This window comes from Cyanistes caeruleus, chromosome 24, assembly GCF_971803275.1.
Source record: "Cyanistes caeruleus chromosome 24, bCyaCae1.hap1.1, whole genome shotgun sequence".
Classification (NCBI taxonomy): Eukaryota; Metazoa; Chordata; class Aves; order Passeriformes; family Paridae; genus Cyanistes; species Cyanistes caeruleus.
This window is the reverse complement of record NC_141724.1, coordinates 427,501-567,866: the sequence shown is the minus strand read 5'-3', so window position 1 is coordinate 567,866 and position 140,366 is coordinate 427,501. Positions and strand designations below refer to the sequence as shown.

At 49.7% G+C, this 140,366-nt stretch overlaps 3 protein-coding genes and 3 long non-coding RNA genes across 12 annotated transcripts in view; 3 read left to right on the top strand and 3 right to left on the bottom strand.

Annotated features, from left to right (window-relative positions):
- INKA2 (inka box actin regulator 2) overlaps window positions 1-7,783 on the bottom strand; it is a 10,992-nt gene extending 3,209 nt beyond the window's left edge. Inside the window, exon 1 of one of the 2 annotated variants that reach the window (XM_086862311.1) lies at window positions 7,416-7,783. In XM_086862311.1, the coding sequence (XP_086718437.1) occupies window positions 7,416-7,451 (36 nt within the window). In that variant the 5' untranslated portion in view covers window positions 7,452-7,783. Of the gene's footprint in view, window positions 285-7,415 lie in introns of those variants that run through there. The other variant, XM_023942026.2, reaches the window with a different exon arrangement.
- Window positions 7,784-8,963: 1,180 nt separating this feature from the next.
- LOC147649402 (uncharacterized) lies at window positions 8,964-14,494 on the bottom strand. Its single transcript, XR_015279102.1, has 2 exons — window positions 12,746-14,494; window positions 8,964-11,980 (listed from the first exon to the last, which is right to left on the bottom strand). It is a non-coding gene; the product is annotated as an uncharacterized LOC147649402 (long non-coding RNA).
- DDX20 (DEAD-box helicase 20) lies at window positions 14,490-19,585 on the top strand. 2 transcript variants are annotated; one of them, XM_086862302.1, is made up of 11 exons: window positions 14,490-14,740; window positions 14,821-14,915; window positions 15,112-15,280; window positions 15,467-15,581; window positions 15,664-15,806; window positions 16,221-16,359; window positions 16,641-16,699; window positions 17,041-17,123; window positions 17,633-17,738; window positions 17,851-17,952; window positions 18,301-19,585. In XM_086862302.1, exons 1-11 carry the CDS (start codon window positions 14,557-14,559, stop codon window positions 19,395-19,397), a joined length of 2,292 nt encoding a protein of 763 aa, XP_086718428.1. In that variant the 5' UTR covers window positions 14,490-14,556; the 3' UTR covers window positions 19,398-19,585. The 2 variants fall into 2 exon arrangements, with proteins under 2 accessions (XP_086718428.1, XP_086718430.1); XM_086862304.1 differs by lacking the exon at window positions 14,490-14,740 and having other exon boundaries at window positions 14,911-14,967; window positions 15,018-15,280.
- Window positions 19,586-20,680: 1,095 nt separating this feature from the next.
- KCND3 (potassium voltage-gated channel subfamily D member 3) lies at window positions 20,681-125,039 on the bottom strand. Of its 5 annotated transcripts, none has more exons than XM_086862305.1 (8): window positions 124,797-125,039; window positions 118,172-119,356; window positions 49,221-49,383; window positions 36,800-36,901; window positions 31,940-32,032; window positions 29,404-29,460; window positions 28,302-28,549; window positions 20,681-26,024 (listed from the first exon to the last, which is right to left on the bottom strand). In XM_086862305.1, the coding sequence occupies exons 2-8, from the start codon at window positions 119,278-119,280 to the stop codon at window positions 25,841-25,843; spliced, it is 1,956 nt and encodes a 651-aa protein (XP_086718431.1). In that variant the 5' UTR covers window positions 119,281-119,356; window positions 124,797-125,039; the 3' UTR covers window positions 20,681-25,840. The 5 variants fall into 5 exon arrangements, with proteins under 5 accessions (XP_086718431.1, XP_086718434.1, XP_086718432.1 ...); XM_086862308.1 differs by lacking the exon at window positions 124,797-125,039 and adding an exon at window positions 123,890-124,068; XM_086862306.1 differs by lacking the exon at window positions 124,797-125,039 and adding an exon at window positions 123,119-123,441.
- LOC147649401 (uncharacterized) lies at window positions 26,047-27,619 on the top strand. The gene is made up of 2 exons (XR_015279101.1): window positions 26,047-26,818; window positions 27,312-27,619. It is a non-coding gene; the product is annotated as an uncharacterized LOC147649401 (long non-coding RNA).
- On the top strand, window positions 37,623-44,220 carry LOC147649400 (uncharacterized). The gene is made up of 2 exons (XR_015279100.1): window positions 37,623-41,292; window positions 43,575-44,220. It is a non-coding gene; the product is annotated as an uncharacterized LOC147649400 (long non-coding RNA).
- Window positions 125,040-140,366: the final 15,327 nt, after the last annotated feature.

Genomic DNA, 140,366 nt, shown 5'->3' with positions numbered 1-140,366 from the left:
TTCTTAACATCAGCAAATAAACTCCTGCTGCAGACGTGCAAATCATGTCCCAGTTCCAGCCTCACCGAGCTCCTGGTTCCCGCTGGGGCCAGATGCTCTGCCAGCCTCAGACACAACTATCACCTTACCTCTCCAGATCTGCTGTAATGCTGCTCGTCCTAACCTTTCTTGCCTTATTAATGGCAGTCTGTTTTATCTGGGCTTTGGGAAAAGCTGGATTTGGAGCCAGCTTGGCCCCTCATTGGCCACGTCCCACCAAATCCCCTGGCAGTAATCGCGCCGTGGGGAGCGCAGGGTCCTGCTGGGGCTGGGCTCCTGCTGCCCCCGGCACCTGCCCCGTTCCCCCGGCCCCAGAGAGCTGTCCTGGCATGGGGCAGCCCTGCTGGGCACAGCAGGGAGCATTAACCCTTCCTGGGCTGCTCCTCACCCAGAGCCAGCCCCCAGCCCCCAGCCCCGAGCCCAAAACCTCTCCTGAGCAAAGGAGCTGGGGCTGCCAAACCTGGTGCCAGCACCACACTGGAGAGCCTGAAGCGCTGGAAAAGAAGAGGGGATGTTTTCCTGTGTGGAAAGCCTCTCCTGGGAATGCCTGAGGTGGGGATGCCGGGGCTGAGCTGCCCCTGGCAGCACAGGACAGGAGAGGAGGAGGTTTTGGGCTGGGATTCTCTGTGCTGCTCCATGGCTGGCCCTGGTCATGCTCCATCCCTCCAGCAGCGACAGCTTTCAACATCCTGAGACCTCTAACTCTGCTGGCAAACACTGCTTTGTGCTTGAAACAACAATTTTGGGTTGTGCAAGCTAAAAAATGAAGCAAAGCAACCCCCTCTCCTTTATCTTTTGCTCTTCACGGTATCTGCTCAGTCTTTTACAGAATGGAGGGTGAGGGAAGCCCAACCCAAAGTGAAGTCACTGCCTGGTGACCAAACAGCCTGCGGGGCTTGGATTCCACCCACCTGCAATTAAGAGTACTCACCTTGGAAAGAAAATTCTGGAGGGAAAATAAACCTTCCCCAGTGTCTAAGTGCCAGCCCCTCCTCCCTGCCAAGATCTCCCAAGTTCAGACTGGCTTCTCTAAGACTCTCCAAAAAGGAACCATGTCCCAGAGAAGAGAGATCACCTCCCTGGCAGAGGGTCAGGACTGAACTATTGGTCTGAGAGAAGAAAAAGGGATTCTGCAAATAATCCAGCAGATAGGGCTGGAAATCAAATGGATGCACTGCTGGAGGAGATGGGAGCTCCAGGCTGAAGAGACAGCCCTTGTAGCCTCACTGGCTCTTGGCCACACACTTCATGCAGAAGGAACTCAAATTTGTGATGAACTGTGAGTGCACACAGAGCATGAATGTGCCCCAGAATCCCAGAGAGCTCCAGGTGGTGTGGGGAGAGAGCCCGAGCGTGCTGGGCTCCTGCAGGTGCTGCAGTGTGAGCTGGACATGAGGAGATCTCTGCCTGAGCCTCTGCAAACCCCAGCAGCGCTGCCACTCTGCTCTGCACAGAGCCTGATGCACAAATCCAGCAGCATTCCCAGGGTGTCTCATCTGAGACACTTGGCCCCTCAATAGCACTGCTTGTTTGGCTTCCAAAAAAAGCCCTCTTAGAACCATGACAACATGCAGATATCCAAATCTGTCTCTATAAACCAGTAAAAAATGAGATGCCTCAAATTGGATCTCATTATTCCTGGAACTTTTGCAATCCCTAAAAATTGGCATGAAATATTTTCTGTCTAATTCTGCACAAGCCAACTCATGCCCTTTACAGCAAGACAAGTACTCACAGGGCTGTGTTCTCCTGCAGTGCCTGGGACTGCTGTGTGATGGGAGAGGTTCCTTTCTCCAGCACTGAGGCATTACCTGGCTCAGTCCTCCTGTGCAGGTGACACCCAGGCAGCTCTGCCTCAGTGCTCCTCCACAGCAAAGCTCAAACTAAGACACCCCAAGCAAAATTCAAAGTTCCACTTTCAAACCGTCAGCAGGGAATGTTCAGCGTGATGGGGAACCAAACAAGAAACTGCCAGAGTTCATATATAGAGTGTTTTTTGCACTGGAAATGCACCACCCTGAGCAGCAAAGGCACCAACTGCTTTGGAAGCCACCCTTCCCATGAGCTCCTCACTCCCCAAACAATAACCCACAGCTGCTTCACACACTCGGGAAATCAGTGATCTTCCACCTCGGATCAACACAGCAGAGCCTGTCCCAAGGAGCCTCCTCCAGCAGTTCCTGGCACTTCATCAAACTCAGCCTCAAATACCCGAGAGTTACAAACAGGGGAGGTTCTCCTTGTCACTGCCCACGTCCCAGGTAAGTGATAAACTTCTCCCAGCCATTTGGGAACAGATGTTTTTCTGTTAACATCTCCCTTCACCGACACAATCCCTTCACTTCTCAGAACCCAGTCGCTCTCCCAGCTGTCTGCATCCCCAGCCCATGCACACATCACACTGCTGATGCTGATGGGAAGGAAAAGCCCAGACAGCCCCAGCGTTCAGCTGAGCACAGGGCTGGGGAGAAGAGCCCTGAGTGTGTTTGTCAGTGAGGAGGAAGACAGATGTCCAGCTCTTGGGTAAAAGAAATGCACAGAGAGGAAGTTATTGCTAAGAGAACAGGAAAGAACAAATGGCAAATAGTTTTCAGTAATAGTTCTGATGGGCAGCAGAGCCAGCAGCAAACAATTGGTATTTACAGCAGATGACATAATAGAGACTGAAATTATTTTCGAACTGCTGAGCTGATGATATTGTTCCTGTGTTTCCCTTTGGGTCACTGACTGGATTAATCCCCAGCCAGGCTGTAGTTGTGGCTGGGCACGGCCTTGCTGCACAGCTCACACCGAGCTGCTCCCCAGCTCCAGTTCCACCTTTCTTTTCCTTCCCCTGCAGGATGCCAAGGGCCTGCAGTTGTCTTTCAGTCCTTGTGTTTTATCACAATAATTCCAAGTCCTTCTTTTACTTCTTGTCTCCCCAGGGTATGTCAGGGGTACATGAGGATGCTAACTGTGAGCTCAGTTTATCTGAAGAGGAAGGATGCTGAAACTGAACCAGGGACTCCCCCTCACAACAATTTAAATAGATCCTGAGCAGATGTTAACCATGAAGGATGTGGTTCACATCACTCCATTCTCCACCTTCCTTCCCACTGCAGGGATATTGTTCTGTGCTTCCCAAACACACTCCCTGTGTTCAAAGGCAAATCAGAAAAATCAATTCTCCTCAACCAGGATAAAAGTGGACCAAAAATAACTCCAGGCTCCAGACTTTTACTCACAACCCAAGGATAAGAGAGAGCACAGGACACACTGGCCACTGAAGAAGATGGTTAAAAGTGTCATTTTTCAGCCCAGACCTGCTTCCCCGGGAATCTGCTCTTTAACATTCCTGATTATGTGAAGCTGGGAGTCTGAAAAAATCCATCCTCATCCTTAGGTGACTGCTCTGGAAATAACCCAGAGGACAAGGCCTGTGAGTGCCTCCTCTCCCCAGTTAGATGTGACAGGACATCTGCTGTCAAGTCTCTCCTTTGCACCTTCCCCCCAGGAACACCAAGGAATGAGATCCTGCGACAACCACCCAACCTTCTGGAGCTGCCTGCTGCAGCCAGGGGTACAGCCACCCAAAAAGGACCTGCCTGAGCAGAGACACACGTGGAGCTGCCTGTTCCCACCTGCTGGAGCTGGAGCAGTGACACCAGACCCTCAGGGCTTCATTTGTGCCTCCCAGACTGCAAAACAGCCGAGCTGCCCCTTCCAAGGGAGCAGGAATGAAAACACAGCAGATCCTCTCGGAGCGTGCAGTTACCGGAACAGGACCCAGGGTGAGACAAAGAGTAAAAATAATTGGCTGTATTTCTCACTCGGACCGAATGTTCTATTCCTGCAGGATATTCATAGCAAGAAACATTGTCTACCAGGACATAAATTAATGTAAAAAGGGAGTCAGACTCTATCAAACCCAGTAATTCAGTGCATTTATGACAAATGTGCAGGGAGAACATTAAAAGTTCAAGTCAGAGTAGTGACTTTAATACTTTTCCTCCCAGTAAAAAGAGAAACCCCGGATATATTCTGGATTCATGTGAAAGACCAAAGCATGCCAAGTGAAGTTACAAGCACAGCTGACGTGGCTGTGCCCCCTTGCCTGTTACAGCCACACAAACCCAACGTCCCAGATAAATCTACCCTGTGGACTCAGCAGTGCCCAGACAGAAAACTGATTTATTCTGGGGGCAGATGTGCCCCCAGCCCCCTCCCATGGTCCATGGGTGATGCTGCACATCAGTGCAGAGTGTGTCTGAGTGCAGGGTGGCACTGCTGTGTGCACAGGGGCACAGAAATGAACTCCTCTGAGTTAAATCTGTTAAATCTGATCCCTCAGCTGAGAGAATGTTCTGTGGCTCGGGGAGCAGGCACAATTCTGCTGTGCCTCAGGACAGCATCTGCAGATTCCAAATGTGATCCAGCCCAAAGGGCTCTGAGGATGGGGACTGATGGCACAAATGGCACATTCCCGAGCTCTGGGGCACACTGCACGGGAAGGACAGATGACAGGGGTGCAGAATCACAGCTTATTCCATCACCAGACCCACACACCAGGCTGCACATCCCACAAGCCACAGCGTGTCCATCAATCTCCAGGGGCTCCCCAGAGGAGAAGAAGGTCCTGAGCATTTCCTGCAGCCGGGGCTGGGTGCAGAGAGCTGGCACAGCGTGTTGGGAATGGCTCCACAGGCCGGTGTCAGGCCGGGATGGGGATCCCAGCCCCTGGAAGCAGCCTGCAGATGAATGGCTGTGTCAGCTGAGGCTCTCCTGCCTGTGCAGCATTTGCATGTGGAAGCTTCTGAATGAATTCCAATCAAAGGGACACCACACATGCCAGAAACTATCAGCTTACAATGGAAAACATGCGAGTGGAACGGGAGAGCTCTCCCTCACTGCCTGAAAGGGGTCAGATTCATCCTCGGGAGCCCTGGCAGAGCTTTCCCAGAGGAAATGGGGAGAGTAGGGCGAGCGTGCCAGAGCTCACTGCTCGGTGACTTGTCTGGCACGGCTCGCTCTGCTCTCAGGCACAGGTGACACTGGGGCTCACCAGCAGCCCCAGCCAAGCACGGCAGCAATTAAATATGTTTTTAATGAACAAAGCAAAGGAAAGTAAAAACAGAGCTGGAATCCTCCTATCTCACACTGCTGGGGGATTGAGTTGCACTGGAAGATAACCTTTCCTTGGGAACTGGGAGCTGTGCCAACATCCACTGCTTTTTGAGACAATCCCCTCCTCAAAACTGCCCAGAAGTCTGGTTTACCAAACCAGAGACAAACTAAACTGCTAATGGGGCAGTCTGTGACCCTGCCATGAGACACTGAGCAGCCCAAGCGAGGCTGGCTCCTGACAGAGGGACGTTGTGCACAGCAGGGCTGCTCGTGGCACAGCACAGCCGGGTGTGCTCCTCACACATCCATCCCAGGGGTGCCCTGCTCGGGAGGCCCCGGGTGCCCAGAGCCATCCTCACCATTCCTGCATTCTCCTGGGGGCAGGACGTGCCCAGCAGCGAGGCTGTGGCAGAGCAGCTCCCACTGCCCGTGGGGCAGATGGGCCCAGCTGGCCCTCGAGCTGCTCGCTGCTCTGTACAGAAACATTCATCTCTTTTCATTCCAGAACGGATTTTTACAAGCTGTCATTGCTGGGGATCCCAGTGCTGCACTTCCCACTTTCACTCTGGGCTGCAGGAGGTGACCCCAGGCTCTGTCCAGCTGCGCCCACAACTGCAGCATCCCCGCAGAAGCCGTGGGAAAGGAAGTTTTAAAGTCTGAATAACAAAACCCGGGTGGTGGGAGGGGGAACGAATGGGACTGCTGAAAACCAAACGTGAGGACACCCAGGCTGCTCTCAGCCAAGCCACAGCTCGTCCAGCTGAAGGTGATATCTGCCCCTTGCCACTTTTTTAAGCCAAGCACACACACAGATCCATGCCAGGCTAAGCCATGGTTCATTAATATAATAAAAACTGTTGCATTTTTACAATTGAAAAAATCAATTTCTGCAGGACTGAAGGACTGAAGAAAGCCAGAGTTTTCTCATTTAAAGCATTATTTTTTCCTGCCTTGCACATGAAGTGTGAGGGCTCTGCCTTTCTGTTGAATATATTGACTCTTCAGAAGTTATATTTGGCACTACAAAACAGGCACGTTTTAGACTCAGAGGTGCAATGTTCAGGCTCCTCTACAAAAATATTGCTCAGATAACAGAACAGATTTGGTTAGAAGACAAAACACTGATTTAGGAACCTTATTCTTAGGATGTTCTTCTGGGAATTATTCCTTCTCCCATCCCAGCTCCCAGCTCAGATTTTCAAGAGCTCTCAGATTATTCTGCACATGTCCCAGTTTGCATTTCATTTGTCACACTCAGTGTACAGCACACCAGTGACTCCCATTTCCCTTTGTTTTAGTTTGTTTTTCACCTCCTGTGTTTGCTGGGGAAACACTGGGAACGCCAGCAGGTTCAGTGTCACTGCTGCCACATTTCTCGGGAGGGAAAGGCCAGTGCCCCAGCCCGTGTGTCCCCAGAGCCCGGGATGTGGAGGAGCACAGGGCTCTCCTGCCCTGGGCACAGCTGCAACTTTGCCTCGCTGGTTTTCCACACGGAATGCTTCCTGCAATGCAGGCACTGTACACAGCTCCAGCCGAAACCAACCTCCTTTCCAGTCCAAACCGGGAGCTTCTCGCCTTCAGAAACTTCACCCAGCCGCTCGTGCTCTGCCTTGCCTTCCCCTTTTGTTCTCATTATCTATTTATCAAGGCAGCCTCCGAGCCAGACCCGCTGGAACCCTATTTTGGGAAGCATCAGTTCCTCCTGCCATCGCAGCCCAGCCAGCCCCGGGAGCGAGGGGACCCGGGCAGGAGGAGAGAACAGCGCTCGTTCCTGACAAAGGCTTTCCTATTCAAGAACTCTTTCCACGGGGTACCGGAGCTGCCAGCGCTCCTTTACAGCCCTTGCATCCCCAGAAAGTTGTTCCTGTCCATCTGTGTGGCTGCTGCTCTCATTTCTGACCTGTGCTTGTCCCTAAAGCCCCGGCACGGCCCCGCCGCGGGTTCTCTCCGATAGCCGGACGGACCCCGAGCCAAAACCGGGACCCGAAACCGGGACCCGAAACCGGGACCAGAAACCGGGACCTGTCCCCGCTCACGGGGATGGGAGCGGCGGGACCCCCGACCCTAAACCGGGACCCGAAACCGGGACCCGAAACCGGGACCCGAAACCGGGACCAGAAACCGGGACCAGAAACCGGGACCCGAAACCGGGACCCGAAACCGGGACCCGAAACCGGGACCTGCCCCCGCTCACGGGGATGGGAGCGGCGGGACCCCCGAGCCCTTCCCAGCCCCGTCCAAAGCCGCCCCCCGGCGCGACCCCCGGCCCTCACCAGCTCCTGCCGCAGGCGCCGCAGGTGCTGCTCCATGGCCCGGCTCGAGCGGCCCCGCCGCGGGAGGGGAGGGGAGGGGAGAGGGGCTGGCCGGGGGGCTGGCCTGTGTCCGGGGGGCTGGCCTGTGTCCGGGGGGCTGGCCGGTGTCCGGGGGGCTGTCCTGTGTCCGTGGGGCTGTCCTGTGTCCGTGGGGCTGTCCGGTGTCCGTGGGGCTGTCCGGTGTCCGTGGGGCTGTCCTGTGTCCGTGGGGCTGTCCGGTGTCCGTGGGGCTGTCCTGTGTCCGTGGGGCTGTCCGGTGTCCGTGGGGCTGTCCCGTGTCCGTGGGGCTGTCCGGTGTCCGTGGGGCTGTCCGGTGTCCGTGGGGCAGGGCGCGGGGCGGGCGCGGCGGCGGCGGCGGGGCCGCGTGTGCGGGCGGCGGGGCGGGGGCAGCCGCATCCCCCCGCCCGGCCCCGGCCCCGCAGCCCTGCTGGAGGCGGCGGGTGCTGCTCCGGATCCAGCCCCGCTGCGCTCCCGAGCCAGCCCCGCTCCGCTCCGGATCCAGCCCCGCTCTGCTCCGGATCCAGCCCAGCGCCCCCCGGGTCCAGCCCAGCGCCCCCCGGGTCCAGCCCAGCGCTCCCCGGGTCCAGCCCGGCGCCCCCCGGATCCAGCCCAGCGCTCCCCGGCTCCAGCCCAGCGCTCCCCGGGATCCAGCCCAGCGCTCCCCGGCTCCAGCCCAGCGCTCCCCGGGATCCAGCCCAGCGCTCCCCGGGTCCAGCCCAGCGCTCCCCGGGTCCAGCCCAGCGCTCCCCGGGCCCTGCTGCCGGCCGGAGTTGGGTGCTTTGGTTTGTCGTGCACGTTGTTCCGCAGACGCGGAGCACCCCACAGAAAGCACGGATTAACCTACATGGCTTTAATCGGGAGAAATTGCAAAGCCACCCAGTCGCGGTGTCCCCGTTTGTGTGCGAGGGATGCTCTGCGGCCGGGGGCCCGTGCCGGTACCGGGGACAGGGACACACACACGGAGCTGCCCGTGCCCATCACCGGGGACAGGGACACACACACACGGAGCTGGAGCTGCCCGTGCCGGTAACCGGGGACAGGGACACACACACGGAGCTGGAGCTGGCTGTGCCCATCACCGGGGACAGGGACACACACACGGAGCTGGCTGTGCCCATCACCGGGGACAGGGACACACACACGGAGCTGCCCGTGCCCATCACCGGGGACAGGGACACACACACGGAGCTGTGTTCAGAGACCAGAGTCAGGTGTTCCAAGTGTTTAGCGAGGTTTATTTTCGGAAGTTTCCCCTCGCTGTTTCAGCCCGCGGCACTCGGCGCGGGGAACGGGGGATGTCGGAGCTACGGGTGAGCCCCTCTAAGACCGGGATTCTTTTATCTCAGATCAACAACTTCTAATATTGCTTCTCTCCACAGGACACCAAACAGATGGACAAGCGAGCCGGGCAAAAATACAAGCGCTTTGGGATCATCAGGCTTGGTAACTGCTGAATTTGGAAGGGTTTGAAGTTTTCAAACCAAATAAATTCCACAAAGACTGAATAAATTTTTTGCTTCTCTAGGTCTTTATTTTTTTTGAGAAAAACAGTTTTTATAGAAGGTAATAAGATTTGGTTTGTTTGCTTTTTTGTTTATAGAAATCAGTTTTGGTGTATTTGAAGCTGACCTTTGTGTCAAAGTCCAATTTAAATGGGAAATTTGCGATCTGCCCTTTCAGATGTGTTTGGGAAACACTCCAGAGTTAATGCTTATTGATCCTTCCAGTGTCTCGGTTATTATGGGTCAAAATTTCCCTTCTCTTTGCTCATTTCAGGGTTCCCATTTCCCATCTGTTCAGCATGGGAACAGCATCTCTCTTTGAGGCTCTGTAGAACATGGGGCAGTAGAGATTAATTTATTGAACAAATCAAAAAGCGAATCACTTCCAGCAGGCCATGCCATGATGTGAGTGGGTGCTTGCCAGTCTCGGGTCTTTCCTGCAGTGAAAGCCAGCTAGCCCAGCTATGATTTTTTCCCTGAAACCTGGCAGGGTTTGTTGGCCAGCTGGCTGTTCCCCAGGGGCCAGGCTGGGGTGTGGACGTCCACAGCCCATCCCAGCATATGGCAGGGTGAGAGATGGGCAGGGTGAGAGATGGGCAGGGTGAGAGATGGGCAGGATGAGAGATGGGCAGGGTGAGAGATGGGCAGGGTGAGAGATGGGCAGGGTGAGAGATGGACAGGCTGGGATGGCCCCACAGGAGCTGGAATGCCCCTGGCTCGGGCAGTGCTGAGGCACAGGGAACGAGCAGGGAACGATGACCCAGGATCCCAGGGCCCTGCAGTGTCCCAGGGCCCTGCAGTGTCCCAGGGCTCTGCAGTGTCCCAGGGCCCTGCAGTGTCCCAGGGCCCTGCAGTGTCCCAGGGCCCTGCAGTGTCCCAGGGCCCTGCAGTGTCCCAGGGCTCTGCAGTGTCCCAGGGCCCTGCAGTGTCCCAGGGCCCTGCAGTGTCCCAGGGCCCTGCAGTGTCCCAGGGCCCTGCAGTGTCCCAGGCATGGTGAGAAGGGCTGGCTCAGCAGCCAGGTCTGTTCATCACTCCTGTTCATCACCCTCCCCTTTGAGTGTCACAGTACAGCAGAGATCCCAGTGACAGCCAGGGTTACTGGGAGGATCAAACTGAACTTACACAGTGCTCACCCTCAGCGTGTGCCGAGGATTCAGGGGCCACCTGCACGTGCACAGAGCAAGTGGCAGATGCTGCAAGCTCCTGTGCCTCTTTTGCAAGACACCAAACTCTGTGATCTGCTGGCAGATGAACAGGAAGAGGTTCCTGGCTCTCTTTGGCTTCTGTTAAGGACATCTTTTTGATCCATTTTCCAGCCTCCAGGGCTGCTCCTGTCCCAGGAGACTGATAAAGGAGTTCATGAGCACAGAATAAAGAAAAGACCGGAATATTCATGTGCTCCAAACTCCTGGAAACTTGCAAGAGAAGAGAAAAAAAATCTGAAATATTTTCTCAGTAGGATTTCCTTACTAAGCAGCATTTTTCTCTTGCGTGTAGACAACTGGTTCAAAGCAGCACCGACACCTCATGCCAGGCCCTGCACTCCTTCCGCTCTGTCGTGGTGTAAACCATGAGCAGATGGTGCAGTGCAGTGGAAAATCAGATCTCTGAGAAAATACAGAGCCAAGAATAAAACACCCTCAAGCAGAAGGCTACATGGTTTATTTCAGGATAAAAAGAAAAACTGAGATCCTTGGGCAAAAATTAGAATACTCCTTCAGAGTGGAGTATTCCACTTCTATGAACTGCCTCGTTCCTTCCTGATTGAGGAAACATCCATCCCTTCACAGCTGAAGGCTCATCTCATTTGTTGTCTTTCAGTTCATTGATCTGGTTTCTCCAGGCTCCCACGTGACTGCTCTTTGCTGAACTAACAAGCGTAGTTATCGCTGAATTTTCTTTCCTTTCGACTTTCTTGCACACTGACGACAAACCTTTCAGAATTTCCTCCCACTTGAGCTGCAGCATGACCTGAATTGCATCCATCCTTGTTTAAACCCACTGGGGCAGAAACACCCAGCCACCATAGGTAAGGATACAATGTCAGAACTTGGTCTGGTTTTATATTTGTGCATAGGGAGGTAAAATAGCCCTGAAAATCTGACTGTTTCTTCCATTAAGTCAATTTAGTACATACAGCCTCTGCACTTGTGGCATTTATAAAGTTCTGACATGCCCCAGCCTCAATATGCCCCATCCTCAAAATAAAACTTTTAAGGTTGCTCCAGCCAAATTCCAGCTCCTGGCATTGCTCTGCCTGCCCTGGAGTGCCAGGAGTAAGAACCAGGGCAGCTCCTTGTGCAGCCACTGTGCTGCCTGGTGCTGAACTCTTGGATTTCATCTCAGCTCACTGCGTTTTCGTGACCTAGATCCTGCTCATACGAGCTGAAAAAATAATTTAGCAAACCTTGGTATCTAAGATTAAAATGGGATGATGTTTATTTATCTGGAGGAAAACAACAGGAGTGAAATGCTGGCATTTCTCTCTGCAGAGCTGAAATTGATCCCTTAGGTCTGCTTGCTTTTCTCTGCAGCTGCACCCGTGCATGTGCCTGTGGTGACTCCCCCACGGACCTGAGGTTCCATCTGCAATCTGGGCAGCTCTCTGTGATCCTTGTGAAGAATGTGCCTGACAAGGAACCAAATCCATTGCACAGGAGGGCACTGAAATGAGCCTTAGATGGATGTAAGACATCACCATCCTCCTCCTCATCATCATCATTATTTCTGACATCTCCACGCACCAGCCTCGTTGGGAAGAACCCACAACTCTGTCAGTTACTAAAGCAACGGAGAAGATTCTGCTGCTCCCTGGTAACTTGCCATGCAGCTTGTTTTCCCAGGGGGAAGTGGATGTGCAGGGTGCTCCCAGTCAATTTTTGGTGGTGAATATGCAGTCACTGTCTCTGCTGGCATCAATGGCCCTTTCACTGTCCTGGGCTCTACTGTACAGAGAACAAACACAGTTTCCATGGCAGTGTGCACACAAATATGTCCCACACTCCAAAGAGTGACTCACACGTGCTGCAGAGAACAGAGAAACTTCCCTGTATTAATCTGAAAACATCTGGGAGAGGAGGATGAGATTATCTCACTTGCAAAATATCCTACAAATATTATGTAAACCAGATTTGATCTGAATAATTCCATGTCTTGGCAGATCTGAAAGACAAATCCTTTGAAGGCAAAGGAATAAGGAAAGGCTGGTGCCTGTTTGCAGTAGCAATGTCCAAATCTATAATGAACATATTCTTAAAATAGACACAACCCAACAGTTCTGGAAGCCAATACAAATTATCCATGAGCATTTTACCTCAGTATTTCAAAGTCACAAGAAGAATTTAAGTGCTGGAAATGAAGAGTAGATTTATAACAAAAGGAGGAAGTGGATAAATTTGTGGGAAGTATTTAGTACAAGTACTAAGTCCCAGTATTTCAGGTGTTAGGCTGAAATAGTCTGAAATAGTGACCTTGAGCATAAACCACATCACTCAGAGGTGTCTTAGAACATCATTTACCTAAAGCTGATATATTGATAGATTCAGGGGAAATTCCAGCATGGAATTAAAATCAAATATGTGATGTGTGCTTTCTAGCAGGGACAAAAATGTGGTGAGCACTTCCTTGGAGGAATAAAACATGCTCTCAGTGCATGTGGGAGGAAGAACTTTCACTAGCAGGGCTCTTCTACATCCTAAAACCTCAATGATTGTTATGACCCCAAGCTAGAGAGTTTATATCCCTTCAAAAGAACCTGTTATTTTAGTCTCATCTGCTTCTTTTACTAACCTGAATCCTTTCCCAGGACCCACTGTGCCTGCAGAGTATTGAGATGAAATGTCAAGCTTTCCAAAGGATGCTCTGAGCAGGAATACTTCCTTTGGCTCTCACTGCAAGCAGAAGCAAAGCCATGTCATGGGAGCTGCAGATTCCTCCTGGCAGGGCTGACATGTGAAGGTCGACGATGGGAATTCAGGGCTGGAGAGTCACTGAGGTAAAGCAAGGCCTGAAGGGCGAAGATTCCTCGTTATGCTGTGACTCACGGCACAGCACAGCGCTTCCAGAGCTCACAGCAAACCGAGGAGCAGGAGCAGGAAAGATTTACTACAGGAATGAGGTTTAAAACAAAACCTTTCATGGGGTCGACTGACAGAGCTGCAGGAGCCGAAATGTGACACAGACACCTCAGTCAGGGCCAAGACCAGTGGGAGAGGGACAACAAATCTGCCAAGGGTGTCTCACACACAGGGAGAAGGTTTGGAGTCTGTCTGCATGGAACAGCTGAAGGGAAATTAAATAAACAGCAGCGTCTTTGAGAATGACGGCGGTGTCTGAATGTCTCATTAATGCACCACAGAAAATAATGTCTGTCTCCAGATCACCTTGCTTGTATTGCAACTTGTGTGAAACCTTGGAGAAAGGAGTGAGAAAAACAGAGAGGGGAGCAGTTCCTGCGATGGCTCTTGGGGGCTGGATTGTCACCTCCTCACTGCCCTTCCCCCTGGGAACAATCCCTCCTCGCTGCTCTTTCTTGTCTGTTCAAATCACATCAATTTAAAAGGGTTATGAAAGGCTCTGTTTAATCAAATGTTTATGTCCAGGTGTCTTTGTCTGTCTCCTTTCCCAGATTTATCGAGAGACAATTATCTCATGTCGGAGACTCTTTCCCCTTGAGGAACAATGAGAATATCCACTTAAAAATTAAAAAATAATTGGAAGAGCAGAATGTCTGTAGGTGCTGTTACCTGTGCTCTGGGGCACTGTCCCAGCCACCCGGTGTGCTCCCCTTGCTGGAGCCGAGCTCTCCAAACTGGAACTGCTCTTTGCCCTGCAGGGTTGAGCTCGGTTCTCAGATATCCATAGGAAAATATCATAATAAAATAATAACTGAATAGAGTCTGACAGACTTTTCTCCCCCGTCAGGAGTACAGACATGAGGAATTTCAAAGCCTGTGATACACCAAAGGCATTAAAATTCATTTAGGCTGCCCGGCAGTGGAAGAATAATGACACAGTGTATGTGCTTGTACAGTGGGAGCCACTGTGGAGATTTTCCAAAGCCCTTGCAGTGAATGGAAGCTGCGTGTCCAGAGCCTCTCAAGCGCCACGATAAAAGTTGTTATTCATAAACCCACCCACCATTTAAAATAAATGGCCTATAGAGGGTAGTAAGTAACGCACATACAGATTAACACGTTTGCCCTTTGCTAAGTGAATACTACACTGTTCATTTTTGGTAGGAGTTTTCTGTAGGCTCATAAATAAAGTGTTGTGTGAGCTGTGTGCTCTCCTCGGGGCTGGGCACGGCCCCAGCTCAGGACACGTTCGGACAGCGCTCTCAGGCACAGGACGGGGGTTTGGGGTGTCTGTGCAGCGCCAGGAGCTGAACCCAGCGGTGATTTCGGGCTGTTCCAGGGCTGTACGGAGCTCGGAGGGCACAGCCCGTGCGGAGCGGAGCGCGGCCGCTCCCCGTGCCCGCCCTGAGGCGGGGCCGCCGCCATGTTCTCCCTCCCGCGCGGCGCCCCCTGGCGGCGGCACGGCGCCCGCCCGGCGCGCGATTACGGCACCTCTCGCGAGACTTCCCCTCCCGCCCCGCCAAGATGGCGGCGCCCATGGAGGCGCGGGCCCGGTTCCGCACCCGGGACGTGCTGGTGCCCGGCGGCCCCTCCGACTTCGGCTCTCTGCTGCTTTCGCCGCCGGTGCTGGCGGGGCTGGAGGCCGCCGGCTTCCATCGGCCGTCGCCGGTGCAGCTGAAGGCCATCCCGCTGGGGCGCTGCGGGCTGGGTGAGCGGGCGGGCCGGGCGCGGGGCCGGGGGCGCGGCGGGGCCGGCCCTCACCCCCTTTGAGGTGGCCTCTCTTTGCAGATCTCATCGTGCAGGCCAAGTCTGGCACCGGCAAGACCTGCGTGTTCGCCACCATCGCCCTGGACGCCGTGCTGCTGGAGAGCCCCGCCACGCAGGTGAGGCGCCCCGGGCCAGAGCCGCTGCTTTGGGGATGTGGCGTGGAGAGCCGTGAGACACCGGGCCAGAGCCGCTGCTTTGGGGGGATGTGGCGTGGAGAGCCGTGAGACACCGAGTTTTAAATCACCGCGGCCCTGGGGCTCGGCTCTCAGCGCCATCCTGCGGCTCTGAGCCTCCCGTTTAATCCTTGCACAGATCCTGATCCTGGCTCCCACGAGGGAGATCGCAGTGCAGATCCACGCCGTGATCACAACGATTGGGATAAAAATGGAAGGCTTGGAGTGCCATGTGTTCATTGGAGGGACTCCTCTGGGCCAGGACAGAAGCAGGCTGAAGAAGTGTCACATAGCTGTGGGCTCCCCAGGTAGGCTGTGACCCTCCCCAGTTCGGTACCCGAGGGAAGCTCGGTGTGTTTGTTGGAAGCCTTGACTGTGTTTGTTGTCATTAACTGGGTACAGCCCCAAAGGTAGCTCGGGAACACTTCACAAGTTCAAGGCTGGCACGTTTGGGTTCGTGTTTTTGAAGGTGTTTGTGCTTTCCCTCCCTGCAGGGCGGATCAAGCAGCTGATAGAGCTGGACTACCTGAGCACAGCCAGCATCCGGCTCTTCGTGCTGGACGAGGCAGACAAGCTGCTGGAGGAGGGCAGCTTCCAGGAGCAGATCAAGTGAGGCACGAGGCTTCTCTCGAGGCTGTGTGGTGACACCTGGCACCCTTGTGTACATAACTGCTGTGCTTTTGTCCCTCAGCTGGATCTACTCCTCCCTGCCCATCAATAAGCAGATGTTGGCAGTTTCAGCCACCTACCCCGAGTCCTTGGCTGCTGCTCTCACCAGGTACATGAGGGAACCCACGTTTGTGAGGCTGAACCCCACGGATCCAGGCCTCCTTGGTAAGCACAGATAAAAGCAGAGAGACACAGTCAGCAGTAGATTAAAGAGGAGGACACTAAAACCAAAACATGTGCCTTTAGAATGAGTGAGTTTTTGTAATTCCACCCCTGAGTTGTTCAGTTAAGGAATGTTGATTGCCAATGTTGATGTAGTGAATCTTGAAGTGGAATGAGAAGGTCCTTGAAGGCCTTTCCAACCCAAACCAGCCTGTGATTGTGTATTTTTAAAATACCTGTGACAAATGGAACTCTCTGCTTTTTCTATCCATTCAAAAAATGTCAGTCTTTTAAGAAAAACTCCTTCTGGAGGTTCTTTGTTTGCAGTTTCCCTTCAGCTGCAGCATCACATGTTTACAGAACTCTGTGCATGTTTTTATGGCAACTCCTAATCTGTTGTTTTGCTTTCCTGCTCAGGGCTGAAGCAGTACTACAAAATTGTGAATTCCCATCCCCTCCCACATAAAACCTTTGAGGAAAAAACCCAGCACCTGCAGGAGTTGTTTGGCAAGATTCCTTTCAACCAGGCCTTAGTCTTCTCAAATTTGCACAGCAGGTAATACATTTGGAACAACACCTGGACAAAGCTTGTTTGAAAGCAGTGGTGGTAATGTCCAACCATGGGTGAATTTCTGTGCATGTGGAGAAATTCATGGGAGCTGTGAGGTCTCAGAGCAGTCTGCAAACTTCAGGTGTGAAATACAGCCTGAGGAATGCAGTGTGAAATACTGAAAATACCAGATTGCAGTCCTTGGCTGTTGAGAGTAACCCAAGAATGGCCAGGTGTTGTTAGGCCTGGGGTTTTATTTCCAGTTTTCAGTGTGTGTGTTCCCTCAGGGCTCAACACCTGGCTGAAATACTGACGTCCAGAGGCTTCCCTGCCGAGTGCATTGCAGGTAAATCCAGTCACAGTTTTCTGATTCCACTGAAATTGTGCAAAATAAGACCTAAAATAGGAAAATATATCTTAAGTCATGTCCTGCACGGTCTCTGGTTAAATGGTTGAGCACAGCATTTGAATCTTCATGGGTCTTTTAAGACTCAATCTACAAGGAATTGTTTTTGTACTGAGTTTTTGTACTGAGTTTTCCAGTTTTGTTTGTTCTTTCTTTACTCATTTGGAACTGATGTTTGAGGAAGTTTCTAACTTACTTCTGATGATAAAAAGCAGCATTTTCTAGAATGTGAGGGTATAAAGATGAAGAATGTAACCTGCTTTTAATTTTCATCTTCCTAGGCAACATGAATCAAAATCAGCGACTTGATGCCATGGCCAAATTAAAGCAATTCCACTGCAGAGTTCTGATTTCCACAGACTTGGTGAGCTTTTAGTGCTTTCAAACAAGCTTTATACAAATTCTATTTCAAATTTATTTACTGCCCTGCAAATTTTACAGCATGCAGGGTATTGCACATAAAGTTACTTTAGGGGATTAGATTTGGTTTGGAATTGGAGAGAGCATCAATGTGCTGATAAAGCACCGTAGACTGTGACTTCTTTTCACTGTGAAATCACCCCCATTCCTCATCTGCCTGCCTGTGGCAGGGGCTGGAATGAGATGGTGCTTTTAGAGCCCATCCAGCCCAGCCCATTCTGTGATCTGGCTATCACAGATAGATCTGGCTCAAGAATAGTTTTCAGTTTATCTGTTGCTCTGCACCTAAAAGCTGCTCTGTGGGCAGTGTGCTGTGAGTGCTGGGGGTGACCGGGGACCCACATGACCTCACTGTGGTCCCTTCCAGCTCCCTGTGGTTCTGTATTTATTTAAAGCTCTGTGGAGTTACTCAGCTCTCACTTTCTGTCCTTTTCTCCTCCTCCCTTGCTGCAGACATCCCGTGGAATTGATGCTGAGAAGGTGAACCTGGTCATCAACCTGGACGTGCCCCTGGACTGGGAGACCTACATGCACCGCATCGGCCGCGCCGGGCGCTTCGGTGGGGACAGCCCTGGGCCCTGCAGCCCTGCAGCTCTGCAGCCCCTGCAGCTCTGCAGCTCTGCTGCCCCTGCAGCTCTGCTGGGGCTCTCTGACTCTGCTCTGTCCCACAGGCACCTTGGGTCTGGCTGTCACCTACTGCTGCCGTGGCGAGGAGGAGAACACCATGATGAAAATCGCTCAGAAGTGCAACCTGCAGCTCCTTCCTCTGCCAGGTGGGCTCTGTGCTGGGGATGCAGCTGGGCTGGGTGGATTCCTGTTAGCCAGAGCCCCAGACAGCCCCAGGGGGCTGATGTGTGCCTTCTCTGCTGGGGCTGCTCTGCTTTTAGTCCATGTTCTCCACACTCTGCTCCTGACATGTGGTGTTTGTCTTGAGCAGCCTTTGATGCCTTCTGTGAAGGAAATGTTCTGGCTCTTTAAACTCTTCCAAAAGTTGAAAGGATTGATTTGTGGCCCTCACTTGATGTCTAACAGGCAATTTTGGGAAGCTTCACTTGGGTACTCATGTGAGTTCCAGAGGGAAGGATGCACTTGATTGAGGGGCTGCTTGTTTCTCTTTGCAGAGCCAATCCCTCCCGGAATGATGCAGCAGTTTGAAGATGGGGAGGTAGAAGTCAAACCTGCAATACCTACAGGTCCTGTGGGGAATTGTGACGCTGTGTGTCCTAAACCAGAGCAACCAGTGCTGCAGCCTGTCCAGAATGGCTTTTCAGCCATACCTCAGCCTCCCTCTCATCTGCCAAGGGATAATTCTTCTGTGGAAAGGCCAAAAAAGACTCCGAAGCAAAAACAGATAAAAAAGAGCACAAATCCTGCAAATGTAGAGAAAAACAGTAGAGTCCCTAAAACTTCCAGCAGTCACACAGAACAGAGGAATCGAGTCAAACCCATCTCCAGGAAGGATGGGCAGCACAGTGCTCAGGCTCCAGATGAGGAGGCCTTAAAAAAAAATCTTCCCAAAATTCCATGCTTGTCTTCTTTCAAAAACCACCTCACCACTCCCTGGAGCTTCTCAGATTTTGTTGAGGACTATGATTATTTCATTAAAGAAGGGTCAGAGAGAGAAGTGGAGATTTTAAGTTTCTCAGGCCCAGAAGAGCAACGTGAGCTGCCCAGAAATGGGGACGTGGAGTGGGAAGAGATGGAACATCACCCAGAGACAGCAGCAGTCAGGGATGAGTCTGCTGACAGTGATGGCTCAGCCAGCTCCAGGGATTCCTTTAATAGCAGGGCCAGCAACTCGTGCTTTGAGGCGTTTTCAGACAGCCAGGACCCAAATGCTGTGTCCCCAGCTCAGCAGGGCCCTGCAGGTGTCTGTCCTACACCAGAGCGGCCTCGGGAGCAATCCCACGTCCCAAGGCAAAATGAAGTGAGGAAGAAAGTCCTGAGACAAAATGCTAAACACAAGAAAAGCCACAAGCACGGGTTCTGCAGTCCTGCCAGGAGCAGAAGTGAGGAGGAGCAGAGCTGCAGCCCCTGGGATGATGCTCAGGCCGAGGGCTGGAGTTACGAGCACTACTGGAAGTGCTACTGCGACGCCTGGCAGAGCTACTACACAGCACTGGCTCACTACAGCAGGAGCTACTGGCAGTTCAGCTCCATCAGTGCCTACCACATCAACTCAGTCTATCTCCAGGAGCTGCTGAGAGATGGGGACTGATGTCCTGATGGGACCAGGACTGGACAGGGTCTGTGACAGCAGTGCTGCTCTAAAGGACGCTGACAAGAGACAGACGTTGTTTGGATGAAGAAAAATGGTGTCTTTTTATAAACATCTGTGTCTGGTGAATGTTCTACACAGGTCCAGTGAAGCTGTTACAATTTGTTAATAAAAGGAAAAGAAAGGCAGCTGGATGCTCAGCTGGAATCTTTCCAATCCACAGTAAAAAAGAGGATGATAAAAGGCAGCCATTCCCACATAAGAAATGTCAGAAAGGAGAAAATACAGAGCAATCCCAGTTGCATTTCATGGAATCCCAGAATGGTTTGGGTGGGAAGGGACCTTAAAGTTCACCTTGCTCCACCTCCCACTGTCCCAGGCTTCTCCCAGCCCTGCCAGGGATCCAGGGGCAGCCCCAGCTGGGCCAGGGCCTCACCTCCCTCCTGCCTTCCCTTCCCTGTCCCTGCTGGGTGAAGCTGAATTCCCTGGGGGACTCCATGGTCTGGTCAAAGTTGGTGATCATCCCATTTTCCCTAATTCTCTTGGTAAACACCAGGCACTGATTACATCCCAGTGAAGTGGCAGAGTGAAATGAGCATCTCAATGCCTGCATTGCTAATTTAAATCCAGTTAATTAACACTGCATAAATAACATTTCTATAGCAAGGTGTGCAGCAAGCTGTGTGGTAGAGGATTTAATTATGTAGAAAATGTGCAGCAACCATAATTGGTCTGTCCCTCTGGGTGCAACAATATCAGACTTCCCACACTTACAGGAAAGCTTTAATTAGAAATGGAATTACCTATTAGTGTAAAACTAATTGATATTTCCTGTTTGGCTTGTACAGAGCTGTCCTGGGGCAGGAAGAGATGGGAGTGCTGGCTGGCTCAGGGTGCAGACCCTGGGTTGGCTCTGCACTAATTCTGAAAGTTGTTCTTTGTGTGCTCTGTTCCTGCCTTACTCCCTTTGTGTCACAGATGACTCCAGGGAGGGCCTTCCCCTTTGTCTCTGTGGCTGGAGAAGGCCAAGGCAGCAGGATTTTGTTTCCAAGATGAATTTTTGCAGTTCCTACCATGGGCAGAGAGGACACGGCAAGAGATGCACTGAAGTTTCTGCATTATTGCTGTCCTGGGACATCTCACTGATCTCATTAATGGGAAGAGATGCTTGGGGAAGAGTTAATTAGTATTTAAATGCAACTGGAGTGGCCTAGGTCAACACCCAAAGTTCTCCAAAAGAACCTCCCAGAAGGTTTTTAGAAGAAATTACAGCATCCTGTTGGTATTTGTGGCACATACTCTGTTTAATCCGGATTGGATACATCAGGTACAGCAGTGGCACAAGACTCAATACTGTAAATGATATACAAGTTTCAACATATGCACTACAATTCCAAAAGAAGACAACAGGAAACTTGGTTCTTCTAGAAAGTTGTTCTCAAATGAAGCTACCTGCAGTTGTGTCCAGTACATTTTGTATCTGTCCTCTGACATTTGTAAAGCAAAGCCCATTTAAAGTATGAAAATAGAAAATAATAAGGTTGAGAGCTTCTTAGAACAGATCTAAAGAAAACACCATTGCATTGGAATGCCATCCTGGCTTCTCAGGAACAGACCATCAGACCAGTTCAGAGCCTGGGGTGGTCCCAGTGGTGCTGGAGCAGCGCTGGGTGTGGGGGGACCCTGCCCCAGCTGAGCTCTGGGGTCGCTCTGGTTTAACCCAGAGGGGAGGGACACACGGACACACACAGGGACAGACCTGACTGCGAGCAGGACAGGGACCTTCACAGGCTCTTTTGTTCCACCTGGAGCGTTTCTGGCCCAGGTTCTCCCTGGACAGAAGCAGCAGCTCTGGCTCAGAATTCCCTGTGGCGTTTTGGGGTCACAGATTGAGCCCACTCAGTGCAGGAGGAGCTGCTCACTGCTCTGCAGGCTGTGGGATTGGCAGAGAGGTGGAGTGACTTCTTCCAGGTCACTCAGTGGTTGCTCAGGAAATCAGAATGATGCTGCTGATGCTCAGCTCCTGATCTTCACTGCCTTCCCTTTGCTCTTACAGTTTTAGAAAGAGAAAATCACCCTGGACAGTGTTTTTGGCAAATACAAAAAGCTTGGGCTCTAAACCCATGGGTCTACTGCAGTTGGCTCCAGGTGTTGGAGAAAAGGGTTCTAAAACAAAACATTGAGATAGACTGGATGGGTGAGTGATGTGGAAAAGGTGTTTTATTCACTTAGCTTTAAAAGCAGAATTAAGTTTGCAGTTCAAAGCTACTGATGTTCACCAGCTCTCCACGAGTGCTGACTTTGTAACTGCCTTAGTCCAACAAATTAAAACATTACAAAGTCCAAGGGATGTTGCAACACATAAATTAAACATAAATTTTAATTTCCTAAATTTTCTTTACAATACATGTAAGATGCAGCATGTTTGCAACCTCTTTACTTAAAGAAAGCAGAATCTTGAAGGAAATTTGCATTCTTCAGCTGGTATTAATCTGATTTTCATGCACACACCTTGAGCTGTCTACACTAGAATGACAAATGCTGGGTTGCAGTACAGTGTATTAGCAACAGGTTTAGGTTAAACAAGTGGCATTGGTTAAATTTGGTCTTTCTGGCCAATTAAAGAAAGATGTATTTTGAGTTATCCATGAGCTTTATTCCACACTAAAGCCATGTGTGTTACTTACGTTGTCATTTTAAGGAAAATGAAAGCAAAAGGTGGGTTTTGGAAAGAGTAGATGGAAATCAAAGCCTATGTGGAAAGGTATTTTTCATCATTTGCTGCCAGCTGGGAGTGAATCCTGTTAGCAGCTCAATGCCAGGTGAGAAGAGAGGAAATCTATTGATAGGATAGGCTGAAAATCAGTGAAAATATTTTTCCTTCAGAAGAAAAAGCTTTGGAAAGGAAATAAAACGCTTAGAAAAATTATATTTTTAATATTGCTTTAGGAAAATCTGAAAAAATAATGCCCTTCCACTTGCTTTCTGTACAAAGAATCCCTTTTTATCTCTTTCAAAGGAACTTTTCTAAAACTATAGAAAGTTACAAGGAATGAGAGGAGGGGATAGGCTTTGAACTGAAGTGCCAGCACAGCACTGATGTTCTGGGCTCGTGGGGCTGTTGAGAGCCTGTCCCTGTCCCTGTCCCTGCCCCTGTCCCTGCCCCTGTCCCTGCCCCTGGCAGAGGGCCCCAGCTGGAGCAGCCCCTGGAGCTGGGCCAGTGCTGGTTTTGTGTGGGCTCAGGGTGCTGGAAAGGCAGAGGAGCACTGGGAGCACTGGGGGCACGAGCCACATCCTTCAGGTGAAGTTCTGCCTCTGCTCTCGGTGCTGTTTGAGGATTCTGAAGTTTGGGGAAGCCGTTCTGCCCCGCTCAGGTCAGGGATGAGGGGCTGCAGGGCAGCTCCCTGCTCTGCTGGGTGTCCTCCAGCCCCTTCCCCATCCCCATGCCAGGGATGCTCTGCTGCTCCCTGCCAGCCCTGCCAGGATGGGTCCCTGTCCTGTCCCTGCAGGGATGGATCCCTGTCCCTCCAAGGATGGATCCCTGTCCCTCCAGGGATGGATCCCTGTCCCTGCAGGGATGGATATCTGTCCCTGCAGGGATGGATCCCTGTCCCTGCAGGGATGGATCCCTGTCCCTGCAGCTCCTAGGGGTGCACAGTGCTCTCCTGGGTGCACCCAGGTTTTCCACAACACAATTCCAGGTGCTTTCAGAAGCTTGGGTGACTTCAGAGGATAGAGGGGGCTAATGCCTCCATAAAAAATACTTTTAGCCCCTTTCCTCTGGGCTCAGACTTAATTCTGTGTGTTTTTGTCCCCTGAGAGCCTGTGCTGAGGAGCTGACAGCTTGGGGCAGCACCTGCCCAGCCCATGGCAGAGGCACAAACTGTGCTTCCCCAGCAAGGAAAACAATTCCTGTCTTGTGGAAGAGAACAGAGGCCATGGCAATCAGAGCCCAAGCAGCCAGACAGAAACTCCTGGAACTGGCCTTCCTCCTTCTTTTTAACCTCTAAAAATTGAATGTTATGCTCTCTTTCCCAAAAGGTTGGATTGACAGCAATTTGAAGCCCCAGTAGTGCTTTGGAGAGGGCTGCCACCATGGCTATTTACAGGTACAGAGATGTGAAGTGCCCTGTTCAGCACTCCACACTAAATCAGGAGTAAGAAAGGCAGCACCAAGAATCCATGTGGAATCCCTGACTCTTTGTAATTTTTATTCCTGTCCCCTGTCAGCAAGGGGGAATTTCACCCTCACTCTGTGCCAGTGGAGATGAGGTTGCAGGGGTGGCAAGGTGGGGAGAGCAAGGCCTCTGATCTAGAAGGGCAGGGGTGCTCAGGTGATGACAGTTAATGAAAATAAAGCAAAAATTAAATTGAAACATCGAGAAAAAAACCTCAGTAATGGTAAGATTAACTGCAGTATAACCTCCTACAGGAAGCAGCAAAAGGCAGAGCGTTTTAATCTTTTAAAACAGGACTAAACATAGCTTTGGGTAACATATTACAGCACTGGAATAAATGACTGGAAGCTGGTGCAGCTACAGGAGGCTCAGCCTGCTGGTCCTGGGATGTTGGAGGGTTCTAAGGAGGGTATTGATTAATGCATCACTCACAGCAGGAGTGCTGCCAAAGCAGGGTGCAGCTCGTATGTGTAATCAGCATTAATTAGCTATACATGTATGTGTCTGTAATTAGTTCTATGTGTGTGTATATGTGCATATAAATATTACATCAGGAGAGGTTATGATGGATGGTAAAATAAATCATCCCTTTGCTGAAGCAGCCTCAAACACTCTTAACTGTGATGGTAAAATCCCTGCTCAGGAGGGGAACGGGACCTTCCCCCGTTCCCTCGGGCAGGGCAGTGGCCTTGGCGAGGTTTGTGCATGGGATCAGCCAGACAGGGGAAGGTGGGGGATGTTCCTCACTCTGCCCTTGGTGGATCCCCCTGGAAAAGGGGGCTCCAGGAAGGCAGAGTGGCAGGAAGGAGTTCCCCTTGGCAGGGGAAAGAGCTGTGGTTCAGGTCCGTGGATTTCCCTGTGGTGAATCCTCCCTGGAGGGGTCCCAGGATGAGGTACCTGGCAGGACCACACAGTGTTCTTCAGTTTTTGGTTAGCTGTTAGTTCATGATTAGACTTTTCCCAAACTACCTGTAGCACTGTGAATAGAAAATGCTGTCTGTAGCACACGTTACAAATGTTTTCCATTTCCAGTCCTGCTCCCCCTTCTCAAGCGGATCCTGTGCTGGGCCTGGAGAACTGAAATTGCTGACCTGCTCTATCCCCAAAATCAACGCAGCCCAGAAGCCGTGGATGGGACAACTGGAGCCCTAAGACTGTGAAAAAGCCAAATAGCTCTCTGTCCATGCAAGATATTTGGCTCTGGGGTTAATTATCAAGTATAAATCCAGACAGTATTTGGCTACTATTTACAGTGGGTTATACGTCCAGTGCTAGCAAAGGAATTTCTATAGAGAAACCAAAAGGTAAAAAGCATGGGCATACATTACAAGGAACCTCTGTTGGACTCATGAACACTTGATGCAGTTGAGTTCAGTGCTTTCATTCTTTGCCATTTGTGTGTACAGTATTAAAAAAGAATCCTACCTTTTTTTTTTTTCCTTTTTAAAAATACAGAACTGCAGTCTAGTCACACTCTTACAAGTAAGTGATAACAAAAATAGAAAGCAGATACCCAGGTGGGACTAAAACTCTACTAAAGCCTGTCTTCTTTTTTTGTTGTTGTTGTTTTTGTTTTTCTCCACAAATATGTTTCCACAGACAATAATTAGCAGACAAACACACTGTTTGCAATTGCACTGTATTGACTTGAAAGGCGGATACAAAATATTCTAAATGGGGATGTTTCCAGGGTGGGAGGTGTGTGTGGGGTGTGTGCACAGGGGGTGCTGGCCCTGCCCTGGAGCTGCTCTCTGCACACTCTCACACACACAGCCATGCAGGGGACTGCTGTGACAGGTGGCTTCTTTTGTCTAAATCTCTTCCTATAAAAGAAAAAAAAACCAAAAAAAAACCCAAAACGAGTGAAATTTTGGTTGGTTTAAAGGTTCTGCTCCATGAAGGGAAAAAAACAAAAAACAAAAATTCACAAAATCCTTTTTTTTTGTTGTTTTTTTTTTTTCACCTTTTCAGTCATTTCCTCATGAATAAATATTATCCATTAAAAACCTTGAAAAAGGTGCTGCGATACACAGTGTTATATTCCGCTCGTTCCTCCGGCCGTGCTGGCTCACCCAGCGCTGCTGGCCCCGCGGGCCCGGCTGTCCCCGGCTGTCCCCGGCTGTCCCCGGCTGTCCCCGGCTGTCCCCGGCTGTCCCCGGCTGGCCGGGCCGTGTCCCCGCGTTGTCCCCACGTTGTCCCCGCGTTGTCCCCGCGCTGTCCCCGGCTGTCCCCGGCTGTCCCCGCGCTGTCCCGCTCCCCGGCCGCTCAGAGCGCCGACACCTTGACGATGCTCGGAGCGTTGGTGGCGGGGCTGCCCGGGCCGGGCCGGCTCTCGCCCTCGGGGGTGAGCGCCGGCGGCGTGGGGATGCTGATGATGGCCGTGGTGATCTGCGCGGATTTGCAGTTCGCTCGCAGCCCGTCGTCTGATTTCATGTTGAGGCTGGAACGACTAGAAAACAAATTTAGTGCTCGGCTCGTTTCTCGACGTGAGGCGGGAGAAGGGATGGGAACGGCTGTGGCTCTTAATCAGGATCTCATTCAGCTGAAATGATCAAAGGCTCCGTTTAAACGCCCCTCCCGTTCCTGCAAGGCACCGTTTACGTCTACACACATTACACCGAGCTTGGCAATGTTCCCCCGGCTCGGAGACAGCTTTTCACGGGGCAAATTGCTCTGTTTCCATTTCCTTCTTGCATAATTCTAATTTATTTAAAAGGACGTCTAAATACGCTGTCCTGTGTAGTGCTTCTTTTCAGAGCACAGGTAGCTCTTTCTGAGAATGTTTTCTTGCATTTCAAATACCTCTTTCATATTCACCGTCCCTTGATCTTTTCTATTTTATTTCTCTCTGCAGCAGTTTCAAGGATCTGACAGCTGGGAGCATTCTTATTAGATCTGCATCAATTGCATCCTATAATTAATTACGGAGGGAAAATGATAGGTTGATTTCTGTGCATCTGCACAGCTCCAGGAGCCTGCTATTACCAGCCCAACATGTTCATTTTCAACACAAGGCCCATCCTTTCAGAATGTGAAGCTGGCAGTGGGGAGGCTGTTGCTGTTGTTATCTCGGAGTGACTCACCACAGGACGGTTCCTGATCCTCAAACACCCAGCAACAGAACCAGCTCCCATGCCTCGGGCACAGCCTGAGAGTGGGGCAGCCCCAGGGCCTGGCTGCTCCTGCCAGTGGGAACCAGCACACCCAGCTGATTGAATTCCACACAAAAAAATATCTGAAAAGGTTGGGTTTTTTTCTGTCTCCATCCTTGCACGGTTTGGTAAGCAAGTGAAATAAGTGTTGACATTTAAAATATCACCAGCATCTGATTTAGCACCCAGAACAGTTGACATTCCCCTGAATTACTGCTTCAGGTGCTGGTTTAAATTATTGTCATATTGGAACTGAAATAGCTGGAGACTTGTTTTATGCTTATTCATTCATAACTCACGCTCTGAAGTGCCCTTCTGGCATGAAGTAATCACTTGCTGCCCTAAAGGCAGCTTTGTTTCTACATCCCTTTGATAGGAGTGGGGAGAAGAGGAATGGGACATTCAGAACCAGCCCTGCTGCACAAAAAACTTCATGGGCTGAGGGGGATTTAGCAAATAATTTACTATTTGCAGAAATTATATGGTGAATAAATGATTATTTTTCAGCAATTTATGTACAACATGAAATTTTAAACATTTTCTATTAAGGGACACTTCACCTGTGTTCTTTATGGCTTTTTTAGGTCACAGCTACTAAGACACCATTGTGAAATCCCTCTTATTTGCTTCCCAGTGATGCTTAGAGTGGCAATTTAGACTTCTGGACACTGAAAATCAGTGGAGTGTCCAGGGGGAACACGTCAGCTCTCCCACAGCTCTGGCCAGCAGACACTGCTGGCCCATTGGTTTTACCAACGTGCCCATTCCCAGGGGAGCCTGTTCTGTGTGCTACCATCCTCGGGGGGAAGCACCTTCTCCTCATATCCACCTTCTGATATCCACCTTCTGATATCCATCTGCTCCTGATATCCACCTGCTCCTGATATCCTGAGTCTGGCTTTAACCTGCTTCTTCCCAGTTCAGCCAGGAGCTGCTTCCCCTGGCTCCTCACTGGGAGGGACAAAGATTCTGCCACCATCCCCTGCCCCCAGCTGCAGAACAGCCCTGCCAGCCCTGCAGCTGGACACAGCTGGACACAGCTGGACACAGCCCTGCAGCCGGACACAGCTGGACACAGCCGGACACAGCTGGACACAGCTGGACACAGCCGGACACAGCCGGACACAGCTGGACACAGCTGGACACAGCCGGACACAGCTGGACTCAGCCGGACACAGCTGGACACAGCTGGACACAGCCCTGCAGCCGGACACAGCCGGACACAGCCGGACACAGCTGGACACAGCTGGACACAGCCGGACACAGCCGGACTCAGCCGGACACAGCTGGACACAGCTGGACACAGCTGGACTCAGCCGGACACAGCTGGATACAGCCCTGCAGCTGGACACAGCCGGACACAGCCGGACAGCCGGACACAGCCCTGCAGCTGGACACAGCTGGACACAGCTGGACACAGCCGGACACAGCCGGACACAGCCGGACACAGCTGGGCACAGCTGGACACAGCCCTGCAGCTGGACACAGCTGGACACAGCCGGACACAGCCGGACACAGCCGGACACAGCCCCAGCAGCCCTGGCAGCCCCGCTGAGCACGACCCCTGCCCGTACCTGGTGGTGAGGGAGGGCTGCTCGCTGCACTGGATGTGGATGGTGCTGAGCTCCTGCATGCTCCGCAGCCGCGTGGCCGGCACGCTGGAGTTGGGCAGGTGCGTGGTTTTCTTGCTGCGCCGGGAGCAGCAGGACGTGGCCAGCCCGGGGTGGCTGGAGAGCGAGGGGCTGCGGGATGAGGGGTAGTTCTGCATCGAGCTCTCCATGCAGTTCTGCTCGAACAGCTGCTCGTCGATGAACTCGTGGTTCTGGCAGGGAGAAGCAGAGCTGTCAGTGCCTGGGACAGCCCCGGAGCTCGCTGGGGGAGATGCTCTCTGTGCCCGGACAGGGCCGCACTGGGCAGGTCTCAAAAAGAAATTGCTCTGCCCTCGCTGCAGCCAGGGAAGATTTCGCTCTCCTGTGCCAGCAGGGAAACGAGAGGAGCTGCTGCACTGAGCAAAGGAGGGCCCCACTGCTGCCCTGCTCACACAGTCTGAGGTGGTCAATCTGCTGGGGTCAGATCCATAGGGCTTGAATTTCTGTTCATTTTTTTGTCTGGATTCCAGAATGGTCTCAGAAAGTCTGGAATGCCACATGGTTATTAAACCCAAAAGGAGTTCACTCTCCTTTTCCTTTGTGCCCGGGGACAGGATTGCATTTTATTTGGATGATCACCTGGCCATAGAACTTAGTGCTTGCTTTGGCTGCTGGGTTCATCCCTGCAGTGCATGAGCTGGGAGGAATAAACACGGCAGTGAAGAGGGGGAAGTGTTCAGGGGGAAGGAAATTCAGAAATCTGTAAAGAGCTTTTGTGCTAAGGAACAAGAAATCCTGAAAGAGAGAACTCATATGTGTGGCTGTGAACACCCAGGTAGAGTGAACAGACTTCATCTGGTCCCTGTCAGCTTCAGAAGAGATGGGAAACAAAAGCAACCATGCTGAAGGCAGCCACCAGATCACTGGAACAAGAAACAACTCTCACAGGGAACAAGAGCACTGGGAAGCCAAAGGGAGCCACGTGCACAAACACCCCAGGACAAGAGCAGAACGAGAAGTGAGCAAACACTGTCCAGACATGTCACAGAGAGCACAGAGAAAACAGATCGAATCGAAAAGGAAATACCTTGATGGTGGAAGTTCGTACAGATAACAGGGGATCATCCACAAGATAGGACAATCCCTACGGGACAACATGCCAACAGAAGATAAAAACACAATTCATTGTCCATTCCAGCATTCAGAAGTTTAGTCCCAGCACTGCATCTCTCGCCTCAGCATTCCAGCTCGAGTTTGAATGGGCAACAGAACCTCCCTCAGCCAGAATCCTTCTGACAATTCAGCTTTTGAGTGTTCCGTTCATGGAAGCACAACAAAACCCAGAACAACTTTATCACTTTGATCTTTTGAGAGCCAAAGGCAAAGGCAAAGAAGGTTTCAGCTGCTGATTCACAAATCCCAGATTGGGATTGTTTTGCTGTGGTGTCACCAATGGATTGTGGGGTTTGATCAAACCCCAAAGAAGGGCTTGGGTTGAAGGACTGGGTTCAAGGCACTCAGCACTTGGAGAAAACACAGCTTGTGAATGTCCAGACTCAATCTGGGAGCTGGAATGAGAGGGGAAAAAATCCTCCTTTTGTTTGAACCAACTCCATCTGCTGTGGGAATATGACAAAGTAATCTCTGTTGTGGCAGCTACAAGTGCTCCAGGGTCACTTTGTCATCTGACACAGCAGATCTGGGACCATTCACAGCCTCTCAGCTGGAAGTGCGTGCCAGTGACAACCCAGAGACCAGGCCAATAAATAATGGACTTTGAGAATCCTCTGCCTGCTTTCAGGAAAGGTGAATTGCCCATTGAAACAAGCTTGCAACCATGGTACATTCCTCATTCCATTCCTGCAACTTGCTCACAAAATGACTCTTCAGTGTTTAAAAATGCTTTTACTGTGATTTAAATTTTCTGTTGCACAGTGCTTGAACAGATTTCATGAAGTACAGATCTCCACACAAACCCATCGAACTTTCTGATAATTCCAGACCAGAATCCAAACCTGCTGCTTGATTTGGTGCTACACCATGGCAATAACTGGCTGAGAAACAGGAGGGAAAACCCCAGTGTGCAGATTCTCCTGCTGAGTTTTAACCAAAATTCAAGTATCACTGTTATTGCCACTGTTTGCTGAAAAAGAGGAACGTTTGGAACACTGTCAATTCCTGTGACTCTGTCTGAGCAGCTTTGTGAGCTGGAAGCCATCAGCCTTTGTTGGTGAGGTGGGCTGACACAGACAGGGCACCACACCACTGATTAGGGCACCATGGCCCAAATTAGGGCACACTTTGGCCAGTTCCTTCAGCTCATGAGTGATGGAGCATCTTGTGCAGCCCCAGAGATGTTCACCTGCCCAGGCACAGCTCAGAATTTCACTGAGCCTTTCTAAAGGAGCAGACCCTGCAGCTTTTGTTTGCTTCAGCCAGTTTGTTCACGTTTCCAAATGAAAGTGTTTTTGTGAAATGTGGGTCATGGTGCTGGAGGATTTAGGCAGAAAGTTTTAAACTGAAGAGTCAGGTTGTGAAATATCTGCTGGTAATGTAACATTGAAATAAAGGCAGCATGAGTTGTATAAAACAAATTCATTGATACAGGAAGAATCAGTTCACTGCCCTTGGCACAGGGACCTTTAGAGCTCATTAGGCTCAGGTCACTGTAATTAATTACTCAGCTTCTTCCAGTGTATCTCTGAGGCCTAAGTGGTGCTATTCCAGCACAAGCCAAACTATGGAAGTGAAGGTGATTTGTCTAAAAGAAACCCTTGCAAGTTAGAAATCAAAAGTACATTTGATGATGGATGCAGATAGAAAAATGCATGAATATTTCAAGTGTTAACCTCCCTTCATTCTCCCTAGAATGAATCATGGTCTAGATAATGTGTTTCTTTACTGCAGAACCTTTTATATAAACCTGGAAGCAAAACATATGTATCAAATAAATATCTGAAATGTTCCCAAAGACTTCTGCATACACAATCAGTCAGTAAAGCAAAGTGAAACTCTGGCTCCCAACACCTTGCAGGATGCAAACAGAAAAGTCATGCTGTACAAACTGGCTTTGAGATAAATCACCTGCCCTTGCAGCCAGACAGAGATGAGAAAAGATGTGTGCAACCTTTAAACCCTTGAACAGAGTTCATCCTCTCTGAGCCATCCCCAGGGCTAAAGGTTATTTTTCGCAGGCTGTGGTTTGGAGTCCCCAGCAGCATCTTCCTCCCAAGGCAGCAGAGCTGCCCCTTAGTGCTGCCCAGCACCAGGGATGGGGGAGAGATGTGTGACCCACAGCACGAGGGAAATGCACTTTGGGTCTCTTTCAGGAGCACTGAAGAAATGAAACATTCCATTCTAGGATCTGCCTAACCTCTCTCTGGAATCTGTGTGTGCTCAGATGAAGTACAGGTGTAGGGACTGAGGGGAGCAGCTAATCCCATCTTTATCCCTCTGCACAGGAATTATTCTTTTCACGACAATGAAGCAGAAGCACATTTAACCCACTGCAGACTGTTCTGGGGAGCCCAGGAGCAGCAGCAGCCCTGGCAGGGAGTGTTGGGGTCCCTGAGAGCCCCCGAGTGGAATCTCCCCCCGGCTGGGGAAGCTGTGCTGGTACTTACGGTTGTTTTTTCCAGGCAGTGCAGCAGATGGTGGTGTTGGCTCTCGATTAAGGAGGTGCCTTTAGTCATGTGCTGCTCCTCTTCGGTGGATCCCTGAATAGCCACAGAGAGAGAGAGGAGGGGAGCAAAACCCAAACCGGGTGTAAAAGCAGGAAAACAAACAGGACCAGCAGCACCGGCAGGAGCTGCCACAGGGGTAAACACAACAATTCCAGTGCTGCCGGCTCTCGGGTTTTTCTCCTGCCTCTTAGGAAGTTTCCTCAGGCTTTTCCTCAGTGATTTCACTTGTCCACCCCGGGGGGCTCGGGCTGGACTCAGACCCTGTGTGTTTCTGGGAGCTCTGGAGCTGGCAGGGCTGCTGGCTCACGGTGCCAAGCTCAGGAATCAGAGAGCAAAGAGGAAAAGACTTGGTGCTGCTGTGCTTTTCCAAAAGCCATTAAGACCGATTTTGCCGTGACCTTTGAAGGGCAGCAGATGTGCCCTGACCTGGAGCCTGTGCTGGAGGCCAGGCAAAGCTGTGCTGCTCCCCTGGCTCTGCCTGGGCTGGCCCTGGCGCTCCTGGGCACGGCTGGACAGGGCAGCAGGACAGCACGCTCCAGCCCCAGCCATGAGGGGATTCTCTCGCTGCTGCTTGGATTTCCAGTCTCTAAACTGCCTGTGACTCCACCACACGTTCATCTGTGGTGTCTCTGAGGATGAACGCTTTCAAACACCATGAGGTGCATTAAAGCAGCAGCTGGGTGGTGTCAGATGTTCCCAGTGCCTCAGAAGTAAGGGGTGTCCTCCCTTATGGCTAAATCTGGAGGTAAAAAATGGATGTGCATGGTTTGAACGCTGCTCAGGAGAGGAAATCTTGGCAGAACATCTTGCCAGGACATTGCTTGTTGCTCTCAAGAGGATCAAATTCAGCTGTGGTTAAAGCATTGCACCTAAACACGCCCCTGTGTGCCACTGCTCCCTGCAAGGGCTGCTCTGGATCCTGGCTGCTGCTGGGATCCTTTAGTGGAGGAATAACTCTGACAGGTGCCAAAACACAGCTGAAGTGGTACATTAAGGAAGCCGACTTCCTGAACACAGAATTAATAGATTCCTGTGGGAATGCATCTTAGGCAGGTTATGGATTTTTTGTTGCTGTTGTTTTGGAAGATGAACATTCCCAGATGTATTTTTAGAAGTGGCCTAAAAACAAAAATCAGTTCCATTTTTCTTATTAACAATCCTCCTGGTGAGGTAACACATCCAGCAGGTTCTGCTGGCTCCTGCTGGGAACACTGACTCCACTGGAGTCTGGGCTGGAATATTTCCCATGGAGCTCCTTGGAAGCCCTAAAGCAGAGATGATGCTGCACTAAAACACTGGGAAAAGAGAGAGCGAGAGCACATATTGCAAACAGTATCTTTTTATGAGGATTTGCCTGAGAGGAAATGGAAATGGGAGCTGAAAGCCAAGACAGAGCTTCCGCAGCTCTGGCAGGAGAGCCAAGGCAGTTGTGAGGAGTTGGCAGCACAGCCCAGCTCTGCCTCTGCCTCCCATCACACGCTGGGCTTGGCCCTGGGGGAAGGGCTCAGGGGACAGCAGTGACCAGGGATGACCTCAAGGGATGTCAGGGACTGGGACTTGGACCTTCTCTTCTTTGGGATTCTTTTCAGTCAGCTCAGTGTCTGCAGAAGCAAAGAGCAGGAACCCCCGAGGCCATCCCAGGTAGAAAGGAGGCACCAGATCTGCAGGAACTGCTGCCCTGGGCCAGGGCCAACATCCCAGGCACTCGGCATTTTGGGAGTGGTGCTGAGGAAAGGGATCCTACAGACGTAGGATGTGCATCAGTGGTTCCTGTGTTACTGCAGGCAAACAAAATCTGGGTCTTCAGCAGAAGGGTCTGGCTGCAGTGGAAGAGCTGGTGGGGGAAGGAGAGGCAGGGATGCCAGTTTTGCCAGGATCTGATGCCAGTTACCGTTCAGTTTGCTCTTGGAAGGCGTTCAGTGAATGCTGGTCGCTTTGGGGGAGGCTGCAGCACACTGAGGTGTCAGTTCTGAAATCTAAAATTCAGTTCTGAAATCCAAAATTCTTCCACTTTACCTGGATCGTGATGCTCCATCAGTGGGCCCTGCTGAGCTGCTCCAGGGGCTGGGCTGGCCCTGCCCAGTGCTTATCTGGGGCTTGTGAAAAAGCTCCAGAGCTCCTGGCCTCCCGTTCCTGGGATATTCACCTCCTGGCACTGCAGCTAAAAGGGAATTTCAGCTGTACAAGGAGATTAGTGCTAAGAGGATATGTAGGCTGCTGCCATGGGAAGAATCTCACCATCCCTTGAGCACTTTTGACATAAAGCCCACTAAAAAAATCTCTAAATGAGACAAAAACAGTCTGAGTACTTCGTGTCTAGATGGCAAATGCCACAAATCCACACGTTTGTGGAGCACGAGTCTGCTCTGTCACTGGAAGCTGATCTCCTTCCTGCTGCTGTCCTCGGATGAATCCTTTTCTTTGCCTTTCCCCCTGATGGGAGGCTCCAGGCTGGAGACCCTTGGAAGGCGGTGTCAGTGTGTCCATCCTGGTGCTGGTGGAAGCACACCTTCCAGAATCCTGAGCTCTCCTGCCTTTCCAGGCTGTAGGTTTGGCTGCAGAGCCCAGCCAGGGACGGCGTGGGGCTGTCACTGCTCGGTGACCAGTGCCACACGTCCTGCTGGCCTTGCCAGCCCATGGCACCGTGAGCCCCGAGCTGTGGGATCCCTGGGGATGGCAGAGAACATCTGCTGGTGATGGAGGAGCTGCAGCTGGAGCTGCTGCTGGGGCTGAGGCAGCTCTGTGGCAGCCTGGCCACGTGCAGCCCGTTCCTGTTCACACAGATCCTGGGCAAGGTGTCAAAACAGGCCTTGGACCTGAGCAGGGAAGCAGTTTGACACTAATTTCACTGACAAATATGCACAGTATGGAGATAATATTTTGGTGCCTATTACAGCAGCTACACGAGCCGTGTTCCTTTATGTTTTTACAGCTTAAGAAATTTGGCTGTCTGGACTTGCTGTCATTCACATTTTGTACTCTTTAGAAGAGTTTGCTGCTCGGCCATGAAATGAAAGCACATAAAATCTTGTCTTATGGAGTTAAGCTGGTCATGTTCACCTGTAGGGAAGAACTCTCTGCAGTTCTGTAATTATTTAGTGTCTCTGCTGGGGGAGGGAGAGACGTGTTGGGTTTTGATTCTAGCCCAAACCCTTCTGGGATTCTATGGTTTAGAGCTATAAGCCCACCAGGAAGGAAGTTACAGCCAGAAAACCTTGTGAAAATCTGCTGTAAGAGCTCCTATAGACCTAAATTTAGTTATTAATGGGTAAAAAAAAAACCCTCTAGAACCTCTTTAGAAACATTTCTGTTTTCCTTCCTGTGTCTACAGTAGCTTTGTAGCCAAAATGATCCTTTTCCCACTTATTTTTGGGCAAGTGCCAGAAAATGAACCCATTCAGCCAAATATTTCTCTCAGCCTCGTGCATTTTGGGCTTAAGCATTGGTGTGTCAGCTGCTCTTCCCTGAGTGCTCTTGGCAGGGAGCTCTGGCTGACAAGAGAAGTGAGGAGATCCTTGTTGGGATGACAGGCTGGAAGATCAAGAGCAAACTGAGTGATCCTGCTAAGCTCTCCTGGCAATTTTAAAGACCAGAAACCTAAAGTTGAGAAGGAGATTTAAAATTTGTAGTCAAATTTTTGCGTGTTTCTGGGTAATGAAATAGCAGAATCCCAGCAGAGCTGACTTCCCAGTCCTGAGCCTTTCCTGTGTGGGGATAAAGCTCTGGGGTAGGTGTGAGCACTCAAGGCCTCTCCTTGATACAGAAACTTCTCCAGAGCTGTTCAGCAGTGCCAGATGGTCCAAGGAACAGATTTCCTGAGCGAGGCTGCCACTGGCAGAGCAGGAGACAACGCTGGATGTGTAGTCAGAGGGATCCAACTTCTTTTGGGAGAACAGAACTGCTCTGGGCCCCTCAGCTTCCAAACCTGGACTTGGTGTTTCTGTGGAGCAGTTTAGAGACACTCCAGGTGTGAAGGGTCAGGTTTGTCTGTGCCAGGCTGCCCTGAGCACACCCCAGGTGCCAGAACCAGGTGCTGCACGGAGCTCACAGCCTGGGGAGCAGCTCTCAGCTCTCACAGGGGCTGCAAGGCTTTCTCAGCTTGATTTTACAGAGTCATTGAGGCTGGAAAAGCCCCCCCAGCTCCCTCAGCTGCTCCTCAGAGAACTTGTTCTCCAGAGTCTCCCCCAGCTCTGTTGTTCCTCCCTGGGCTCAAAAGCAGAGATGTGTCCCAGGGAGAGTGAAATTGAGGATCAGATCCCAAGTGATGCTGCACAAATCAGTTCTAGGGGGCTCTGGGGCTCAATCATTCTTCATCTCTCTCTCTTTGCTCTCCATGTGCACGAAAGGCTGATTTATTTGAAATGAAATCCATGAAATGTGCTAATACCTGCTCTGGTGGTGATCAGGGTTAATGCAATAACCTCGGCTCGTGTTTGCTGGTTCTGCTGAGCAACCTGAGCACTTCAAACTTTCCTCGTCCTGAGCAGCCAGAGGCCTCCGGAGGCCTTTAAAAACAAACCCACCCTCAGAGTGACTGAAACAGGGGCCAGGGAATATTTTCCTGTCCTGCTGGAGAGGATCAGATAGTCGATATTAGACTCCTAAAAGCTGACTGGGAGGCAGTGGGTATTTACAGTGTGGGCTGAGTAAATCAGCGCAGCTCCAGGGGCACGGCTCCAAGGGGCTGAGGAGCCCGGAGCCTCCAGGAGCAGCTGGGGGAGCTTTGCCCTGGATTCCAGCTGTGCCAGCACATCCCGGGGTGTGGGGCAGGGAGGGGAGGGGAGCGGGCCCAGCACTCACCGTCAGCTCCAGGGCCTCGTTGAGGAGCCCGTTGCGTTTGCTGTGCAGGTACGCGTTGGAGCTGCCGGTCTTGGCCACCCTGATCCGCGCCAGGCGCGCCTTCTGTGGGGACAGCAGCGTGTTAGGGACAGAGAGGGACACTGGGGACAGCAGCAGTGTTAGGGACAGAGAGGGACACTGGGGACAGCAGCAGTGTTAGGGACAGAGAGGGACACTGGGGACAGCAGCAGTGTTAGGGACAGAGAGGGACACTGGGGACAGCAGCGTGTTAGGGACAGAGAGTGACATTGGGGACAGCAGCGTGTTAGGGACAGAGAGTGAGAGACTGGGAACAGCAGCAGTGTTAGGGACAGAGAGGGACATTGGGGACAGCAGCAGTGTTAGGGACAGAGAGTGAGAGACTGGGAACAGCAGCAGTGTTAGGGACAGAGAGGGACACTGGGGACAGCAGCAGTGTTAGGGACAGAGAGAGAGAGATTTGGGACACTGGGGTTAGGGACACAGAGAGAGATTGGGGACAGCAGCGTGTTAGGGACAGAGAGACAGAGATTGGGGACACTGGGGTTAGGGGGACAGAGAATGGGATTGGGGACAATGGGGTTAGGGATAAGGGAACAGAGTAGGGGAAACAGAGTGGGGAGAACAGAACAGAGTTAGGGCTGAATAAACAGAGTGGGGAGAACAGAACAGAGTTAGGGCTGAATAAAGAGTGGGGTGCTGCCATGGGGCGCTGCAGGCCCCTGTGTGCTCCCCAAAGGTCACTGGGGGTGAGATGCAGAGCGCTGCAGCCTCGTCCTGGCCGTGCTCGGGGCACAGGGGCTGTTCAGGGTTTGGGTGTTCTCCATTTCTCCCCTTCCCCCAACACCCTCAAGCCCCTCTTTCTCTCCCAGCTCTGTCCTTGGCAGTCTCTGTCCCCTGCTCTGCTCGTGCTGAGCCCGGACCTGTGTCCCTGCAGTGGCACTGGGACTTCATTAACTGTGGCACTTGATAAAATAACTGTCCAAAAATACACATCTCCAGGGGGACAAGTTAGGTGATAAGAAGCAGTCCAGAATAATGCCAGCAAGAAAAACTAAGACCCTACCTCTTCCTTTTTGATTATTTTGGATAATTCTTTTTAGCATTTTAGTTTTTCTTTTCAGTTGCTGCCTGCTTCTCTGTCGAGTGATTTGCCTTTTTTCTTTTCTACTGTTAATTTATGACTCAAACACCATTAAAAGTAAATACATGAAATAGCTGCAGCTATTAAAAAATAATTACATTGTGCTGTAGTTTAAAATGCTGCATAATCCCTTAAATAACATGGAGCTCGTGATTTTCCCTTCTAATTAGAGGTGCTAACGGGTAAACGCTGTAGGAAGAGGAAAGGCAGGAGGCAAATATCTGCAGTGGGTCCAGAGAGTGGATCCATTTCAGGAGCTCTATCCCTGCCCAGGTGTGAGCCACTCTGACCTTCAGTATTGGAAATATTTGAAATATTTGTTTAACCTCAGGACTTTGTGCTCAAGCAGACAATTTCTCAGAAGAAGCCATGCACAGGGTAAAGTCTGCAGCTTTAACTGGGTGACACAGACCATGACCAGTCTGAAAAATAGGTCTTCTTTTGCCCCCCCCAAAATGGGGACATCTGAAATTGGCTTTATTTTCTATCCCTCACCTAGATTCCCTTGTCCCATTTTAACACCGAGCCTCCTGATCAGTGTGAGAGTGAGATCTCTGTGCTGGGCCAAGGTACCAAGGCACAGGCTGAGAACACAACGAGGCAGTGAAATTGGATCTCCACTTTTTCTGGAGACTTTCCCGAGCTGCTGTGTCACTCTTGGCCCTGGAAAGGACTGGCCTTAGGCTGTGGCCTGGAACAAAATCCACGGGGATGCTGCTGTGGAATGGGAGCTGTGGGAGGGAGCCAGGATAAGGGATGAGCAATATTTCATTTTGCAGGTACACGGCACGGTCCCTCTGTTCCTGATAATCACATCTCCATTAAATTGTTTATTCTAAATGCAAGTGTGTGTCTTTGTGTGTCTGTTCCTTACTTCTCACAGTGATCTCTCTCCTCTAATCAGAGGTGGATGCAGTGGTGGATTTTCCAGGGATGCTCTGATGGTCACCACTGAAGATTCCCATTTCTCTCTGTGCTTGATAAAACACCAGCTCCTCTGCTGCAGGAACTGCCAGTGCCCAACTTACCCCACCTCTGGCAGGAAAGGCTCACCCTCATCTTCAGTCAATTGTGAAAGTGGATTCAGTCTCAGGCTGTTGTAATGAACATTATTCCCTTTGCCTCCAGGCTGGCAGGGGATCAAATATTAATAGCTGTACTCCATGTGGAGTGGAGACGGTTCTGAGGTCTGTTCCCTTTCCCTTTTGAAACAGGGCCACTTGCTATCTAAATAATTAAGCCCCACAGCTTTTGTAGTTTAGAACAGACGTTGTTATTTTAAAAAATGTCAATGGGGCAGGACAGAAGTTAATCCTGTTCTCCTTACACAAAGGATTGGCTGGGATCGTCACAGAGCCCAACTCCGGGTCCCCACCGTGATTAAATTTGGTAGATATCTTGATTAACTCAGCTAGAGAAGTTAATTAAAATTGGTGCCTAAAATTGGTTTGGCCCTCCAGACAGTTTCCTTCATTGGACTAGAAACAACTGTAAAACAACAGCTCAGGTTTTTCTGTGAATGTCTGTGTACAAATGTGAATTCTTTGGAAAGTGTCTCTGTCAGGGACACAAGCTCTGCCTGGTGTTTGGGGTCCTGTCCTGTGTCTCTGTGGGGTCTGGCCCTTTGATCAAGCCTGACAGTAAAGAAGGGTTTAAGATCTTCCAAATTCTGCCAGTTTTTACCACATGTGGGCACGTTTTTGTCATCCCTGTCCTGCAGAGCTCAGCGCTGCTGGTCTGGGCACAGAAGATGGGCAGGTGGAAGCCTGTGGCTCTCTGGCCTTCTGCTGCAAATGTCATTTTGGGGGGGATGATTGTCTTCTGCATCTTCTCCCCAAAATGTGACAGACTAAAGGTCACCAGGGCCAGGCCTGAGATCACTGTTACTGAAATAACCCCTGCACAGGAGGCTAAAAAAGGAAAAGCAAACGGCACACTGTGTCTGCATGGAGATGGGGAGAGGAGTTGCTAGGAAACCACAGGATCTCAAAATGCATATGACCTAATCTGGAAGATAATTTATATGATGAAAATAATAATACTAATGACAGCCACTTACAGGTTAGAATGATTAATTTGGTTATCTTGGAGCCCACGTGTTTCTCTGAGCAGGATGGGAGGCAGGGCTCAGTAACTTCTGGGCTTTGCTGGTTTTTAAGAAACTGGAGTTCAAAATAAGCAGGAAGGGCGGTGAAGACCTGCCCAGGTGGGGAGAGTTCAGTGTCCTGGTGTCTGCACTTCCCAAAGAGGCTGGCAGAGGAGAGGGAAGAGCCTGAGTTCATCTTGTTGCTTTTTGGAGAAGTGCAGGGAGCAGGAGCTGCTGGCTGGGAGAAATGCTTACCAGATGGCAGGCTCAGGAAACACCTAATTATTATTTATTAATGATTTTCATCCAGTTCTTATGGAGATAACACTCACTCTTGATTTATGTGGGAGAAATAACCTATTCAGTAACAACCTATGACACAATTCCATATTTGCCAGAAAACTTCAGCTTTCCAGATCTGTTCCTGAGCAAGCAGGGAGTGGAGAACCTGTATGTCAGGAGCTCTCTGCAGGCCCTGCAGCCCCTTCTCCCTCTGTGAGCTGGCTTTAGCATCATCACTCTCAGGATGAGGTTGGAAAGGACCTCAGGAATCAAATCCTGGCTCCCCTGGTCTGACTCTGCAGAGCCACCTGCACCCTGATCCAGCTGGTTCTGAACAGCTCCAAACCCTGTACACCTGAAGGTATTTAAATATTAATGAGATCAATGGATTTAGCTCCACCCCTACCGTTTGTCCATGTGGTTTTTGGGCATCTCCAAACCACACACACCTGAAGACATTTAAATATTAATGAGATCAACGGATCTTGAGTCACCTCCACCCTGAGTCCAGCTGGTTCATCAACAGCTCCAAATTGTGCACACCTGAAGGTGTTTAAATATTAATGAGGTCAACTGATTTAGCTCCACCCCTACCATTTGTCCCTGTGGTTTTTGGGCAGCTCCAAACCACACACACCTGAAGGTATTTAAATATTAATGAGATCAACGGATTTAGCTCCACCCCTACCATTTGTCCAGCTGGTTTTTGGACAGCTCCAAACTGTGCACACCTGAAGGTGTTTAAATATTAATGAGATCAACGGATTTTGAGCCAGCTCCACCCCGAGTCCATGTGGTTTTTGGCTGTCTCCACACGTGCACAGCTCATGCACTAAGCAGCTGCCCCTTCTGGAGACCACAGCCCTCCTCAGCCTTTCCCCAGGTGAGGGCTGCTCTGTCCATGTCCTGTCTACTGCTAAACCTCGAGGAGTTTTAAACCTGCAGATAGTGAAGCTACATAAGGTAATTAATCATGTTTTAATGCTTCTCCCTCAATATTTGATAGTTTGAATGTTATTGGTGGTTGCTGTATTAGGTGAGCACTGCTGGGCCATTAATGCTGAGATGAAGCTGCTCTCCTGAGTCATCAGTGAGTGTTTTGGATCTGGTTTTTATTCTCAGGGTGAAATATCACAGCTATTCATCAAGTGCTTGATTTTCTTGCTTTTGTCTGCATCTGTTGCTTGTTTGGGGTTTGGACTTAAAATTCTAGCTGGGAAGGATGTGGTTGATTCTGGAAGGTGGAAAGGTGACAAGCAGGTTGGAGAGTTAAACAGAGCACAGCACTGATACAGGGTCTAAGAGCAACACTTTCTTCTCCTTTTAACCTCTCTTTTTCTCCCTAAGAAACAAAGTATGCACATTTGGATTTTACTTCCTCTCAAACCTTTACATTAAACGGCTTCTGAGCCAAGTTTAAATATTGTGTCACTTTTGCTTTGGGGGAAATGTTATAGAGCTGCATATGGAAATTAGGTGGTGTAGAACTCATTATATTCCTATATAATTTGATGGCACCACTTACAGTCAGACCTCGATCTTATTTTGGGCCTCTTCATTACTTTCCAGAGATGAAAGATTCCCCTCTCCTCCTCTGAGCCTCTCCTTTTAATGCTACCTTACCCTTGGCACCATTAAAGCAACAGAACATCATTTCCAATGAACTTTATCGTTTAATCTTTTCCAACACTGAGGAACATCGTGTTCAGGCTATTTGTGGAACAATGCACAGAATATGGAGTTTAATGGGTCTGGGCCTCCACCAGTCACAGATATCCTGAGTGATTAAAGAGGGGATTTTCAAAGGGTCACAATATGCAAAACTGGCAGGATGATCAGGCAGCCCCTGGGGCCTGGTCCCTCCTGTTGTAAACTCCTTTTTGTACGTTCTCATCTTGAGCTTAACAAGCTCTGCCTCAGACTTAGTGAAGCTCTTACCCCTACAGGACATTTGTTTCAGAAATTCTTTCCTCTGTTTAGGAAATTCCTTCTCATTTCCAGCCTGTGTGTTGCCTGTGCATTCATCCACCCCGTAAGGGTTCCAGCCAGACCTTGTTCTGTGTAAGGACTGACTTATGGACAGTTTTCCCTTCTTGGAATTATGTTTTACATGGTTGCTGCAACTTGGCTGAAATGCAAAGCTTCTTCTCTGCTGGAGTTCCCACACTACCAGCCCAGCTGAGTGACAAAACCACCTCTCTTCCCTTCTCCCTCCCTTCTTGAAATAATAGCAAAAGAAATCCCTTCATACATTAATACTTTTTTATAGCATTAATGCTGGAGCAGGTTTTTAGAGCTTGGGTCAGAATTGCCCCAAGGATGTGCTAAAGAGGTGCCCAACTGTAGTGGGAATAATCTAGAATAACTGGAATTGTTGTGAGGTGTACATCAGGGTGTGTCAGAGCTTGTCTAGAAACTTATTACTTAAAAAAAAAGTGGCAAGAAAAGACCCTCATGTTTTTCTGCATCATTATCAGAGATGCTGCTGTTCTCCATTAGTCCAAAATAAGGCTCAGTGCTTCACGGGAAGCCAAGCGTGATGAGCAGCTGTCTGCCTGTGATTTATCTGTCTGTCCTTTCTGATCTGTGTTTCCAGAGCTCACTTCTATAACATCTTTCACACAGCTCACACCCCTAATTAATAGCTATGAAGTATTCAGGGGATGGAGGAATTAACAGAGTTTGATCTGGTGTCACATGCCAAGGTCCTGGCCCTGATGGATGAGCACTAATTAATGGTGTGGAGCCTGCAGAGAGGAAGGGAATGGCTCAGGGATGTTCACTCTGTGGGACAGGAGCGAGGGGCTGATCCCAGCTCTCCCCCTTCTCCCTGTGTGAGCTCTCAGCACTGAGCAAAGCGTTCCCTGCTGGGAACTGGAATCACCCAGAGCCGTGTCAGGGGTGCTCTTCCCACTGAAACTGCCCCTGCCTGCTCCTGAGATGTGTGCTGACAAAGCTCCTGCCCCGGGGGAAAATCCAGCCCAGATCCTGGCTGTGGTGCTGCTGGAGAGGGGACAGGGACAGCAGGAGGGCAGGCTGGTCCCAGGCTCGCCCTGCCCCAGGGGTGTCGGTGAATTCGGGATCCCCAGGGTGGAAGATGCTGCACTCAGCTGTGCCCAGCCCAGGCCGGGTATTTCGGCATTAACTGGGTGACGAAGGCAACAGCAAAGAATCTGATCACCAGCAGCCAATTCCAAAGGAAGAGCGGGCTTCCCAACATTTTTTGGCTGAATGCTTTGATCCAGGTCTCCTTGACGAGGCGATTTCAGCCTGCATTTACTCTGACATCTGGGATGGAGCGGGCAGCATGAGCCATTACAAATCCAGCTGTGCTACAGAACGGAGCCAGAGGCTGCCACAAACCTGGGCACCCAACAGGGACAGCCTGACACTGCTGAGGTCACCCAGGACAGCCCTGGGGATGGACCAGGTGGGTTCCTGTACGTCCTGGGCTATGACTGAGACATGATGTGAAACTGGAAATAAATGTGGAGCAGCTTCTGGATGTGTGTGGAAGGCATTCCAGCTGGGCACTGGGCCACTGCTGACAGCAGGCTTTAATATTTGGATGTGTGGGCTTGCTTTGGAGGCTGAACCCATAAACTGGAGCTCACTGATTTCAGCCCTTCCTTTCAGAGGAGACAGCTCCTTGTCTTACACAGTTTGGGACTCGGGGAATTTGAAATAGCTGAACTAATGGAAAATGTTATTTTGCTTTCCTCGCTGATATGAAAGAAAAGAGGCAGGATTCCTGGTTGGCTTGTTTGTTTGGGTTTCTTTTTCCCCTGAACTCTATTAAGGGATGTGACAGAGAAAGAGGTACCTAGCCTGGCAAAAATGAAGTATCTTTTAAAAAAAAAAAGAATAAAAAGCTTTTTTCCTCCTGTCAAAGACTGTTAAATATCAACAACAACAAAAACATATTCCACACAGATTCATTCTGGTTGAAAAAAACATGTTCTTTAAATGTCAGCCAGCTCCAGTTTTAACCTTATTGTTTCTCTCTCCCCCTAAGTTCCCAACCCCATCCCCTGCTGGAACTGAGTCATGTTCTGTTGCTGAGCTCTCCTTAGACAGCTCCAGTCACTTTTTCTGGCCGTTCTTTTCCACGCTCTGAAGTTCAGTAACCCACCTCCAAAATTTAGGGTGTCAGCTGAAAAACAGAACATTTCAAAGCCGACTCCCCTGCTCTGTAGCAAATCAATTATTATAATGGCCTGGTTATTGACAGGTGTGTGGGATGTCTTCCTCAAGGGTGTGGGGATGACACAAACCCAGAGCTCAGCCTTTCCCAGCACCTCTCCCCTTTCCCAGCTCTGCTGCTGCAGCTTCCCAGGGTCTGGAACAGGCTGCTCCTGCATCCTCTTGAGGAGCAATCAGACATTTGTGTCCCTGCTCTCCCTTCCTTTTGGCTGGAGCCCCTTTGAAGCATCTCCATAGTTACCTCTTCCTGAGCTGCCTGTGTGCCACCATCTCCCGAGGAGATGGAATCCCCTCCCTCTGTCCTCTTCCTCCCATCAGCTTCTCCCCGCTGCTGGAACTGCTCTGTGCTTGATGCTTTCATTCATCCCCCAGACAATGTGTCCACTTCCCCTGCCCAGTTTATCCCCTCTGCTCTCTCACAGCCTGGGACACAGTTTTCAGCTCGATATTAGTTTTACGTGGGAGTAGCTCTGCAAAACGATTCTGTCCTGGGTAGTCCTTGCCTTGCCTGAATCTGTGTTTGGTTCTCTCCTGGAAGCTTGCAGCCTGCAGGAGGGAATGAGAAGTCTGTCTCGAGGCTTTGGCAGTACATTGCTTGTTCTCAGGGAGCCAAAGGGCACCAGATAATAAATGAAATGAATTGAACACCCTGAGAGGCTGTAGTCGTCAAAAGCACATTTACTGCAGGCTTGAAACCAAGCACTGTGATTACCCAGCCTCTGGATCTGTTGGCAGCTTCGGTGTGGCCCGTGTGAAATGCAGCACCAGGCCGTGCCAATCCCCCTGACATTATCAGCTATCCCAGCTCATTTAGCAAATCTCACTATTCAATGATAAATGCACTTCAGGCAGGGCTGGGTTTTTCTTTTTTTTTCCCCCAACATCTGAACGTTTACATTTTTCCTGATGCTGTGAGACCTCACTTTGTGAGGTCCTTTGAACCTTTGAACCTCTGATCCAGGACAACCCTGCTGACTTTTATCCCCTGTGGCTCTGTCCCCCGTGTCAGCCCCAGCCCTGCCTGTCCCTGCTGGGGACAATAACTCTGTGCCTGGGCTCTGTGCTCACCCCTTCTCCAGCTCACAAACAGTGGCCTGCTCTCCTTCCCCACTGCTGCTAAAGGAGCAGCGTTGCAGGAGCTGTCAGCAGCTGCCTCTGCCTCTCCTTGCCAGGGTGGGCAAGTGGGAGGTGTTGTCCTCCACCCAGCACCAGCTCCCGTCTCCTCCTCCTCCGTGGAGCATCTTTGCTGCAAACTGAGCACAGCGAGAGGGGCTCCTCCAGCATCATCTGAATTACAAAGTTGTTCTATTGTCAAGCCTTTTAAGTGTCACGTTCCCTTTTAAATCCAAGGCTGTGACATTCACTAAAGAACAGCATCATTTCAAAGTCAGGAAGGTCTATTCTTAGCACATCAGTCAAAAAAGGGGAAAAAAAAGAGTCGTTGAGGAAGGAGAAAAACACAACAATTTTACCAAAATGAACCTTGTCACAAATGATCAATTCCTCCTCCATTCACACTGACCCGCTCCTTGCTGCATGCCAGAGGACAGAATTTGATGCCACAGCACAATGAATTAAGATTTGCCAGATCTCTGTATAATTAATTGTCTCACAGTACAGGTTTGGCAAAGAATAATTTATCTTTAAAGTGATTAGATCACTGGTAGTTGGGTTTTGTATTTGGTGGGGGTTTTTTTTCTTTTTAAGGAACATTTCTCCTCAGATAGTTGAAGAATAGCTGCTGATGAGTAACAACCACCTCCTGGTATTTTATTCACATTACTTAAATACCTCTTCCTGCTAGACCAGAGCCCCCTCAAGAGTTGAGAGGCAAAGTTAGGACTGAGCACATCAGAACCAGGGGACACCAGGGCTGGGCTGTGTTCTCCTGGTGCTGCAGAGTCCAGCTCCTCTCACACCCCTCCTTTCCAACCTGGCAATGCCAGTCCAGCCAATCTGATGCTTGCACAGTATTTCTGCCTTTGTCACTGGAAAACCTCAGTCTGAGTTCATAGAAAAACATAACTCAAGTCTGTAGCTTTATCTTGAAATCTACCAGTACATCATAGAAGTTACGATTCTCGAACTAAACAGGACTTTTAAAGCATTTATCCTAATGCATGCCCAAGAAACTTCAATTCAAAGAGATCAGGAATTCACTAAGTTCCTGGTGTGCTAAAGGAAGACACTGTTGATTCAGAGCTGTCTCCTAAATTCTGTTATAAGGAGCTTCTGCTGGTGAGTTCCTCATATTCAAGGACTGAGAGAGCAAAGAGGTTTTTCCAACCTTCTTGGAAAAGCCATGCAAATATCTTTGTAACTTTAATGAGATGGGGGCAGAGTTTTAACTGTTTCTGAAGATGGGATTCAGTTCAGTGTGGGATGATGCTGGAACAAGTGTGGTATCAAAGCAGATCCTTAATGTCCCTCTGTACATCCTGACCATCTCCAGAGGGACTGTCATTAACGTGATTCTCTCTCTTTCCTGCTTTTTAGTATTCATGCAGTGCTGATCATGTGAAAATTACTCACACTTCTGACTCCAGAAAAGTTCCTTAACTGAGAAATTCCACCAATATCAAGGGAATTAGAAATTCAAATGGGGGGAAATTATACACTCTGTGTGTCAATACAGCAAACCTTTATAAAAGCTGCAATCAATCATATTGGCATCAAAGGTGGTGGGACTTTTCCCTGTTAGCAAGGGATCACAGGCCAAAGAATAAAGGGAAAAGCTGATTCAGAGGAAGAAGCCTTGGTTTGCTGCCCAGAGAGAGGGTCCAGGAGCACAGAGCTGCAGTCAGTTCTGGAGCCTCTCTGTGCCCCAGCTCTTGTCTGGCCCATGGCTTTGTGCCTGGGCTGGGCTGTGGAGCAGGTTCTGTCTCTCTTTTGGTGCTGTTTCAGCAGAACAAGAGCTTCCTCTCAAAGTCTTCAGTTCTTGAAATGGGCTGTTGAACACTGTCCCCATAAATCTCTCCCTGATCATCCTTTTCCTTCCCAAGCTTTGACATCTCACCTGTTCCTGTCACAGGTGAAACCCAAAGCCTCACTCTTGACAATTCACTCTGCAATGACTGAAATTCACTGACCAAATGCACTGATCCCCAGGGTGGGCTTTAGCATACCTTTACCCTCCTTTTATCTCTCTTGTGTCCTGTGACTGAGCAAACTCTCCCTCCAAAACCCATTTCATGTGTGCCACGTCAAACCTCAGGCAGGGGTTTGTAAGACCCAGCGGTGACTTTCTGCAGCTGCAGCTCATTCCTGCACAGTTCTGTCTCTCTGCTACTCCCCTTTTGTGTTTTGACTGCCAAATTTTGTGGTTTTGTAGCTCTTGTATCTGAGCTCTCTGCTGTCAGCTCCCTGAGATGCAAGAAGCCCAGATGCTTGCCTGAAGCAGAAATAACACATTTTCCTACTACTGTTCTCCATCAGGTCCCCTGAGTCTTGGATTTCTGGCAGACAGCGTTCCACAGGGAGAAAAAGAACCTCAGGCCTTTGGTTTGCAGTTGTTGTAGAAACCTGATTCTGGCTGTGGTGTAATTTAGCAGATTGAAATAGAGATATAGTAAATCTGTTATACTCTCTTAGTGACTCAGTGAGCTTCCACTGGCAAAAACTGTTCAGAATCTGGAATATTCAGTAATCCCTTCACATTTCCAGGGGCTTTTGTGTATTCCCAGTGTTCCAGTCACAGCTTTGAGGGGCTGTGTGCTGATAAGCCCATGTTGCTGGATGGGTGTATTTGAAACTACAGAGACAGCAAGGAGCAAAGCAGCCGGAAGGATAAACAGCTCCTGGGGATGATTTAAGGGTTCATGTGCACACAGCTATATATTTGTTTCAGACAATACGCAGGAAAGGTGAGTAATAACAGCCCTGTTGCTCCTGATGCCGAAAATCCAGTGGTACAGCATGTGCAGGAATGAGGACCTTAGGTGGTGCATATTTGATGGGAGCTTCTCCTTCCAAAGTGGGATGTATAAATTGTCCTGGTCGGACTTTGGGTCAGCCAGCATTGGAATTTTGTGGGATCATATGAGTTTATTTTCCTTGAGCTAAAAATGTGGTTAGAGGAGTCATTACCTGGGTGTAATTTTATGACATATAATAGGAGAACTTTGTACAAGAGTCCATCCAGTTGTGTGCGAGGTTTCCACATTAAGCTGGTGTGAAATGTGGCTCAGAGTTGGATGCCACTGGAACATTAAAACACGTGGTGGGGGGTTCTGCAGCTGAAATTTGATGACAATGGTTTTTCAGACCACAAGTCCTGGGGAAGAGCCAAGCAGGAAGTACCGTGGTGTATTTTGTTGTGTTTTGGGCTGTGTGTTGTGTTTTGGGGGGGGACTGGCAGTTGTTCTGGGGTTTCCATCAGTGCCTGTTGCAGGGTGTGAGTTCAGGCACTTCCTTTGCATTGTTTGTGCTGTGTTTGGTGCTGGGGGGGTTTGTCTTTGTTTTTGTGTCCCCTTTCCAGAACCTTTGGGGGCCCTGCAGGTTTTGGCCACGGTGTGGGAACCATTTGGGGATGGTTTAGAGGGGATGACCTGAGCAGGGCCTGAGCGGTGCCAGCACAGGGAGCCCCCAGCTCACCCTGCAGGGCCAATGTCTGTCCCACAGGGCCAATGTCTGTCCCACAGTGCCAGGTGTCTGTCCCACAGGGCCCAGGCAGGGCTGGGGTCACTCACCTTCTGTGCCCGGCGCTTGTCTGCACGCTGGTTCTGGTGGTAGATGCGGCTGAAGTTGGACACGATGACGGGCACGGGCAGCGCGATGACCAGCACCCCGCTCAGCGAGCAGATGGAGCCGAAGATCTTGCCAGCGATGGTCTTGGGCACCATGTCACCATAACTGCAGGGCACAAACAGAGAGGGGGAGCTCGGCAGGGCCCTGGCACAGCTCGCGGTGCCGGGCCCCCGCTCCAGCTGGGCTCACCAAAGAAAGGCACTTTTGTGGCACAAAACAGAGATGCTGCTTCAGGCAGCTGCTGGGTGTTGAAATTCACATCCTCGCTCCTTCTGCACCCACCTCTCCGTGCAGATGAGCTCAGCAAACTTCAAACCCTGCGTCTGCTGGGGAGCAGGTTCATATATTTTCATTCCCTGGTATCCAGGTGCAAATGAGGACGGATTTACACTTCCATTTCAAACCCCAGCAGCTTCCCTGCCATCTGCACAGTCAGAAATTTGGGGGTTGTTCAAAGTCTGCATTCGGTAAAAGGTGAATTCTCAGGGACGTGAGACCAGCTGTAAAATATTCATACAAAGCTCTGCATTGGGTTGGACCCAACAATCTTGTGCTGTAATTTGTATTGTATAAAGAGCGTGTGGAGCCTCTGGAGCAAGTGCAGAGGAGGCCATGGAGATGCTCTGAGGGCTGGAGCCCCTCTGCCGTGGAGAAAAGATGAAAACTGCAATCTAGAGAAGCCCCTGGTTGCTATCAGATGGTATTTGGGATTTCTGTGGTTACCTTTGAGATGTTCTGGTGCTCACTGCAACAAATGTTGTAAAGAGAAATGATTTATCACAATTGAAACTTTATTTTTACATTTGATGTCAGTCCATGACCAACAAAGAGCTTTGAGAGGAATAGAGTTCAGCTAAGAATAATTTACATCCAAGAGAAAAAACAAACATTTCAAACCACCTTTTTATCAGCTGAACTTCTTGTCCCCGTGCAAGAACTTGTTGGCATGAGGGGCTGAGTGAGAGCAGGACTCACTCCTTGCATGTTAACTGCTTCAGGCACCATTCACCAAGGCTTATTTATCCTGACCAGAATCCTTCTCCTGTCCTCATCCACATCAAAACCCCTCAGAACACCTCAAATCAATAGGTTGCTCTTCATGTCTGTTAACTTTTTAGCTGCTGCTTTATGCAAAGATCTTTTCAAAGCTCTTGCTAAGTGACAAGTTCTACCTCATTTAACACTGGTCTAAAAAAAAAATCTCACTTTTCTCCTGCTGGCCCTTAACACAATAAGGCTGAAAATTAATCATATGCCTCAAACATGATCTCAGTGACCTGGAGCAGGGAGAAAAAGCCCTTCTGTGCATTTGCAGAGAGTATAATAAGAAGTGTCTGGCACACAGTCTGTCTCAGGGAGTTTTGTTCTTACATGCAGACTGAGAGTTAGCTCCTTAGCTGGGACTTCAGAGAAGGTGCTTTAAAACACCTCCAGGAGAGATCAAACCCTGGGAGCAGGAAGGATTTTGTGGGGAGATGGAGCAGTTCATTTGCAAAGCTGCTGAGAAGAAGAGCTCAGTGGTGGCTGAGGGACAGGACCTGGCACTGGGGACTCTGTGTCCACTGCAGCTCTCCGTGGAGGATTCTCCAGGATCCTCCCTCTGGGGATCTGCTGCCTTGGACAGCAGGCACTTGGGAACATCTCTGGGCTGACCTGTGACGTGGAAATGTCAGCCCTGAGTTTGGAATATCTCAGCTTTGTTCATCAGAGGCAAACCCAGCTGGAGCTCCACGTCCATCCCCTGGCACTGATGGAGGGGCCTCTCTCTGACTTTGACAGGAACGAGCCTCTGGAGCTGCAATTGTTCTGCTCCTCCCCTGACATCCACAGCTCCTGCAATATTAATTGCCAGAGAGACTATTTCTGTCCTGATGCTACCACAAGGTACTAATGGCCCTGTGGCATATTTATATCAGGTACAGTGCCAAATAAACTCAGCTATTGGATTTCAGTTAGTGCTAATTAGGCATTTCAAACCCAAAACTTTTCCCCAGACTGGAATGAGAGAACTCAACTTTCCCATTAATTTGTTTAGTAAAAGGCAACTTGTCATCTAAAAAACTTCTCCAGAAAGTGCATTTTAAGCAATTCATCAATAATCTCATTAGAGCAGCGAGAGGATGGAGGAATTGGGTAATAATTAACATTCAGAGGGTCTAAGGGGGTGTTTGAGCTGCACGAACACAACAGGAGGCTGCGAGTTCGTGGGATTTAATGTGACCTCCAGTAAATCTTTGTAACTTTCTGTAGCTCAGCTCCCCACTGAGGAAGGGGTAATTAGCTCCTTTGTGTGGTTAAGGGGTGCAGGGTCCCTCAAAGCAGGAGCAGCCCCAGCAGTGACCCCTCGTGCTGGGCACACAAACTCAAAATCAGCTCTCACTGACCTGGGTAAAACAGAGAAACAAACTCAAAGTCAGCCCTCACTGACCTGGGTAAAACAGAGAAACAAACTCAAAATCACCCCTCACTGACCTGGGTAAAACACAGATAAACCCCAAATCAGCCCCAGTGCCTCCTCACAGCCCTGCCCAGCCCTGGCTCTGAGTGCCCTGTACTGCCCAGACCTAATTCCCATAACTGGATTTTGGAGTATTAGTGTCCACATCGGAATTTAAATTAAATTAAATATTGACCAAGAAGAACTTGCTGTCAGGTTCAGGGTGAAAAGCTCCAATTACCAAGGGAACAGGAGCTTTTGAAAACTGTATCACACCCTCACCCTTACTGGGAAAAACCCCAGGACGTGGGCAGGGTGGGCTTTTGTCAGCACAGAAAGAAAGAGCCAAAGAGACTTTTGTAGCTCATGTATGACAATAAATCCCCACTGTTATGATAAATGAGGGAGCTTTTCCTGCAGGGATAATGGTGAGCTGAGGAGCTGAACAGTCCCTTGTGAATATTCCTGCATTTTTCAGTTTTGCTGACAGTGGATTCCCAGAGCCCCCCAGGTGCCCACAGTGCCCTGAGCTCAGGTCAAGGAAAGACCTGCCCAGCCAAGAATGCTGTTAAATTCAGCAGGCTAACAAAAACACCCAAACAAAAAGTCTTAGAGAGCTTCTTCTGATACATCTATCACTGCTGAAACTGAGATCTGAGGATAAAAATCTAAGATGACATAAAGCAAAAAAACCCTGAGATTACTTTTTGCCAGATCTATCAGCTTGGCAAGAACTAAAGGGAATAGAGCTTCCTCTGAAAAGCTGAATTTATAAACATCATGAATAACCTCCACACTTAACTGCCTTTTAAGACTGGAGGTATTTTCTCCAAAGTGAAATTCAGCTTTTCTTATATTGGTTCTACATTGAAGTAAATTCCACTTTTTCTCTGAATAACTTAGATCAACAGTTTAGAATTCCCCTTTTTTCCTGTTAGAAAATATCCAGTGCTTTAACAAGTTTAATGGAAAAACTCGAGCTATCACAAAAAGAGGCAACATCTGTTTTCCTCCAGGGAGATGGGTATGAGGCAGTAAGCTGCAGTTTGGGGGTGCTGGTGGGAACACCCAGCCCAGGAGGGCAGGCAGGACATTCTGAGCCTCTCTGGAAGTGCTGGCAGGGCTGAAATGCAGCAATTCCCCAGCCAGGCTGTGCCTGGGCCAGGCTGTGCCAGAGCAGAGAGCAGCTGGAACCTTCCAGAAGCACCTCTGAGCCAGCACATCGCCATCCTCCCGGCAGCAGGAGCTGGGATGAGAGCCCTGAGCTGCACTGGGGGCACTGGGAGCACTGGGAGCACTGGGGGCACTGGGAGCACTGGGAACACTGGGAGCACTGGGAGCCCTGAGCTGCACTGGGAGCCCTGAGCTGCACTGGGAGCCCTGAGCTGCACTGGGGGCACTGGGAGCACTGGGGGCACTGGGAGCACTGGGGGCACTGGGAGCACTGGGAACACTGGGAGCACTGGGAGCCCTGAGCTGCACTGGGAGCCCTGGGGGCACTGGGAGCCCTGGGGGCACTGGGAGCACTGGGAGCCCTGAGCTGCACTGGGAGCACTGGGGAGCACTGGGGAGCACTGGGAGCACTGGGAGCCCTGAGCTGCACTGGGAGCCCTGAGCTGCACTGGGAGCCCTGAGCTGCACTGGGAGCACTGGGGGCACTGGGAGCACTGGGGAGCACTGGGGAGCACTGGGAGCCCTGGGAGCACTGGGACAGGCTCCCCATTTGCTCAGAACCATCCCTGGCAGTGCCAGCAAAGCCAGGCTGCAGCAGCTGGACACGCTGGGAGGGATGGAGAGCAAAACAAGCCCTGTAAAGACTCGGCTCTGTGCGAGTCCCAGCCTGCAGAGCCCCCAGAGCCCAGAACCTGAGGCAGGAGGACAGAGACAGTGTGGGGACATGAACTGAGGCTTGGCAGATCCTCTCTGCCCTCCTGAGACTGGAGCACAGGGTAAATTGTTCCGTGCCCATGAAGAAAAGCATTCCCATCCTGCAGGACCCTGGCAATCGCTGCCCATCCCATCTCCCAGCAAAACAGATCTTGCAGGGAGCAGGATCCTCACTGAAACCCCACTGCAAAGGGCTCCAAAGACATTTCTTCCCCTGCTCCCTTTAATGAATGGTAATAGGGAGCACTTGATTAGAAGCCTTTCATCATTTTAGGACTAGGGGCTTTAGCTTTCTGACCTACTTTTCTTGCCAATGAAATTCCATTTTTAGCTCCAACTCAAGGTCTGAATGTTACCCAAATTCAGACCATCTGTTTTAACTGCCTACAGGCTGAGAAGTTGATCCAAGCCAGGAGGAATAAATGGAACCAGTGTGTTAATATATTAAGTATTCTCCACCCTCTGCATGTTAAATAACCTCCTTAGCGTGTTCCTGAGGCCACACAAACATTCCTGTTTCCTTGGGCAGGGCCTGCTGTTGTTGTGAGGAGTATTCCTGCCACCAGTTGCTCTCAGGTCACCTTTTCTGTGCAGCTGGAGGAAGGAGCAGCCTACAACTGACTGAGTTCACCTTATCCCTTGGTTTGGCTTTGGTGAGGGTTGGTACAGGCTGCCCTGGGAAATCCCTCAGGGAATAATCCTCCTCTCTTCCTAATTCTCACCATTACAGAAGCACCAGTACTTGTTTCTCCTCAGAGGAAGACGATTTTGACTATATCTGTGTCCTTTTATCATTTAAACACAGTAGGAATTATGAATTTATAAGCCAGAACAATATCAAAAAGGCAACTTTACCTGGAAAATCCCTCCTAAGCAACTGCTGACCACAGCTTTACTGAAAATCAAAGTGAATCCAAGTGCTGAAGATAAGCTGCTGCTGCTCTGGAGCTGATAGGCATCTCCAGCCCTCATCCCTCACAGCTTGGCTGAGGGATGGAATTGCAGCAGAATTTCTAGAGCATCCATGAAAACATTACCAAATGAATTATGCCAGGGAAAAAGAAAACAGTAGTGTGAAAGCATGCCAGATCTCGCAGTTGAATACCCAGCTGGGGAGCTGCCCAGCTCCAAACAAGGCAGAAATAAGTATATTTAATGTAAAAGAATCCTAGCATGAAATAGGCTCTGTACTTCCCTGGCCACGGCTGATTTACTGTTCAAGGCTCTCGTTTGGCAGCCTGTTTGCAGATCCTCTTGCTCCAAAGCTTTACAGCTCAGCCTTGCAGGAGGCACCAGGAGCCCCCCAGGTCCCAGCCCAAAGCAGTCTGTGCTCCTGGAACTCTGTAAAACACATCTGGACACCCCTGGAGGTGTGAGCCGAGAGGACAGGGCTCTGAGCAGATGAAAATGTTCCTGGCTCGCTGCAGGGGTGGAATAAATGGCTTTTGAAAGGTGCCTTCCAACCCAAAGCATTGTCCCAGCAGCACAGGTGAGCTGTGGGGGCCCATTCCAGCAGGGGAGATGAGGAATGATGAATTAAACCCTAAAGCAAAGATCCAAGAACCCCAGACCTCTTGCCAGCTGTTAATTTCCTGCTCGTCCAGCACACACAGAACCCAGAGAGGAACGAGCGACGTTTGCTTTTCTGTCGGATCATTGGAAGTGACACAGCCATTATTTCACTGGGGGTTCAAAGCAATATTAGCAAGATTTCCTTGGACTTGCACCTATGAAATGAGGGACAGGAGCTGTCACCTGCAATATCCCCAGTCTGGCAATGCCACTGAAACCTTGCAGCTGAGTTTGAGCCATTTTCCCCTCCTTGGTGTGAATCACAACACTGCCGAGTGAATTGCTTGGAGTACAAGAAGGATCTCCTGCACCTGGAGAGCTACATGCTAATTCCATGCTTTATTCCAGCTCTTCCATGCAAAAGGCTTTCAAAATCATGGTCCATTGTACAGTACATAATGATATTATTCTGTCCCTGTTGTCCTAAAAGCAGACGTTTATAGGCTGGAGCAGAATCTTCTTTTGTCTCTCCTGTACGGGCAAAAGGTCAGGGAGATGAAGCAGCTCCCGAGGAGCTGCTAATGCTGTGCGAGGCAGCAATACCCAACCGGGCAGAGCACTGGTTCTGTCCCAGCTCCAGGAGGTGTTTCAGCTTTCCCTGCCTGGGAAACACACACGGATTGGCACTTCTGGGCAGCCAATGTCCCCTGGCCACTTCAACACCTGACCATGGGATGAAGCATCCACCGTCCCCTCGTTCCTGTGCTGGCCCCAGACCCAGCAGAGACCCCTGGGCTCTGTGGGGCTGCTCCGAGGGCTCTGGACACCCCCTGGGGCAGGGCAGGAGGGCTGGAGCTGGTGCCTGCCCCAGGACAGCTCTGCTGCTGACAAGGAAGGTGCTGTCCCCCCGTGCTGCTCCTGGGGGACCCCAGAGCTGCTGGAATGAGTCCAGAGGAGGCCACAGGAGCTGCTCACCCATCCCATGGAACCGGGCTGGGAGAGCTGCAGTGCTCACCTGGGGGACAGAAGGCTCCAGGGGTCTCAGAGCCCCCTCCCCTGCCTAAAGAAACCCATGGAGGCACCAGCTCCGTGCTGATGGAGATTTAGAGCCAGCAGCCCCTCCCCAGCTCTGTGGCCCACCCAGGATGAAAAGCTGGCACAATAAAAAGGCTGCTGGAAAAGAGCAGCCTCTGCAAAGCCCTTTCATTGTCACCACAGAGCTGTCCCCTGCCCTCTGATGTCCCTGTGCCATAAGGTCTTGCTGCCATTCTCCTCCAGCTGCCCGTTTCCAGGCTGTGGGTGCTGCAGGGAGATGCAGGCTCACCAGAGATGCTGGAGGGGCTATTTTGAGAGTGACTCATTTGATGAGCTCTTCAGCACCTGAATTATTGCTGTCTGGGGACCTGAGCAGTGCCCAGACACCTCCGTGGCCAAAACCAGCGACCTCTACTTGACAGCACTTCTCTGTTGGCAGGGGAAAAACAACATTGTGTTGTCGAGACTAATAGCTGCTAATTAGGGTGAGTGACACACGAGCCCTTTTCTAGCCAAAGAACACAAAAGTCACACGAGAAATATAATTATAAAAGAGTTGAAGTTCTGCATGCAGTGTTTTCCAGTCTAAAGAGTGACCACTTTAAAGTCATTTTCTGATTTTTCCCCCAGTATGCCTGTTCAGGCATTTACATGAAGCTCATCTTGTGTCTAGAGTGAATCAGTCTGGGGTTCAGTGTTCCCTCGGCAGGGAATGGAGCTGAAGGGGCAGCAGGAGAGGGAACAAAGCAAAGCTGTGCCTTTGGAAGCAGGGGATGCACAGGGATGCACAGGCTCTGGAACAGCTTGGCATTCCTTCAGCTGGAATTTCCCCTTGTGACCCAAAGTGATCCTTCCACAGCCATCAGGCATCAAGAACATGCTTGAAATATGAGGAAAAAGTCCTGAGTATTACTGTCCATCTGATTCAGGCATCTGGCATGAGAGCAACTGAGTGCTGCTCAGTAATGCCCACTTTTAAAAAAGTGTTTGTTTTAATGGAAAATAAAATATCCCAGATTAAGGCATTATTTATTTCTGGCTGCACACACTAAAGGCCTTTTAAATTACTTCATTCATTATTAATTCAAGAAGAATCCTTATATTACTCAGAGTGAAAACCTTACACAATTACCTGCTCAGAGAATCCATTTTTTATTTATTTTTTTTCTTCTTAACTCTCTGTAAAAGGAATCTTTCTGGAGAACAGACAGGCTGGAGAGGGCAGGCAGTGCATTGAGCAATTAGACTTTTCTGCTAATAGCAGGGCTGAAGGCTCCCTGCCCTGTCTTAAATCCTTAACTCTGGTGTCAGCTTAAAGGAAATGCTGGGTTTTTGCTTTCATTTTATCCTCATCTTTTGCTTTTCTGTCTTTTTAAGCAGCTTGAGTGTCCATGCTGAGCCATGTCACATTCCAAATGATCCACATACTGTGCATTTTAATGAGTTCCTAACACTGATTATACAAAAAGCAATCTCAGAAATATTTACGGAGGAAAAAAAAAAAAAGAAAGAAAAGCCTATGGGGAACTAATTAGCTTTTTAAGAATTGGCTTTTTGAAAGCTTCAGACTCTGGGAAAGTTGAACTTGGAATCAGTTTCAGAGAAGTTGATGGGGTGACTGGAAGCAAAGGGAGTGAGTTGTAATGGAGTATTTGTAGCAGGGATTGCACATCACCTCTGCACAGGACAGAAGATGCACTGGAATAGATAATAGGTAATAGATAATATAGAATATATGAATAGATAATAGATAATGTAGAATATATGAATAGATAATAGATAATGTAGACAAGAAATGCAATGGTTATGCAGAGAAAAGCCATGTAATGCCTGTCCCTCTGTCCCTGACCAGGTCCCTCCACCTGGGTTCCTCCAAACAGTGATATTGGAAACTCACTGCATTCCAGGGTCAAGAAAATTCCAGTTAGTTTGGGAGAGAGCTGATTGAAGTTTCCCTTTCCTGAGATGTAAAATTCAATCCAAGGTCCTCATGTTCCCTGATTATTTACTTCTGTCCCTTCCAAGGGAAAGTGATCCCCATAATGTGACATTTGTCATCAGACAGTAGCAGATAAAGGGAATGAGGATTTACTTGGCCTGCACTGCAAATCAAAGCCATTTCCCAGTGACAGGAGGGGTTGCAGGAGCATCTGAACGCTCACCCTGCAGTTAAGCTCTGCAGGAACTTTGAGTGCAGACTGGAAATGTAAGGGACAAATCCCATTAATAATGGGCCAAATGTCAATGCAGAAATTCAAACACGGGGCTGGTCCTTGTGGGCTGGCTCTGTGTGCCCAGGATATTACTGAGATCAGGAAGATTTGGAAGGAGTTGGCTTGGTTGCCCTTCAGTAAAATCCCAACTAATATTGCAAATGTTGCCAAGGCATGCTGGGGAAGCAGCTCGGGGTTCTGGATCTCTCTTCCAGGGCAGGGAGGGTTTTGTGCAGTGCCTGGGCCTTTTCTTCAGGCAGAGCAGAACCGGGGGAAGCGAGGACAGGTCGTGTTGTGCTTCAAGGATTTCACAGAATCCTGGAATGGTTTGGATTGGGAGGGACCTTAAACCCCATCCAGAGCTCCCCTGCCATGGCAGGGCCAGCTCCCACTGTCCCAGGAGCTCCAGCCCCAGGGTCCAGCCTGGCCTTGGGCACTGCCAGGGATCCAGGGACACCCCTGGAAACACCTGCCCCCCTGCCAGGGAACAATCCCTGCCCACATCCCATCCATCCCTGCCCCTGGCAGTGGGAAGCCATTCCCTGTGTCCTGTCCCTGGTGTGAAAATCCCCTCTCCAGTTTGTCCTTTGGGCACCTGCTGCTGGGCTGTGTCCCCCAGGTCAGTGTGAGCGCTCTCACAGCGGGCAGGGCTGGGTTCCCAGGGCTGATTGAGCTCCTCAGAGGGATCACTGAAGCACTGGTGCAGACCTAATGCTATTTGCATCTTTATACACCTATTGAGTTCTGCAAATCTGGCCACAGACACTCTGTAGGTTCCAAAAGCCGCTCTGGTTTTGGCTCATGACCCCAGGGAAATCTGGAGGGGGCACCCAGGGAGTGCCAGAGCTGAGACCTCACCCAGGTGTTCCCTCTGCAATGCAGCCTTTGTTCTTCCTCCCGAGAGGAGCTTAATGACTGCTCCTTAATGGGCTCATTTAAATAAATATTAATGTTCCTCTAGACCTGTGCTGCCCAAGGGCTGGTGATGGGTGCAGAACCACGGTCCCATCCCTCCCAGTCCCTCTCTCCTCTCTTCCTGGGGTGCAATCACATGTGCCTGGTTAGCTACAGGCTTTACTGAGAGCCAGGTGACTTCAGCATTCCTTTCTCATAGTTCTGCTCCTTCTGCTTTCTTTTCTATGAATAAAATTTGAATTTTTGGAAGCCTTGAAATCGATTTTCCCCCCCTCATTTAATTTATAGCAGAATACAAAAATAAATAATAAATCCCTGAGCAATCCAGGTGCCCTCTGCAAAATCACTTAGTGCAGGGCAGCAGAGGCTGTCACAGAAGACAGTGAAAACAAACAGATGTTTCTTATGCTCTCCACTCTTTCATCTTTTATCTCTTTTATCTTCTTTATTACAAAAGGTGAGCTTTAAGCACCTCACTGCCATAGGAAGTTTATTCTCATAAATGTGTGGCAGCCAAATCAGAGAATCTTTTTGTTCAGGTGGAAGCCAAGTGCTCTGAACCATCCCCTGATTTTATCCCGTTTCTCTGAGAGCAGCAGGAGGATGAGCAGAGCCTTTGCTCGCTCGGGGTGGGCTCCCAGGGCCAGGGCAGGGTTTGGGGCTCAGGGGGGAAATGTCCCAGGTCCCTGGCACAGCCCAGGCCAGGCTGGAGCAGAGGGACAGAGAGAGATCCTGGGATGGGATGGGATGGGATGGGATGGGATGGATGGGATGGGATGGGATGGGATGGGATGGGATGGGATGGGATGGGATGGGATGGGATTGATGGGATGGGATTGATGGGATGGGATGGGATTGATAGGATGGGATGGGATGATCCTGCAGGTCCCTCCCAGCCCAAGCACTGAGGGATTTCCTGGGATGGAGCAGGGGGGGACGTGAGGAGCCACAGCACTCGGGGCTGCTGGCAGTTCAGGCTTTGGGCTCCACCTTTGTCTTGATTTTAGAGCATCTTCTCCATTTGTTCTTCTGAGCAGGTTTAGTAACACACAGATAATTCTTCTGGTAAGAAATGAAATTCACCTACACGCTGCCAGATCACACCTCCACACAGGGAGTGTTCTGAGTCTAGAGCTGGCTGAATATTTTATTCTATTTCAGAGTTTTTTTCAAAGATGGACTAAAGGACTATGCTCACACGTGCCAGTTTCACTTGAAAGCTTTTGGATTTTTGTTAGAAAACAAAACAATTGAATCCACAAACTTTTTAAGTGAAAGTAACAAAAGCCAATCAAAAATAGAGGCTGGTCTGTGAATAGTTCAATTTCCTTTGTCTGTATTTGATTAAAACCACCTCAGATTTAACGGGATTTTTCTTTCAAATAGAAAGAAAATCAAGAAGAAAAATAGCCCTGCCTGAAAGTCCCTGTTATTTTCTTATTCGTTGGAGTGTTTTATCATTCTCAGCAAAAATTAGGCGGAGTTGTTGAAGTTTGCCGGTGATGGATAGTGTCACCTTAAATGTTACCACTCCAAAGTTGTTTTCTGCTCTCTCCCTCCTGCAGGAGGAAGGTGGGCAGTTTGCCAGGGTGTAAAATTCCCTTTTGTGCAGCTGGAGCAGCTCTGGCCAGTTCTCAGAGCAGGCACAGCCTGGGTATCCCTGAGCATCCCTGCGGCCTCGGGGGATCAGGGCAGGGCACCGGGGCCACCCCGGCCATCAGTGACCCTGCTGGGCCAGCCTGGGGCTCCTGAGCCTGCCTGGGCCCCCTCAGTGCAGAGCTGCTGTCCCCAGGGTCACACAGGGGGTGTCAGTGTCACACAGGGGGTGTCAGGGTCACAGAGTGTCCTGCATGCTCCCCATGTCCCTGTGTGCTCTCAGTGTGACAGAGGGTGTCCTGTGTCCCCCTGTGTCCCCATGCCCTGTGATGTCCCCCTGTGTCCCCCTGTGTCCCCCTGTGTCCCGCTGTGTCCCCCTGTGTCCCCCTGTGTCCCCCTGTGTCCCCATGCCCTGTGATGTCCCCCTGTGTCCCCCTGTGTCCCCCTGTGTCCCGCTGTGTCCCCCTGTGTCCCCATGCCCTGTGATGTCCCCCTGTGTCCCCCTGTGTCCCCCTGTGTCCCCCTGTGTCCCCATGCCCTGTGTCCCCCTGGTCACTGCACTCTCCTGCCCGAGGTTCCTTTCCTGGGGTGACAGTCACCAAGTTGATGTTGAACTTTTGCCAATGTGTTCCTCCCTGATGGGAGAGCAGACAGCTTGTGCTGAATGTTAACTTGCTAATAAAAATAATTAGTGCACGAAGGGACAATCACCAGAATCAAACCCTGCCTTGTTTCTCCAAGTGTGTGAGAACAGGAGCAGATTATGAGAACAAATCCCTTGAGCTCTGCAGCTCGGGACCGAGCTGAGCGATGCCTCTGGTCTCTCTGGGTACCTCAGGCCCTTTCCTTGTCCTTTTGCATTCGAGCAGCCGGATTTTTATGCACATTCATAAGTATTTCACAAGAAATGTCTGCTTTGCTTTCTGCTACCACCACTACACAGCGAAATCACCATTTTGCAGCTTCCACCAGTAAATCTTTTGTCTAGTCCTAAATCCCCTGCCTGGCCCTTCCCATCACTGCCTGTGCAGTTGGGAAATTCACAGCTTCCCCGTCAGCAGGTTTTATTTTCTAATTCCCTTCCTGTCCTAGGAGATTTTTCATCATTACTTGCACAATCTGAGATTTAAACCATCATCTGTTACTTCAGTCCCGTGTCTGCTGTGAAGAATTTCCCCTTTCCCCCCTCAGCCTTTATTTTCCCTCAGATCTCCCGGAGGAAGGTGAATTCCTGAGATGTCCTTTCCTTCCTGGTGCTATTTATGCACCTTGGGAAGTTGAGTTTTCCCTGCAGATCCCCCACTCGGGATGCTGAGCCTGCCTCCATAAAACACTTGTCTGTGAATTCACTTGCCTGTGAATTCATTCTCTGGCAATTACTGATTCCCCATCCTCCCTGCAGGTACCAGCCACCACAGACACCTTTATTGGAATTTATCTATGGGAGTGATGTGCAGCAGCCTCATCTCCCAAGGTGATTTTAGAATAAACAAGCCAACAAAACCCAAGTCAAAGCAAAACATAAAACCCCCAGAAGGAAGAGGCAGGAGCCCAGGTCTGCAGCAGGATTTTTTCTTGTTGCCTTTGGTGTGGAGAAGGGAGGGATGCTGGGATCCAGGCAGTGTGTCCTGCACTGTCCCTGTGCCTGCAGGACCGGGACAGACGGACACGAGCCACGGACAGCCCCCCCAGGCTGCCCAGGGAATCAGGGCAGGGAGAGCTGAGCTCCAGGGATTTGTTTCTTGGCTGTTTGGGGTTTTTATGGGAGGTGTTGAGCAGTCAGGGAATGGCTGAGGCTGGGAAGATCAGCCAGCAGCCCCCTGCCCATCCCTGCTAAACCTTCCAGGGGTGGTGACCCCGTCCTGCCAGGGCTTGGCAGCCCTTCCCATGAAGGAATTCCTTCCTCGTATCCAACCTGAGCCTCCCCTGGCAAAACCTGAGCCTGTTTCCTCTTGTCCTGAGGCTTCCTACCTGGGAGAAGAGGCTGGAGGGAACAGAGGGGAAGCAAAGCCGATTTCTACCTCTCCCTGATTTAGGGAAATCGGTGGCTGAGCTCTAAGCTGCTGGATTCAGAACATGGATTTCCTCTGATTTTGGCACATTTTGTGCCTTTTGTATCCCGGGGGCAGTTAAGCCCCTGCAAGTCCAAACCCTCTTTTATCCAGGGCTAGATCAAAAATGCCTTCTAAAAATATCTCACATTTGAGCAGCTCTGGGGGGAATCACCTTTTCCTCATTTTGGGGAGGGCAGGCAGGAGAAGGGAAGGGAAGATGTCCCTCCCCAGCCTGTGGAGCTGCTGAAGTTCAGGATGCAACCCCAGAATCCCAGAATGGTTTGGGCTGGAAGGGGCCTTAGAAATCATCCCATACAGGGGGCTTGGATCAAACATTTGTGCAGCTGTGGCTGTTTGCTCCTAAAGGGTTGGATTTTGAGGTGTTTTCCAACCTTTCTGATCCCCTGTGCTTGGTTCTGGCTGCTGCCCAGTGCATCCCGACTGCCACTGCTGCCCTGCTGGGAGGGAACATTTCTTGCTGTTTTTATTCATAAAATGAAATAATTTCCTGTTCAAATGAATGGGTGGGTTTAGGTTTTAATGGAACCAGAGTTCTCCCAGTAAAATGAGCTTTATTCCCATGATTGTGCTTATTAATTTTATCTCATGTGCTGTCTCTGTCCCCTGAGGAGAGAGGTGAAACTCCCCTGCCCTCAGTGAGAGTGGCAGCTCTGCTGCTGTGCCAGGAAAACTCGGGTAAAACTCGGGATGACTTCACAGAGCTCACGCACCCCAGCCTTGCTGGCATTTGTGAGCATGAGCTGGGAAGGTTTTGTGATTTTAATTTTATCTATTTTGTATAATCGTTGTGCTTTGAACAGGAAAACAGTCTGATCCTTGTCTTTTCTCTGTCCTGTCTAAATCTCATCTGTAATACCAGAACAGCCAAAGTTCCTTGCCTTGCTGGTGGAACAGACTGCTTAAGCACTAAACCCTGCTAATCCAGTTTGTTTTCCTACCAGCAACTGTAATATGAAGATATGCACAGCTTGTGCTTGATGTAAGCACTGAGATCATGACAGTGCTCCCAAATCCTTTTATTTTAAGATATATTTAGTTGATAAACTTGACATGTTTGTCCTTCAGTTGTAATTTCTAGCAGGGGATTGAGCCCAAAGGCAGCTTCCCATTCCCTCCTGGAGCTCTGTGGGCACAGGAGCCCTGGGGGTGTCACCTGCAGGGTGAAGTGAGAGGCTCTGAGGGATGGATTTGTGCTCTTTATGTGACCTTGGGCAGCTCCTGCCTCCTCCTGTCTCTCCTGAGGGTGAAATCCTCTCCTCCCCTGATCCCAGTGTTTCCTCCTGCTCTTTGTCTAAGGGACTCTGCCCTTTGCACTGACACTGTCCAGTCACTATTTCCATAATCATTATTTACACTTAGATTAAGCATTCGTATTATTCAGTACATGGCATTAATAATATCAAAATGCCATTTTATACAATGTTTAAGATCAGAATTTCCTATTGGAAATCAATGAGAACATCTTCCTAAAAAATGAGTGACCTGAATGTCCCTTCTTATATAAGAAGTGTCTATATTTATCAGTGCTGATATCAGCTGCTGTGGTTACCTGGCTGCTCATGGCTCGCACAGAATCCTGAGACGTGTTTCTCACACAACCAGTTCCTGTCAGGAGAGGGTGACTTTTAGTCTGCACCAAGATTTCAGTGAATTCCTGTTTGGATTTAAAGCAGAAGCTGCAGGGGAGAGGCTCCAGCCCCAGGAGGGGCTGCTCCTCCCCAGCCCCCTCGGCTCAAGGTGACAGCAATTCCCTGCTGGGAACAGAACTTCCTCTCCTGGCAGAGCTGGGTCAGGGACAGAGCCTGGATTCTATTCCCAGTCCTGCTGGAAACGACACCTCCTTGTACCCTGACAAATTTAGAGCCAGAGCAAGGATGTGGAGTGATCAATGCCATGGGAGCTGGGCCCCTCTCTTCAGCCTGCCATAAATCTGTGCCCTGCACATGATACACAACATTTGCACTCTCAAACTGCAGAGGGATCAGGGCTCTGCTCGCTGAGCTTCACGTTTTGTGTTTATCTGGAGCTTTTTATCCACCCATATATATCTGTATGTCTGTCTCCTGTATCTCATTGAGTCTGGGGTGTCATCTGTAAAAAATTGCAGGGTAACCTCATCACCTGTAAGCATTCTACTGGGAAAACGTGCAGCACCAGCAGGAATTCAGATTAAATGTGTTAAAATATATATATATCATCTTTTCTGCTCTGCTGCAGCTCCATCCGTGTGGCCATGGGTGCAGGGCATGTGTGAGTGTGTGCAGGGCAGGACAATCCCCAGAACCTTCCTGAGCTGTGAAATCTGCTCTTTCTTGTTATATGGGGAGGGAATCTTTGAATTCTGAATTGCAAAACAAAAAAAAAAAAAGGGAAAAGCTGTCCCAAGTCGTGGTGTTTTGGGTGCTCACGCTGCAGCTCTTGTTTCACTCTGGTTGTTGTTGTTGGAGCCTGCCTGGGCAGGGCTGTGTGCTCCCAGGGCAGGGGTGGAACACTCACCTCCCCAGCACTGAGCACTTTCCATAACTCTATTCTGGAATCTTTCACTGCCTTGAAAAGAACTTGATGCTTGTGTCATTTTATGTAAATCAGGCTCAGTCTGTCACTGCCTATTGTGCATAGAGGGGCTGGAAAATGCTTTTTTAGCAATGCAGGAGGCTATTTCTGCTGAAATAACCACCATATGCACTTCCATGACACAATATTTTTTTCCCATAATTGTAGCACAATTACCCAGGGATAGAAATCAGAGGATGATTCTTGCAGCTGTCCTAGAGATCCCACAGCAAAGTTGGTGTTTGGGAGGCAGGAGCCTCGCTCAGCTCTGCACAATCTGAGTGCTGAGGTGGAACAGGGGTGTCAGCTCAGGCCAGAGCCCCATGAGGGTGGCACAGCCCCAGTGAGGGTGACACAGCCCCAGTGAGGGTGGCACAGCCCCAGTGAGGGTGACACAGTCCCAGTGAGGGTGGCACAGCCCCAATGAGGGTGGCACAGCCCCAGTGAGGATGGCACAGCCCCATGAGGGTGTCATAGTCCCAGTGAGGGTGGCACAGCCCCAGTGAGGGTGGCACAGCCCCATGAGGGTGGCACAGCCCCAGTGAGGGTGTCATAGTCCCAGTGAGGGTGGCACAGTCCCAGTGAGGGTGACACAGCCCCAGTGAGGGTGACACAGTCCCAGTGAAGGTGGCACAGCCCCATGAGGGTGGCACAGCCCCAGTGAGGGTGGCACAGCCCCAGTGAGGGTGACACAGCCCCAGCACAGGGGTGGCATCATCCTGGTGCCACTTCCCAGGGAGGGATTGCAGCTTGTCCCCAAGGACAGAGCCTCAGGGAAGGGTTCAGGGGTAAAGACCCTGCAGAGAACACTCTGGGCTTGCTGCTTGTGAAGCAGGGGTTTAAAATCCTGGCCCAGGAGCCATTTTCCTATTTCACTGTGGTTTTCAAATTATTATTAATAAAACATAGCCCTGTCTATGTCTTGATGCAGACAGACCTCAGTCCTAGCACAAGCCCTCCCATTTATTATTGATACAAGCATTTAACAGCTCTGACAAATTTCAACACTAACACAGGGCAGTCGTTTGCAAACCAGAATTAGAAACAAAAATATGAGATACTTCAAAAGGGTTTTTTTTACATGCATGTGATTGCATGAGAATCATCCCTGGGTCACAGGAGGAATGATGGAGAATGTGTTGTTTTCTGAGATTTTCAACCTCTTGCCTTCTATCTCCAAGTCAGAAGAGCCATTCAAGTCAGGGGGTATTTCATATACCTGTGTGTATATATAAATATATATATCTATATGGCTGCTAATTTAATTGATACATGCAGCAGGGGTTGGGTAAGAAGTGAAGAGATTAATTGTGCTGCCTTATTAGGATCTCAGGAAAGCTGATTGCCTTTCCCTGCCTGCTCTCACTTCCTGATGGACGGATGGATGCTCCCGTGAATGCTGAGCATTCTGCCTCCTTCCACAGAGGATTACCCAGGCTGCTGCTGCAGGTTCAGAGAGGTTTAGCAGCAGCTTCCCAAAGCCAGGGAATAACCACTGGAGTGGCAAAGGCTCCTCGGAGAAGTGTCCCTGAGCAAAGCTGTGGTGAAGCAGAGAATCTGGCTGGGGAAGGTCAGGGCTCGCAGCAAAGTTGTTCAAAAGCAGGAGGGAGGCAAAGAGCTCCAGGCAATCAGACCCGTGGGGTTCTCACCTGCACCTCTGCACCCCTGGAAACAATGACAGAGCTCTGTAACAAGCACAAATAAACAGTAGGACCCCAAGTGCCAGGAATGAAGGGAGGGAGCTCTATCAAACATTTAGAGGAAAGCCCACAGATCCTGCACTGCTGAAGTGGAGGGAATTTTATGGTTGACTTTGAGGGAAGCAAAAACAAGTCTTTGAACTGGATTAGTTCTTATTTTCACAGCACTGTAGGAAATATCTCCAGCTCCTATGAGAACAAGTCGGTGTTATCTCCACTTCCAGGGCACTGAAGCTTGGAGAGTGTGAGCCTTTGGAAAATCAAGCAGGAAATGGGTGACAGGGCTGGGAACCAGACCTAAATTCTCCAGCCTTAGCCCAAGTGAAAGGACTTTGTGGAAACAAAGTGACTTTTTCTTGTGTTCTCCAAAGGTGAAAATTCACATGATGAGCCTGAACCTCCTTTTCCAGCTCCTTTCTGGTGGTGTAGGTTAAACACTCAGAAGTAGGTTACAGAGGACTCGAGTGCTGAAGAACAAATATTCCTCTGGTGACTTCTTGGTGGCCTAGTTCTGGGGCAGCAAAGTCAGAGGAGACAGAGCATTTCAAATCACACTGAGCAGGTGCTGGAGGCACTTTGAGGAGAGGTCCAGGGACAGGTGCAAAGGGAGAAGCGCTGGTTCTGTAGGAGCTGCTGGTTCTGGGCTCTCCTGCAGCTCCTGAGGGGTCGGGCTGGGGCTGGAGATCAGCAGATTGTGCTGGAAACACCCCCAGGGCTCTTCTCCAGCCCCTTCCCCTCTGAACCTGCACCTGCTGCCCACCAGGGTCAGTCCAGTCATCACATTCACCGAGGCTTTGGATAAATATCTGATTAGAAGCTGCATTTAATTCTCACTTGAATGAAAAGGAAAGCCCTTCAGCTGTCAAACGCTGTCTCTGGTCACTAGGAACAGATTCCAAGTGTTTCAAAGGTGCACAGGCTGCCCTTGGGATGCCCTTTCTGAGTGTGCTCAGCCACAGCAGCCTGCTCTGTGCAGGGGACAGAGGATGCATGGTCTTGTATTTAAAGGGTTTATGGGACATGAAATAATTTTGCCGGTTAAAAGCTAAACTTTATAGTGTTTCTATTTTTAATTAAATATTAATTGCAGAAGATGGCTCTGGAATTGTCTGTTCAGATCATTTAATCCATATAGATGACCTTTATGTTAAATTTATTCTCTCATGCTTACACTGCCCTTCAACCCCATCTGGGGACTGACCTCGTCTGCCAGGCTCTTCCACTCTTAATTAGAAAGATGCTGAGCTTACGCTCCTCTTTAATGTTTATTAATGTTCCTGTGCTGAGGATCCTGCAGGAGCTGGTGATTGCTGCCATAAACTTTCCCTGGCATTCTTTGTGTACAAACAGCCAAGTTATTCCTGCACAGCTTTTGAGACTCGGGTGCACTTCAAAGGGCCCAGGAAAGGGGGAACAGCTTCTCCTGAAGCTGCAAAGCAAACCCACCTCCTCTGCTCCTTTACTGGAACATAAGCATTACTTGAAAAACCTTTTTATTTTTAGTTTCTTTTCCTCTCCCAACCATCTTAATTCAGTTCTTTTGATGCTGATAAGCAGCTTTGTGCAGCATGAAATTTCCTACCATGATTCTGAGTTGCCTGAGAATTCAGGTATAAAAACACACCACTGAAATGTGTCCATGTGCTGCGAGCTGTGATTCCATTTCTCCTGTCAGTGCACAAGTACAAGCACTAGGATGGTTAAAGACTGAAAAGTTAATTAAAATGGCAAGTTAAAGAGGGGAAGGACAAGTGTAAAGCAGTTTGTTCTGTTTGTCTGTGGGACACCCGAGAGCAGCGACCTGCACCAAAGGGGAGGGTTCAGTTTGCACTTTAAATTACTTGAGTTCCTTGGGCACACCAGGCTTGTGTTTCTACTTCACGCTGCTGATGTGCATTGAATTACCTGAAAACAAATAGAAAACCAAAGAAATCCCCCCCAAAACCCCAGCCAGCTGCTGCTTGGGAGGAGCAAGGGGCTGTGAGAGGAGCCCAGGAGCTCTCTGGTGCGAGAGGGGAGAGGGCTCTGGCTGTCCCAGCTGGGGCTGAAGTGCCCTGCTTTGGATGCTCCCAGCAGAGCCTTTGCCACACCCTGGCCCAGAGAGCAGCAATCCCTCCTGTGCCCAAAAATCGAGGTGCTTCTGCTGCTGCGTCTGATGCCATTGCACACAGCAGAGGAGGGAATGCAAAACAAGAGAAAAAAAATGAAGTTATTCCTTCAAAAATCTGCTTGAGCCCTCTGGGGTGACAGTAACCACCTTCTGTGCTGTTCAGGATAACTGAGACCTATCAGGGTGCTGCCTCAGTCTGGGGATTTGACACATGGATCAAGCCCCTTAAGCCTCCTCCTGCGGATTTGGAGATTTCTGTAAAGCCCAAATGCACAAAGCAGCCTCTGAGCCGTGGCTGCTGGATGGATCAATGCAACTGCATTTAACTTCTCAGGCAAAACCTGCCATGTTCCTTCTCTTGCATCCTCTCCTGCAGTTTCTGTTCGATGTTTGATAATATTGTTGCTGTTGTTTTCCAACAGCAGCCCCCTTAAAACAGGCAAAAAATCCCTAAGAAGAAAGAGCCATGAGCTCTTTAAGCACATTCCCGAGACCTCTCTCTGCCCTCCAGTTATAGCAAGGCTGTTTTAATTCAAACCTAGACGTGGAACAAGTTTTTCAGCTGGGAAGTTTGAAGTGTCTGTGCCAGTGAGCGCAGCAGGGCTGTGGCTGCAGCGGGTTCCAAGGGACCCCCAGTTCCCCAGCAGCACCCCCAGATTTACAGCTCTGGTGACATTTGGCCCTGCACCCCTGCCTGGCTTTGCTCCCCTCCAGCTGCTGCTGCTGCTCACACAAAGCCCCAGGAACTGGCTCTGTCCCAGCCCAGCCAAGAGGGACATTTGTGTGTCCTGGGCACAGCACTGGATCCCACGGAGCTCCTGCATCTTCTGGATCTGCTGAGAGCCTGCCCTGGACACCAACACCTTCCCCTCTGGGCACCTGCTGCAGTTTTTGGAGGCCTCAGCACTGGGAATGTTTTATCGGGTCTGTGGAATCCTCACGGCGCACAGGAAATCTGGGAATGGTCGTTGGCTGCTCTTCCTGGGGGGGTCCAGGCAGTGGCACAGAGCCCACATTTCCCATAACCCAGGCCTTTGGGATGCTGCTGCCCAAGAGCCCTGGCGTGTTTTGGCTGGTGAATCCATCCTGATCCCCCCTCGGGCAGCTCAGCTCCCCTGGGCTGGTGAATCCATCCTGATACCCTCTTGGGCAGCTCAGCTCCCCAGGGCTGGTGAATCCATCCTGATCCCATCTCAGGCAGTTCAGCTCCCCAGGGCTGGTGAATCCATCCTGATCCCCCCTCGGGCAGCTCAGCTCCCCAGGGCTGGTGAATCCATCCTCATCCCCCTCGGGCAGCTCAGCTCCCCAGGGCTGGTGAATCCATCCTGATCCCATCTCAGGCAGTTCAGCTCCCCAGGGCTGGCTGCTCCAGCCTGCCAGGAGAGGTTGGGAATGCCAGACCAGCTCCCAGCAGAGCCCAGCCCTGGGCACAGCCCTGTCTGGGGACAGGCAGGGACAGGCTGACCCTCACCAGGGTGTGCCAGCACCTCTGGACCCTCCCTTTGTGCTCAGCTGGAAACCTTCACCCTCCCACGAGCAGCTCTGAGCCAGCTCTGCACAATTACATTGATGACTTTATGAATGGATAAGAAAAGTAAATTTGATTATTTCTCAGCCATGCGTTGCTGTCTATAATTGCACAGATTTGGACTTTAATTAGTCAGATTGCTTCCTCGGAGCAGGGCTGGACAAGACAAGAACATTCACAGAAAAAGCTGAATGTCCTCCCCTCATCAAACCCAGCCCACACCTCTGGGTCCTTGTATTTGTCTCCTGAAAGACTTTAATTAGGTCCTGGATCTAAAGATTGCCATTAGGTCCCATTTAATTTGTGTATTTGTGTTCTGCATTCACTCTGCTCTTGTACCTCGGTGTATTTTTGGTGTTTTGCTGCAAGCTGGTTTTGTACAGCAGGGAAAGAGATCCTGGCTCTGAAACTTGACTGAAATCCATGTGTGCACTTTGCACCTTTACTCAGCTCCTGCACCTGGAATGATTTCCACAGGCAGATGAATTTTAACCACAGGTGTTTCAGAAACAGATGCTCCAGACCAGGGCATGCGTTACACAAATCGAATTTTAAAATTAAATTTCCGATGCCTAGAGAAAAAGATTGCAGGGAGCTAAAAAAAGCCCCGAATCTGATGGTGAATATGAATATACCAGCAAGTCACACTTCAATAAACTGCAGAGCTGGAGAAGCAGCCCCTGGAAGAAATGCTCAGATTTAACCTCTGTCTGCAGGGCTGAGCTCTGCCCGCACGTGGCAGCCCCTGAAGTCCTCATCCCACTCCCTTTGCATTCCTGGCAGGATAATTTTCCTTCTGCAAAGCAATGCTGGGCTGCTCGACCGAGTATTTCCAACCACCTAAATCTTGGGGCAATTATTTTAATAAATATGAACTGTGGGACTCCTGCCTGGATCTGTAATAGGAGTGTGATCTATAATACAGATGGAAGCAGTGCAGCTGCACCGTGTTAATTAAGTATACACCAAACATATGGCAATACACCTCCAGACCAACAGGCACAGAGCTCTCTTGGATGCAATTAGCTCTTGTGCATGCATAAAGAATCAGCCCTGAACTCCAGAAATGCACAAGTCCTGACCTCTGACTGATGGGATTGCTGCTGCTAAACTACTGCACCTCCACGGCAGAAGTGCTGTTCTTGTCACTGAAACTCTGCTGAGGTTGGGGTGCTCAAAAGAAAGAAAAATCCTTTCATTTCTTCTATTTCTGATCTCCTTTGGTGCACAGTTCCTACACTGGAGCTTTGTCTCTGAGGAACCAGAGGAGTGGCTGAGGGAAAGAAACACAGCCCCGGAGGGAATGATCTCCCATTGCTCTGCAGTTTGTGCAGTTATTTATGCAGTTTAAAATAGATGAAGGATTTCTGTACAGTGCCACTGTGATACAGACACTCCCATTCCTGGGGGGCGTTTGCACCACGATGCACCAGGTTCACAACAACAAATCTTTGTCCCAGTCAGTAAATAATGAAGAAAAAGCTCAGTGTTGGGCCCATAATATTCCATCACTGAGTGTTATCTGTGCAGGGGCAGTGCTGGGATCCTGAGATGGACAAGGAGTGAGACACAGGTGAGGAGAAGCTGAGGATGTGACAAATCCCCCTGGCTGCTGGCACCTCATCCTTAGTCTGGATTTCACTCAGACAAAGCCCCAGCTGCTGCCTCAGCCAAGCACGAGTGAAACACAACAGGAGCTACAGGAGGAGAAGCAAGGAGCAGCTCTGGGACAGTTGGAACCTGTTTCCCACTGATGTTTTTCTCTGATTCCCAAGGAAATCCTGCCAGGCTGTTCCTGGGTGTGCAGCAGCCACGGGCAGAGCTCTCTCCTCTTGCCCATCACTGCTCAAAAGGCTCAAGGCTTCAGAAAAAATGGGGTTTTTGCTTCATACGCCTGAAGAGTGGGGAACTTCACCCTGGACTGGAACTTGGTGGGGGTTGTTTGTTCTTTGAACTGGAATTTCCAGCAGCTGGCTGCAGGGTTTGCCTCCAAAAGCTGGGGCAGGGAGGTTTATCCGAGTGCAGACCCAGAGCAGTGCTCAGTGGAGACACAGAACGAGATCCAGATGAGTTCCTGGAGATAAAACCAGCTTCAGCTCTGCCTTGGTTCTCCTCCAGTAGATGGATATCACCTCTTAGGGCAGGCACTTAACGCTGCCTTTTCTTACTCCCAGCCTGATGCAGCAGCCTATAATTAGTTTTCACACCTTGGCTATGTTTAACTCCCCTCTGTCTCATCTGTTAATCTGCTAACAAGCAGAGAATGTGTTTTCGAGTGGGCTCCAAATGGGAGGCCAAGACCTCAGAGTTCACCTTCTCCAGGAGCTGCTCGGAGAGCAGAGTTCTTAGATAATTTTCAAATATCTTGTATTCATGTAGTTTTTACAGCCTGAACAAAAATTAGATTGTATATCTTAATATTAATGCAGAAAGTTGTAAATGGACTAAAAGCTAATAGCATAAAATAATCTTTAATTTCCTTTTGGTGCAAGGAAATGATTTAATGTGAGTAAAGGTACCAGCCTGACAGGCTGGAAGCACCTTCCATCAGCTGAGCACACCAAGCAATTTCTGTTCTGTCAGTGTTGTGGGGGGCTGTAAAAAGAGACCTTTAGTGGGAATTTAGGGAGTGGGGGAAGATGGATCTCCTTCCAACAGAGTTCAGGTCAGTGCAGGAGTTATTCTCCCCTAAACACAGCTTGGGAGATGGGAGACTGGACATGGACATTGGATTTTAATCCCTCCTCGGTGACTTCGGGGTGAGGTGAACTCCTCCCTCCTCCTGGGAGCTGTGCTGGGAATCTCCTTCCCTCTCGAAATCTCCCCAGACAAAGGAGTCGAGTCTCTAAATTGCTTTTGCTTCACCCAACAACCCCAGACTGCAAGCAGGGCTTGGTTCTGTAGCACATAAAAATGCTGCAGGAACCGAGCATCCACAAACCCAGAAACGTGAATTAAAAACAATTAAAACATCTCTAAACAACTCTTGTAGGTCTGTGCTGGAGTCCAGACAGGAGCCTGGGTGAATTTCTGGAGGAATTTCTCCCTGGGAAGGGTGGTCAGGCACTGGGACTGCCCGAGGAGGAGCAGAGCCCCAGCCCTGGGGAGCACCTGGATGTGGCAGCTCTGGGCTGGGGACAAGGTGGGGGTGGCTCCCGGGTTGGGCTCGATGGTCCTGGAGGGATTTTCCAACCCAGTGATCCTGGGATTCTGCACAGTGAGTGAATTTTTATATTGCATTGCCTGGGTCTGCTCAAACCAGCCACTGCCAGCGTATTTATCTCACTCATAAATTTTGACTTCATAGGTCAGATCTCCTTTGTCTGGACATAAATGAAGAACAGCTCCTTTTTAATGTTTTTCCCTCTCCATTTGTGCTGACTGTTAGAGCAGTCACTGCCTCTGTTGCTGTGTCTGGAATATCCAGTTTGGCAGGGCAGGGGGTGACCTCTGTCATGTTCATGTCCCCACGACTGCCCCTGACAGCTCTGTGCTGCTCATCCCAGCCAGAAACCTTCCTGCGCCTGACTTTTATTCATTTGTTCCTTTATTTATCTATCCATCATTCCCTCCAATTGTTTGCATAAGAATGGAGATTAAAACTTCTGCAATAAGAGCTGGAATTGGATGCTAAGCCTGGGGCCTGGGCTGATGGGAGCTGCCAGGGGCTGCTGCAGAGAGCTCCCCTGCTCAGGGGTGATGTCCTGCCCAGCCCCTCAGTTTAGGGGAAGATTGTCCTTTCATTTTCCTCTTCTGCAGCTCTCATTCGCCCAGGTCAGTAAATTGAAGCTGCCTGTGCCATTTGTCCTAAGTCTCTTTTCCAAAGAGCTGCCACTGATTATCGACCTTTTTTATTTTCCGTTGTTAATCCTCCTCCTTCCTTCAGTGGTCTGTTCATTTACTAATCCCAGCTGTCGTGTGCGTAGATGTGGAGAGATGGAAATCTAATCTCAATGCGGTTTTCATTCTCTGTCTAATGTACTTAGAGAGATTCACAGGATTGAAGCTTTTTTAGGGGTTGGTAGTGAAGCAGATGCCCAAATGACCACTGTACCTGGCCTGGGGAAGGGAATCCAGACATCCCTGGATTTGGCTTGGCTTTATTCAAATGCAGGCTGGTTTTTATAGTTCTAAATTGCACTCTTATCCCCCCTGATGATTTTGCTGAGACACAAGTGCTCTGTTAAGAGGTTTGGAGCCTTTCCCAACCAACGAGCTTCTTTAAACAGGAGCTGGGCTGAGCCGGGGCTCCTCTGCGGAGCAGAGCAGCACCTCGTGCCTCAAGCTGCACCAGGGCAGGTTCAGGCTGGAAATGAAGGGAAATGTCCTCAGAGGAGGGGGTGCCAAGCACTGGAACAGTCTGCTCTGGGCACTGCTGGGGTCACCACCCCTGCGAGTGTTCACAAAACGTGTGGATGTGGCACTTGGGGACACGGTTTAGTGGTGGCCGTGGTGGTGGCACCGGGCTGGGTCACCTCAAAGGTCCAGCCTAAACAATTCCATGATTCCCTGGCTCCCAGCAGCAGGATCCAGAGCTGGAGAAGCTGCAGAGGCTTGGAGAGGTGGGGAGGATTGACGAGTTTAACGTCACAGGCGTGTTCCCAAACGAATCTGTTGTGATAGGTATTAGTCATAAGGATAAACTGCAGGGAGATTTGCATTTTATTCTCTTTATCCTCCTTCAATCCTCAACAGCCCCTTCTGCCCACCCTAATTTGGAATGTTTCAGGGGATTTGGTGCATTTTTTAGTAATTTAAGGTCCTGGAGAACAGTGAGTTCCTTTGTGTGTGCAGGCTCGGGCCGGGTGTGCAGAGCTCCTTGTGCCCACACAATCCTGGAGTCAGTAGGGCTGGAAAAGCCCTGTAAAATCCTGGAATCCACCTGAACACCCACCCGTGGTGCTGGGTGCCTCCTCAGGTATCACACTGCTCATTCCCACTGGGAATCCACACTTCACTGGGTGTTGTGGGTTTCCTCCTCTCCCCTCTGGGTGATTTTGGGAGTTCCCAGCTGCTGGCTGAGCCCCCACCCCCTCTGCAGCCCTGCTTGAACATCTCAGACACAGCAGGACTTCCACACTGGGAGTCTGAATTTGTCTGGGCTCTGACATATGCTGCTCTCATTGTGTTTTATGACCTTTCATTAATTAAGCTTCATAAAATTCTAATCATGCTGGAATTATTAATCCTGTTTTAAATTAACTGGCCAAAGAGAGGTGAAATGTCTCACCAGGCTGTGGGTACCTGATTTGAACCCTGACGTCCTGCTGTAACTCATCAGGAAAATTCACTTCCCACAGGACTTCAGGTGAAGCCTTTGGCTGCAGAGTTCCTGGGCTGGATTCTTCCCATTGCACGTGGATGTGACCAGGACCCAGCTCTTGCCTTGGGAACAGTTTCAGTAAAGGCAGAAGTGAGAATTCCCTCTCCTCCTGGCTGCCAGAAACTTTCACGACTCCTTAATTCCTTTCACACAAGTGCAGAAGGCAGTCCTATTTTATCAATCTTAGCCTGGCATTAACTGACTTGTAATTTTCTTTGGAAGGAAAGTTTGTAAGAGGTTATTTAAAGCTCTGCTGCACCTCCCTTGCGAGGTGTACCAAATCTCTGTCCTCCCTTGGAGGGAGGCAGTGCTGATGAGAATGTGTGTCCTGGCTACGTTTCACTGAGTCTGCAGCCAGGCAGGACTGGGGATTGCTCGGGGATGTTGCAAACGCTGTATTTCTGTCTCTGTGTGTGTTTTCATCATCTTCTAATCTTTCTGATCGCTGCAGTTTGATTTTGCCGTGAAGGGCGCACACGGAGGCAGCAGGACCTGTGACCAGGGGCTGGTTGTGGAAAAGCTGTTCCTCAGCCAGAGAGGTGGATTGAATAAAATTAATCTCTCCCAGCACAGAATCACAGAATGGTTTGTGTTGGACCTTACACTCCTCTAGTTCCAATCCCTGCCCAGGCAGGGGTGCCACTCACTTTGCTCAGCTCAACCTGGCCTTGAACATTTTAATTAAACAAACAAACCAACCCCCAAAAACACAAACCCAGACTTCCAAGTCACAGTCTGCACGTTGTGCATTCTTGCCTGAAGAGGGTTGAGTGCCAGCACAAGAAATGCATTTTGCTTGGTGTCAGAGGAGGGCTGGCAGCTCAGTGTAAAGGATTTTTCTGAGGGAAGAATTTCCCATCACTGGAGATCCCTCTGTGGCTGAGCAGCCCATCCTGGAGTCACTTTGTGCCTCCAGAGAGGCAAACTGAGAGCAGGGACCCTGCTCTGAGTGCTGAGGGTCGGTCCTGGGGGGCACTGGGGGGTCAGGCTGGTACCTGTGTTCCTGCATTTTATTTGATGCTCTCAGTTCTTGTGTGACCTTGGGCAAATCTACATCTTCCCTCTGCCACAGAGCAGAGCAGAGGAGACCTCTCCTGTCCTTCAGCTTCCCGTGGAAGGCATCAGGAGCTGGGGGTGTCCTAGAGCAGAACTGCAGGCCAGGCTGGGGGGCAGGAGCTGCTGCTCCCACCCCACACAGCTCACGGTGATGCAGCTCTGGCTCCGTGCTGAGGCTCTCTGTGAGCCCTGGAGCTCATCCAGTGCCAGCAGTGCCAGCTCCCAGCTCTGCAGACACGGATCCTGCAGCCCTGGGCCTGCCTGGCTGCCAGGGGCTGCTCCAGAGCAGCAGCAGAGGCTGAGCTGTGCTGGGAGGGCAGCAGGAGCAGCCCAGAACGGGCTCAGCAGGACGGAGACTGACAGGAGTCGGATGTTGCCACTTCATGCAGGGATTTACTGAGAGATGTGAAATCTTTTGGGCTCTCTCCAACTCCCTCCTTCCTCCACTCACTGTCTGTGCAGTGAGAGTCACCGGTGTCTGGCAGTGCTCAGAGTTCAGGGGGAAACATCTCCACAGCTCTGCCAGAAATAGAGCTTTCCTCGTCTTTCCTGCACAGAGCAGGGTTTGTGTGCTTGGGGTGACTCCCAGGATGTGCACAGGGCTCTGACAAGGGTTCCTGTGGGTCCTGTCACCTCGGGAAAGGCTCTGTGCCACAGGAGCTGCTGGCCCAGCATCCTTTCCCTGTGGGCTGGCCCTGGACATCCCTGTCCCAGCATGGCCAGCATCTGGTGATAATCAAAGGATTATTATGAGTAACAAGTTCTACTGAGCTCCTTAATGCTCCTTCTGTGCCAAAACTCCTGAAGCGGAGTGAAATGGGTCATAAAAGCAAATATTTGCTGGTTTTTGTAGCAGTTGAAAGGAGCTGAAATGACCTGAAGTGGGTGCAGGTGGTGTCAGGTACAGATGAGGACACACAGATTGCTGGGGCTGTTAGCAGGGGTGGGATGGGATGGGATGGGATGGGATGGGATGGATGGATGGATGGATGGATGATGGATGGATGGATGGATGGATGGATGAATGGATGATGGATGGATGGATGATGGATGGATGGATGGATGATGGATGGATGATGGATGGATGATGGATGGATGATGGATGGATGGATGGATGGATGGATGATGGATGGATGATGGATGGATGGATGATGGATGGATGATGGATGGATGATGGATGGATGGATGGATGGATGGATGATGGATGGATGGATGATGGATGATGGATGGATGGTTGATGGATGGATGATGGATGGATGATGGATGGATGATGGATGGATGATGGATGGATGATGGATGGATGGGGACAGAGGGGTGGGTGGCTCCAGGCTCTGGGCACACCACTGTCATTCTGTGCTCTCTGGAGGACTGGGCAGTGTTTGCACTCTGAGCACGTTGGTTTCTCTCTCTGTTTCTCTGTTTCTCTCTCTGTTTCTCTCTGTTTCTCTCTGTTTCTCTCTCTGTTTCTCTCTCTGTTTCTCTCTCTGTTTCTCTCTCTGTTTCTCTCTCTGTTTCTCTCTGTTTCTCTCTGTTTCTCTCTCTGTTTCTCTCTGTTTCTCTCTCTGTTTCTCTCTGTTTCTCTCTCTGTTTCTCTCCATCCCACCCCCTGATCCACACTCCCACCAGCAGAACAGGTACTTGAGAGCAGAGAAGATGAAACATTTCATTATTTATTTCCCTGTGGTGATCTCTGTACACTCGAGTCAGGAGATTTGATTACATTTACATTAGCATGTTAATAATTCATCACATTACCCAGACTCTTAAATCCAGATGCACGAGGTATTAGAAGTAAAAATACCCTTCATCTGTATTTATTTCTGGACATGTTTTAAACATTTTTATTTTCCTTACTGCTTTGGGCTTAGGCAGGAGTCTTGTCAGTGTCCCCAGGTACCTGCAGTTTAAGGAACTGGAGTGGGGCTGTGTTTTAAATGAAATTTGTATTTATTGTCTATTTAGAAGTTGTTTCTGCTGTGGCAGGGGGTGGAATGAGATGAGCTTTAAGGCCCCTCCCAACCCAAATGTGTGATTCTAGATGTAAGCCTGTATATATTCATATAGACACAAATGCATTTATTTATAAGTATGCATGGATATTGCTAAGGCATCTTTAGACGCCCACAAATTTAGATTTTGTTTAGTCAGAAATCTGCACAGAAAGGAAATGGGAGGCTCTGAGCTAAATGATGTCACTGGTTTTGGATCACAGTGAACACAGGGACTCACAAAATGGGAATTTTTGGAGAAGATCTGGCAAGATCATACTGGATAACCTCAGATTTGATTTGAAAAAGGAAGATTAACACCCTGACCACAAGGAATAATTGTTACAATATTTCACATCGCCCTGAAGCTTATTGCTGAAACCCTCTGTTTGACACTGGTGAATATTCTGCTATTTTATCATTTGCTGACTTGCATAGGAAATGGAGAATTCTGTCAGGAATGAAAAGTCACAGTGCTTTTCATTTTAAATAAAAGAAATAAATATCAGCAGACGTTTCTCAGGCTACCTGGGCTCTGCTGTAATGAGGTTTTCCTGGTGCCTCTGGAGCCCAGTGGAGCAGGACCTGCCACAGGTTATTTCCCAGCACGTCACAGAAACATCACTGCCTTCCCCCTCAACGTTCTGACCTTCCTCGTGACTGAGATTTATCTGCTGCTTGATAGAAAATGTCCCAAATTCTACAGCAAGAGGGGAAAAGTGTGTTAAAGTTAAGGAAGCTGCTGCCAAAGTGGGTCATTAATAATGCTGCAAGGCCTTTGTGCAGAGGTGCTTGGGATAAATTGTCTCTCACAAGTTTGTAATTTCCTGGGTTTTGTCATTTTAAAGCAAATTCTGAGCCTGGGTGATTTTGTTTGTGAAACGTTCAGTTGGGTTTAATTGTCTGCTTTTCTTTTATAAATCTGATCTGATAATGGAAGCTTTAGAGTAAATTCATTTTGTTGCAGTAGGTTTTTCTCTATCTTTTCCCATTGTGTTCTGGATCCAGCAGGGTTGAACTGAAGTCCCAGTGAGGGTGTGGGGAACTGAGAAGGGAATGTTCTGCTCTGACTCTGGCACAGGACAAGTTCCTGGACAGAAAAATCCCCCCTGCACTCTCCAAGTCCATCACTCATTGTTGGAACGAGCAAAGGGAGCCCTGCACACAGGCTGGGGGGTTTGGGTACCCAGAGCCCTCCCCAGATCCCTTCCTGCTGCTCTGTCCCGTGTGCTCTGGGTTCCTGCAGAGTGGGAAACGCTCTCCTGGTGGCCACAGGAGCCACCCTGAGTGCCAGCACTGCCACTGCTGGGATGGAGAGGGACACTCTCACCTCCTGCTGCCTTTGCTGTCCACTCCACAGCTCTGCGCTGGCAGCACGTGCAAAATAAAGTTTTTCTCCCTTAACAGAATTGATTAAAAATTGTCTTTCTTCCTCAGCCATGATCATGGGCTTATTTTTTATTTTTAAAATTGTCTTGATAAGGACACAGTGAGTTTGTAATGGAAAAGTTATTCAGGAAAAGAAATGAGCTTGCTAATCTTTTCCTTCTTCCCTCAGCACATGTGCTCCCACATCAATGCATAAGGAACTATTAATTTAACACCTGTTTTCTTTGAACCATTATTTTACTTTTCTGCACATTTTAATCCCCCTTGGATAGTAATTCTCATTTTTAGAGCTGTGAGGTCTCAGAGAAATCTGATGCTCAAGCCTTTGGTCATTGTCCTTCCCCACCTCTCCCTGTGGCTGTTTCTGCACGAGCTTTAGCAGCATCCAAACCTCTGCAGCAGCGTGTTGGTGCTGTAATTCTAATTATCTCGAGGCTATTTTCCTCCAAGTAGGTTTGTTAGCAAGTGCTCGGTCCTGCTGCAGGAAATGGCTCTCTTAATACCTGGAGTGTGTCTCAAAAATTGTTCTGACATCAGATGTCTTTCAATTACAACTCTTAATCTTTATAATAACAGTTCATTTTCTTAATTAGAAAATGATAACCACAGAGCTCTAATGAGAATGGCAGTGTTGTGAAACAGTTCAGTATTTCAGACCCTGAGAAAGGCAAGGAGGCTTCACCTGCCCCAGCCTGGCTTTGCTGCCCAGGGGTTCCAGGAGGGGACTCGGGGCTGGAACTGCTCCACCCTGGCTCTGCTGGCTGCACCTGGCCCCAGCAGTGCTGAAATTGAGATTTTCCTGTCCCAGAGCCCCGACCCCTCCAGCCAGGTGTAGGAAAAGTGGCTCATGTGGGGCTCTGTGCTCCCCCTGCCCTAAGAGAAGCTCCTGGAGCCACTACAGGAGATTTCACTTTGTCCTGGGGCACGGCAGGACCAGGAGGAGCTCGGGGGTTTTGTGTGAAGGGAGGGGATGAGGAGTGCCAGGAGCTTCCAGGTGTGTTCTCCATGGAGATCATGGGAGCCCTGGACACTCTGTCAGCCCCTCCTGCTCTCTGCCCTGGGGGAAGGGAATGGCAAAGCCTCTGCTCCCTGCGTTCCCACAGCTGTGATTTTCTGTGCAGCTCTTTCCCAAGAAGTGATGTTGCAAACCCCACCTCTCTCTTTTTCAAACAAATCCCATTTTTACCTCTAAGGAAAACCATTTGAAACGCACTTAGCAACCGTCAGAGGCTATTTTTAGCTTCTATCAGGGTGTAATGTACAAAATGTAATAATCTCATGCTTGAAGCTTTTTCCCTTCTTCCCAGAGAGGTGAAAGTGCTGCCATTGAACGAGAGTGGGAGAAGCTCTGCTCCTGAGCTGTGCCCAGTCCCTGGCTGTGTCCACATCTCCCAGATCACCCCAGGCACTTTGGTTATTCCCAGGCACGGGGAATGTGCTGAACAAGGCACAGCAGGTGTCAGTGTTTGCATCCCTCCCTGACAGCTCCGTGATCAAGGGTGTTTGTAGGGCAGGGATGCAAAGAGAGGATGAACAGGGAATGAATAAACAGCTCCAGGACTTCAGGAAAGGTGGGGGACAATCCCTCCTCAGCCAGTGGACCAGGAAAGCTGGGCTGCAGGTGTTAACCTTGCCCCTGAAATGCACTTTGTGTTTCCTGCAGGTGCTCAGGTGCTGGGAACTGGGCCCTTGCTGGGGCTGTGGGGTTTGGGAAGCTCTCAGGGTGTGTGGGGGGAGATGTGCCTCACATTAATTGAGAGAGATGATCTTGGGGCTGTAGAGCTGGGTTGGGACACCAGTGTTCCCAAATCACTGCTGGAATTCTGTGTGAGACCATGCCCTGTGTTTCCTGACCCTGCTCATCAGAGTTTTGGATGGCAGAAGTGATGGGGCTCCCATTGCTCCCTCCCAGAGATGGAGTGGCCTCCTGTGCCAGATCAGAAATAGATTTTAAATAATTCATTGAATAAAGTCTGGGATTTCTGTAAATGTCTGTCTGATTCTCCTTGCTCTTTATTATTGCTGGCTTCTGTTCCGACCCACAGAGCACAGAGCTCATCCCTCTGCCATCACATGGACACTGCCTCCTTTCACTCACAGATCATTCCATTGCTTTCAGCATCACTTTAATTGTTCCTTGTAGCTTTTCAGCGAGGGAATGATTTTGCTTTGATTTCCCTGTTGGAGTGTGCCTTGCTCTGATGAGAGGACACAGCCATGAACCTCCTGGGTCTGGAGCCGCCTCCCAGCAGAAGGCAGCATGAAAAAACCAATTTTGTGGGTCCTGAGCAGCCCTGATCTCACTGAGATCCACGGTCCCAGCCTGGTCTGTGCAGCTCAGACACGTGCACAGCTAATCCTGGCCATGGGGGCAATAAAAACCTGCCTGGGGCTCCAGGGCTCACGGCCCGTGGGCAGGGCAGCCAGCAGGGCACAGCTCTGGAGCTCTCCATGGCAGCAGAACTTAGGGAATTGTTGATTCTCCTGATTCCAAGCTCTGGCTACTCCTAAAACCAAAAGGGCTGGGATTGGTGTTGCTGTTCAGCTTGGGGCTGGAGCAGAACAGAATATACATTTCCTCTCAAAGACACGTTCCTGCCTTATTTGGATGTGCAGAAGTAAATCAGGAGGGATGTTATTTAATCAGGGAGAAAGGAAAGAAAGAAGGAATAATCAGGAATTGGTAAATTCCTGGTTCTCCCTGTGTGAGGAGGGAGGTCCTTGGGAAGTGCCTTGGAGAGCACTGGGCTCCCTGCACAGCCCAGGATGGAGCAGCTGAGCCAGAGCTCCAGACTGGGCACTCCTGCCTCAGGGACAGGCAGAACTTAAACCTTTGCCTTTTTAAAAAACACTGGTACAAACTTGAAGTGATTTATTTCCATCACAGCTCTCCTGACTGTCTCACCTGTGGGGAAGTGAGGCTGGATCTCAGGCTGAGCAGGAGTAAAATTCCCTTCCTTCACCCCAAACCCTTGTGTGAGCTCCAGTTCTGTCCCCTGGCCCAACAGTTACTCTGGGATGTGAATTTTTGGGCCATCAGTTGTTACCTTTCCCTTTAATGTAGAGATTTAACCCACAGAGGTGTGTGCTTGATCGATACTGAAGTCCTGGTGGTACAGCCAGAAAGTTTCTTGTTCTGTGGCTTCAAAAGACTTGTTTTTTCTTTTGACAATTGTATTTCTTTTGTAACATAACCCCACAGGTTCTGTGTGGATTCTAGCAGTCCTGGTGGGTGTGTGCACACAGGGCAGAAAAAGCTGGAGTCAAACCCAGAGCCCTTTAAGTAACAAAACAAAAACAGAAGCACAGAAGTAGAATTGCACTGGAGCTCGTTTAAGTCTCCCTGAAATTTCCACTGTGCAAGTGTTTGAATGTTGTAGTTACTGTGGCACATCTCATTTTCCTTTATTCCCTGGTGGATGTTTCCCTGAGAATTTGGTACAGATGCTGAACAATAAAGCCTGTTGCAAATTGCTTTCCAACTGCTAGGTAATTACAGCAGGTTTTATGCTAAATGTAAAGAATGTACTGCTATTTTTTAATAAAGGGAACATCTTTTCTTATCTGATGCTCTAATGCAGTCTCATTTGTCTCACTTTCCAGCGGAAGGGAGCTCCCAGTCTCTCACACCCAGCTGGAGCTGCTGGCGTGGCTGCCTTTCCATATTCTCCCCCAGAACCTGCCTGCTCCAGAGATCAGCTGGAAGCTCAGAGCCTGTGTGTATTCAGTAAGTAACTTTAAATATTTAATATGACTACACGGAGGCCAGGGAGCATGTTTCTATCTGCACTTGTTACCAAATCAGACAGAGGATTTGGTTCCAGCAGGCTCCAAGGATTAGCTCCACGTTCTGTCACATTTGTCAGTGTTTACTAACGACCAGTGACATTATCATCTCTCATACACCAGCCTGAGTAAACATGAAGCTCCTCATCCCTTCTTGGGGGGAGTGTTCTCTCTCTGCCTGTGCACAGCTCGAGCTGCAGGAGCGTCACTGACTGCCCTGCACTGCCCAGCAGAGGTGTGGGATGGGAGGCACTCCTTCTGTGGGGAGAGAGCCTGAGCAGAGCTTTGGGGAGCCTGTGTCTCCAAATCCTGAGCATTTCAGTGTGCAGAGGGTGCTGTGCTGTCCCAGAGGTGCTGCAGCCGTGGGTGCCCTGTCCTGCCCCAGCCTGGCTCTGCAGTGGCTCAGGAGAGCTGGGGCAGGGCAGGGGGGCACACAGGAGCTGAGCTGGGGCTGGGCTGGGTAAAGGTGTTCCAGTGCAATTGCTTTGACACCTGATGGTGGTGAAGGGCTCTGGGATGTTTCCAGAGCTGCCCAGCACTTTCTGGCAGTGTTTTTAGTCACTGCTGTGGGTACCTTTCCAGTGGCTTCCAGTCAAGGAGTGGGATGGTGGTTTGGAATTTAGCTGTTCTTAGAAGGAGCTGTGTGCTGGTGGAACACACAGCAGCAGCAGCCCTTGGTGCCAGAATCTGCAATAAAAGCCTGTGCTGGGGGAAAATTGCTCTCAGGTCCTTGTGGATATTGTAGTGAGGTTTAAAATGAATCTCTGCTGTTGCTGTTTATGACCTTCTTTATCTATTTCCCATTAAGTTTTATATGGCTGATTGATGGGAATGCAGGAACAAAGAGGTGCAAGCACCGCAGTGTGATTAGCACCGAGGTTTCCAGCTCCTGTTAATCTGCCACTCCGACAGAGCAGGGCCCTGTGAGGCTCCTGCTTCCCTCCCAGCAGAGCCTGGGAATGCCTCTGGACCTGCTGGGGCTGGCAGGGGTGGCAGCTGAGATCAACCACGAGCAGGGAGATGAAATCAGATGATGTGAGGCAGGGTGAGACAAGGGACAGAGTCCTGCGCTGCCACCAGGTGACTTCACACCCAAAGCAAATCCCCACGTGGCTCAGGAGACACCAGAAACCCCATCCAGATCCATCCTGACTTCCAACAGCACTGCTGAGTGGTTGAAATGTGCAGTTTAACATATGGCTAATAAACTACTAATTAAAACAAATAGGAAACAGTCAACTAATCAAATCTTCTTGCTGCCATATGGCAAAATTCCCTGGCAGGCTTTGAGAGAGGAGTCACCCAGTCCGGGTATCAACAGGGACCCGGTGACTCAGCAGGGATTAGGGTGAAGCAGGGAATTTGGGATGATTATTCATTAGCTGTCAAGCACAAAAATCTCCTCTTCTCTCTTGCTTTGGTTACTGTGAGGCTTTTTTTCCTTCTCTCCCCATTCTCCCTGGTGTCACTGGCAGGGTAGGGCTGGCAGGTGCCGGTCCCCAGCACCACCTGGAGAAGGTGAGGGCAGCAGGTGAAGCTTTTGGCACGGTGCTGTGGCAGCTGAGATGTTCTCCTGGACTGCAGCACCTCTCCAGGTGCTCCCACCTGCACCCAGGCTGCTGAGGGGAGTGTTTGGGAGACGTTTTGTAAATGCTTGCAGAGATTGGGAATGCCCATCCCTGGCAGTGGATGGGGCAGGACAGCCTGGGACAGTGGAGATGTCCCTGCCAGGGCAGGGGTGGCACTGGAGGAGCTTTCAGGGTCCAACCCAAACCATCCTGGGGTTCTGTGAGGTCTGAGAGCACTCGAGGGGTGCTCAGAGCTGTTCCCTCGCAGCTGTCCCAGCCCAGGAGGGCAGCAGGGCAGAGCTGACAGCTCCTCACAGGGAGGAGCTGCCTGCTCCATGTTTTGGTTGGGAAATGCCGTGTGCTGGTGCTTGTGGCAGCACAGCAGCTGGCTGCAGGAGAATTTAGAAGCAGGAAAAAGGCCTTGGAATGATTCAGCAAGAATTAGCTCTGCTCCACACGGGGCCTGGGTACCACGAAAGGCTGAGGGAGGGAGGGAGGCAGAGCTGAGGGGTGTTTCAGACTCTGCCCCACCACGTCTGTGCAGAGCACTGGCAGCAGGGTCAGCTCTGGTGGTGACAGTGTAAAAATGTCATTGTGTTTCAGGATAAAGAGCAGAATCCAGGGGCACTGGGGAACTGAGGGGCAGGCACTGATCTCTGCTCTCCGGGACAGGACCCAGAGAATGGCTGGAGCTGTGTCAGGGGAGGGTTAGGGTGGATGTTTCTGGAAAATTCTTCCCCCAGAGGGAGCTGGCGCTGCCCAGGCTCCCCAGGGAATGGGCACAGCCCTGAGGCTCCAGGAGGGATGGCCAGGGTGGGATTTTGGGGTGTCAGTGCAGGGCCAGGGGCTGCACTGGGCGATCCCTGGGGTCCCTCTCAGGACATTCTTGTGTTTTGCACTGGAACTGGTGATGGACTGTCCTACAGGGAGAGAGGCTTGGTTAATTAAGCTGCATCTTAGTCAATGATAGGAATTAGGAACAAAACAGGATGTTTTCCCTCTCTCTTTTATTAACTTACTTCAGCAGCAGCTGGGTGAGTCACAGCCTTCACTGAGGCACAGAGATCCCTGCTCTCGTGGGCTCAGAGCAGGAGAGCCTGGAGCTCACAGCCACAGCCCTGCTTTGCCACTGGGACTCATTTACTGCATATTTGTACCCCAAAAATTCACTTTGAAACCATCAGCGACAGATGAGCTTTAAACTGGCGTGACAAGAGACCACAGAGAGAGTAAATCCTCCCATGAGTCAGGAAAACTGCGCCCCCCTTTCTAAATTTATGTGTTCCTATGGAGGGGATCTTTTATTCCCTCGTGAGCAGGACTTTCTTAAATGGAATCATCGCTTACAAAGAAGCTGTAACTGGATTTTTTCAGACCTTTTGCCCTCGTCTTGGTTCAGCTCTCAGTCATATTCCAGGGAATAAGAACACAATGTAAAACTCTTGTGTTACCAGAGCACAGCCCTGAGGTGTGGGAAGGGTCATTTTTTATGGGCATGTGAGGTCAAAGGGGCCCAGAACGGGGACTGGGGGAAGATTTCTGCACTGAGACCTCATTAAGGAGTTTCATTTGGCTTCGTTTTGGAGACAGCCAGTAAGAGATAAAGCCTGATATTCCTCATAAAGTGACAGAATTATAACAAAATGTAACAAAAGTGACTTAAGTGCCAGAGGGAAGTGCTGGGCTGGATCCATCAAGGCCCTCGGTGTCCCAGCCATCATCCAGGAAAGCACTTAAGTGCCTCCTTTACTGTAAGCACTGTTAAATCAGTGCTGTGCTGCATCAGGAGCAGAGCTCAGGGCAGTTCAGCAGACCATGGGCTCCTATTTTCATCTGCACAGAGGGGCTTTTCCACTCCTAAATCCTCTCCTCCTGCACCTTGGGCTTTTGAAGCAGAGAATATCTCCTAGAAGCTAAGGAGAAGATCCCTAAAAGCCTTGTATGGAGAAAAGGAGTCACTTGAGTCACCCAGAAAATAATGATGGTGCAATGGGGGCTGATCTCGATGGAAAACATGACTGATTTCCAAAAGCAAGCAGAGGAATCATGAGCTCATCCTGGCTATGACATACCTGCAGTACGTGGGTGTTTGGCTCTTGCTGCCAGCCCCAGGGTGATCACAATTTCCCTTCTGGCCCTAAAAGCTGTTAATGAATTCCTGATCTCCCATGGCCACCTTCTGTTTGTTTACCCGTGCATTCTGCCTCGCTGCTCCCACGGGGCATTTGGGTGCCCAGGCTTTGGCAAGGCATCCAGAATTAATAAATTTCTCTTGAATAACTGAATAATTGAATAATTTCTCTCGTGAATAAGGCTCTGGGTGTGAGGGATGGGCCTTACAGGAATGGGACATCTCCCCATTGATCAGCTGCTCAGGTTCAGAACAACGCTGTGCCATCCTGGCCATAGAGAAAAATAGCACAAGCAATTTCCTCCAATGAATGTGAAGCCAGGGAAGGGTAATTTCGTTACATTAAATAAGTCTTATTCCCCAGGAATGGATTTTCTGTGGCTGGACCTTCAGCTTTCACTGGCATCCAAAACTTCGCTGCTGTCTCTTCCTCCTAAGCTTAACCAGAAGCCAAATGCTTAAATCTCCACCATATGGTTCCTTTTAGATTTGACTTCTGGACAGAAGTCAGGTCCCCAGCACTTCCCTGCTAAGTGGACCAGACAAGCACGGAGACGACAGGATGCTGTGGAGCAGGGCTGTGTTCCCAAAGGAGCTGCAGGAGATTTAATTTTCCTCCCAAGGGTGTCCTGGCCCTCAGAGAAATGAGACAGCTCATTTTTCACTTAGAGCAGGGCTAGAGCAGCCCTGCCACCTGGAACAGGGGGATGCAGAGCACTGGGAACTCCTGGGATGCACAGGAATCTCTGCCTCCCTCATTTACAAGACCTCACTGCTGGAAAGGGCTGTGCCTTCACTGCCCAGAGGGGCTGTGGACATTTCATATTTCATCCTGGGAGTGTCCAAGGCAGCTTGGACAGGACTTGGAGCGCCCTGGGACAGTGGAAGTGCCCCTGCTGGTGTCAGAAGCAGCACAATCCCCTGTGGGTGAGCAGGATGGGGCTCTTTGTTCCCTCTCCCTGCACAGGTTGCTTTGAAGGAGCCTTTGAAGGGGAATGGGCTCTGCCAGCGCCGTCCTTGGCCACACCAGACCAGGGTGTGGAGGTGCAAACGTGGCCACAGGGCTCCAGACTCGTCTGGTGTTCTTTTGCAAGCACCACTGAGCTCCCAGGCTCGAAGGGAAGATTTGAAGAATGACAATGAGGTCATTTTTACAGATATTCACAGACTGCTCTTCAATGTTTGATGAGCAGCATGGGCCTCTTGCTGGAAAATTACTCCAGCGTGTTATGGGGGTTTTTAGCTTGCTTTGATTTTTATTTCTTCCAGACTCATCAGGTGTCTGGAGAGCTGATTCTGCTGCCAGGCTCCCCACGAGCAGGGCTGTGGGACACAGACCTGTCCCTGCCTGGCTGCTCCTGGCTCTGAGTGATGGCACCCAGCGCTCCCAGGGGTGCTGTGAGTGCTCAGCAAAGCAATCAGATGCCTTCAGTATCTCCAGTGCAGAGTTCATCTCCTGCCTTCTCCGTGGTTCAGTAAAAATACCCTTCCATCAAATATTTATCAAACACAAATGAAGATTTAGGCGCTCAGCTCTGTGTTTGTGGTGTTGAGGAGGGTTCTGTGGTGCTGGACTCTGCTCCTGCGAGGCACCCGGGGCTGCTGGAGCCAGGCAGTCCTGGCACACGGCCCTGCTCCCTCCTCTTGCCTTTCCCTCACTGCTACCCCACTGCAAAACCATTTATTTGACATTTTCAGGAGAACCTCCTGTGCTCCTGCTGGGCCAATCAGCGGCTGTGACCAAAGCAGGGGCCACAGCCCCGTGTCCTGTCCCTCCATGCCTTGTCCCAGGTCCCTCCCCAGCTCTCTTGGAGCTTTAAGGTGTCCCTGGAGCCTCGTCCTGTCCAGGAGAGCACCCCTGAGCCCAGGCTGGGGTGGCTCCTGGCAGCAGCAATCTCTGCTCTCCAGCTGGGACCAGCTCAGCTCCCTGCTCGTTCCCTGGGTTTCCTTTGCTGGGTTTTGCTGTGTTTGGCAAGCACAGGCTCCCCACACAGCTCCATTCCCTGCAGAGCCCTGCCCTGGTCCCTGCTGGCTGCTGACACAGCTCTACCTGGCTGTGGGCGAGGTGCACAATCCACAGCTAAACCCAGAAGTGCCCCAGCTGTCCCTGAGGCAGAGGCAGCAGGGGATGAAATCAATGCTGTTCCTTGCCCAGGCTGTGCTGGAGAGCCTGCTCTGTGCCTCAGACACTGCCTGGCTCCCCTAGGGCAGCCCAGGGCCAGCAGTGCCCGTGCAGGGCTGAGCCCTCCCTGCAAAGCCCCTTCCCCTCCCTGCTGGGCTCTCGCTGCCATCCCACAGCACTCACCCTGTCCAGATCCACAGTGCTGCACCTGCTATTTGCCCTGAAATTATTTTGTTTCCTTGTGTACTCTTTAGTGAAGGTATTTGCTTCTCTCTGGAAAGGCACAGTATCCTTTTGGCATTTCAGAAAAGGTGGGCAGGATGAATTATTCATTTTAAAAGTGTGTGACATTATGATGGAGCTTCAGAAAAGTACATTTAAACATTACAAAATAGGATGAATCAGTTTAAACTCATTTGAGCTTATCATATATCAGATAAAATGACTGATATAAAGGCTACAAAGGAAATAAAAGCTCCTCTCTAACCATTTCTAAATTAGACTCGAAAACCACACCAAATATAAAGGGGGGTTTATTTTCAGCTCTTTTAATGCCAGGAGGTTTAGGGAAAATTGATGAAAATACAGGGTTAAACCCCTCTTTGCTAAAAAAGTGATGTAACTCCTAGAACTGTGCTGAGGTAAACTCCTTGTGGGCAGGAAAGGGAAAGGTGGGGACAGACCACGGGGACTGGTGGATCACTGGGGACCTGAGCACACAAATTCCTCGGGAGAACTTGTGTAAAGAAGGAAAGAAAAGGCTCTGGTCAGAGCCTGAAGGATAAAGTGAAAGAATGTCATGGAGGTGCCTCAGGAGCCTCCTCAGGCTCCTCAGGCTCCTTTATTCTGAAGTGGTTTGTTTTGTTCTGCAAACATAAATGTGAGTGTTTCTATATCCCCCTGCAAAAGCCTCTCTCGTGTGCATCAAATAAGGATCTTTTACCCTGCAAAATGGATGTCTTGAAGTACTAAGCATTGGGAATAGGATGTTTAGACTCGGAATTTAAACAGCCCTCATTATTTTAATGAAAGTCGTGTCTTTAAAAGTCAAATTCTGGGGGAAAATCCTCTCTAAGCAGTCATTTAGGCAGAACTGTTGCTTATCTTAATGCTTTAAAGATTGCTCTTTCGGTGTTCATGGTTGTGTTTCCAGCCGGGGTCTCAGGATGCCCCGGGGCTGCTTTGCTGCTCCCATCCGGACCGAGCACAGCAGGAGTTTCCTTCTGGCTGCTGGTGTGCTCTGGATCCCAATTCCTCCCCTTCCTGCACTGTTTTTGCTTTGATTTCCCGTGGTGCTGCAATCTCCAGGTTCCTGTGGAGCTGCTCCATCCTCTCTGCTCCCTGTCCGTGCCTGGTGAGGAGCAGTGAGGAGCTGTCCTGGCACTGCTCCTGCACACCTCCCTTCCTCCCTCCCTTCCTCCCTCCCTTCGTGCTGCTTTGGTCTGTCCAAATATTTATTCCATGCCCACTTTTTTTCACTCTTCCAAGAAACAAGACCTTTCCAGCTTAAACCTGGCCTTCAGATCCTTTCCCCTGCAACAGCTCCTGCAGGAATAGCACAGATGCTGTACAAGCACTCAAACATGTACTTTTGGTTTCCTAGACAATTTGTTGCTGGTTTGCTTTACCAAATTCCCTGGAAAAACTCCCTTAAAGCTTGTAAATCCAAGATCCAACTCGTTGTGATCATTAGGATGGGGGGAATGTAAACACAGGCACAGGTGCCCTCGTCAGCAGCCGCTCCAAAAATCTGCCCAGTTCAGCATCCTGCTGCTCACAGTGACAAATGGGAATTGCTCCTAAAAAAGAGACCCTGAGCAAGTGGAAAACCTGCCAGCAGCGCCATTTCTCTATGAATTCTAAAGAATTAGAGCCTTTTCTAGATTTGTGTTGCCTTATTTTGACAAGAGCTCCTGGTTTTGATAGAAATGTTGGTTCTTTGGGAAAAGGAGCTGAACTCGTGCTCCCAGCGAGGTGCTGTGGCACTGAATCCCCAGGTTTGTCCTGTGGGGATGCTCCCATGGATCTGTTTGTTGAATTTGTCACTTTGACTGGAAGCCTCTCAGCCCCCTCCCCTCTCGTGTCTTTAAGGCCCGTGGGAATTTCACGATCCTCATCCATTGCCCTTTCCCACTCACTCCAGATGCTCTTTCTGAGTTCTTTCCCTGCAGCCCAGCCAGGTCTGGAATTGGGTCAGTGCCTTCTGCCAGGCTAAATTTCCCTGCAATTCCAATTGGATGCAGTGTTCCTCATTAGGTGAGGTCCTAATCGCCTGCGCTGCGTTGCTGTGCAACAACTGCTGCAATTAATCCCCAGGGTCAGGAGACTCAGACACTCCTCCTGCATATTTGTAGTTTGTAAAGCTGTAATGGGTCTTTTTCAAGGAATATTACTTAATATTTAATAACAGTAATACTAATGGGCTGTGCATTTGCTCCAATTAAACACTTGGAAGGGCGGATTGTGTAAACTCTGCGTTCAGCTGCTGGAGTGTGGCACTTTCTCAGAGACTTTGTACTTGAGGACGTGAGTAGAAAAGTAGGGTAATACAATTCCCAAGCAATTACACATTGCATCCACATACTGTAGCTGCTGAAAGCATTTATCATAATTAATGGAACCACACTGATTATCAAAGGGTGTTTGGATAATGATTGATTTGTCACTTGTACAGCCGTGCAGGACATCAGAGCACAAATTACACTGATTTACTGGAAGAGTTATAAGCTTTCAAGTGCAGCCATTCCTTAGGGGGGAATCTGGGGCTCTGCTGCTCATTCCTTGCTCTCTGGGTCCCTTGGAACCATTTCCATGTGCTAAAACAGAAGTAGGAGAATTTCTGCTAAGAGGAGGCTTGAATGAAGGGACAGAGCTGCCAGGGATGCTCCACATCTGATGTATGCTCACTAATAAACAAAGCTCCTTCTTCCCTCTCAGCAGAGGGAAGGAGAAGCAGCAAATTGCACTTGGCTGCACCGAGAGCCCCACAAGGCTTTGGAGCCCTCGGGCAGTTTTCCACCTTCACCTTCCATTATTGCCTTTCCTATTTTTAGTTGAATTTCCAGGTTTTCCCAAGCCAGTTCTTTTCAGCCATTCAACATTTCTCCCGTGTCGGAGGGAAGGATGGCTTTGCATGGTGTTGCCATGGAAACACCTGCCGGGTACGGGATGGAGATGGGTGAGAGAAGGAAATGCTCGGGAGACTGAAAAGCCAAAGTGCAGGAGCCCCACCAGGTTTTTTTCCTCAGCAGGGATCCCAGTTTTCTGTGCATTAATTTGCACAGTTCAGATGTTTGTGTCAGAGCCAGGGAGTGGGCACATTGCAGTAATGGAGAAAAGGACAAAAGTTATCCCTGGTCATTTCCTTGCCTCCTCCAAAGTCACTGTCTGGTTTTTCTCATGGAAATCTGCTCCCTCCCCTTTCCTTGGGCACTGATGCTCTGTGCAGCCAGAGCAGGTCTCATTCCCTGGGGATTGTCTTGGCAGCACAGGATGTCCAGAGAGGGCCAGAGCCACGTGCAGAGATTTCTCGGGGGCTTCTCTGCTCCCAGCCCAGTGCTAGGAGGTGTTTTGGGAGGAGAATTAACAGAAGTTATCACAGTGACTGCACAGGAGGGATATTTTTAATTCTGAGCATGCACATTTTGCATTCCTGACCCCAAAAGCAATGCTCAGCTCCTCCATCTGACAGCCTGATCCAGGCTTTCTCGAGTCCACAGGACTCTGTTTCCCGCAGCGAGCTTTGGCTCGAGCTTTGCCATAAAAGCTTTGGATCAAAGCACTCGTTGTGCAGAGAGTCAGACAGGTATAAAGAGCATCTGTTGTGTTGAGTCATTTGAGTTTGTGCCATGCCTCAGACCACTTGTGGATAAGCTCTCAGCTTTCTGCTGTGTACACACCACTTTAAACCAAGCTTAATGTCTGCCTCTAATTCTGAGCAGAGGGAAAAACGTTACCTGAGTTGGTGCTTCAGCATCAGGGGCTCCACAGAGCCTGTGTGAGTGCTGGGAACAGGGCAGAGTTTCAGGAGGATTTTAAGATGAGAAATTCACTATTCAGCGCTTCTGCAGCCCTTGCAGGACACGCAGATGCCAGTGAAGAGATCAAAAGCCACTGGATAATTGTGAGGGATATGTCCATGGATGGCCAGTTCCAGGGATGACTTCAAACAGCTCAAGGCTTGGATGTTTCCTGACCTGTCTTTCTAAGCTCATGCCCGGGTGGTTTTTTCTCTTATCATATTCAGAAATTTAAGCCTGCAATACTTGGGTAGAAGTGGTGCTGGACAGTGGCCAGAGCAGGAGGGAGAGATGGGAATCTCCCTGAGGATGGGCCAGCTGGGGAGAGCAGCGCTGATCTGTGCAGCCAAAGCCGCCTTCCCCTGAAGTGTTCTGCCTGCTTGTGTTAGCCACAGCTAAACTGACCTGGGTAGCTCTGGGATGCAGTTATCCACCAGAAATAAAGTCCTTCTGGGAACTGCTTTTGAAACAGACTCTCTGTCATTGCTACAAATCATCTCCTAAGTGTTCAGAGGAGTATTTCCAGAAGTTAAATCTGTGTTTCCTGACTTTTCCCTCCTTTTTCTGATGGTCCTTTATCCTGCTTTGATCCCTACTGGTGTTACGTTTTCCCCATCACCAGGTTTGCCTCTCTGCTGGGAACCTGAGCTTGTGTGTTCAACTCCAGGGCTCAATTTGCCTTTTGTGCCTCCTGCAAATCTTATTAAGCTGCGTTGTATTAAATGGGAGAAACATGCAGTTAAGTCTGTGGTTTTCAAAATGCATTAGACTTCTTTTCAAGTATGCAAAGTGTAAATGGATTTTGTGCTTCGGGAATGGAGCAGTGTGTTTACAATTTTGGTTAGATAAAAGGATGTTGAGATGGCCTTTAACATTGATTTCATGTTACGTTTTTCTTGGCTTTAATATAGCCTCAGAGGTTCTTTGAGTGTTTTGATTTACAGAATACAGTGGAAAATGAGTTTTATTTTATTTATCAGTCAGTAATGGGCTTTTCTTTCTGTTCTTCCCAAGTGCAGTTGGCCCTGAAATAGTAACCTGGGTAATCTCATTAGGTCAGGCTTTCTGCTCTCAGATTTTCTGATGTGGGATGGGTTGAAACACTGGGAAATGAACTTCCTCCACTGTTTTGTTATTTTTTTTCTAGTGAGTCCAACTGAAACCAAGCAATTTCGTGAGCCATGACAAGTATACATTAAACCTAAGCCTTTCTGAACCTGAGAATGAGATTTTCTGAGTAATGAAGATCTAAATACCAGGAGAACCTGAGCTTCCTCTGGGTTGTTGTGCCACTCAGGAGCAGAGCTGGGCAGTTCTCTCCCTTCCCAAGCTGCAGCAGTAGAGGCTGCTGGTGTTTATTCATCCTGCAGAGGCACTTGAAGGTTGTGTTTGTTATAAATAATCTGAAATTTGACAGTGAAAGTTGCCATGGAAGTGTTCTACATAAGCACGGGACGATTTGTCCAGGGAAGCTGACAAAAATACTGGCAAAATGTTAAAAAGCCTCCCGGGTGAATTGGCACCATCTGTGTGTTCCTGGTCCTTTGAGGGGACTCCAGAGCCACAGGTGGCTCCTGCAGGAGGGAAAGGGGGGCCACAAAAACAGGCCTGGGGTTTTGACTTTTTCAAGCACCTTCATTATTGAAATCTAAATTTAATTCCAGTTATGATTACTCTGAGAGCGATGCCAAGTCCTATATTACCTGACCTACTTCAAAGCTGCACGGAGAACGTGGCCACCACGTTGACCTTCCTTTTGCCACTTCACGGCTCAGATGTCACTGTGGGAAACTTGGCATTAATTTTTGATGGGACAGAGAGATCCTGGGTCAGGCTCTGCAGGTGACAGGAGTGTGTTTGTACTGAGCAGCAGGAAGAGATGTTGTGCCCAGGCTGGTGAATCCCCTGCCTGTTCCCTCTGCCTGCCCATGGAGCTGATCTAGGAGGTCCTCGATAAATTATCGCTTTAATGCCTTTAACTCTAGAGAATCCCAGACTGCTTTGGGGTTGGTGGGACCCTAAAGCTCAGCTCATCCCACCCCTGCCATGGCAGGGACCCCTTCCCCTGCCCCAGGCTGCTCCTGCCCACCCTGACAGCCAGGATTTCCTTCCTAATCTCTGATTTAAATCTGCAAGAATGCAGTGTCTGCCAGGCCTGATGCTGCCTGACAAAAGTGTTTGTTTTCTGTGAGGTTTTCTCTCAGTCCAAGTTTCAAATCCCACTTAGTGTCTGAAGCACAAGTAACTGCCTGAGCAGCTGAGTCGGATCAGAGAGTGAAACATTAAATGTAAAGCAGCTCTTAGCTCCTGCAGCCAGGGAAATAGCCATGTTTTATTCATGGATGAATACTAGTCAACATCCCCCAGTTCCCTGGATGCAGCCTGGCTCTATAAATAGCCCTGCAGTGACACAGCAAACTGGCCTGGGGACAACATCCACAACATCCCTGGACCCCCTCCAGCAGCTGGGACGGGGCTGGGGGCTGCCCAGGGAGGCTGTTCCACCCCTGGGGTGATCTCAGGGTCCCCTCGTGCCCTGCCACGCTCTGTGCCCACCAATGGAGCTCACCTGGGCAGGTGTGTGTGTGTTTAGGAGAGGAAAGCTTGAGGTACTTGAGGAACTTGGGATGGGAAATAGAGAACTGCATGCCTGAATCCCTGATGATGCTCTGCCTGATGTATGCTCACTAATAATTCTCTCTGTAGCTAAAACTGGCTGGATCCTAATTTAATGTAAACTTAGGTGAGTACAGCTGTAATAATTTACAGGGACGAAGGCCTGGGAGACTTGCCTAGAGTTTCTCACATGTGCCTCAATCATATTTTAGCATTGCTTTAACAGTTCAACAGGCAGAGCTGGCATAACAAATTCATCATGTGAGCCATGATTTATGGACCCGTGTTGATCTATATCCTCACTCTCCTTATTTTCCAGCGCATTTATCACTCTCACATGGTCATTCCTTTCCACTCTGCAATTCTTAGTGGCTTCCAGCTTTTTGGCTGCTCCTGAGAATTTCTCAGGAACTTTATCTGGAACAGAAGAGCCTTCAGACTGTGTCCTGGCCTGGTTCAGAGCAGAGGATTCAGAGCTGGATGGGCCGAGGCAGGGAGGTTTTACAGAGTGCTGTGTTGTGTTGTGTGATTCCAGCACAAACAGAGAGAGCTCCATTTTGTATTTGCACTCTTGGGGATTTCAACCAGCTTTCCCCCTGACTTTAATACCTGTTGGACCAGAATGACCCTGATTTTGGGTTCCCTGGTGAGTCAGCAGGGCAGGGGCCAGGCTGTGATGCAGAGCTCTGCTCTCTCAGCCCCAGACAGAAGCAGCTCTTCCTTGCAGGAAGGAGGGGATCCCCCAGTCCAGATGTGCAGCTGCAGCTGGCCAGCCCCAGAGCCCTGGGACCTGCCAGAGCACAGCACCAGGAGCAGCCAGCTCCGTGTGCCTGGCTGGGGCAGGGGGCAGCTCGGGGGTCTGGGGTCTCTCCACAAAGCTGCCCCAGCCCTTCCCTGTGGGGTCCTGTTCTCCTGGGGTGAAGCTCTGGTGAAGGCAGATCTGGGTGAGGGCTGGAGCTCACTGTTACCTGCCTCTCTCTAATTGCTGTGATGCACACTGAGTACTAGAAAGTTGTACAAGTTATTTTTAAATTGTGGAGGAAGTTATGTAAGACAGATCATGCTAAGGGTTTATTTTATTTTTAATGACTATATTTAAAAATTAATGCAGAAGCATAGAGGGACTTTTAATTACTACATTTAAACCTTCAGGTGATACTTAAGTAAAGGGGGAAAAGGGCCTTTTTCATTATTTTTTTTTTCTATGCCCTCCTTTTCTTTGCAAAGCCAATGTAGGAGCAGACTGGGAGGTTACCCTGAGCTAAGAGAGACCTTCAGCTTGGGCAGGAGCTGCAAAAGCACATCCATATTTCACAGTATCTTACACTTCACTGATAATGCAGCATCTCTCATTCTCCATTGCAGAAACTGGCTCCAACAAGAGCACTTGGATTTCCTTGGGGAGGGCTTTGAGCAGTTTCCTCTGCCTGGCTCCGTGGTGATGCCTGGGCAGGTCCCAGGGCAGAGCTGGAGCCAGAGCTGAGCAGAGCTGCTCTGTCCCACAGCCTGCTGGGGAGGGCAGCAGGATTGAAACCCACCCAAGGGGATGTGCTGCAGTGCCAGGTGGATCCAGCATGGAGAGAGCTGGCACTTTGTTCTCATGAGAGGGCAACCACAGCTTCCAACATTCCGTGTTTCACTCCAGAACAACTCCCCTACCTCCCCAAAAGGGATTCTAGGGCATGTCTTCCAGTCACAGGACTACAAAGCTCTTAATGAGGACCTGCTTTAAGTCCTGTGGCCATTCTGAAGTGTTTAGGCAGAAGCATTTATTTTCTTCCACGCCAAAAGTAGCACCAGAAGGACACACATTGACCCAGAAATAAGAAACATCAGCTCAGCTTTTGTGTTTGCTGTCTAATACTGTAAAGCATCCTTGAGAGTCCAGAGTGCACAGAGCCTGTTCTTTGTGTTCCTCTGGCCTGTGTTTATCTTATTGACCAGCAGACAGAAGAGAAAGAAAAAGAGCATTTTAATTAGTCCTGACAACTCCATTTGTCTGGAGCTCAAACCTGAGCTTGGCTGGGTTTTGCAGTGTCTCTGCTTTGGGAATGGGTCAGCCAGCCACAGGGTCAGGGGCTGGGAGGGACCTCAAAGCCCCTCCAGTGCCTCCCCTGCCCTGCCAGGGCCACCTCCCACTGGAGCATCTCTGCTTTGCCTTGAGGAGAGGAGCAGGAATGGTTCCCACTGCCTGCCTCCGTTTCCTCACCTGCACAGGGAGGTGCCAGCCCTGACCCCCCTGGCACAGCCCCTGAATTCAGCGAGGACAAACCATTCTGTCAGGAGCAAGCAGCCAAAATACTCCCAGCACTGGCTGCTCCTTTCTCCAGCTCCTGCCCTGGCTTTGTTCAAGCGACAGCCCTGAAGGGGGCACAGAGATTTTACAAGTCTGTGAGCTTGTATTGCCTGAAGGGAACAAAAATAGATTCTCACATCTCTTTTTATTGAATAAAACCAATCAGGCACAATTGATTGCTTCAAAGTAATTCCAAACCTCACCCTCCCCTGAATGGGAATGGGTAATTGAAGTCATTCAAATCCTTGTAAGAAACAACCTCATTGTCTCCTGCTGGGGATGCTTTGTCCTTCTGGAGATGCACAGGTTATCTGTTCATCCTTCTGCCAGGGGACTCCAGGGGAAGAGGGGCTGCGCAGTTAAATGGGCCAAGAGCCGACTTGCAACCCTTACAACACGATTGAGGTAAATTCCTGCACTGGCAATGAAATATTCCCATTAGAGGCACACAAAGGCTTTTGTGGAGTGCTCTGAAGGCAGCACGGGAAGGTTTCCTGGCTACCTGCCTGAGGAATGACACTGAAGGGATTTGGAAGGGAGCCCATTACAGATTTTTGCCCTTGGAGCTGATGTTGTCAGGTCTCCCATCCTTCCTGCTTTGCCTGGCCAGTTTGAATTCCCTGCTAAGCTCAGGAGGCAGCTCCGAGCTGCTGCTGTTCTCCCCCTGCCCTGTGCTCCTGCAGCCCTCAGGTGATCCCTGAGTTCTGCTCCTGGGGACCAGCTATTGCTCCACAGCACACAAACAACCTTCTGACCACCCCAAATATTGCGAATCTTCCTAAAACTCACATCAAAGTTATGTGCAAGTAATGAAAATTCTCAGGAACTGCTTCCAGCTCTTAAACTGTCCCTTTTTAAAACACATGGAGACTGAGATGAGTCCAAATGTGTCTGGTCTGACACAGCTCAGAAAATGATGAAGCTGAAGTATAAAGAAACTCAGTTTTTCCTCCTCTTTTTGCATAAAGTGCTCATTGTTAACTTAGTTCTGAAAGATCCTTGATAGATGGTTCCAGGTAGGTTTCTCCATTCTTCTTTCTAATCTGCTTAATACAGAATTTGAGGGAGTTGAGGAAAAAATAAGGAGGCTGAAGAAATCAAATCTGAACTCATTTATGCAGCAACTCCAGCATCCATAAATAACCCATTAAATATTGTCCCCTGCTAAATTTAGAAAATGCTCAGGTGTATCTCCTCCTGTGCTGCACAGAAAGTTTTGATACAGATTTAATCATACTGAGTGTTAGGGGAAAGGGCTAATTAGATTGGCAAATTTAGAAGGCAGTAGTATATTATATGGGAAGAAATGGGTGATTCGATATTATTCACTGTAAAAGTGACTGGCCTTGGGGAATATCTTTAAGGATATTATATGACATAATGCTAGTTTAAAAACTGAGAAAGTCAAAGTTCACACCATCCTCAAAATTCTTCTGTTTTTCAAAACAATTTTCCCCAGGGCTAATTTTTAGGGTTTTTTGCAGTTGGAGGAGTGAGAGTGCAGCTTGGCCATGGGGCTGTCCCTGTGTCCTTCTGTCCCTCTGCTCAGGTGTGGGTGGGGACAGCAGCACCCCCTTCATCCCCACCTTTGCAGCCCCAGGCTGATGCTGTGGGACATCCCCTGCCAGCTGCTCCTGTGCATCCCATCTTGGGGGATTTCTGCCAATAGTGATCTTCGTTTATCCCTATAAATTGTATTTTTCCAGCACTCATTAAATTGTTGATTTGCCATAAACAAACGGACTCCTTCCCAAGGCTTTCAGTATTGCATTTTCCCTAGGAAAAGCACTTTGGAGGGGGAAGAGGGGTTTATTTTCTTTAAACAAGTAAAAAAGTCTATTTTTGAACGTGATGTAGTGAGGGAAGTCTCAGCATTAATGACTTTGCTGAGCTTTAATCACCACAAAAGATAAATGTAGCACGTAGGGAGCTAAAGCCCATGGAAAGCCAGAGGAAGCTGTGTTTTTCCAGGAGCCCTTCTCACCGTGTTCCAGCTCTGCCCACATCTGTTCGTGGGGTGTTCTGTGTGCGGTGCCCTCGGAGCCCTCGTCCCCTCCACGTGTCCCCAGACTGCCAGGACCCCACTGACTCCCCCTGGGAAGATTCACAGCCGCCTTCAGGGCCTTGTTCCATCTCCTGAGGTCATTTTATAGCGCCCAAAGAAAGGTGTGAGGCACATCAGGAGACCTGCCTACCCCGGGCAGGCAGAGGTGATGGATAGAGTGTCACTGCTAAATCGTTCACATAAAAAATCATTCATAGGAGTTCCCTTCCACTTGCCCCTCCATTATCCAGCATGTGTAATTGCAGGTACACCCCAGCTGTTTACAGACAGCTTTTCAACTCTGCTCACAAACAAAGGGAGACATTGGCTTGGGTAGGAACAGTTTGATGGCGTGAAAATGCCAATAACCACAGAAGCAAGCGCTGTGACATTAGAGACTTTGCTGTCACAGTCCCCAAACACAGAATTATGGCCAAGACAGCAGCACTGGGTAAGGCTGGCTGGCTGCTCTGCACCAGATGTGTTAACTTTATCAGGAAAATAAATCAGGAGCTTGTTTTGTCCTAAAGCACACATTATTTTTTCCCCTCTTCTAAAGCAAATTTCTGTTTCATCCTTCTGAAGGGGGTCATTTAATAGTGTGTGAAACGAAATGTCAACAAGAATTAGAGCAAATGGCACTGTGAGGCCCAAGAGACACCGGGTTTCTGCTGGGAAATGTTTCCAGCCAGGCACTGGGGGAGAGGAGGGAGAGGTCTCAGGTGCTGCTCTGGAGCCAGAGCCCGGCACTGCCCGGAGCCCCTTCCTGGGAGCTTCCCCTGGGCTCTGCGGGGGTCTGGGGACCCTCACCCCTAAAAGTGCCCAGCTGCTCCCGGGCCCCGGCCCTGAGGGGATCCCAAACCTGAGGGGATCCCAAACCTGAGGGTACCCCAATCCCAGGGGATCCCGGTCCCAAGGGGCTCTGGCAGCTGCTCGAGGGAGGCACGGGAAGGGCAAGATGGGATGGCCAAGAAGGAAGAGGAATTGTGTTCTGTAGCTGGGGTTCGTGGAATCAGAGGCACAGAATGTCCTGAAGGGACCTGCAAGGATCATCAAAGTCCCAGTCCTGGCCCTGCACAGACACCCCAACAGTCCCACCCCGTGCACCCCTGGGAATGCTGTCCAAGTGCTCCTGGAGCTCCAGGCTGGGCCAGGGCCGTGCTGAGCCCCGGCAGGATCGGCCCCTCTGGTGTCGTGGCACAGATGGAGCCGAGGCCAGAAACAAATTCCTGCCCTTGGGAATTTTATTTGCTATTGCTTTTACCACCACAGAGTTGTTCATGGGAAGCTCAGAAACTACGTGAAAACATAAATGTGAAGTATGCAAATAAGTCTTTCTGACAAAATTGTTCACTAGATTCATTATTATGGAAATAAATTTCAAATGTGACTTTTCAGAGCTGCCGAAACACATCACTTTGTAGAGCTGCTCTGTGCCTCTCCGATCAGAAAATGCCAAAATCTGTGGCGTCGGGAACACTTTTCAGATGTTCTGAAAGTAATTCCAGTGAAACAAAGGCCACTGGATAATTAGGAAGTCTCTGTTGTGGTGGGTGAGACCATGAGCTCCTGCTGTGGCTGGGGCTTGGCACACTCAGGTGCTCTCTCCTCATTGTGGCCCATTTGCATTCTGCACAGAGGTTGCAGATGTATTATTGTGATGCTGCTCACTGCATAAAGCCCAATTAATGAAAGGTTAGGAGGCAATTAAAAATCACAAAGTGTCCTTTATTTCAAAGTGAAGTTTATACTGCAGTGCAAGTTCCTGGAACGCTACAAAATCCTTTTGGAAGGCTGAGGCAGCTGCTGGTTGTGAATTTGTGTTTGTTTTGACCCCTGTAGGATTTTGTGGGTTTCTCTAAAGGGATAGAATCAACACACCAGTCTCAGTTGACCCCGATAAATAAATCCTTAATGGATTTGTGCCTCTGTTCTTCAAAGGGTCATGAATGTGTGAGAACAGAACCGAAATGAGCGGTATCAAAATGACCCACCTGGGCAGCAGAATTTACAGATGTTCCAGAGATGAGCAAGAAAATTACAGGTGGAAAGGTGCCAGACTGACTCTCTGAACACACATCAGAAAATCTCAGTGCCACCCCTTGCCTGTCTGCAGGAGGTGACCCGTTCTGGTCACCTTCTGTGGACATCAAGGTCTTTAGAGAAACAGGGGATGCTTTGATGAGAGCTGCCAGGCCGTGGTTCTGGTGCAGCTGCTGGGCTGAGGGAGTGCACAGGTTCCCCTGCTCCACTGAGAAATCTGCTGCTGCCCCAAAGCGGCAGCATGGAACTCTCTGTTGTGTGGGTTGTGTAGGAGAAGTTCAGTCTTTCTCTGACTTGGATTTTACACCTGCAAAATAGAGATGTCAGTGTTTATCTAGGAAGGCAGTGAACTTGAATAAATGGTTGTAGCGTACTCTGACAGACTTGGTACAGAAATGTCATTAAAATTCACTTCTCTGGAGTTATTTATTCCTTTTGTTATCAGTCCAGTGATACGTGGAGAGGTTTCCTGACTGCAAAATAACCTGTTGCTGTTGTATCTGGTGCAAAAGTGAGTGGGAGTGGGCAAGAGTTCGAGCTGCATGAGCACACTTTGGGTTGCAAATGGTGCTGATGTGTCCCACATCTGTAATTAAACTGATTGACCTTTCCATGTACAGTCTGGAGGGGAGAAAAGCACTAGAGAAGATGGATTGAGAAGTGAATGAGGTGCCAAAGCAAATCTCATTTCCCCATCCCATGTGTCAATAGTGAGCTGGGGGAACATCAGTCTCTGAAATCATCTCACTGCAGCTGTCCCAGGGCATGGCCTTGGCAGCTGCTGGAGCCAGCCCCGTGCTCAGGTCCACCACACTCAGCACAGACACTTGCCCTGAAAACCAGCCCCAAAACAGCACCACAAAATCATTGTGTGGCTTGGAGGGAAAAAACAGCATTTGGGAGGATGCATCTCATGCAAAGAGGCAACAGGAGAAATCACCAGCCCTTGAAAGCTCTTCTCTGTAGCTGCTCTTTTCTTCCCTAACTCCCTAAAAACGAGTCTTTTAGGCTTAGGAATTTACCCCTGAGCTTGCACTGGCACAAACAGCAAAGTGGGACAGAAGAAAATGGTTTGAGCTGTGCTCCACTGCCCCTCCGTGCTGGGCAGCTCCCAGGTCTGAGCTAAGCACAGGCGGGTGAGGACTCTGAGAGCTCCAGGGCACCTCTGGGAGCTCCAGGGCCCCTTTGGGAGCTCCAGGGCACCTCTGGGAGCTCCAGGGCACCTCTGGGAGCTCCAGGGCACCTCTGGGAGCTCCAGGGCACCTCTGGGAGCTCCAGGGCCCCTTTGGGAGCTCCAGGGCCTCTCTGGGAGCTCCAGGGCACCTCTGGGAGCTCCAGCTCTGCAGTGATGCCTCAAGAATGGTTGTGTCTGTCAGAAAGACAACCCTGAGCAGGGCTTGGTTTTTAAATAGATCATTCCTGACAAAGCCCATTACTCACAGTGGGCAAAAAGCCAATATCCCTTTAGTTCAGAGAGCCCTCCTGCCACGCTGCTGAGTGATCTGTGACCACGGGGGGCATGTGGGGAGGAGGAAAAGGCCTTTCCCTGACAGCTGAACACAATCTCTTCATCAGCCAAATCTCTGGAAAATCAGGCTTCATCTCCTGCCTGTCGTGGTGGGGTTTGATGTGTCTCCTCAGAGCAGGATTCAGACCCTTCCCTTCACAGCAGCCCCGGCAGGACTGGCCCAGCACAGGTGCCTCCAGGAGAGGCCAAATTCCTCTTGAGAGCTGATCACTCTCAGATCAAACTTGGAGTATTTCAGCACATCAGGAGCAACTTTTTGTCTGTACTAAGAACTGATGATGATTTAGCTGTAAAGTTCCCATATGTGATACTTTTCAGAACCTAATTATGAGCAAAATACAGACAGGTCCTGTTTTTTTCCCTGTCTGGGCAGCACAGACTGAGCTCCTCTTGAATTATGCACAAGTTTGAATACCAGGAAAGGAAAAGAACTTGGAAAAGATGGGCTGGGCAGAGGAGACCTGTCCCTCTGCTGTGTCTTTCCCCAGATCTGGGTTTTTTTCCCATCACTCAGTACTGGAGGGCTGTTTGCAAGAGGGATATAATTTTCCACCCTATCTGAATGATAGCATTTAAAAATCCCTGTGCTTCAATGCCAAATCATTCAGGCTTTCAGTGCTTCATTTTATGGCGGTGTGATTGCTTTTCACATCTTCCACATAATCCTCAAGAAGCCTTTTCATATCCACTCGATCTGATTTAGTCCCCAGTGAATCCCTGTAGGGCCATGGATACACACTCTGTTCATGGGACCTCAGGACTGCATATTGAGGGTTGCTATGAATCCCTGTTTTCAAGGGCCTGTTCTCTGTTCACTGGCCCTGGGAATACCTGGGTGGCAGCTGAGGGCACTCAGTCCTGTCCTGTCACTCTGTCCTGTGAAAGGTCAGATTATTTAAGAAAACCAAGAAACTCTTCTGAAATGGAAGCAAATGCAATTGAAAAGCCTTGAAGTGATTATCCTGTACGTGTAGATGGAAGTCAGGGGTGGTGTCAGAGGGGTCCAGGGCCTTGTTCCACTGACAAGCAGAGAGAAAAACACCCAAAGAGCTGCAGAGTTCCATGAAATCTGGTTTATCACTTACAGCTCCTGACTAGAGGCAACGTTAGTCTTTTGCCACAGGATATAGTGTTAAAACACTATTTCTATTTCATTGATTTAACCTGGTCTTCAACAGAGTGGGACAGAAAATTGTATTTAAAAGATAAGTGGAAAAAAAAGATCTAGAGGATGCATTGCATCTTAGATGGCAAACTGACTGTGATTACAATTTGTTATGCTGAGCATTTGGGCTGTATTTTTGCTAAAAATCCAATTTTACCATAGAGCAATATCTCTAAGAGTACTCCCTGATTCATTCCAGAGAGCTGGGAATTCACACAGCCATGGAACCCTTTGGGCTGGAAGGGATATCTCAAAAGCTCCTCTCATTGCAGCCCTCCTGCCATGGGTGCAGGACTTGATGTTCCTCATGGGTCCCTTCCAGCTCAGGATACTCTGATTCTGTGAAATCCTTGTCTCCCTTGCTTTTGGCCACCAGTGGTTTTCATCCTGAGTATTTCACCTTGCAAACAGAGCACTCGACTTCCAGGGATGTTCAGATAAATGCCATTTCTCTGGGTTTGTGGTGATTTAATGGGTGGATTTAATTTGCTGTACACTCAAGTGCTATAGGTGCTGGATATGCTGGCTGCCCACTCTGTTGTGGTATTGCCAAGGCAGCAGTTATTAATGGCACAGAAATTCTACCCAGCAGTTTTCTGAAGTGCCTCAGCAGCAGAGCAGTGATGCAGGGAGCTGGGGATGGACACCTGGCCCGGGCCCCCGGGGAAGCCTGGCAAACAGGAGTGATGGGATGGGGCTGTCCCGGGAGGCAGCTCCTGCCACAGTGATTTCCCAAAGCTTCCCAAGCTCACCTGGCCCATTCCAGGGTGCTTTTCCTGTCAGCAGCCCTCGCTGTCCCTGCTGTGACTCCCCTGTGCCCCAGGATCAGAGCGGGCAGCACCAGGAGAATCCCTCAGATGACATTCCAAGGGGGTGTCCGAGAACCCCCCTGGAAGGACACACGGGCACAGCCTTTCCTGAGCACAGGGTTTGTGCTGCAGGAGCCCCTGGACACGGCACATGAGCAGCTCCAGCCACAGCCTTTGTTTCTGACAAAAAATGAATCATAAAAGCTGCTGAAATTCATTTTCAGTTCACAGTACATTTGGTGCCAGACTTTCCTGCTGCAATCATGTGAATATATCCTGACACGTACAGCGAGCTGCCTGCATTTGTTTACCCTGGGCTGTGCACTTCAGGGCATGCGTGCACAGATTTAAAGATTTATATTTTAAAGCCTGAACACTGATTTTCTACTCAAAATCTTTATCTACCACCAAACTAGCCATTATATTTTACTAGAAAGTTCATGTGGTTTCCTTCCCTCATCTTCCTCCAACATTTTTTAGCCCTGCTCAGATGGTACCAGACAAATGATGGGCAGTGCCAGGGTTTTGGAGTGGCACATCTATAGGAAATGAGTACTTTAGACAATATTTCTGTATGTGCTGAAAATCTAAGAAGAAATGGTAAAACTGAAAGCTGCCCTGAGCAGCGGGTGGGGATGATGGGCCATTCCTCACAGGCACTCCATGACTCCTGCCTTTCCAGGTAATCAATTGTCCATGAGGCAGTGTGGATGTGAGATTTCCTTTGGGTCTTTTCCAAACCCTCGGAACTGGCATCTGCTCTGACAGATCTCCCCAGGCACCACAGCAAGGCCGGGGTGTTAGATGGAGATTCACAGAGATGAACCATTTCAGGAGCATTTTTTGATACTGTTTTGGTCCTCTGGAGGCTTCCTAGTCCAGCTGTGCAGTGCCTTAGGAGGAGGGTGGGCAGGTGTGGGGTAAAAGGTGAAGGAAAGCTGCCAGGACATGTGTGTGGGATCGAGTCGTGTCGGTGCCTCCTTGTCCAGATCACAAACTGTGCAGAAAGGACAGAACTGGAAAAGAGCCTCTGCTCTTTGCTGCTTTTCTGATCCTTCCTGACATCCACACCTTCGGGAAAGGCTCTGCCAGTGGCCTGAGTTTGCTGCTGAGCTTCAGATGCCTGTGTGTGTAAACTGATGGAGCTGTTTACCTATGTTTGATCTACGGCAGGGCTTTCCCCAGGCAGGAATTCAAGCTTGTTCAATAGAGCTCATTAGGTAATGAGCTTATTCACTAAGCTCATTAGTGGTGGAATTCATTCTGCTCAGCCCTCTGCAGCCCAACTTCTTGTATCCCTTCAGCCCAGCTTACTACTCGTCCTGACCCTTGGCTAGAGGGATGACTTTTACCCAATTTCATCCATTTCCCGTGTTTTCATTTGACAGCTGCTTTGCTGATTGACTCTTTCTATTATTTAATCTGTCCTGCTATTCCTCTCTAGCAGAAAAATATCTAAGAGGGCTGAAATCTTCTGTATCGAGTGTGCCAAGGCTAGAATATCTTGCCAGCTCATTTCATGAACTGAAGCAGAGTGTCTGACTCAGTAGGACTCATCCTGTGCCGTGATGGATGCTCCCAGGATTGATGAACAGACGGTTGGGCAGATGTAAGTAGGCAGGAAAACGAAAGAGGCACCAAGTAAAAGTTGTGATTGCCTCCTGCGAGCTGCCCGTGATTGCCCATCTGCACACAATCCTGTGGTCTTGGGGGAAGTTCTGAAGCACACACGGGCATGGCAGAAGCTGGGAAATTCATATTTTGGTTAATTATGCAGAGATACGAGAGTGAGGTTGGTAAAAAGGTGCAGGTGCAAAACGGGGTGGGAGACAGGGTTTTAAAATCTTCCTGAACCAGCAGCACAACCGAGATGTGTGACAGTGAAGAATGTGTGTTGGCAATAATGCTTCATTGATTCGTGCTCAACGTGGTAAATTTAGGTGCTGTTTCTACTCATTTCAGACACTGATTACTAGAAAAAGGCTCTGCTGCAGTGGAGTAACGGAGGTGTCAGAGCCTGTTCCCATCTTCCCTCACAAGAGGCAGAAAGACGCAAGCGGAGCTCTTCTCACATTAATATTGATGACACAGCCCAAGAAATGATGTAAACATCAAAAAAGCCCCACTGAAACAGGATTATGATTGAGAATGAGTTTTGAGCTGGCTGGCAGGGACAGGATCAGTTGCCACCCGCCCTGTGCAGGTCAGCAGGGGCAGGAGCAGAGCAGCAGCCCCTGCTCACACCAGGGAGGATTCACTGCAGGGGGGGCACTGGGGTCTGCAGCAGTGGGAGCACACTGGGGGTCCCAGAGTGCCCCTGCCAGGGCTGTTTCATCCAGAAGGGATCAGTCCTCATGCCCTGCACTGGGAGCCAAACTGCAGCAGGGACGCAGGGCTGGGCTTGCTCCCACAGAGCATCCCTGACCCAAAGTCGATGGACTCAGGAGGAAGCAGCTCAGAGCAGCTTTCTCTTGCTTTAGCTTTCCCTTTGAAGACAGCTTATTTCTGCCCAGGCTCAGAAGAGCTGGCTTGTACAGTCCTTTTCCATTGAAAAATAAGGTGCTGCGTTTGTTCTTACCACACTGACTGTAATTAATATCTGAGGAGGATGGCTTCCTTGTGCTCCAGATTATACAAATATAGAGAAAACTGTGCACATGTTGTCTCCAAATTACACCCCAAAACTGGATGTGGACCATACAGACATGGAATTGAGGAAGTGTGCAAGGCCAGGTTGGATGGGGCTCTGAGAAACCTGGGATAGTGGAAGGTGTCCCTGCCCATGGCAGGGGGTGGGAATTGATGAGATTTTTCCAACCCAAACCATTCAGGGATTCCATTATTCTAACTACATGATAAAATAAGCAAAATTAAATAATAGTAAGAAGTGTTTTCCTTGGTGTAAAAAAGGAAAAAAAGGGCTGCCTAGTGGTGGGGTGCAATCTTGTTATCAAGGCTGTGCATTTGCATATTAAAGGCTGAAAATGACTCAAGATTTTATCATCTGCTGTTTTCACATCTGATATGGAGCCCTGTATCTGCAGGCAGGATGGGAAAAGCAGCAGCAGTTTGTGACTTTTGGATGGCAAAGGGAGCCCCAGGGACACAGGGAATACAGCAGGGAGCAGGAATACAGCAGGAATACAGCAGGAATACAGCAGGGAGCAGGAATACAGCAGGGAGCATGTACAGGGTGCTTGCCTGGGACACAAACCCAGGGCTCCTCGCGGTGCTGGGGGTGAGATTGGGTCACCAGGAGCTGCTCCAAGTGACTCCAGCAGCCGGACAAGGCTGGGGAGCTTTGGGTGCCAGGCTGTGACAGGAGTGCAGCGAACCCCAGCGTGGTGCACATCCAGCAGCAGCAGCAGCTGCCTCCCTCCGTGTGTTCAGGACTCGTTATTTGAATTATTTGGCCTTTTTCTGAGGAGGCTCCACAGCACAGCTCAGCTTCCAGGGCCCTCATTGCACGGGACTCCAAACAGCCCTTCTCAAGGGCTTTCTGGGCATGTACATCGGCCAAATTTCACAAAGTCCTGAGGGCAAAAAGCCAAAGCTGATCTGTGCTTTAATTTTGCTGCAGATGGCAGGGGGAGATGAGAGCAGAGCTTCCCCAGGCGATGCTGCTGCAGCGCTCCGGAGCGGGGCAGGAGGGGATGGAGAGGGGACTCCGGGAGCCCAGCCCGGCTCTGCTCGGCTCCTGGCTGATGATTTCAGAGAGGAGAGAGGAGATTCAGCCTCAGCTCTGCCTCTCGGCATCTGCAGGGACAGCGGGGACAGTGCCCTGGCAGCTCCAAACCCGGGACAGTGCCCTGGCAGCTCCAAACCCGGGACAGTGCCCTGGCATCCCCAAACCCGGGACAGTGCCCTGGCAGCCCCAAACCCGGGACAGTGCCCTGGCAGCTCCAAACCCGGGACAGTGCCCTGGCAGCTCCAAACCCGGGACAGTGCCCTGGCAGCCCCAAACCCGGGACAGTGCCCTGGCAGCTCCAAACCCGGGACAGTGCCCTGGCAGCCCCGAACCCGGGACAGTGCCCTGGCAGCTCCAAACCCGGGACAGTGCCCTGGCAGCCCCAAACCCGCACGGCCCCGCGTGGGACAGAAAAAGTCCACGATGGAAAGGCAGAAGAAAAGCAAAATCGGGGAGGAATGAGGGAAAGAAAGAGCCAGATGTTCCAGCGTCGCTCTGAGGCTGCGAAGCAGGATGAAAAGCCAGGAAAGGCTCGCACCTTCAGAAGGAGTAATGAATTGTTTCCTCCTCTGGCAGGCAGTGATTTGACTTGCCACATGCCTCCTAGTAATTTCCCAGCAGGTTTAAATGTTGGAACAATGGCATTCTGTTAGATATTGATTTTAAAATAACTCTTCCGCACTTACTTGTAACTTTAAGAGGTGAATTACAGCCCTTGAGTGTGTTCTAATGTAGCAGTGGTAAATAGTTAAATAGACACAATCTGTTTCTGCAGGCATTGTCTGTCCAGGAGAAGGCAGAGCTTGGGCTGAATGCTGCCTGTCTTCTGGTCTGCAGGAAAAACATTCATCTCTCTGCCTTCACTGGAGGAAAATATTAACCAGTTCACAATGGATGTGGTGGGATTTGACAGAAAAGAATTTCTGTGCTAGGTGGTGAAGCAGTGAGAGTGGGAGGCAATAATTGCAGCTCTTTTCTTCTTCACCTTCTGCAGTTCCCCGGGTCACCGGGCACTGAGCTGGGCATGGGGCAGCTGCCAGGGAGCAGTGCTGGCCCATGCTCAGGAAAAGTTTCTTTCTTTATCGTACCCTTTTTGTATTTTTTTTCTTTTTTCTTTTTTTATTTTTTGATGAGGTGATTCCATTTCGTGCCTGGGACACACCTGGGAAGAGGCTGTGTCTGGTCACTGCTGTCCCCATCCCCAGAAACACACATTGGTTTGGGGTGGAAAAGGCTTTAAAGATCGTCTTGATTTAATCCTTCTGCCATGGGCAGGGACACCTTCCACTGTCCCAGGCTGCTCCAAGACCCTTCCAGCCTGGCCTTGGGCACTTGTAGGGGTCCAGGGGCAGCCCCAGCTGCTCTGGGCACCCTGGGCCAATCCTCCCCAGCCTCTCTTCTCTCCTGCATTTTGAAGCCATTCCCCCTTGTCCTGTCGCTCCAAGCTCTTGAAAGCACAGATCCCTGAAGAAAGTGCAGAACAAACTTCTCCTGTTCTTTTCCTGACATTAAAACAAGTTGGGGTTTATCTCAGGCTGGGGGTCCTGTGCTAAACCTGTGCCAAGGCAGCAGGGCTGGGTGAGGATGTGATGGCCAGATGTGCTTGTGAGGATGAGGATGGTGCTGCTCCCTGTGCTCCTCTCCCTGTACCCGTGGGCTGTAATCAGTTGAGGAACCTGATTCATTTGGGCTAATTTGTTCCAGGGCCTTTAACTTCCCTTCCCCTCTCCCTGCTCTCGGACTGACAGTGCCTACTCTGTCCCTTATTTCCAGCTGATGTCTGTAAACTGATTACTTTTACTGGGTCAGCTCTGTTATGAAATTATCGTTTTATGAGACTAAAAATAGCCCAGATCCAGTCAGCACGCCAATCACTTCCCTCCATCTCCAATGAAAATGCAATGTTATCTTTAATCTCTATTTCTCAGGCACTTACTGTGAGGCAGGTTAGAAAGAAAAGGGTGGGGGGAAAGAAAGAGGAGATCAGAAAAAAAATCTGTAAATCAGTTGCTATAGATGCATCCCTGCCAAGGCTTCCACTGGTAAATTTAGCAGTCACGTTACAATTTTAGTCAGCACCATTTCTTAGCCTTATTCAAAATAATTCACTTCTCACACAATGAGTTACCCTGAAGGCAAGTTATTTTGTCTTGCACATTAAAAATGGTGCGTTTGCACATACGTGCAACTGTTACAAATATCCAAAGGCACAAAAAGCGTAAGGATGGATAATTTTTTTTAAGAGAAGAAAAAAAAGCATCTAGTGTATTCCACTTGCTCTAAGAATGAATAAAGGTATTTTAATACTTCTGGGGTTCTGGTGAATACAAATAGCTTAAAAATGAGATGCTTGCCTGAGATTTATATCAAGATAGTGAAGGGAAAAGGTTCCATCTGTAGTTTCTGATACAAAGACATTTCACACACAGTATCTGTAAATCCATTAGGAGAAGAAAATTGATACACGTTTTGTATAAGATGAAGCTGGAGTGAAGAGAATGAAAGCTCAAGGAAATGGCCTCTTTGTGTAGCTCCATCAATTCATGGCTTGATTGGACTTTCTGTGTATTAAATTCCGGCAGTTCTCTGGCCCGTGGATATAAGGAATTGTTGACCGTGTGGGAAATGGTGAGTGATGAAATCCCAGCACCTTCCTTCACAAAGGAAACTCCCCACATCTCCCCCATCTTCCCACTGGTGATGTTAAACATGCAAAGTGGTGTTCCTATTCGAGAAGTTTTTGCTGATCCAGTTTAATGGAGGCTCCCAAAGTCCTGACACGCACACCGTGACTCCTGGCCCAAACAACAATCTTTCCCGAGGAGCCGGGAGTGGCAGCGCTCCAGAGATGATTTATTATTTTCCTTCCTTGCACACTGCTCTCAGTCTGCGTGAAGGAGGGTGAATGAAGGTTACTATCAGCCTGAGTGGTTGTGCTGAGCAGAAATCAGAGCTCGCTCTGCTCTCACGGTGCTGGCAGCGAGCGCTGGAACGTGCTGGGGGCTCAGCCCAGCTGGCAGCACCACGGCCCCCACGTGCCACGGCACCGCTCACACTCCGACCCCTCTCCTGGGGACTGAGCACCAGCAAAGAGGAGAAAAACCCAGAAATAAGCAAAACAGAGGCTGATGTTCTCTCAGCGAGCCCGCTCGCTCGTGTTCGCTCCGATCCACATTTGGCAGAGGCAACACTGAGCCAAGACAAACCAAACAGACCCTCAAACCCCTGCTCTCTACACACTCAGCTAATAAACCTTCTAAGAAATTCCAGCTCCTGCTCCAGATCAGGCTGTTGACATAACCAGGCCAGCAGGGCTGTTTTATCGACTTCCCAGCGTTAACCTGGTTCCTTAAATGAATTATACAGATGGGCCTGTGTTGTCCAAGTGCACTGAGCTGTGTCTTTGAAAGCCATGGAGCAGTGCAGCCCAACCTGAAAGAGGGATAGGGCTCTAAAAGCCTTTGCAAATTGTAAAGGCGACAGTCAGCCAGAGAGATTCTCTGACGAGCACCCCGAGGGCGCTGAGCTGTGGGAGCTCAGCTTTTCTGAGCGAGAGAAAGCTGCACAGTGTATCCCTCAGGACAAACCAAAGCCAGCACCAGCCTCTGTGGCACTCACTGAGTGCTCAGGCTGTGCCACTGCTGCTTTCTTGACAAAAACAGCCCAAATGTCTCGGTGACAATTCCCCCCAGTAATATTCCTTGCTTGCGGCACCTTCCAGTGCCTAAAGAGCTCATTTCAATGAGCTAGAATTTAAATGTAGAACATTTTACATGGGCATGGACTGACAGGACAAGGGGAAATGTCTTCCCACAATGGCATCCAGAGGGCAGGGCTGGATGGGATATTGGGAAGCAATATGAGCGTGGGCAGGACCTGGCACAGGTGCCCAGAGCAGCCCCTGGATCCCTGGCAGTGCCCAAGGCCAGGCTGGATGGGGCTGGAGCAGCCTGGGACAGTGAGAGGTGTCCCTGCTGTATCAGGGGTGACACTGGATGGGCTCCAAGGTCCCTCCAACCCAAACCATCCCAGGTCTCCCTTCCCTCTCGGGGATGCCCAGCAGGGCTGCAGGAAGATGTGGCACTCAGGTTTTCACAGCTACAGTTTGATGCCTCTGCTGCAGGTCATAGACACTGCCTAGGAGTGAAACATACTGCTGCTGTCAGATGAAATGAAAACAGCTGTAAAAAGCTTAGAAAACACTTTCTCTGGGCAAAACTGGCATGGGGTTTAGTGGGGTGACACAGGTTTTGTGTTTGTGCTGCACACGAGGGGCAGCAGCAGAACCTGAGGCTTCCCCATCCCTATCACTCCCTAAAAGTGAATTAAACTGAGTACTGGGTGGGGCTTGGAGCAGCCTGGGCTAGTGGAAAGTGGCTGGGGGTTGGAATGAGCTGGGCTTTAAGGTCCCTTCCAACCCTCACTGTTCTGTGATTCCATGAAAACCAATGCACTGGTACCAAGGGAACCAAATTCACTCTCATTAACACATTTCCATAGAGATGTAAACCCAGTGATTGCATACTGAATTAGCTAAAAGCCAGCACAGGGCCATGGATGGGCCTGGCACTGCTCCTCTGCTGCTCTTGGCAGCACTTGCACCCCTGAGCTGGGGTCAGAAGCTCCTGCAGGACACAGGAAGGGGCTGGCAAAGGCAGAGCTCGTGGCACTGGGGCTGTCGAGAGGAGATGGGGAGCTGTTGGCCTCTTGAGAAAAATGTTTCTGCATGAATAGGAGAGCTGATTTTGAATTAATTTTGAATAGTTGTTTCAGTAATTCAGATTGATTTAAGATGCACCCAAGAATAATGCTTTCATTAGAAAGCCTCCTGAGCAAAATTTAAATTGTGTTAAATTAAAAACAGCCTCTGTTAAACCAGGGCTGATGAGCACAGCAGAGGGATTGGAGATGCAGGGTCAGTATAATTTAATTCCTTTGCTTTGTTTCCCACTCCAGAAAAGCTGCTGTACCTGGCTCCCTGTTAACTGCCTAAGGAGCCTGCAAGTCATCCTAAATTTCTCTAAACTGTTTTGCATGGTAACCCCACCAAAACCAGAGGTTATTTATTGATGCTGGGCTTCACCTTCAAGAAGAAATGCATTTGCATTGCCTTTTATTTACGGGTCAGTCTGGAAGTGTAATTGTATCCCAAAGATACTCGGGAATTTGGGAGAGCAGCTGATGCACAGTACAGTGAGGGAGGGTTAATGGTCTCCTACTCTTGGCTTTGTTTGCTTGTTTGTTGTAAGTAAACTTTTGTTCTACACAAATGGAGTTCATCCTAGGATCAGGGAAAAAGTTTTCCTGCACATTCCAGACCTCTCCTCTAAGGCTCTCTGTCAAAGCAATGGTGGCATTCCAGCCTCGGGGAAACCTTCACTTAAATTTAAACACATTGGTGGTGAAAACAAACTACATGTAGATATATATCTATGGTTTTGAGTTAAAAACTGTTGTGCTTCATAGCTTCTTGTTTTAGATGCTGGCTGAACTATTAAGGGCAAAAGGCAGGACATATTTAAGATCTCTGTGAAAGCTCTGAGTGCTGCTGAAATCCAAGCAGTGAAGTGCATCTGATGGCTTGAGCAGCACGTTGGAGACCTTGGCTGCATTTCTGGCAGCACCTGTGCAGCTGGAATTGCCAGGACTCTCATTAGTAACAAGATCCTTCCTAACAGATTGAAAAGACTTCTGAAGAAAGATGTATATGAAATATTGTCTGAAAGTGCCAGTTTGTCAGAACTGGAAGGATTTTTGGGGAGAGGAAGGGGCCAGGAGGGTTAGCCCTAGATGGTGAACTCCTCCAGGAGGTTAACCCCCACCCCACACAGGGGAAAGGAAGGTGGAAACAACCCAAAAATCAGTCAAACAACCCAAACCAGTCTCAGGAGTCTCAGTTTTAAGACTGACAGCATTTTATAGGTCCCTTCCCAATGAACCCTGACAAAGCCATGTTTAAATGTCTGATTTCTTAAATCCATGTCAACTCCTTCCCGGCACTTGTTCCTCTATGATTTCTGAGATTACAAGTTGGGAACACTCTGAGGTCCTTGGGAGCGCTGGGTTTGTCCCTGTGCTCAGGAAGGGAGGGAAAGGGACCCAAACCGAGGCAGGAGCAGAGCCCAGCTGCTCTCCAGCACATTCTGCACGTACTGGAGCCCTTCCCAACCCACCCAGGATGGCCCCTGGCCCCGAGGCTCCTGTCAGAGATGTGACAGCACAAGCGTGGACGGGTGCAGGCTGTGTCCAGGCAGGGCTGGATGGGATCATTATTAAACAGGAATCTGAAAATGGAACTGGATTTTCACACATCTCCCCTCGTGCAGAGGCACGGGAAGGAGCCACCCAAGGCAGGGGTCCCTCTGAAGCTGATCTGATACAGTGGTGGGGTCAGGAGGGGGGAACTGACCAGTTTGGACCAGTCAGAATATGGAAAGCTGGGCCCCAGCGTGGGGCAGTGCTGGGATGCAAAGCCCAGCTCTGATTTCCAAGCGCTGCCTTTCCCAGAGTAAGGAACAGCTTTTTCCATAAACTTGCAAACTTTGCTTAGTTATTAAAAAGGAAGAATAAGAGATCTGTAGGTGACTATGACAAACAGGTTCTACACTTGCACTTAATGAAGAAATTCAGGCTTTCAGTTGTCATGTTCCCAGATTCGGCGCCTTTCTGACAGCTGAATTATGATTTTAATAATTAAAAAGTGCTACTGTGAGCCTGTTCCTGTATAATAGGCACAGAGAAGTGTTTAAAATCAAAAGCAGTTTAGAGAAAAAGTGGTCACTGTGTTACAAGGAGGAGAATTGTCTACATCTGAATATTACACTGTGTGAAATCTCCAGTGGGAAAACTCTTTGCAAAGTAACTCTAAACTTCCTGTATGGTTCTGATGTGTGGGAAGAGGAGATTGCACTCGCTCCTGGCTTTATGTGTGCCTGAAGCAGCAGCCTGCAATGCCCACTTTCCTCTACATAACCTTGTCAGGGTGAGGGTTTGGCCATTCTGCTCGCAGAGGTTTTAGTTCAGAGCAGCAGAAGCACAAATCTGTAATCTTAGTTGCAATATCTGTGAGACAGAAATGAAATCCAAGGGGGGAAAGTGCCCTCCAGGCTACATTCCCCTTGCTTTGATTTCATTATCTTTGTACCTGTCCATGGGAACGTTTGAAATTCTACTGCAACCACCACAGCACGCCCGGTTCTCAGACTCACAGCTAAACACAGACGAGAAACCCCAATCCTGCTGGATTCAGTAAAAACCAGCTCATGTCCTGGCCATCACTGAGCATTCCAGTACAGTGACCCACAACATCCACTTGAATTCAGCAAATCTGTAGTTGCTGGCAAGCCAAGGGGAGAAACAACGAGTGACATTGCAACGAGACACAACAGATCCATCAGCAGCTTTGTGTGAGCGCAGGGCTGGGGCAATGTCAGAGAGAACAGAGCTCTCCCTCCCAGCCCCTTGCAGTCGGGTCAGCTTTTCCCTCCTGCAGGAATGAATCACAACCTGCTACTCCACCACTCTGCTCCCCCTGCGCTCATTTACCGTGGTGCCGAGCATTTGTCAAGTGGGTGTAAGTGCTTTTTCTGGTTTATACAACTGCACACAAATTGCACAAGTTGTAAGGCAAAGAATAATCAAGCCCTCAACGCTTCCAGCCCCTTCTCGAACATGCACCCAGGAAAACGCTGAGAAGAAGCTGAAGTCAAGCTCCCAGTGCATGCTTGCCTGCTGCTCAGGAAAAGGAAAAGTAATACTCACCCCAGTGTTGTCATGGTTACAATAGTGTACCAAAAGGAAGCAGGAATACTGGTGAATTTGCTTGCCGAGGACCCTTTCTCTGCATAAAACATCACAGTTGCAAAGATGATGATTGCCATAGTGAGGGAAAAGAGGAGAAAGCCAAGCTCGGAGGCACAGCTCTTCAAAGTGTAGCCCAAGATCCTCAGGCCTTGGGAATGGCGGGAGAACTTGAAAATCCTGAAAACCCTAAAAACCCTTAGCGTGACAAAGGCTCCGCTGACGTCCTCGTTGTTGGTCATCACCAGGCCGATGTAGTAGGGCATGATGGCCACCACGTCGATGATGCTCATCACGCTGCGGATGAAGCGGTAGCGGCTGGGCGCCGCGAAGAGTCTCAGCAGGTACTCGACGGTGAAGATCATCACGCACGCCGTGTCCAGGCAAAAGAAAGCCACGGCGTAGCGCTCCCCGCAGGGCAGCTCCTTGTTACCCGGCACGGTGCCGCAGGGCACGGTCTCCACCACGTTGGTGATCACAGACACGGCGATAAAGAACCCGGTGACGTAGTAAAAGACTAAGGCTAAGGTGCTGGTGTGGGGGTTCTCGAAGGCTCGCCACATGGTCTGCCGGAAGCTCAGCGAGGGCATGGAGCCCTCCTGGTTGTTCTCCGAGTCGTTGTCATCCATCAGCCGCTCCGCGTTCTCCCGCTTCCTGTCCTTGTACTCTTCGTAGCAGCAGTCCCCGATGATCTCGGGAAGGATCCCGTAGAAGGCGAGCTCTTCGTCGTAGGCAGAGATGCACTCGTACCTGGGGTAGTGCAGCTTGCCAGTTCTATAAAAATTGAGGATGCACCTGAAGACCTCGGGGTCCCGGTCAAAGAAATACTCCTTGGTGTCTTCATTGAAGAAGAACTCCTTCTCCGTGCTGCCCAGGAGAGTGTCCGGGTACCTCTCCAGTGTAGTCCTCCAGGTCTGGAAACGCCTGCCACTCACATTGAGGATGATCAGCTCATCCTGCCTCTTGTTCTTCTCCGTTGGAGCCAGTGGCATGGGACAGTTGGCCACCGGCATCCATCCTATGGCAGCCGCCCTGGCGAAGGGCAACCACGCTGCCACTCCTGCTGCCATGGTGAGCCCGGGCCGTGTTACTGGAGATGAGGCTTGGGGTGCTCCTGGGACCTGCTGGGAGTCAGAGCAGTTCCATCTGGAACACAGAAGAGAACACAGCACACAGTCACACGGGGCCTGCCCCGCTGGCTGGAAGAGCCCAGGATGAGCACAGACACGAGAGGTTCACACCACTGCCTCACCCTCACCTCCCAGGTGAAGAATGATGTTGAACAAGGCACATGATAATCAGCTCAGCGGGGTTATGGCATTATTATAGATTGAAATTTTGAATAGCAAATGATTCCTCATTAAAAGCATTTTAAAAGTAGCATAAACACAGTAATTTATATTTGCTTCCTCACAAACAAGACTAATCCATAATTCCCCAGGTGTAAGCCTCCTGTGCTCATCAGTTTAACTACAGCTGTCAAGAAAGAGCTGGGAACTCCAGTGAAATCAGCCTGCAGTGGAATCGTACACCACCAAAACCCATGACTGGGCTTAGCTGCATTTCCAGTCTTAAACAAGTTCAGTATGTTCTGAATCTTGCACTAAGAACATCTTTAGTTGAAAGAAATGGAAATATTTCTCTGGTTTTCACCAGCTGTGTTCCATCTTTAATTCAAGGCCTGGCCTCAGCAGCAGTTTTCTGCTGCTCTCCTTCATTGAGAGGTGGAGTTTCCTCTTGGCAAACACTGCAGCCTCCACTGGACCAGAGGAAAATTCTGATTTTCGGGAAACATTGTTCAGAATACCTGAGCACCCCTAAGCTTCAGTCCCAGGTCTGAAGGCTGATGGATTAAGCTAACAAATACCAAGAACACTGGAATGAAGGAAGGCTCCAAAGCTGGAGAATTTCTTCCCAGCAGGAAGTTGCTTTGTTTTTTTCCTGTCTTGCAGGGGAAGAATCCTTCAGCTGAAGAACTGAAGGACTCCTAGGTTGAAACAAAACATGTTCACTGTACGCTTGGATTTTTAGATGAGGAATATCCCAAGCTGTCCAGATCCTCAGCCACCGGAGGCCAACATTCTCTTGAAGTTTAAATAGTTTTTGCATTCTGATCTAGCCATGAATTTATCTTTTTGATCTTTGGTCAGAGTTCTTACAGTCTTTAACTTTTGTTTTAACTTGTTTTTACTTTCACTTCCCTAGTGCTTTTCTAATTCTACCATGAAATTATCTGAAGAAAGGTCATACAAGGTGCATTAGGAGCCCTATCAAAAGTCAATTTATCAATTCCATTGATTCCACTGCCTCAAAGCCTAATTGTATCTTTGTAGGCAGTTTTACTCTCAAGTTTTGAACTTATATGAAAGCTGGCATTCCAGCCGGTAAGGCTGCAGCTTTATTGATTCCAATGGACCATCAAAACACTGAATAAAAAATGATGGAACCAGTCCATGTGAAAATGCCTGAAGTGCTCAGAGAAATGCTTTTCCTCTTTGGGGCAAATTAACATTCATCACCTTAATGTGGAGCATCTTCCTGTGCAATTTTACTGTCTAAAGGACAATTGAAATCCCTCGTGCGAGCGTCTAACTGCTGCTGAAGAGCCTTGGTAATTACGGAACATGCAATAACCCAGAGCGATGCTTATCCCAAGGAGACACTTTGCTGATCTACATGGCACTGGAGCAAACATCCCCCAGTGTTTCCCTCTGAAGAATCGTTCAGTGTTAAAGCAGCACTTTTTTCTCTCCCCCCAAGGAGGAATTTCCTGCGCGGATCGCGCCGGCCCGGCCGCCCTGGGGACCAGAAACTCTCTCTGTGTGACTTGGAGCAGCTCCCCCAGCCCTCAGCTGAAAGGGCATCTCCAGGGGCTCCGTGGGCTCACACTGCAGCCTTCTACCACCAGTGGTGGATCTTTTAACTCCCATGAAACACTTCAGAGCAGGAGGCAGCAAAATAAGAACTGTTTCATCCATTAGTCACCAAATATGTACAGGCAAATAACTGAGAAACCAAGAAAAGGCATCTTGTTCCTGCTTTCCCTGCTGGCAAACCGACTTCCCTGGGTTTTAATTTCCCTTAGCACCATCACCAGAGTCCTTCTGCCAGGACTGACTGGTGACCTGAGCAGTTTCAGCACATTGGATCCTCATCTCCCCTGATTTCTCAGGGGAAGCACGTTAGAAACCTCTTCTGTACTTTGATAACTTTGGCTGTAGATTCCAGGTTACCTACATTAGCTGCTGAGGCACTATAAATACTTCACATATAATTGTTCCAATAAAGCACTGGTAACTCATAAGTGACTTACACATTTTTAAATCAATTTTTAAAAGATAAAATGGGTCCTTTCATGCTGGCAGTATATGTGGGGAAACTATAAATATCTCAGCTATGAAAGGGACAGGAGATTAAAGCAAAAGAGAAAGAAAGGGGAATTCTTGTGTGGAAATTTAGTTCCCATTTCTCTGGGTCCAAGAGATGCAGCTGGTTAGAACAACAGAGCACAGCCAGCTTCGTTCTCAGAGTTACATTCAATCTGTCCCATTTGATCCTCAAAATACACAGAAGAGGAAGCTTTTTCAGCTGTAAATTATCTGAAGGACCCAGAGTGAGAAGGGAAGTGAAATTCCCCGTTGCAGAGGCTTTGCTTTTTCTTGTCCATGAGTCCTTGGAACTCTACTACTCCCTGAAGGAAGTGAAAGAATATTGGGAGAGAGAGAGAGAGAGGACTGGATTTATAATTCTGACCTGCACAACCTAAGCTGAGTCAAAAAAAAAATGAAGTAACTCATTTATCTAGAATGCAGAATTCCAGAATGTAGAAAGAATCCTCCTCTTCTGCCTGCTTGGATTTTGGTGACTGCTAACCAGTCTGTTTAGGCTGGAAAGCAATTGGCTGGACTCAAAATCTAATGTACTGTTGACAGTCTCTGGAGCTCTCATAGAAAACAGACACACTCTAATTCTAACAAGCATATATTTAGCTATACCCATATTTCTAATTTTAATTACCATCATTTCTGCGTGTAATTTAAAAGGAACTGGTTCACAGCAGACCGGCACCCTGCTGATGACATTTAGAAGACCTGCTACACAAAATAGAATCATTTTCTTCCTGATTTAAAAAAGTATCTGTAGAGAAAAGAATCTGTTTTCTTTAGATAACTATGGGGACAGTGAAACAGTCAAGGAAATTTGATAGAAAAGGCTGAGCACGAGTCCCCTGTCCCCTCCCAGGGCTCCTCGGGGTCCCTCCCGACCAGCGCCAGCTCCGCCGCAGCCGCTCCGGGGGCACCCAGGTCCCACCCGGCTTGGAGCAAAAACCCGAGAGCCAAGGCTGGCTCAGCAAAGCTCAGGAGGAAAACTTGATAGAGAACAGTAAGGACTGTTCACCTAGAGAGTCCAGAAATAAAGGATGGGTTCTTACCACTTCAGCTGCCACGGCAATAGCACACTGATCAATGTCCCTCCATCATCTCAAGAGAGCAGACACAAAGCAAAAATCCCAGTGTGTCCCTTTCTAGAAGCAGACAGGGCTGTTCTGAAATCGGACCCATAAACACACTGCGAGTTTCTTGAGAAGACACTGCTAATGGGAGAGAGGAGCCTGGAGATCATTCCTCCTTCCCTCTCCTGTCCTTGTTGGGCCAGGCTCAGGCAGCAAAGGGACCTTTGCTTTAAAGCAAAATATGTCAGCCAAAGCCTCGGTGTCTTCTGTCAGTCACACATTCCTTCCCCTCCAGCAGCAGCAGAAAATAAAACTTTCTGCAAAACACTCACTCCCTCCGTCTGTTGGGGAGATTTCGGAGCAAAAGCAACAGGCGTAGGATAAATGCATGCAAAGTTCTCCCCTCCCTGCCTCCCTCCCAGCCCGGAGAGCCCCATCTTGCAGCGCTGCCTTACCTGGAGAGCAAAGCCCAAAGCAGGGCTGAATGTGGGGAACGGGAAGGAAGGGGGAGCAGCCACTCCTCAGGATAAAAGGTGAGCTGTGCTGCCTGCCTCTTGCCTCCCTCTCTAAATTGCAGTCAGAAGCAATCAGTAAATGTGATCGTCATTGTGAAAGTATATATAGAGAGATGACTAAACAGCTTCTCGCTCATTGCTGCCGAGACGGAGGCTCTCTCCGCGTCTCTCCTGGGCTCGCCTGGCGCTGCAGCCCCGCTCTCCGCTCTGCCCTCGCTGCCCAGCCCCGCTGGGAGCGGCCCCGGGGCCCGGAGGTGCCCGGGGCGGCCGGGGCTGGGGCCGGGGCTGCTCCGGGAGGCGGCTGGGAAGGGCGGTGTGAGCTGACAGCGCCGGCAAATGGAGTCGTTAAATACACACCGGAGCCTACCCTGCATGCTAATGTGCCGAGGGGGAGATGAAGGGGGGAAAGAATGGGATGAACTTCACGGCTCTATCCCGGAGCTCCCCGCGTGTCCCTGCTGGCTCCCGGTCAGGCGGGGACAGGGCAGGAGGGATTCATTCTGGGCAAGGAAACGAGCGATTCCTCCAGCATCACAAACCTACACCCAGCACCTCGGCCAGGGCGGGAGGCTACATTCAGGAATAAAAAGAAATCGTTCGGGTTTAAACCGATCTTTCCCCTATCATCTTCTCCTCTCTTCCTTCCCACCACCTTTCCCTTTGCCCCTCGTCCTGCTGTTCTGCCTTGCCCTGCTCCTTGGCAGCTCTTACCAGTCCTGTCTCCACACCACCTCAGCATCCCTCTTTCATCCACGCTCAGAAGTTGGGCTCGGCACGCTCAGAGCCTCTCTCATTTATCTGTTTGCTGTCGAGTTTCCATTAAGTAAATAACCACAAGCCCGAATCAGAGCGAGCCAGCCTTGCCCTGCTCTGCCGGGCAGCTCCCGGCTCTGGCGCCGCAGCGAGAGTTGATGCTTTCCACAAAGTCAGAGCAGAACGCACCGGAGCGAGCGGGGCTCGCCTGCCTCGCATCGCCTCGGCTCCTGGGCGGCTCAGCCCGAGCTTACCGCCGGCAGCGAGGCTGTGCGGGGCTGTGCCGGGCTGTGCGGGGCTGTGCGGGGCTGTGCGGGGCTGTGCCGGGCTGTGCGGGGCTGTGCCGGGCTGTGCGGGGCTATCAGGGATGTGCGGGGCTATCGGGGCTGTTCCGGGCTGTGCGGGGCTGTGCGGGGCTGTGCGGGGCTGTGCCGGGCTGTGCGGGGCTGTGCCGGGCTGTGCGGGGCTATCAGGGATGTGCGGGGCTATCGGGGCTGTTCCGGGCTGTGCGGGGCTGTGCCGGGCTGTGCGGGGCTGTGCCGGGCTGTGCGGGGCTGTGCGGGGCTGTGCCGGGCTATCGGGGCTGTTCCGGGCTATCAGGGCTGTTCCGGGCTATCAGGGATGTGCGGAGCCGGTAGCGGCGAGGAGCGGGAGGGCAGCAGGAGTGGGAGCGGCCGGGGGCACCCGCTGCCCCCGCCCCGCCCGCAGGTGAAGCTTTGGGGCCGGTGTCCCCCGCACATCCCGGGGCCGGTGTCCCCCGCACATCCCGGGGCCGGTGTCCCCCGCACATCCCGGGGCCGGTGTCCCCCGCACCCCCCGGGGCCGCTCCCTTTCCGCCCCCCGCCCTCCCCGGGGACCCTCTCACCTCCGCAGGGCGCTCCCGGCCGTGGCCGCCCGCCCGGTGCCTCCGCGGCCATGCGGCTGCCGGGAGCGGAGCGCGGGGCTGCGCCGAGTGCGCGGGCGCGGGGCGGCGGCGGAGAGCGATGGGGAGCGATGGGGAGCGATGGGGAGCGATGGGGAGCGATGGGGAGCGATGGGGAGCGATGGGGAGCGATGGGGAGCGGCGGAGAGCGGCGATGGGCACGGGGCTGGCGAGCGGCGGCGAGCGGCGGGGCCGGGGACAGCTCAGCGCGGAGGGGCGGCGGCGCGGGGCGGGGGGCGGCGGGGGCTCCCCGCACACGGCCGCGTCCCCGCCCGCCGCCCGCCCGCAGAGCCGCCGGCAGGTGTCACCCGGAGAGAGCGGCGCCGGGCGCGGAGCTCGGCATGGAGCGCTGGGCAGGGCAGCGGGTGTGGGACCCCCGGGATGGATGGAGGGATGGATGATGGATGATGGATGGATGGATGGAGGGATGGATGGATGGATGATGGATGGATGGATGGATGATGGATGGATGATGGATGGATGGATGGATGAATGATGGATGGATGGATGGATGGATGGATGGATGGATGGATGGATGGATGATGGATGGATGATGGATGGATGGATGGATGGATGGATGATGGATGGATGATGGATGGATGGATGATGGATGGATGATGGATGGATGACGGATGGATGATGGATGGATGATGGATGGATGGATGATGGATGGATGGAGGGATGGATGATGGATGATGGATGGATGGATGGATGGATGGATGGATGGATGGATGGATGGATGATGGATGATGGATGGATGGATGATGGATGGATGGACGATGGATGGATGGATGGATGGATGGATGGATGGATGGATGGAATCCATGGATGGATGGATGGATGGATGGATGGATGGAATCCATGGATGGATGGATGGAATCCATGGATGGAGCGATGGGCAGGGCAGCACAGGCTGGGGGTGGCTGGTGGCCACAGCACCCCCACAGTGCGGATCCAGATCCGGCTCCCTGCGCTGGGGAAGAGGGGGGTGTAAGGAGGGGTCCTGCAGGGGTTGCACTGTCAGGGGCAGGAGATGCTCCTGCAGATGCATCACTGGGAGCATGGGCTGTGTGTTGGGGGGTTTGAGGTGCCTCTGGTACCTTAAAAAAGGGAAACAGGTACAGCCAGCAGTGACCAGGGGTCGTTTTTACAGAGCTCTAAATCCAAGACCTTCTTCTAGAGAAAAAAAAAACTAATAAAAATAGGGAAAGATCTCCAAATCCTCAACATTTCAACAAATCAACGATCTGGTTCTGGAAACTCTGAAAGCAGGACCCTATCATGGAATTATTGAGGTTGGAAAAGAACTCCAAGATCGTGAAGTCCAGCCTGTGACCAAATCCCACCATGCCTTCTAAACCATGTCACAAAGTGCCACATCTCATTTTTGGAACACTTCCAGGGGTGGTGACTCCACCACCTCCCTGGGCAGCCTGTTCCAATGCTTAACCACACGATCAGTGGTGAAATTTATCTTAAGGTACAACTGAACCTCAAGCAGATCCATCCAATTCAGGGTCAAATTTCCTCCAATTCAATGCAATTATTAAAAAAACAACACTAATTTCTGAATGTCAGGCCCTGAGTAGCCCTCCCCAAAGGTAGCCTCCCCCAATAACATTTGTAATCTGCATTACAGTGTCTGCAGAGGAGCTAACAGGTTCCCAGAGTGTATCATAATCTTTAGATTTTGGATATTAAGAGTTGTATGCTGGACTGAACAGTTGTGTGCAAAGTGAATCCTAAAACTTTGGTGAGAAACTTGCAGTGGCTGTAAGAATTTGAACATATCAAAGCATCCTGAATCCATCTTTATTAGATGTCCTTAGAACTGCTTTCCACTTTTAAACCCTCCCTATATCTCCACTTGCTCTTTCCCTCTGCAGATGCTCAGAAGAAAGCAGAACCAGAAATGTCATTTGGCTTTTGCTGGTATAAGAGATTTTTCTGTGATTTACAGTGTCACCACTTCATAAAACTTCCTGACTCCTCTCTCTCTGGGGCGTGCTCTGGCCTCACTCTGTGCCGGGGCTGCCCTGGCTGTGATTCTGAATCGCTTTTCCCCCATGACTCGGCCCCTTTTAACTTCCCATCTCTATTAAAAAGCTAATTTGGGAGCTCTTTTTCAATGCTCCCAATTTTGTATTTTTAAATAGAGTATGAAAGTCAAAAGCAAGCTTGCTGCAGATAGTCTGAAGCGAAAATATTCCTTCTTCTGTCTTGTTTTTTTAATCTATGTATTTTCTGTTTCTTTCTCTCTCTTTTCTCTTTAACTCTCTCTTCTTTCCCTCTTTCCCTTTTGCTCTCTCATTCTGCCTTTTCCTTTCTCTCTTCTAGGAAAAGTCCTTCAGTTCTACTGCCTCAATAATACCTTTTAGTAAAACTTTTAACAACTTTTGGGTAATTTTGGCTTCCTTATAAGGAAAACCAGAATACTGAATCGTGGAAGTGTCCCTAAGAAATGACCTCTCATAATAAGGTTCTGCTTTCATTTTCTTGGACCAACACTGGAAATATTTGATAGAGATGTGTGAGCAATTATATCCCAGATTCTCTCAGCATCCCTCAGGAGTTTTTAAGGGGACCTTGGCTTCAAAAACCCTCCAAGGGAAACGAGCCACTGTGAGCCCCTTTTGCAGCAGGAGGCAGAGGGGGAGGCGTGAAGGGCTGGGGGATGTATTTGGGATCACTGGGGAGCAGAGCAGGATGTCCTGGTGTCCCTGTGAGGTTCCCAGAGCTGTCCCTCATCCCAAGGTGCTGATTCCCATGGACAGTCCCCACCCCAGCTTTGCTCTGCAGCCTTGCCCTGCCCGTGGGCTTTTGGAAACCAAGGGCTTGGCTTTGAGGCCATCTCTGATTGTCCCCTGTCCCTTCCCAGAGCACGGCCCCGGCCCCTTTCCATGTCTGACAGCCCAGCAGGATTTCCACACTGCTCTGGCCCAAAGCTCTGCAGCAAGTTCCTGGTGCAGGATCTGCTTCCAGCCACTTGGGAATTCTTGGAATTATGAGCCAACCCAGGCTAAAAGCTCCAAAGTGAGCAGAGCACAAGGCAAGAGCCCTGCTTTGATCTCACACTCGTGGTTAACCCGTGGTTAACCCATCCCCACCAAAGCAGTGCTGCAAGGGCAGAGCCCAGCTAAAGAACAGCAACACCAACCCCAACCAAGGCCAGATAAATGATCAATGTTAAATTATCAGCTTTGGAATGATCACCAGAGCTCGAGTGACGCTGAGGGTTTTGCTGCCACAGTAAACAACACGATAAATTGGAATTGCAGTTTTTTGGTGGCTCATAACCAGTAAATCAGGTCTGGGGAACCATACATTTACTGCAAATTTAAGGAGCTGTTCTTTCATTTTTAAGAGTGCATTTTAAATCAAGTCAACAGCCATAAAGCAATACACAGCCTGCCTAGCTATTGTCTGGAGAATGAGTCCTCTACTATCATCATTCCTTTTTATTGTTATTATATATGGGGGAAGGGAGAAGAAATTTGGGAGTGAGGTTGTCCATGTTCATCCACCAGGTGAGCCTGGACCTCCAGACATGGACAGGCTTCTCCCAATATTTCCTGCCAGTCAGGAGTGGATTGTCCCCACTCATTGCTGAGGAAAAAAACCCCAAGAGGTGGATTTAGCCCCAAACCAATTTGTCATACAAAACTCTCTATATATGAGAATTCTAATAGGCAGAAATAAATTTATTCCTTTATCTTGGAACAGATTAAAAATAACTTTACCTGCAGACAAATTCTATAACTAGAATTCAAACTTAATCTGATTTTTCTTAATATTGAATCTAGTAAGATCATTATTTCTGCCTTGCTCTAGCAGGATGTAGTCTCCCAGCTAAAGGGAAGGTGCATCTGTGTGTCATTAAGGGCTAACCTGGAATTCAGATCTTAATCCTCAGTACAGACCTTTGAGAGAGAAAGGAAGCTTTTGTTAATGCATTAATTTAAACTTGCTCACAGCAGCAGCAGCCGCTGATAGCTTGAAAGTAAATTCAGTCAGTATTTTTGGATAGTCCAGAGCTAAAGGAAGCTCTTCATGAATGGAAAATCTCTCATCTAAGCCTCTCAAGGAGCTCAAAAGGGATATTTATGCAAACATCTATCTGAGCAGGAGGTGCTCTTGCTCTTCATGTAAAAAGACACAACTGCCAGGCTTGTTAGGAAAATGTGTCACATCACCCAAAATGCAAGATTTTCGGTGTTGAATGATGTTACCTTTATTGCAGGGAGAGGGGAGGTTAATCAGGACATATTGGCACATCTTGTTAAATACAACTGCCTTTGCTCACAGCAAACTTCAGCCCAAATGATTGGTAATGCTGGGTTTGTGTTAGGGGAGAAGCTGGCAGATCAAAAGAATGGGATTTGTCCAAATCACTGTGCTCGTGTTTCTGACCAGGAAATTCTCAGTAATGAAAACTCATATTGCTCACCAAGGAAGGAGTTACACCAGCTCCTTTGTTCAATTAGAGGAGATAACCTTTATTGTTGTAGCTGAGTGCTCAGAGAATGCATTTCCCAGCCCTGTGTACAAGGAAGAACGTGCAACAGCCAGCACAGGCTGGGGTGATAGAGCAGGACAGCACAACAGGAATACAGCAAATGCTGAAATGGCCAGCAGTGAGTGCATGTAATAACATTTGAATGGGGTTCCATCCAAATGCTGGCTTTGCTCTTGATGGAATGGCTCAATTTATGCCACTTTTTGTTTGGAGATCTCCTGAGTTTGCAGACATTGTTCAGTTTCTCAGACCGAGAGAAGCAACTCTTTATTTCTATTGATGGCAGAAATGGAGGCAGATTAAATTCCTCATTTTCTCAGTTTTCAAAGTGTTGAAGAACCTTTCCCCACAGTTTATTTGTTGCAAAGGCGACAAATTTGGTTACAAAGGGTTACAACCTTCATCTACATGAGGAAGCTGAGAAAGAGGGATAAATCATCCTGGAGGAACGACACAGGTAATCAGGAACTTGGATCTGACAATTCCTTTATTGCTATTGCAGATGGCAGCAGAAAGAAAGGAATTAATTTCTTATCTATTATCCATATATTATAGATCCAAATAATCCTGTACCTTATTCCCTGGCTGCGTTAGGGGCTGGAAACAGGCAGCACTCTGTGCAGGCACTCAGTGGGTCCAGGATCAGAGCCTCAGGTGTAAAGATTAACGAAAAGCAAGATAAATATTCATGAAAGGTCTGATTTTGTGTGACCTGCTTTCCACCTGAGCTGTGATCCAGGCTGCTGATCCGAAGAATAGATTCTGATTTCCATTTGATAAGGCTTACGTTTTTTGGCAAAGGGAGGCTCAAAAATAATCCTCTGAGCAGATAAATCATCTAAAGCACTCAAACATGCCAAGGCAGGGGGAAATCTGCTCGCTGAGTTCCTGTGATTGCTGATTTCCAGGAGTCCCTCCTGAGGCTGGTTTGGGGTGAGAGGCTGGGGGCACTCAGCCCGTGGCAGGGGATGCAGGACAGAACTGACCCTGAGCACTCAGCCCATGGCAGGGGATGCAGGACAGAACTGACCCTGAGCACTCAGCCCATGGCAGGGGATGCAGGACAGGGCTGTGCAGGGGCAGAGATGGCCCTGAGCACTCAGCCCATGGAAGGGGACACAGGGCTGAACAACAAAATGAAATCAGGCAATAAGCAGGACTTCAGGCTGTAATTAGTGCTGGAATGTTGTGTAAAGCAGAGTGTGCACCGCTGGCTGCTCCAGGGGCTGGGGTCACACTTCCAACACTTCCAACACTTCCAACACTTCCAACACTTCCAACACTTCCAACAATTGTTTTGTGAACACAGAGCCTTGCAAGGGTGAGGCTTGGTGCAGATCTCCCCTCAGGAGCCCAATTCCATGGAAATCCAGATTCTTGCAGGGAATATCAGAGCAGAAGAGAAGGGAATCTGGCTCCGGGACTGATCAATGCTGCCCACCGGCACAGAGCCCTTTTCTCTGCACCAACTTCAATTCCACGAGTTTTCACAAGTGCTACAGTAACAAAATGTGCTATTAGGAGTAAGTAATTACCACTTCCCCACCTCCACCCATTGCTTCTCTTCAGGAACAAAAGCAGGGGTGGAGGATTCTCATCTGACCTTCAGACAGGATAAGATGCACAGCCACAAACACTGCAAACAGGGCTCGGGATAATTTCACCTGATCCTGAGAATACAGCACCAGGCTTCCCAGAGGATGATGACATTCAGAGCCTGAGCTGTTGCTAAGCTTTAGAAAAACATTTATTCTTTGGCCACAAGCTACTTCTGGTCTTCGTCACTAGCAGAGACATTTATGTCAGAAAATGTTGTTCCTTTTAAAATATTCTGTGATAAAAGGCACTTAGATGTCCAGTGTGAGCTTTAAATTGAGGCTGAAGCGAGGCTGTGCTGCAGGAGCTGCTGATCCTCCTCGTTCCCAGCTCAGTCTCAGCACTGCCAGCCTGCCCACAACACAGGCACAAAGACCAGAGTCAAACCCTTTTCTTGACAAGGACACACTTGGCTCAATTTCCATCCCAATTTCTCAGATCAGTGTCTGCTCTACTTCCATGGCAGTAAACAAGTGTAAACTCCACCAAACCACAAATTGGCTGTTGCCATCTCTGCTGGCGGCTCCTGGCTCCAGAAATGTCACTGCTGAAGGGTGACACTGGAGCACTGGGGCTCTGCAACAGCCCTGAAACAAACACATTTGGTTTAGATGTGATTCTTTTCTTATTTGCTCTCAGAAAACCTTTCCTTTGGCAGTGTGTTTCATTTAACAGCACTGAGTGCTATTTAAGCAGAGGAGCTTTAATTCCCTTCCTTTTGCAGAATTAAAGCCTGCTTATGTTATTTTGTTCTACCTTGTAGTTATTTTGCTTTATTTCTTTTGAGGACAAGATAACAACATTCTCACAAGTTATGAAAATCACACAAATTATTCCTAAACTTGGCATGGGAACAGCTGGCTGTGAGCCATTTGCACTGAAGGATTAAACCTTAGATCACAATATATCTATATCTATATCTATATCTATATCTATATCTATATCTATATCTATATCTATATCTATATCTATATCTATCTATATAATTTGGGAGAAGTTCAGAAAAGCAGAGGGAGATCAGATGAAGCTGGGCTGTGACACTGATGTGATCATGTGAAGGGGGGATCTCAGCTTTTCCCAACAAGGGCCAGAATTACCTGGGAGCAATTCTGGCTTTTCTCCCCCCAGAACTTCACTTTTCCTGCCCCTTTGTTGTTGTGAATGGAGCATTTCCCATCCAGGCTGACGTGTGGGGAGGTTCAAGGGCAGGATCCTGCTGGAGGCTCAGGAAATTCCCCACTGCAGACACAGACTGACCCTGCCAGCTCTGGCATCTGCCTGCCCCAGCACACCCCCGGGCTCTCTGGGATGGTGACTCACAGCAGGATCCCAGATCTTTGGCTTTGTCCTTCTCCTGCTGCTCTGGAGGTGCCCACGGGCTGCAGAGGAGCCTTGCATCAGTTACAGCTCTCAGGAGGAGGAGTTTTTGGGATAGTGGGATGGCTGCTGGGGTGAGGTGCAGACTGAGCTCTGAATGAGCTGGGTGGGAAGGTTGGCACGGGCAGAGGATGGAGAGTGAGCTGGTCTGGCTTTGAATTTTGTTCATTCTCAGCAGAGGTTCAGGTTTGGTGTGCCAGAGGCTGCTCGGGATGGGATGGGATGGGATGGGATGGGATGGGATGGGATGGGATGGGATGGGATGGGATGGGAGACACAGCCCTGACCCAAAATTACAGAAAGACTCAAATGCTCAGAATTTTATGGTGAGACCGAATAACTTTCTGTTCTTTCTTCTTCTACTACTTCTTTGTGTGTCTGACTAATATTGAGTGTCTTTTGGGAAAAGGGTTTTTAGGAGGTAACTTCTGCTGTACAAGGACATTATTAGAAGTATAAAAGGGTATTCAGCAAAGTGAGAGAGGTTTTGTAATTATTCTTGGCATAGCAACACCTCAGGGAAAGAGTTTCTGTGGGATCAGGATCTTGTGGAGCTTTCAGTGACGTGGGAGAGAAAAGCCAGTGCAGGTTCACCCTGAGGAGATGAAGTTTGTCTCCAGCCCTTGCTCCAGCCTTGTCCAGTGCATTCCTCGATTTTCCTGGGGTCAGGTCTGAGGCAGAAACACCCGAACCAGTTCTGTGAGTGCCTGCCCGTGTGTGTGCCCTCACCCCAGAGCTGCACTGATTTATCTCATTCCCCCTCATTTCCTGCATCCAAAGAGCCCAGTGAAAATCTGCCAAGGGCTGCACTTCCTGTGAAGGACAGTGCCTGGCAATTACTTGGACAGAAGCTGAGTGTGTTCAATTTGGAGATAATTATAAATCTATTTAGGAAATCAAAGAAGCCACAATGTATTTTTAAAGCAGAGTATTTTCTACTCAACACAGATAAAAACAGATAAACATGGCAATAAAAGAAATGTTCAGCCTTTGCATGTGGGCAGTCCTCAGCATCACGTAAAAGCATTCACCCTTTCCATGATTTAAAGATAACATTCTCCTATTAGATGGTGATAATTAGTCATCAGATGCAGAAAGAGCACGTAGCAGAGTGAACCCACAATTATCTCACTCCAGTGGATTAATGTCTCCTTTCAGGAGCTCATCACCCAAACACTTTTGTAACGTGGCCAACGTATTATGAGTTCCTTGGAATTCTCTAACAGCATTTTATCATCCTAAAACCTTTCTGTGGTGAAGCAAAAGTTGGTGTTTGGCATCTCCCTTTTCCTCAGGGCGATGCTGAAGGTTTATTTGGCATGGTGGGATTCAGTCAAAGGCTGGAGCTGATGATTTTGTGGGTCTTTTCCAACCTTTCTGATTGCACAGTTCTGTGAAGCTGTTCCCACTGCAGTCACACAGTGCTGGGGCTGCGTCCCCTGGTGCCACCAGCACCTCCCTGCTGGGCTCAGGCACCGCAAGGCACGGTCAGAAATCACTTTCTGACCCTGTTATTGTTATTGCTGTAACCTCTGGGCAGCTCCCCCTTCACATCTGTTTGTTCTGCAGTGTTCTCAAATGAGACATGCCAAATCCACCGATTTATGAAATCCCTTCCTGCTTCATATTGAGACAAATAAAAGTGCTGGGATTGTGCTGGGTCCGAGGGCACGGGGCAGCAAAGCAGCAGAGGAATGAGGTGCAAGATGTAGAAAACAGGCTCGATGTGACACTTCATTAGTGGGTGCTGGCTAAAGGCTGGAGGAGGATCTTGGAGATCATTTCCAGCCTCAATGATTCTGTGCCCCTGGGGCAGCTCTTGCCCTGGGCAGGGGGATCTGCAGTGCCCTGGTGCCTGTGCCAGCACACGGCTGGGGACAGCTGGGAGTCCTGTCCGGTCCCTGTCCCTGTGTCTGTCCCTGTGTCTGTCCCTGTCCTGTCCCTGTGTCTGTCCCTGTCCCTGTCCCTGTCCCTGTCCTGTCCCTGTCCCTGTCCTGTCCCTGTCCCTGTCCCTGTCCCTGTCCCAGCTGTCCCCAGCAGGGTGTCCCACCCTGGGCTCTCCCTGAGGATGAAGGGCGAGCAGGGCCAGCTCTGCCCGCCTGCCTGGCTCAGCTGGAGGGAAGGGCAGTGCTGGCCCAGCCCTGTCCCCAGTCCCCGGTGAGCCCCCACCCCTCCTCTGGCTCCCTGCAGCCCCTGGCTCCCTGCAGCCCCTGCCTGCAGCCCCATCCATGGACAAAAGGCGTTTCTCCTGTGCCAGTGGCGTTTCAGGCACGCTGGCAGCGCTGGCTGCTGATGCCACAGCTGTGCCCACCCACAACACGACACCGAAGCAAATGAAATATGAGATTTATTGATCTTGTCTGTGCCGCATTGTTATTCACACTGAGCGAAATTCACCCCTAGGCACAGGACAAACATTAGAGTTGGGAAAAACATTGCAGCTGAATGTTTTATTTGGTGAAAAAATGCAGGTTTGAATCAGTTGCGAGCGCTTGTAAATTCATGTCACATTTGTCAAAGGGTTTCAGTACATAAAACATTCTTCAGAAAATCAAAACATTTACCACTGATGTTTATTAAATGCAACATCTACATCTTAAGGTCTGAAATAGCTTTTCATTTTAAATATTAATAGGATTTACTTTGAAACTAATACTAAACCCTGAAAAAACAACCAGTATTTTGCTAAGGGTAAAAACCAACAAAACACAAAAATTATAAACCAATATTAGGTGACTTCAGTTTGGAAAGAAAACACAACATTTTCCAGGTCGATTCAAAGTGTTTCCCCTTCTTTTGGCTCAGGCCCCTGATTGCAGACACGAGCCCCGTGGGTGCCCCGCTGGCCTCGGGGCAATTTTTTGTCTCTGGGCTTGTCTGGTGCTCGCTTTTCCAAGCTTTTCCCAGGTGATATAACAGAAGTGAGCAGCAGGATTTGGGGTGCTGTGCTGAGTGCGTTGGGGCTACAGAGAAATGTGTGGAAAGGATAAAAAGACATTTTAAAAGTGTTGGAGGATTATCCTGCATTGGCAATAGATTTACATTGGTGCCACACAGAGCAGAGTCAGCTTTTAAAAGAGTCTGTAATAATTTAATGTGCATTATTAAACAATATAGATCCCGATGCAGCTGCTGGGGCTCCTGCCTGCGCCAGTAGCATCTTGTACCTTTTATTTTCAATCGCTGACGATGTTCCCCTCTGTTCATTAATCTTGCATTGAGGTGTTGTTCTGCAGAGGGCTGGAGGCTGCCAACGCCAGCAGAGCTCCTGCTCATCCTCAGGGAGGGCTGGGCTGGGAACAGCTCCCCAGGATGGGCTGGGAAAATCTCCCCAGGATGGGCTGGGAAAATCTCCCCAGGATGGGCTGGGAAAAGCTCCCCAGGATGGGCTGGGAAAATCTCCCCAGGATGGGCTGGGAAAATCTCCCCAGGATGGGCTGGGAAAATCTCCCCAGGATGGGCTGGGAAAATCTCCCCAGGATGGGCTGGGAAAAGCTCCCCAGGATGGGCTGGGAAAAGCTCCCCAGGATGGGCAGGCTGTGCCCTGGGCCAGCCAGGGCAGGGCAGGGCAGGATGGGGCTGTACCCTGGAGCCCTGGGGTGCCCTGTGGCCACAGCCCAAGGGTGCTGCTGTCACCAGGGTCCCCAGGGATGGGCAGGGAGCCCTGGGGTGCCCTGTGGCCACAGCCCGAGGGTGCTGCTGTCACCAGGGTCCCCAGGGATGGGCAGGGAGCTCTGTGCTCACACACAGCCAGGGAAGCCAGCCCAGGTGCCAGGGCCAGCTCCTGCTCCGTGCCCAGCCCAGCGCTGGCACTTCACACTGGAGGGACCCCTGGAAACGCTCTCCAAAGGGGGAAAGGGAAAAAAGGGATTATGTAACCCTAAAGGAGAGAAAGTGGAGATAAACCAAGACAGCCAGGGATTTATTCAGTGAAATCCATCACGTTTGTCTGGGATCTGCTGAACAGGAGCCTCAGCAGCTGATGGGGACTATTTCTTCCAGCACCTCCTCCATCATCTACTTTGTTCATTTTTTCCCATCAAACATATATGGCCTCCGTGTCAAAATATCATTTTACCATTATTGTCTATTTCCAGGATGTCTTTTATTATCCTGATTTCATTTTGCAGCCCAGAAAGTGGCACAGGGTTGGCTCTATTCCCTCAGGTTTATGAAAGACTGCAGCAAGAGGGAAGAGCTTTTCTTCTCAGCACCGGTCCCAAACCCAAGGCTCCCCAGTAAATGCACTGGAGAAACCCAGGTCTCCTTGGAGCTGGACTTGCTCCTGTGTGCACACAGCCGGGGGAGATGCTTTAAAACAAAAAGAAATAATAGCAAATAATAATTAGGAAAACCTGAATCACACACAAAGTAGATGGGATCAAATTCACTTGTGGAAGAATAGATTTCCATTAATGCTGGAAATTGCCTCCAAGTCCAACCTCCAAGTAATACATGAGTAATTATGTAAGTAATTACAAGTGCACATTTTTCAGCTAAACAAGATAAAGCTGAAGATGTGCTAACACAGCCTTTCCCAGATTTATTAAATATTTTGCAGTTTAGGCCATTAAAATTTTAAAAACAGCCACAGCCGAACAGAAGGGGAGGAGAATGTTTGAAGGGTATCCTGACTTTTCCCAGCACCAGTGGAAAATGTGGCCATGCATTGCTATACATGTGATTCTTTAGGTCCTAATCTATCAAAGAGAAGCAATTCTTAAGGTCTGGACAGCTAATTCTCTGCCCTAGAATTTACAGATCATCATAAAAAACACTTAAGGCTTTGGGGAAATGAGTTCAGCTCCTTCAGTTGCTGAATAATTAGGGGTGACCCCTGTCCCAGGCACGCTGTGTGCTGCTGCACTCCCTGTCTGCTTGGCAGCGCTCACAGCCGCTTTAGAGCTTTTATTATATGTTGCTTTTCATTTAGATGCAATTTCTTTTGTAATGAGGCAGAACTTATTTCCCAGCCCCTACAGGTGCCTTTGTCAGCTCTCCAAATGGTGCATGAAGAGGCAGGTTCCCAATTGATCTCTCAATTAGGGCTTTGTTGGCATTGGATAAATGAGGGTTCACCTGGCTTGGACACAGCCTTGTCTGACTGTGGGTCCTGCACGTGAAAACGCCTTAAAAAGGAAAGAAAGAGCTTGGGGTGTTGTTTTTCCACCCTTGGTGACACAGGCTGGGCTGCTGGCTTGGGGCTGGAGCTGCAGGGTGGGGACAAGAGCTGGGCACAGCCTGTGGTACCTCCCAGGCCAGGGATGCCAAGGTTCTCCAGCTCAGGTAAATCCAACATCTGGGACGTTCCCAGCTGCTCTCCCAGGCCCTGGGTGCCAGCTTCCCAAGCTCTTCACTGGAAAAATGTACAACAAATTGTGGCTGGAGCTTGAGGGGGGCTGTCCTGGGGCTTTGGATTTACCTTTAAGAGGAAAGAAATGCAGCACTTGCAGCAGGAATGAGGCCCCAGTTTGCACAGCAGCATGATCTGGTTTAGGCAGGTAATTAACTCAGCCTTATTGACCACAGCCCAAATGTCTAATGGAAGAAGTCTGGAAAGTGCTCCAAAAATTAGTTCCTGCTAAATCAAAAGCTGAGATGAAAGAGAGGTTAATTTACAAAGATGGGCAGAAAGTTTAATAGCAATTTAATTTTTGTGAAAGATGTGTGTGTTGCTATGGCCTGACATCAAGGAGGAAATTGCAACAGTCCTGGAATCAAGCTGCTGTCTGATCCTCCTGACACTGGACATGGGTTGGGGTTTATGTGCAACAATTCATTTGATGGCAGACTTCAAGTATTAGATTTACAGTAAAAATCAATGTGAGGTTACGGCCCTGGGCTGAGTTTGTGTCACTTGGGCACCACACGAGACTGAAACCCTGCTCTGTGATCCTGGGATGGGCTGGGATGGGCTGGGCTGGGCTGGGATGGGATGGGATGGGATGGGATGGGATGGGATGGGATGGGATGGGATGGGATGAAGCTGCCCCAATCTCTGACATCTCCAGGGCAAATGCATTTTCCTTGTGCCAGGGTTTCCCTGGATGCTGCCAGCAGCTGCTCTCCCCCTTTGCAGCCTTCTGGTGCAAAGTTGACCTTTTCTGACTCCTTTAGCCACTCTGCAGAACTTTAAGCAACAGCAACAGCTGTGCTGGGGATGGGTCACCTCCTCTAATCTGATGGAAAAGTTTGTTTGCCGATGTGAATACATGCCCAGAGAAATTAAATCTCTGCAATTAATTGTGTGGAAAGGAAGGGAAGAGGCTGGGTGAATTCCTTAATTTCTCTTACAGACAAAATCTTCCTTTCCATTGGTTTTCCACAGCTAGCTGCAATTCCTCCATTTCTCACAGCACTGCCTTGTATTAAAAATCTTTAGATTTATTTTCACTGCTTTAAACTTTAAAGGCAGCACTTATTGCTGTTCTTGGGCTGTGCTACTTGTGCTTTATAAAGCATTTTTCTACAAAGGACAGTTCTTTGCGTGCCAGATGTGTCACTGCCATTGATCCCGGAGACCAGGCACAAATCCATGCATTTTTGGAGGTGTGCTGTGTAATATCAAAATGTTGGAATTAGCTTGTTACACGATACTGCCAATGGACTGGCATCTCTCTTAATAATATTATGAGCTTTCCTAGGGAGCTGCAACCTCTTTGGTATACATGAATTCAGTAATAACTGTAATTATTATGAAGTTAATATTGAGAGGAATGATGAGTTTGTCTTTACAAACAAGCTGTGGGTCAGTTGATAAGATGCAGCTATCAGTGAGAGACGACAGAAACAATGGGATGGATTCCAGTAGAAGATCAAAGAGGCACTGAAAGAACACTATGAATTCCATAAAAGTTAAGAAGGGATTATGCATTGGGGGTGGGGGGGGAAGGTATCACCGCCGGTATCAGGCGTTCCGGGAAGCCTGTACCTCTCAAGTACCTCAGCCTATGGGGGAAGAGAGAAGGGACAAGCGGCCGGGAATTAGGATAAAAAGGAGGCTGCGCCCTCCAAAAATTTGAGAGACCCCAGGGGAATGCCCCGTGGCCTCTCCCTTTATTCGAATAAAGAAAAAGGACTCCTCTGTCTCCTTTTTGGACATAAACCTCTGGTGTTCGTGGATTAATTTTCCTGACAATTTTTGGGGGCTCGTCCGGGATATTTCCACCATCCGGGGCGGCGGGCAGCGAGCGGAGCTGAAGGCGCGCCTCACCCAGTTTCGGTGATCAGCTCCCCTTGGTGGCGGCCAGCACCGGGCGATCGATTGGGTTCCCGAGACCGTCCAGGAGACAGACGAGTGGCGGACCAGGGGGGTCCGTGAAGAGTCCACAGGGAAGGACCACTGAAAACCTCACCGGTGAGTAAAATGGGATCTTCGGGGAGCAAGCCTGGGAGGGCACCCAGGGAGGGTAGCACAGGCAAGCCTGGGAGGGCACCCATGGAGGGTAGCACAGGCTAAACAGAGCACCCATGGAGGGTTGCAAGGGTACAGCCGGGAAGGGGTCCTGGCAAAAGGGATGACGATCCCACAATACCCCCGGAGAGTCCCTTGGGTAGAATGCTGAGATCTTAGGACAGATTATGCATTCACACAGAGGTAAGTATGGAGATGATGGTAAAATATTGTTATTATGTATGGCCAGAGTATAAGTTGCCGAATGGACTTATATGGCCATCTTATGGAACAGATAGAATTCATTTGTGCCGAATTCTGTGGAGGTATCTAGAGGAGAATTGGAAAGGATGGATTGAAAGGGAATGTGGATTGATATGGTTTAAACAAGCAACAGGAGAAATCTATGTGTTAAGAAAAAAAGGAGAAGAGGAAAAACGGGGGGTGGGGAAGAAGAAAACAGTGAAGATTAAAATGTTTTTCCGCACCTTCCCCCGTCTTGTCCTCCGGTGGTACCAGCTGACCTAAGGCCAGCTGCAAGTCCCGGTATCATCACCTTCCAGGACAAAGGGATCAGGGAAATGCTGTCCCTACAGCTGCACCTGAGAATAACAGTAGTGTAGGGAGAAGG

Bases quoted from the DNA above. Each gene is read 5' to 3' on its own strand.
- DDX20 (XM_086862302.1), top strand. From the start codon at position 14,557: ATGGCGGCGCCCATGGAGGCGCGGGCCCGGTTCCGCACCCGGGACGTG. The intron at 15,582-15,663 runs GTGAGGCACGAG...TTTGTCCCTCAG, and splicing joins AGCTTCCAGGAGCAGATCAA to CTGGATCTACTCCTCCCTGC. The intron at 16,360-16,640 runs GTAATACATTTG...GTGTTCCCTCAG, and splicing joins TTCTCAAATTTGCACAGCAG to GGCTCAACACCTGGCTGAAA.
- KCND3 (XM_086862305.1), bottom strand. From the start codon at position 119,280: ATGGCAGCAGGAGTGGCAGCGTGGTTGCCCTTCGCCAGGGCGGCTGCC. The intron at 32,033-36,799 runs GTGAGTGCTGGG...GTGGCTATTCAG, and splicing joins ACGAGGCCCTGGAGCTGACG to GGATCCACCGAAGAGGAGCA. The intron at 29,461-31,939 runs GTAAGTACCAGC...GTTGTCCCGTAG, and splicing joins ACTGCCTGGAAAAAACAACC to GGATTGTCCTATCTTGTGGA.